The sequence below is a fragment of the Spermophilus citellus genome, assembly GCF_964194105.1.
Source record: "Spermophilus citellus genome assembly, chromosome: 9".
Classification (NCBI taxonomy): domain Eukaryota; kingdom Metazoa; phylum Chordata; class Mammalia; order Rodentia; family Sciuridae; genus Spermophilus; species Spermophilus citellus.
The window spans coordinates 106,457,546-106,579,441 of record NC_138191.1 but is presented as its reverse complement, the minus strand read 5'-3'; the positions used below and the strand labels follow the sequence as shown (position 1 = coordinate 106,579,441).

The following is a 121,896-nucleotide window of genomic DNA, read 5'->3' as shown; positions in this document are numbered from 1 at the left end:
CATGTACTCGCAGAATGACTAATACTTAGGTATGAGCACTCCAGAGTAATAAGTAAAATCTTTTGCTTAAGGGCAAAAGATTTAGGTAAAGTTGTACATTTATTTTTGTTGGGACAGGAGGATATTTGTTCTTGGAGGACACAGAATCCACTTTAATAGCTTTATGTGAATGAAGTCAGTATCAGGATGAGACAACAAAGAAACATAGGGTTGGTACCACTGGTGAAGTAAAGGAGAAAGTCACCAAAAGTTGCTCCAGGGGTTTTATAGAAGTATGGCTGGAGCTCTGTCCAATATCCTAGTTAGCTCTGATGTTTCCAGTGGGAAAAGGTGAGAAGATAAACAACACGTGACTGGGTTAATGGGCCAGACTATTCAAATGGGGGAAAGGTCTGGTGTTGCCTCAGAGCTGATGACAGGACTCCCCTACTGCAGTGTATTGTGGTCACTAAGCTTTATGGACATCATTCCACATCTTGTTGGGACAGCAACAGGTGACAACTAGGACCACTTGTCCTGGCCTCTGCTGCCACAGCCTGGCAAGTGCTGTTTGGTACCAATCAAAGGCCAAAGTACTAGTGTGACAGAACAGGAAAGGCAACTGGAAGGATGAGAAGTAAGAAAGTCTCAGGGTTTCTAGTGCAAAGCTAATTAAAGATTAATGTTTTATAGAGAACAAATTTGAATTGCCTTGTAGCACTCACTAATGGAATTGTCTCTGATTCCCTATATCGGCTCTCATAAATTGCTGAGCTAGTTAATATCAATTTAAATACCTTTATTTCATAGAGAAATCCTTTGGTCCACTTCAGCTGATTCAATCTCTGCACTTGCTCACAAAGGAGTACTGAGAAAGGCAGCACAGGCTGGTTGTCCAAACACACTCTGCTCTTCAACTCTATAAAGTAGGCAATGCTATTGGGCTGCCTGCTCCCACTATTGATCTGGCTCTTACCTAAACCATAGAGTTAATTTAATGGAGGAAAACCATCCTGACCAGTGTGCAGGAACAAGGCACAATTATATACAAACTAAACCCTGAAGACAGTGTGAAGGGCAATCACCTCTTCCTCCAAAATAAGAGGAAGAAGGGGATTTACATGTGCTACAGAAAAACCCTTTCTCACACAGTCTCGCCTGGCTCCTTGATATCCTAGTTCATGTGTACAAGATGGGATAAAAGATGAGGATTTTTACGTATTTCCCATATAAGAATTTAACTTGCCTTCAGAGATGGACAGGCCTAAGTTTCATTACAGCTGTAGGTAGAAGGTTTGTCCCCACCCAGAAGTCTCTTCATCTGAACCTTAGAGGGACAACAGGGTGGAACCTGAGTGGAGACACCTGAGAGCCAATATGCCTCAAAGGACATCCAGGCTGTTACTGTTTCTAGTAGCACAAAATAAGCACAGGCTTATTTGATTCTGGGTTCATCAGCTCACCATTGACAATGGAATAGCAGCACATCAGGTGGGTTCTGGATCAAGAACTGTGGAGGGGGGGCTGGGGATGTGGCTCAAGCGGTAGCGCGCTCGCCTGGCATGCGTGCGGCCCGGGTTCGATCCTCAGACCACATACCAACAAAGATGTTGTGTCCGCCGAGAACTAAAAAATAAATATTAAAAATTCTCTCTTTCTCCTCTCTCACTCTCTCTTTAAAAAAAAAAAAAAAAGAACTGTGGAGGGCAGGGTGAAGAAGTAGCTATGAAAACAACCATTTATTGAGCACCCATTACTTCATATACTGTGCTAAATGTTTTACAGTCATTTTCTCATTTTAATCCTCATAACAACCCTATGAGGTAGGTATCATCACCATTTACAAATGAGAAAACAGGTTCAGAAAACTTAGGTCTGTTGCCCAAAGTCATATAGCTAGTCACCAGTGGAGCTGGGCTCTGTCTGTTGCTGAAAGCCCATGTTCTGTTTATTGCACCCATCTAGGTGAGCCTTGAGCAAAGGTAATATGACTGCACAACTGTGCAAGATCACCTGGTACTGGAGGCTGCTGTTCACACTCACCGCTGGTAGGGATGCATTGAAGCTGATTTGATGTTGGTTTTTATTCCACTTGGCATTTTCCCTAAAAGGAATACGAAGAAAGACATCTGAAGCAAGGCAAGACTTTCACAATAAATCAGAAATGTCGTTTCTCAGGTTCCCTCCTGCCATCTCCTTTATCATTGCAGAACCCCTGTGGCATCTGACCCTGGTTGGCAGAGATCAGAGGTGTGGTTCTTCACCAGCTGCCTCCCTGAAGGTATCTAGGAGGAAAGGGGTGATTTGGGAGAATAGTGGGAGAGGTGTCCTGCTTATCTACTCCTAGAAAAGACACAAAAACCTGTGTGATCCTTGTTCAGTGTTACAGGTAAAAGAGTACTGTATTCTTGCCAGGTACAGTGGTACGTATCTGTAATCCCAGCTACTCAGGAGGCAGGAGGATTGCAAATTTCAGGCCAGCCTGAACAATTTAACAAAACCCTAGCTCAAAGAAAAAAAAAAAAAGACAGCTGGGCATATAGCTCAGTGGTAGAGTGCCCCGGGTTCAATCCCCAGTACCACACACACACACACACACACAAAAAAAAAAAAAAAAAAAAAAGAAAAAAGAAAGAGAAAAAAGGCTATGTTTTCTCTTGATTCTGTTGTCTTTTTTTCCTAGACAGCATGTAAGAAATAACTCTTCTTGCTGCTTGCATCTGAACTCTTCCAGACTATTCTCTTAATTACTAAAAGTGAGTACAAGAGAAGGCAGGAAGGCAAGAGAGACAGGATACAAAGAAAATAATACCAGTAGGAACAAGAAACTGCCTCCTTGTCAATTCCTGATGCATCTTCCAAATAACCTTGATTAAGTAAGGTCTGACCACTGATTTTCTTTTTTCTTTGGTACTGGGGATTAAACCCAGGGGCACTTACATACTGACCTACATCCCTAGCTCTTTTTATTTTTTATTTTGAGGGAGGGTCTCTCTAAGTTTCTTAGGGCCTCACTAAGTTGCTGTGAGGCCCTAAGCAATCCTCCTGCCTTAGCCTCCTAAATCACTGGGGTTACAGGAGAGCACTCCACAGCTAGCTGACCATTGATTTTTCTACCCACAAAGAGACACTGACCACAAACCTAATCTCCAGAGTAAATGGGACAGGACAGTTGAGAAAGAGGTATGAGATGGGGTAGAAATTGAGAGCAGTTTCTCCTACTCAAAGTTGTTCCTTACTCTCTGATGCCTGCTTCAGAGTTTCAGATGAGAATTTTTACTGCTGAAAATTGTTTTCTGAGTCACTATGCAAAGGAGAAAACTCCCAGGTCTGGGGATGCTGGGAGCCTAGATAATCCTGATCATCTCTACTCCCCTGTTCAAAGTCAATTACATTTCCACCCTTGCCACCTTACCAGGTTGACCTGCTTGAGCCATTTGCACTCCACTGAGCATTGGCTGCTGCTGGCTTGGAGCTCCTGCCATTTGTACTTGCTGTAATCCTGAGGTTCCTGCAAGGATTGTCCCAGCTCCTGGCTGGCCTGGTTGGCCAGGACCACTGCTGCCTGAAGGTCTCCAATTAGACAGACCCTTCCCAAAGGCAACAGCTGCCACCAAGGCATTGGTGTCTGCAGGGTTAAAGGTCTGCTTGTTTGGTCGGAGACCTGAAGAAAAAGGAGGACCATGAAGTATACATCTGGTCCTAGGTCTGAACCTAGCAGCTGGAGGGCCTGCAGATTGCCAGGGTTTGGAGTTCTGACTTCAGCATCATCTAGACTCTCACAGTCCAGAGGAAAAGTCAGAATACCCTCCAACCTATCCTCAAAATTTCCCTTTTCATTTTGCCATTTCTTCTACCTGCTTCAGGGCTGGCCTTAAACACAAAAGGCTAGCAGTATGATTGCAAACCCTTTCCTAAGCAGTTCATTCTGTGTCTTCACTTTATTACCACCCAAACCACCATGGCTATTCCAGTCATCTTATTATACACATCTCCTTCTGTCACCAATACTTCTTTACCTCCACTCTCTGATTCTCGCTCCTCTTTGCTGATTTTCTCCAGAAGGTTTGAGCACATTTTATTCAAGCTCTGTATCTGCTTCTGTAATACACAAATGGTGCAGTGATTAAAATAAATAGGAAATGACTATGGAGAATTTCTTCCAGAGACAGTTTAGTGCAATAATTGAGTATCTCTACTACATAGGAGTGGTAATGTTTGCTTCTCATCAAGGGATGGAGATGGGATCATCAGGGCAGTGACTTAGTACAACCTGAGCTGCATCAGCACCAATGCGGGCAGCATCTGTTGTCAGTTGTTTCTCCTGCTCTTCAACCTCAGGATCAGGCTTGGTTCTCAGATGGTCAGGGACCACCTCATGGCTGAAAACAGGTACCCGTCCTTCAGTCTGCCGCTGTAACACAGATTTTATTGATCCTACCATGTACTCCAAGAATTCAATCTAGCCTTATTTCCTTTCTATAGGCAAACAGTGCATTTTCAGGGAAAACAACTTGAAACACAATATCTAGCTTCTTAGAACACTGTCTCTTTCCCTCTACCTGTGATTTCTGTCTCCTCACATGGCTATCTATACCATACTTAAGGGCAAATTAAACCCCTCTCTTTGCCACATTTTAATCAAAGACTGGAATAGACAAAGTCACAAAAGGACTTTTTTTTGCAAGACAGATACTGGAAGAAGTCTTGGTGATATAGGCATCTGGATTTTTAATAGCACTATTTGGGAGCTTTCTCACCTCCAGGACAAAAAAGCAAGGCCTCCAAAATGCAGTCCTTCCTTCTCACTGCCACATATTAGCCCATATTTAGAACTTCTAGAATAACCAATCAAAAATTCTTAGACTTTCATCTAAGAACTTAACTTCCCAAGTTATACACACTTTTTCTCTGCTTACCATGAGATCTTCATCTCGATCTGGGGACAACACCAGAGGAATAATGACCTGGTTACGGAACAGTGGTGTCTTCTCATGCTTCAAAACCTTGTTCAGAGTGTTCAACTGTCCAGATAGCAATGCAAAACTGTCCAGGACAGAGGGCCTGGTGGTGGTAAGAAAGTATCAGAATGTTCCAACCCTTCCCTGTAATGTAATAATTAAGAGGCTCAAAAGACTCATAGCCCTATGACTAGCCTAGATGAGAACCAAATTGGCTAACAGGAATGATGGGGTTAGGAAAGAAGGACACACTTTCAATTTCTGACACAGATACAGAAAAAGGCAGTTCATTGTTTGAAAGGGGTGAGAAACACTGGCAAAATAGGAATCATAGCTATAGTATTACAACTGAAAATTCAGAAACTGGGTAAAATTCTCCTTTCCAACCTGCAAATAAGATGCACTATTCCTGAGTAGTTTGGATCTAAAAGACTAAAAGCCACATCTGTGGAAAGAGATCCAGCAAAAAGAGCCTCTTCACCAGAAAAAAAAAAAAAAAAAAAAAAAAATCCAAGTGTAAGGATCAAAAACAACCTGGCTTGGGAAACTGAGCTTTTCTCTACTTCCTTACCATGGAGGCCCTAAGCCAAACTTTAATTCAATGTTGGGCAACCCAACTCTTTCCAAATCAAAAGATGTTTACAAACTGATAAATGGTTACATCATTAGAAATGTCCTATCCATCAGAGGCCTGGCCCCCCCATCCAGTAAGCCCTCCCCAGCTTGCCCTGGAAATCCAGCCCTCCCCAGCTTGCCCTGGAAACCCTTACCAGGTTAGCCGGTCATACTCGTTTTCCAGCTTATAAATGAAACTTCCCAGTGAGTTCTTCAGATCAGCCACTTGACTCAGCAGTGCATCTAATGATGCCTCAAGTTGCTTCTCCTCTCGCTGCAAATAGGAACAGGTTGGTTACCCAGAGAGACACAAAAGTGTGACACATACAGAATAAAGCTGAAAAGCCAAGTTGTTTTCTATCTTTGGCATCTGGTTACAGACAGCATCAACCCTTAGACCTTTCAACCCCTTCACCTGACCTCAACTCCTCCTACTTACCAACTGATTTTCTTATTACCCCAAATCCAGGCAAGGTTCTTCTCATGATTTTTTTTTTTTTTTTTTTTTTTAGGTACACCCTACTGTCCCTCATTGAGAAATTTCACCAGATCCAGTGCCTGTTCATTATCTTATGGGTGCCTCTGCAGCACATGTACACCATATTCCTCTGTCTTAGAATCTGCCTTGTGCTATTCTTGTCAACAACACAATTTCTGGGACATCTGCCTATACATAAAGCTTTCTCTGAAAACCAGCTCTGCACTCTCTCGTCCCTGCCTCCTTAGCATTTGATGTTTTGACCTTCTCTTTGTTGAGTTAATGTGCACTCATTTATCTCTGCCAATATTCCCATGCCTCTTTCACAAGTCTGTTGACCCATGAGCATTTATTGAGAGACTATCAGGTGTAAGTACATGACAAATGAAAAACAAGAAAACTCGCATGTTTCTGAGAGCCAGACAAACAATTTTAAATTCTGGGAATCTGTAAAGCATTTCCTTCCCATTGTCAGACGATCCTATATTATTCCATTTCTTCACCCTTAACAACTATTGGGCACAAGTTGGTTAAGAATGACGCAAAGCAGTCTTGCAAACCCGGGAGCGTGCCCGACAGGAGCTTGACCTTGGGTTCCACCCACAGCCTGAGATTTTTATAAATAGTTTAGCTTTTGGCCTCCGCAGACAATTCCTTCAGCCCTTGGGCTTCTCTCCAATTACAGATCCCTTGTTTGTCTGCATCCAACAGCCTAGTTGGGGCCTGAGTCAGTCCACCACTTTCTTGAGCCGTCTTTCCTTAGATTGATCCTCAGCTTTCCCAAATGACAACCTGATCCCTCCCAACATTCAGGAGGTTAGCGCTGCATCCTTCCTCTCGCCTGAGCCGAGTCTGTCCTTCTCCTGTCAGCCGCCTCAACCCCCACTGGCCTCTGCGCTCCCTTTCCAGCTGGCCTCGCCCCCAATCTCCCGTTCAGTTTTTCCATAACAGCCGCAGGCTCTGCCTCCCCAGCTCCTCACTCTCATCAGCCAGGCCACTCTCGGTCCTATTATCCCGGGCTAGCTATCTGCCAGGAGACCTAACTGGGTTCTCACCTGCATTGCTGCGGGGCGGCTGCAGCAACGACTTCCTCTTCCGGTTTCCCAGACAGCTAGCGCGACTGAGAGGGCTTCATCCACCAATCAGAAAGCTCAGAACTCGGCCTTCCCATCCACTTCCGGTTTTATTTTCGTGACGAGATAGACAGGTCAGGGGTCAAGAGTGGAACATCCTCCTTGGCCCGGGCCGGTGCGGGAGGGATGTGTGATGGCCTCGGAGCGCCCGGAGCCGGAGGTGAGGGGCGGGCGGGCGCAGTCTGGAGCCCCGAGACTTGAGGGGGAGGGTCCAGAGGGCAGATTTGGCTTCGCCCTCCTCCTGCGCAGCTTCGGCCGAGCCGGGTCAGCTCAAACCAACTCTCCGTGGTCCACAATTTCCTTGAGCGACTTAGAGAATTTTTTTTGCTTTGTTTTGTTTCCTGAAATTTCGTTTGCGTCGGTGACCCTTTGACCTAGTGATAGTGGTATTATCAAAACTTGTTTTGATTATTTGTTGCAATTTAGTGGGCAACACGACAGTAGACTGCCTTTGTCGGCTTCTGCATTTCTTAAAACGTTGAAATGCAATAAACAGCATGCGTTAATTTAGTTCTAGGGCTTATGCTTTTGGAAAAAGCAGCTTTGGTTTCATGAAAGAAATATTTGACTAGGGGTAAGACCTTATTCCAGTGTTTATTCTGCTATTTAGCTATTTCTGCAACCTCGGGCAATTCTGGGATGTGTATAATGATACAAATAGTCGTCATGACTTGCTGGATACTTAACTACTTGCCAGGCACCTTTCTAAGATCAATTTTCTCAATCCTATGAAGTAAACACCATTATCATCCCTGATGTTTCAGTTGAAGAAATTGAAGCACAGAGCTGTTAATAGTAATAAAGTTAACAGAGCTAGTGAGTTTTTTGGCTAGAACAACAAAACTGTCTGGCCCCATACTTCCTGTGTTTTGTTTTGTTTTGTTGCAGTACTGGGGATTGAACCAGGGGCACTCTATCTCTGAGCTACATTCCCAGCCCTTTATATTTTATTTTATTTCATCTTATTTTTGATCCTGAGGATTGAAAGCACAGATGCTTACCACCAAGCTACATTCCCAGCCCTTTTTATTTTTTTATTTTTTAAATTTTGAAAGAGGGTTTCACTAAGTGGCCAAGGGTCTAAGATGCTAAAACTGATCTCAAACTTGTGATCCTCCTTCCTCGGCATCCCAAGTTGCTGGGATTACAGACTTGCTCCAACCTGCCCAGCTCCCAGCCCTTATGGTTTTTTATTTTGAGACAGGATCTTACTAATTTTCGGAGGCTGGTTTTGAACTTGTGATCCTTCTGCCTCAGCCTCCCAAGTAACTTGGATAACAGGCATGTTCTACTGTGCCCAATCAGACCTTCTGTTCTTAACCATAATGTTGACAGCATAGATAACAGAGTAGCCACAGGATGGCAAATCTCTACTTCATTGGAATTTGTTGCGATGACACCCAACATTGAAAATGATTGGTTGTAGGAAACTATGCCCTACTGAAAAGAATCAGACATGTGCACAAGGATAATAGAGTAGCCCATGCATCAAAAATATCAATATTGAGAAAAACTATGAAAAGTTGGAATATGTTTTCTTATAGGTAAAAATGAGAGGACATTAAGGGGTTTTGTTTTGTCTTTGTTTTTTTTAAATATTTTAGTTGTAGATGGACACAATATCTTTATTTTATTTATTTATTTATTTTATGTGGTGCTGAGGATCGAACCCAGTGCCTCACACATGCGAGGCAAGTACTCAACCACTGAGCCACAACCCCAGCCCTGTTATGTCTTTGTTTTTGAACCATGGGAAAATACAACATACCTTTTAGGCAGAGAGTTAAAATAATCATGTCCCATAGAAATCTAATGTGAGTCACATATGTAATCTTAATTTTTTAAATAGCCACTTAAGGAAGTGAAAAAAGATAGTTAATAGCCAAAAGTTAAGCATTTGTTAAATTCTTTTTTTTTTCCCCTTTAGTGCTAGGATCAAACCTAGGGTCTCCCATATGCTAGTAAAGCACTAAACCATTGAACTACATTTGCAGCCTATATTTGTTAAATTCTTGATTTGCTTTCTGAAAATTTCATTTCAGAAGATAAAGTGAGCAAAGAGTTCTGCCTCTGAACATAAAAAAAGACTTGCTTTTAGAGGATACTAGTATCCCAGTAGAATAAACGTGCCTAGTCAGACTTAGGAAATCATTCATTCATCATATTCTATGGGTATTGCTGTGGACTCAGAATTTTACTAATTATCAGGTGGATACAGAGCAGTGTAAGACAGATGTGCTCCCTGTCTTTTCCCCCCATATTTTATCAGTACATTATAATTACACAAAATAATGAGATTCCTTGTTATGTACACGTATACAATATAATAATATAATTTGGTCAATATCATTCCCAAATATTTCCCTTTTCCCTCCCCTCTTTCTTCCCTGGGTCCCTTTCCTCTACTGGTCTCCCTTCAATTTTCATGAGATTCTCACCACCATCTTTCTTTTCCTTTTTCCTCTCTGTCTTTTCCATGTGAGAGAAAAAGAAACTGCTCTTGATTTTCGAGTTTGGCTTATTTTACTTGACATAATTCTCTCAAGTTCCATTCATATTCCTGTAAGTGACATAGTTTCATTCTTCTTTATAGCTGAATAAAGCTCCATTGGGTGTATATACCACATTTTCCTTATTCATTGACAGACACCTAGACTAACCATTTGGCTATTGTGAATTGTGCTGTTATAAACATGGGTATGCATGTATCAATATAGTATGATGACTTTAATTCTTTAGGGTAAGTACTAAGGAGTTGTGTAACTGGTGGAACCACTCATATGGTAGTTCCATTCCTAGTCTTTTTTAAAAATATATTTTTAGATGTTGGTGGACCTTTATTTATTCATTTATTGATAATGCAGTGATGAGAATTAAACCCAGTGCCTCACACATGCTAGGCAAGTGCTCTACCACTGAGCCACAACTTCAGTTCCCCATTCCTAGTCTTTTGAGGAACCTCCATGCTCATTTCCATAGTGATTGTATTGATTAACAATCCCATCAACAGGGTAAAAGTGTTCCTTTTTCTTCACATACTCTCCAGCATTTATTTTTGTTTGTATTATTGATGGCTGCCATTCTAACTGGAGTGAAATGAAATCTCAGTGTCGTTTTGATTTGTATTTCCCTAATTGCTAACAATGTTGAACATTTTTTCCATTTAGTTGTTGGCTATTTATATTTCTTTTTTTTTTCTTTTTGGTACTGGGGATTGAACCCAGGAATGCTAAACAACTGAGCCACAGCCCTTTTTATTGTTTATTTTGAGACAGAGTCTCTCTACATTGTTGAGGCTGGCCTCAAACTGGCAATCCTCTTGCCTCAGCTTCCTGAGTCACTGGGATTACAGTATGTGCCACCATGCCTGGGTTGTATTTCTTCTTTTGAGAGGTGTGTGTTAATAAATGGGAAAATAATAATAAAAGGTGTTAATAAGTGGGAAAATAATTTTTCCCATTTATTAATTTTTTTGGCATAAGTTTTTTGAGATTTTTATGTATTCTATATATCAAGTCTCTGTCAAGAATAGCTAGCAAAGTAGAGCTGGGCGTGGTGGTGTATGCCTGTGATCCAAGCGACTCGGGAGGCTGACGCAGGAAGATCGAAAGTTCAAAGCCAGCCTCAGCAAAAGTGATGCACTAAGCAACTCAGTGAGACCCTGTCTCTAAAGAAAATACAAAATAGAGCTGGAGATGTGGCTCAGTGGTCAAGTGCCCCTGAGCTCAATCCTTATTACCAAAAAAAAAAAGAATAGATAGCAAAGATTTTTAATTTGATGCCACTTTATTTATTAATTCTTTTTTTTTTAGCTGTCAGTAGACCTTTATTTTATTTATTTGTGATGCTGAGAATCAAACCCAGTGCCTCACAAATGCTAGGCAAGCAGTCTACCACTGAGCTACATCCCTAATCCATCATTTATTAATTCTTGGTGGTATTTCTGAACTTTAAGAGTCCTACTGAGGAAGTTGTTGCCTCCTCTTACATGTTGAAGTGTTGACTGTACATTTTCTTCCACATGTTGCCTAGTTTCTGGTCTAATTCCTAGTTCTTTTATCCATTTTTGAGTTGACTTTTGTGCAGGGTGCATGCTCCTTATTTTTCTGGGGTAAGCAAACACTGAATTAGGATAATAAGTGCTGCAGTGAAATGAATGACGATGTTTGACTAGGATATTTAACCTATTTCATTGAAAAATTGAGGGGGGATGGATCTCAAAGCCTGGAAAAATGACATTTAAGTTTACTAAGTATCTAATACTCCCCCTCAAAAAGTATCTAATTCTCCTAAAATAGGCATTATTATATATTAACAGATGAAGAGAATGAAGCACACAGAGTTTAAGTCCTTGTGCCAAAGCCATATAGCTAATATGCAGTAGAACCAGCATTTAATCCGAGGTTCTCTGAAACTAGATGCATACTCTTATCTGAGCAGTGTGGAGAATTGGCAAGAGATAAGGCTGGAGAAGATTCAGCGTGATTCCATGCTAGAGGTTTAGTATAGTGCTGAGGAGGCTTCAGACAGTTCAGGACTGGGAGTATCTACATTATTTTGTGGGATCTGTGAACAGAGACAGCACATGGGTTAGAAAAGACTCAAAAAATATTTAGACCTTAACCTCAAAGGCACAGATGCAAGAACCTGGAAACAACAGTTTAATGAACGGAACCATGTTTCATTCATTCTTGTACACAGTGCCTAGTAGTGTTTTATTCATCTTGGTATAAATGGTATGTAGACTTCAATAAATATTCCAAAGAATGATAGCCTTCCTCTGGCTCTCCTGCTTAATTGCAACCACATCTCCATGAATATATTCTTATTCACATGTTATCAATGAAGAAATTGAGACCTGGAAAAAATTAATTAACCTGTCCAGGATCACCTAGATGGCAAATAATAGAACCAGATTTGAAATCATTGACTACAAAAGCCTGCTTTGTCGTCTTTGCCAGATTACTTAAAGAGAAGTGCACTTCAGACTTAAGGGAGTTTAATATTGGGGGCATGAAGCTCCATTTGAATGTGGATGCTTTGAAAACACAACTAACTCAAGGACTCTCTACAATAATATGGAAGGATCCCTTGGGGATCTTGTTAAAATTCAGGTTTCTGAGCTCTGTCAACTCTTAATTTGGTTGGTCTATGGTGGTGCCCAGGAATTGAAGATGCATTTTAATAAAACACCTTAGGCAATTCTGATGCAGTTGGGTTCTTGGATCTCACTTTGAAAAACATTCTGCCTACTTAAATTAAATCTTCTGGTTCTGATAAAGTACATCTTGAATGTGAAGAGAACTTAGGAGATTTAGGGCCTGGAGTTAACTTTGAAGGATCACATATTAAGGGGGAATATTGTAAAAAAATGAGGAAGATGTTCCTAGTTTCAAGAAGATGGATTCTGTAAGAACTGATTGATGAACTAGACTTCATTTTAGCCTTGGGCGTGTCACTCTGTCATTCAAAATAACCTTAAAGGCAAGGTGGAGAAATGGAAGCTGTACAGTAGTGAAATTTCAGCACCAACTAACCTGAAGAAAGCTTTCTAGTAGCATAGTGCTTGCCTCTGCCCTCTATCCGGGTTACCCTCATTTCCCCACTTAGTAAACACTGTTCAATCAATCTTCAGCATCCCTTTCTCCTAAGACCCCAAACTGGGTCAGGTTACTTTGTTACTTGCACATTTTTATCCTTTGAAGAACTTATTCAGATTCTAATATTACAATAAATAGAGTAGTTATTTGATTCATGTTTTTGTCCTCCATTACAGGGTAAATTTGATAAGCAGGGAATTAATATTTTTGCTTTCCATTTTATTCTTATGACCTAGCTTCCTCTTGTCTGTCTTATCCTAAAGACCCTTTAAAATGCAAGTAAGCTCATTGTTTAATTCCACTGATTCTTGTTTGTTTTCCTTTTCATAAGAAGATTTCTTCAATGAAAGGCAGTGGTAACTTTGCATTCTAGCATTACTTGTCTCTTGGGAACAGTTCACAGAATGGCCACTTTGAGTAGCTCTAGTCTAGGTCACTACTGTCTTCCTTTGCTTTTAGGGAGTCTTTGTGAATTACATGGTAGCCAGAGTGAATGCCAAAACCCTGTTGGGAGTTGACCTTACCCTTAGGATAAAATCTAAAATGCTAGCAAGAGCTGGGAGGAGTGGCACAGGCTTGTAATCCCAGCAGCTCTGGAAGTTGAAGCCGGAGGATCATAAACTTGAGGCCAGCCTTAGCAACTTAGCAAGGCCCTAAGTAACTTAGTGAGACCCTGCCTTAAAATAAATAAAATAAAGGGGCTAGGGATGTAGCTTAGTGGTAAAGCACCTCTGTGTTCACTCCCTATTACCAAAAATATATATATATTTTTTTTTAATAAAATAAAATGCTAGCAAAAGCCTACCTCAGCATAGTGTAGGGAAGCAGTGTAAAGTAGTATTTCTTAACGTGTGATTTCACAGACCTAACAAAATAATACAGAGTCATTTCACATCAATGTTTAAATTGTCTTTTTGTCTAATTTTGTCAAAGCATCCATTCTATTTATTACCCCATCATGTTCTTTTTTTTATCACTGCTTGAAATCTTTTCTGCTCTTAAGATAGAGATGGTTGAGCTGGGATTTTGGCTCAGTAGCAGAGTGCTTGCCTCCCACGCATGTGTGAAGCACTGGGTTCAATCCTCAGCACCACATTAAAATAAAGGTATTGTGTCCATCTACAGCTAAAAAAAACAAACAACAACAACAACAAAAAAGCTGGTTAACCTCTGCCCCTTCCCCCATGCCGGGGTAATGGGGATTGAACCCAGGGGTGTTTTACCACTGAGATATGTGCCCGGCTCTTTTTTTTCCCTTCATTTTTAAATTTTGAAACAGGATTTCAGTAAGTTGCCTAGGTTGATCAAATATGTGATCCTCCTGCTGAAGCCTCCTGAGTGACTAGGATTACAGGTGTGGGCTACTGGCCCATTATTAAAACATCCCATTTTTATCCATTTGTCACTCAGTAGAAGAGCTTTGCTCATCATTTAATGGATTCGTTGTGCATTGGTTAACTTCTGACCCCGATGCCTACTACTTAGTAAATCACTTAACTCTTTAGAACTTTGGTTTTCTCCTACTAAATATTTTGCTGTGAAGACTGAACAATCTTACTTAGGTTTAAAAAAAAAAAACTTAGTACAGGGCCTGGTGATAATTTGTAATAATTAACTTTTATTATGTTCCTACTCAGCACCAGACACTGTACTGAGCACAACATGTGTGTAATTTCTTTGATCCACATAACAGCAGTTTAGATTGGTGTTAGGATTATTTCCATTTTTATTAATGAGGGCACTGAGGCTTAAAGAAATTAAATACCTTTTCTATAATCACACAGCTAATAAGTGGCTAACTTGGGATTCAAGCCTGAGCTATCCAAATCTCAAATTCTTGCACTTAGCATCTATAGAATGCTGTTGAATACAATTTGTGTGTCCAGTAGATGTGAATTCCTTCTTCCCTTCTGCTGTCATCTTTGTTTCCAGTATCTGCTTCTGTTTCTTTTTATCCTTGCCTTCTCTCTTAGAAAAGAAGACTTTCTACATCCTTAACTATTGCATCTCTGCTGTCCATGTCTCAATGTCTTCTCTGACATTGGGCACCCTTTCTTACTGCATTTCCAGGGCCTTTTCAGTCTCCTGTGTGCATATTTCCCCATTATGGGGAGAATAAATTTTTGCTTCCTTTTGCTATCATGTTTCTCAACAGCTAGTTATTGGCTGCTGTTCATTTCTCCTCCATCACCCTCTCTTCAGTCCTTGTAGCTAGTATCTGTCCCCTCACTGGGCAGAACACAAGAAGAAAAATGTGTGATTTGTCTAGGACAAGCAAAAGTAAGGGAGTGAGAAAGTGGGAAAGCTCAGGCCATTTGGTCCTTATTTCCTCTGTGAACAGATAGGCAAATTATCTGCTGGAAGTGCAGGAGTTACAAGATTAGAAACCCTTCTATAGGGAATTGGGAAGGTTGTTGATCAGGGAGAGGTTAAGGGACTGGTGAAGATCTGCTAGAGTTGGCACTGCTGACAAAGTGACAGTTTCTTCCTGTCATAGTACAGCTGCCATGATATACATGTGAACAGAAGAGAATGTCACATTCATCTTGACTCAAGCCTTTGGCAGGGCTTGTGCAGTAGAAGGGCTTGGGCAGAGGAACTGATGCTTGTTAGAACATTGTGGAGGTGACCACATCTGAAGCCACAAAGGAAAGAAACTAGAGTGTTGGCAATCAAGAGGTATGTGAATGGAGATGGTGACCTGCAGAGGTGTGGTTTCAAGATATTCACTTGGGATGCTGGCCATTTACTTACTGATTATTTCTTTAGGGCCTGCTGTTGTTAAGACTTAGGAGAAACTGTCTGACATTCATGTAATGTATCAGGGACCTACTGAGTATTGAGTTTGAATCAATTTGCTAAGTACAAAGGCACAAAAAATAGAGCAAGAAATAGAGCAAGACCCAATCCTTTCCGTGAAGAGCTTATAGGTATAGGAGAAACTCTCATTAAACATTTGTGGAAACATAATGTGGGAAGGTCACTTCATCTTTGTGGAGGTCTGTGCAGAGTGAATGGGAACAGAGGGTTGAGAATAGACTTGCTGGTAACACCTTGCATAGTGGCGGGGGTGAACTTGCTGTCTTGGCTCTCACAAAGTGTCAGTTCCTGGGACACATTACTTACACAGGATCCATATATATACCCAAACTCAGTGCCTTTTCTTTTAGATTTATTAATGTCTCTGTCCGGGCTGGGGATGTGGCTCAAGCGGTAGCGTGCTCGCCTGACATGCGTGCGGCCCGGGTTTGATCCTCAGCACCACATACAAAGATGTTGTGCCCGCCAAAAACTAAAAAATAAATATTAAAAAAGATTCTCTCTCTCTCTCTCTCACTCTCTCTTTAAAAAAAAAAATGTCTCTGTCCCTAGGTGGAAGAAGCTGGGCAGGTGTTCCTGTTAATGAAAAAGGATTATCGAATCTCCAGAAATGTTCGCCTGGCTTGGTTCCTCAATCATCTGCATCAAACTGTGCAGGCCACACCCCAGGAGTTGCTGGTGAGGTCTAGAGATAGGCATGAGGGAATGACCCAGAAGGATCTGCTTTGTTGGAGTGTGCTAGAAACAGACAGGAGGGGAGACTAATTCTGAAAGCTCTAAGTTGGGGGTCGAGGGGAGGGGGGGTCAAGTGACTGCCCACAAGATGATTCCCCAAGGGAAATCTGAATAATTTTTCCAGATAATTGGGGGGAAAGAGTAGGTGATTATTTATGGGAAGCAGAATCAGTATTAAAGGCAGGATATTAAAGGCAGGTCTAGGGAGCACTTTATAACATTTGATTCACTACCACACTTTAGATTAAAATTAGGATTATTTCTATTTTATAAATGAGGACACCAAGACTTAAAGAGATTAGGTGCCTTTTGTACAGTCTCACAGCTAATAAGTGGCCAAATTGGGATTCTGGGAAGAAAGCAGTGACTCTTTCCTGGTCCTTTTCTTCTTATATCCATCTTAATTACCAGCTTCAGTCTGAGCAGGAGTTAGAAGTCCTCAGTGTCCTGCCTCCTGGGTGGCAGCCAGATGAACCAGTGATCCCAAGACCATTCCTCCTCGTACCTTCTACTCGGGTTACCTTCCTGGCTTGGCAGTATCGATTTGTCATTGAGCTGGATCTTAGCCCATCCACTGGCATTGTGGTAAGTAGTTGGAGGGAGACTCTGGGAAGCAGGGATGGAGTGAAGGGTGAGGAAGAGAGAAAGGCCTATGGGGGAGGTAAAAAAGGATCCCAATCTACCATTGTGGGAAGAAGATGAACTTATAAAGGAATTAGGACTGTTAAAAGATAGTCCCATTCCATCTGTGGCACTATATTTAGGGATGTGATTAGTCATAAGATGAGAGTCCTACTGACTTGTGGAAGCTGCTTGTTTCTGCCCTCTGCTTAGGGTTGCTTTTGGGCACCCTGAGAGAGCTTTCTCTGCATTGCCCTCAGGATGATTCCACCGGGGAGATCTTGTTTGATGAAGTTTTCCATGCCCTGTCCCGCTGCCTGGGCGGGCTGCTTCGGCCCTTCCGAGTGCCTGGATCTTGCATCGACTTCCAGCCTGAGATCTACGTAACTATCCAGGCCTACTCCTCGATCATTGGCCTGCAGTCCCACCAGGTAGTTCATCCCCCTCCAACTTTCTACCCACAGACCAAATTTCCAGTAATCTGCTAAGTACTCACCCTGTCTCTACTATTTCTACCAAGTCCCCAGCTCTGCTGGTTTCTTTAGCCTGTTCTCAGTTATTCCCATGAGTCTCTGTTTCCTTGAAAACAACCAGTTCCTCTTGCCTTAAAGATGCTTTCTAAGGATGGGTCAGTTGACACTGATTAGACAATTGCCTATCTCACTCACCTCTTGAGTTTTGTCAGATGGTTTCTCTTGCACGAACTCCTGGCACTACCCCCCAGGAGATGATTTTTTTGAATATTTTGTGATTTTGAACTTCTACAAATATTCAGAAATGTAATTTATTTTAGGGACAGAGAAGGGTCATATTTTCTGAGAGCCTGTGAACTATCAGATATAATGCTGACCACACTGATAATTACAGGGCTCATCTGCCACCCAAGCAGGCTATCACAAGACACTCCTTTTGGAGAATGGCCAACTCTGTTACAGAAATATCTGTTTGGGGCTTAGATAAACATTGGCCCATTTCCCCTCATCTGCTTTTAACCTCAACTCATTGGTAGGGGCTTTTTCTGAAACTGTCCCTGCTGGTTATATTGTCACCTTAGCCATCAAACTTTTGGGGGGAGACAAACAGAAGCCAGGAACAGGCTCTGAAGGTCTGAAGTATACACCAACATACCTGGTGCATCCCAGGGAAGGGACTGTCAGCCCTTTGTCCCAGTTTAAAGTGCTCTTCTGGGACAACTTTTAGCCTGGTGTTTACAGGCCACATCCCCAGATAGAGGCCAGGCTTTGCAGGTGCTGATAGCCAAAGCAGAGAGAGTATGGGTGTTAGGTAATCACTCAAAACTTCGTTCTGCTTGGCAAACACTGAAGCCTGACCTATGCCAGGCCCAGGCTATGTTCTGAAGACCCAGATGAATCATGTACTGTCTTTATCCTGTTGGAAGGAGTTTAGCATTCAGAGGGGGAAATAGATATTGCAGGAGGTAATTTCAGTTGAACATGATAAGGGCACTGATAAGTTATGACTGGGGTGCTTCAGGAACACCAAGGGGGAGCATCCAATCAAGCCTGGAACAGTGACAGGGAAGTCTTTTAGACAAAGCAGCATTTGAACTGAGTCTTGAAGAAAGAACTTGGGTTAACTGTTCAAAAAAGGGAAGACCAGCAAAAGCAAAGGCACAGAGCTATGAAACTGCACTCTCAATCACAGCTTTTTGAAGGAGCTACATATTATTCAGTTTTGATAGGGTAAAGTTTGAATATAGGAAAGTGGTGGTACAGAGAAGACCAGAGACAGAGGGGGGATCAATTAGGAAAGGCTTAGAATATCAATCTAAGGACTCTGTCCTTTATTCTGTAGGGGAGTTAAGAGCACTGGATCATTGCCTGTGTTTGCCTGACCATCTCCATCCCTATTTTGTATTTTATTTAGAGACAGGGTCTCACTGAATTGCGTAGCACCTCGCTTTTGCTGAGGCTGGCTTTGAACTCTAGATCCTCCTGTCTCAGCCTCCCAAGCTGCTGGGATTATAGGCGTGAGTCACCAGACCCAGCCAAAATGGGGATATCAATAGCACCAATATACAGTGATTGGATTAATACATGTCAAGTAGTTGAACAGTACTTGCCCCAGAGAAAACATGCAAATGTTAGCTTTTCAAATAATTAGCCATAGGTATGAGGGGAACCTCTGAAAGTTTTGAATGGACAGCAACAGAATCAGATTTGTACGCAGGTAAGATCATACTTATTTGTGGGAAGTGTGGAAGATGGAATGGAGACAAAGTCTGGATGTAAGGAGAACAGGCAGAAAATGATTGCCATTTGGGAGAGAGGGTGATATCTGAACAAGGACAGCAGCTGAGGGGAAAGAGAGAATTTTCTTAGGTAAGCTCCCAGGGCCACTAATCAGCCCCAACCCAGCCTCCACATCTTCTCTGTAGTTCCTCAAGGTATATCATGCAATTCTAAAAGAAAAGTTAGTGGGTGTGATGACACAAGCCTATAATTTCAGCTACTTGGGAGGCTGAAGCAGGAGGATCATAAGTTTGAGGCCAGCTTGGGCAATTTAACATGATACCTGTCTCAAAATAAAAATGGCTCGTGATTATTATAGCTCAATGATAAAGTATCCATGGGCTCAATCCCCAGTACCTCAAAAAAAAAGAAAGAAAGAAAGAAAGAAAAACAAAGTTAAATTGCATTTATTTATAATACATGTCCTTTGAAGATTTGAAAGCCACATTAAAATATAAAGAGCTGGGCATGGTGGTATGCATCTCCCATCTACTTCAGAGGCTAAGGCAGGAGGATGGCAAGTTTGAAGCCAACCTGGGCAACTTAGTGAGACCTTGTCTCAAAAAATAAAAAGAGCTGGGGGTGTAGTTCATTGCTAGAACACTTGCCTAACATATGCAAGGCCCTGGATTTAATCCCAATGCCAATAAAAAATAAAGGAAATAAAAAATAAAGGAAAAAAACAAAACTCACCTATAATATAATACTCAGAAATAAATATTGTTAACATTTTATGAAATTTCCTTCTAGTCTAGTGAGTATATATTGATTCTCCCCCACCACCATCCCTTTATTCAAAGACAGAAAGAGAACTATCAGGTACATTCCAGACATATGACTTCTGTGTCCTACTCTCTTATAATACAGGTATTGTCCCACGTCATGAAAATTTTCTTTGAGAGCTTGTTTGGAAATACTGAAAGGGAAGTGCAGCTACTTGTATACTCTTTTTTTATTTTTATTTTTTTAGTTGTCAATGTACCTTTATTTTTTATTTATATGTGGTGCTGAGAATTGAACCCAGTGTCTCACACATACTAGGCAAGCGCTCTACCACTGAGCTACAACCCCAGCCCTAGTTGTATACTCTTGACTAAAGAATGATCCTCCTCTATCAGAGAAGGTCATCTTCTTAAACTAAGCTCACAGCTTTGGGAGGGATTCCCATGGAGCAGTGAGGGAGGATGGGGACACCTGCCTAGCCAGCCAGATCAGTTGAATCAACCCTGCCAATCAATGGGGTGACTGATGTCATAGCCAGATCACCCTCACATCCATGAAATATTCTTTGAAAATGATTTTAATTACTCCTTAACTTACTATTTTATCCTGTTTTATCTTGAAATATTTAGCCAGCCCCTTATTGTTGGCCAGTTGTGTTGTCCCAGTTTTATTACTTCTAAACAATATAGATAGGAACATTTTATCTCATCTTTCTGTTGCTCCAGTTCCTGCTATTTCTCTGTTTCTGTTTTCCTTTTCACAGGCCTATAGAATGGGACATTGTTCCACTTTCCCTCTCCGGCTGTCCCTATCCCCTTACAAAGTATGGAATAGAGAGTGAAGAAGTAGAAGAAGTTGTTCCACAGGAGGGTAGGAGTCAGGGAGAAGGAGTGGGCATGAAGGACAGGTTATAGGAGTGTGATGAGGAAAGAGGGGTGAGATCCTAGGGTCCACCATAAGGTCTTACAGATTTGTATATAGGGGGCACTTATTTATATTTGAAGTAGAAGAAAACGACTCCATGGAGAAAGAGTGAAGATCCTAGAGAGACAAGAAATTTGTGAAGAGATGGAGAGAGATTAGCTCTAGGGGGAAAGAGTAGGATAAAGAACCCTTTCTTGAGAGTCTCAAAGAGAGAACAAGAACATGGATAAATGTAAACATGCCATAGACTTTGAGGGGAATTTCCAGAGGGGTGGATTTCCAGGTTAGGGCCAGTTCTTATTAGCTGACCTCCTTTCTCTATGAAAAGTGGTAATTGTTATCTGCTGAGAGTAAAGGAAAGGAAGGAACATTTATGGGGGGAATAAGAAGAACATTTTGAGTTCAAAAGAAGCAATAACCTCTAGGATACCTGTGTGTATCTTAAGAAATGAGTAAAAGGAGTTTGCTGGGCTGAGGTGGGCAGTTTACAGACAATATACCAAAGCCCATTATGGAAGGAGCTGGGAGATCTTATGGTGCCCCCATGTGGGAGACTGGGGAAGCCCAGGGTGGAGGGCCCTAAGCAGAGGTAAATATCATGACCCCAGATTAAGGTGACAATGTCTTGAGGCTATGTGCAGGATTGCCATGTACCTAGGCTAAGAATTGGTGAAGTAGATTTAAGAAGGAGGAACTGGCTGTGGAGTCATTTGATCCTGGTTGGGTGGGAAATTAGGATTGCCTGGAGGGAGCTATGGAGAATAAGCAGAGAGAGCAGAGATCTGTAGGGGCCAGTACCCCACAGTGGTCCTATCTCAATCTTTCCCTTGTGCTTCTCAGGTGCTTGTACAAGGTTGCCTTTTGGACCCTTCTCAGCGGGAAGCATTCCTTCAGCAGGTGTATGATCAGCTCTGCCTCTTTGAGGATAAGGTGGCTGCCATGCTGCAGCAGCAGTATGATCCCCAGAGCCAGGTATGTGGGAGAGAAATTGGCAGAGACTATTTTGAAAGAGAGTACATAGGATGGAGGGCAGAGAGGAGGATTGTACCACCTAGAGAGGGTAAGGATGGCAGAAAAGGACTAATAGCCAGGGGCAGAGTGAGACAAGGACAGATGTGCTAGTGAATACTTAAAACTAGCTTTAAAGGACAGTGACTCACATTCTTGGAGGGAGAAAAGGTGAAGGCCATTTGCTTGTGTTTTTTCAATCCCAGATCCTCGTCCTGTGAGGATCTGAGAAGCTGACCATAAGTGGCTTTGATTTCGAGTTAGTATTTTGTACAATCTTAGGCTTACTAGAATTACTGCTTGGCTCACTAGAATTGCTTTGGATATCACAGAAGTTGCCAGGCAAGTAGCAGTTCTGTGTGCCTGATGACTGGTATGGAATTGGATTGTTTATAAAATATTTCATGATAGTGATGGGAGAATATGGAAAAAGGCCCTTCTCCGCAAAAGATGGAGAAGCCCTGCCTCAGTACAATCTGATAGTTCATCTGGTGTTGACTCCCTTCCCATCTGAGGTTCAGCAGCTGAGCACATGTGTGGAAGGGAGAACAGTGGGACTCAGCAGCATCGTGGAGAGCTTGGGGTCTTCACATGATTAAGCCTGGGCAGTACAGGGCTACAAATTCTGGTTTGGGAGCTGGAGGCGTAGCTCAGTGGTAGAGCACATGCTTCGCTTGGATTCAATTCCCAGCACTATAAAGAAAAAAGAAAAAGAAGAAGCTAGATATGGTGGTATGTGCGTGTAATACCAGCTACTTGGGAGGCTAAGGCCAGAGAATCATTAGTTTAAGGCCAGCCTCAGCAGGTTTTAGTGAAACCCTGTCTTAAAATAAAAAGTGAAAGGACTGAAACATAGCTCAGTGGTAGTGCACTCTGAGTTCAATTCCCAGATAAATAAATATTAAATAAATAAAAATTGATTAAATTTAAAACAGAAGAAAAATTATAAATTCTGATTTTGCTGTGGATGAGGCAGCAATGCAATCTGTCGTAGTCTAACTTTTCTGTAACTTGGGGCCAGGCAGAAGACCAGTCCCCAGACTCAGGGGAGCCATTGGGCCGGAAGGTGGGAGTTTCCATGGTGACAGCTGATCTTGGACTAGTCAGTATGATTCGTCAGGGCATCTTGGCACTGCAATTACTGCCCTCAAACTCCAGTGCAGGTCAGTAAAAAGAATGTTGATGGGAATGGGGAAATGGGGATCCACAAGGGTTGGGGGATATTGACGAAGATAGAGATTCCTGGGGATCAGTGGGTCTTAGGGAAGAGGACCTGTTTCATTGTTTGCAAAATATAAATCTGCACTAGTGTATATCTTGAGTATCCTCAGCTCTGGCAACCATCAGGGACCCTAGTGGAAAGGAGTAGAATTACAAGGACATCATGTAGGGGAGATTGTGATCTACCATCACGAGAAAGAAGCAGGAGGGGAGGAGAGAAGGAAAGGTATTAGAGGTTTATAAAACATGTTGATGAGTGGACACTGAGGTCTTCAGAGCCCTGTCCATTGGGTGCCTCCTTGTTAGTTTGGTCTGGCCAGTGCTGCAGGTCTGAATCTTGTTTTCTGCCTCAGGTATCATTGTGATCACAGATGGGGTGACCAGCGTACCTGATGTTGCTGTTTGTGAGACACTACTGAACCAGCTTCGCAGTGGTACTGTGGCTTGTTCCTTTGTTCAGGTGAGCACTCTAAAGGAAGGAGAAGGAGTTGGGTATCTCGCAAAGTCAGGTGTGGCTGGTTACTTTCTTACAGGTGAGATTTTTCAAATGAAGCTAATGACATAGTTGCCTTGAGGAGAAGCTAATGACATAGTTGCCTTGGGGAGAACGTGTCATGTCTAGAGCAATGGAGGTAGCAATGGTGGAAGAGGATTCTCATTTTTGTCCCCTTTCTTTAGGATTTAGGAGACAGCATGTTAAATAAAAAGAATAGAAATTTCAAAATCTGAGTCAGTTTCAGCTCCACCTATCCCATTAGCTTAGTTATTTATTATTTTGGTTTCAAGGGTTAAAAAACCAGCTCAAACTAGCTTAAGCAAAGGGGAGGGAAGGCATAAACAGGGAACTACAGCTGATGGTAAACTAGAGAGGTAGACATATAGCCAAGCATGGAAAGCTGGTTTGGCCATATTAAGAAGTAAAATGCATAGTTCTATGGGTGATGCAGATATACAGCAGGAAAATCACTAGTTGATTTACATTTTATAAAGGCCATTCTTGCTGCTGAGTCAAAGGCAGGAGTGGAGACAGAGAGACAATTAATTGCAATGGTTAGTAAGAGGAGCAGGGCTTAAATTAGGGAATTTAGGGGCAAGCAGTTTGAGAAAATAAAGAGATGGAGTTAATATGACTTAGGATTAGCAAGATACAAAGGGACAGGTGAGGGAGAAAGAGAAGTTAAGGGTGTCTCCAAGTATCTGACTGGGTAGCATGCAGAGCAAATGGAAAGAGAAGCAGTTGGGGTGGAGTTGGGACAAGATGATAAATTTGTGTATGTATATGTTTTGTTCAGGTTCATCTGTGTTGTGTTTGAGGTTCCTGTGATTGGTCACAATATAGTAGTTAAGAACATTGCCTTTGGAGTAAGGCATGCCAGTCTGAATTCTGGCTATATTTATTAGCTCTGTGACCTTGGACCCACCAGTTCACCTCTAGGTTGGATTCATTTATAAATGGAGATTATCAGAGTACCTACCTCCAATGGTGAGATCATACCTTTAAAGTACAGAGGAGAGTGCCTAATTACATATGAAATGGCTGCAATTTATAGCAGTTAACAGTTGGATATGCAGACCCTGATACTCAAGAGACAGGGTAGATTAGAGAAGTCAGAGATTTTGGAAGAAATGAGTAGTTAACATTGCAAGATGCAGAGAAAGATTAAGAGGGATGAGGAATGAAAAGTACCCTTTGGATGTAATAATTAGGTCACTGGGATCCTTTTCAGGATCATTTTAGTGAAGAGGCTGTGAGGGAAATTTTTGCTGTGGATAGAAGAGAAAGAAGTAGAGATAAGTGTTGACACAAGAAATTTGGCTGTTCAGATCAAGTGGGGAACAAGAAAGAATGGTAGCCAGAGGAAAGCACAGGGAAGAAGGAGGGGTGTTTGTTCTATTTTTTTTTTTTTTAAGTTAGAGACTTAGGCTTTGTTCTAAGGGGTCATAGTGAAGAAGAGTTTGAAAAAAGGGAAAGAAAGAAGAAGCTGATGGAGTAAAGTCCTGAATTGACAGGTGGACATTGGCTCTAGTAACAGATTGAGGAATTCTTTCAGAGCAGACAACTGTTATTTCTTTCTTTGAGCTAGAAGATAGAAGTGAAGATGTAGATAAATTCTACCAAAGGCCCCATTTCTCTCTGAAGTAAAAGATAATGATGATCGGGGCCGGGGATGTGGCTCAAGCAGTAGCGCGCTTGCCTGGCGTGGTTGCGGCCCGGGATCGATCCTCAGCACCACATACAAACAAAGATGTTGTGTCTGCGGAAAACTAAAATGTAAATAAAATATTAAAAAATATATATATAATTATGAATACCATAAGGAAGGGAGGCCAATGTTGAGAAGATGATACAGGCTTAAGGACAACCCTGAATAAGTAGTTGGGTGGGGTGTCATGTTTTGACATAGGACCAGCCTACACACCATGCGATTTTCTCCATTTGCGCACCATTGATTTGACTGAGTATAGAGGTTGTGATCCTAGTTGGGGTTTTGAGGTAGGAGCAGAAAACTGTGAAGAAGGTCAGGGATTTGAGAACAATGTTTATGAAATTGCTTGAATTAAGGATCCAAGTGGGGCAGGGGTTGCATAGGAGGGTCAGGATAATGCTATTAGACTTGGAGAGAGCACACTGAAGGCCTGGAAGACCCAATGTGGTCAAAGAGCAGCAGGAAGAGGGCAGAAGGAAACTAAAGGGATAATCACGTGTCATGGATTATAGCAATTTAGAATTGCAAAGATGAATTGTTCCAAGTGAAGCCAAGCTCCAAGATGTAGCCAGTGTGCAATAAAATAGAGATGAGGGTTAAGGAACAAAGCAGCCAGGGAACTAGATGAATCATCTAGGCCAGATAGTGAATATTTAAGCCTAAAGGGGTTTGTCACAACTGTTGGGCTGTGTTGTGGTGATGTGAAGGCTCTTGGATGGTAGTGTGAAAGCAACCAAAGACAATACAAAATGAATGGCATGGCTGAGTTCCAGTAAAACCTTATTGACAACAATAGGTGATGGGCTAGATATGGCCTCAGTGTATATGAGTTTGCCAATTTCTGATCTGTAGCCTTTGCATTGGCCTCAGAAAGCTTATTTGCAAAGCAGACGTCAGGCTATACCCCAGACCTCCTGCATTTTAACAATATCTCTGGGGAAGGGACTGGTGGGGGTTCTATATGCTCTGAAGCTTGAGAAACACTTTATTAGAGATACACACTGAAGTCTTTCAGGATGATGACAGGAAACCAATGAACCAGTTGCTAAAATCTTTAGTGAAGGAAGAAAAGAGTATTTGATGTTGAGGAAGAAGGACAGAGGATGATGTAACCAAATGGTATGGGCTTCAGACAGAAGGACTCAAGGAAGGGCAGGCATAGAGGGAGAATGGTGGCTCGCTTCTCCCCCAGTCCCAGCTCCCTCTCTTGCTATTCATCGTCTCCAGTTCCTCTGGTGGATCAGGGACTCTACTTGTTCACTTTCTCCAGGTGGGAGGCGTTTACTCTTATGACTGCAGTTTTGGACATGTGCCCAATGTGGAACTGATGAAGTTCATTGCAATGGCAACATTTGGTTCCTACCTGTCCACTTGTCCTGAACCTGAGCCAGGCAACCTGGGTCTGACTGTCTACCACCGGGCATTCTTGCTCTACTCCTTCCTACGCAGTGGTGAAGCACTTAACCCTGAATATTACTGCGGTAAGAGGCAGGCTGGGTGGGATGGAAGGGGGAATATAGAATGGGCCCAGAGATTATGCCATCTAGGCTTTGGAAGAACTGGAAGTCTGACAACTCTGGAGCTGTTCCCACAGTGATTTTGGCATAGTCCCTTCCCCTTGTGTACCTGTCCACTAATAGATCACCATTTTCTCTTTCCCCATCTTCACTGGACCCCCAGGTTCTCAGCACCGCCTATTTAACGAGCACCTAGTCTCTGCAAGCAGCAACCCTGCCTTGGCCTTGCGCCGGAAGAAGCATACTGAGAAGGAGGTGCCAGCTGACTTGGTCAGCACTGTGTCTGTACGACTTCGAGAGGGCTACAGTGTCCGAGAGGTCACATTGGCCAAAGGTGAGGTCATTAGGTCCTACTATAATTTCACAGATCTTTGAGAACTTTTGTGCAGGTAGACCTGTTGAACAGAGTGGAAGACACCCATGTAACACCCCTGAAAGAGCATCACTAAGAGAGACTCTGCTTGTCATTTGAGAGTTGCCTTCAGGGCTCACTTCTCCCAGCAAGTAATTTCCCAACTCCATCTCCTTTTGTCCAAGGTGAACCAGCTGAGACAAGTGTAATGCCCTGAACTTGGTTTTATTTTCAAATTACTCCTGCAAACTTCTTTTTGAGTCAGTTGACAGACTCTGGGCCTGAAACCTATGGAACTGTGCTTGGAACCTTTGGCCAGGCTAGAGTTCCATGAGGTAGGTGAGGTTTCAGATAGGAATCTCTCTAGGCCTGGAGTCCTAAGTCTTCTTCACCCAACTGGCCCTTCTGCTCCCCTGAAGGAGGCTCCCAATTGGAAGTGAAGCTGGTGTTGCTTTGGAAACACAACATGCGCATTGAGTATGTGGCTATGGCACCCTGGCCCCTAGAGCCTGAGGGTCCTCGAGCAACACGGGTGGAAGTGACAATGGAAGGTGGCTATGACATTTTGCATGATGTGTCCTGTGCACTAAGGCAACCCATTCGTTCCTTATATCGTACCCATGTTATCCGCCGCTTCTGGAACACACTGCAGAGGTAAGCGAGGTCACCACTTGGTGAATAATGCCCTATTTGTTGTATGGAGGGACGGGTTTGTGAAACTGGGAGTGGGGGAGGGTCATCCTGAGCACCAGGCTGGGTCTTTGGTCCTGTCTTCTTGGGGTTCCCCTCAACTGCACCTAGCAGAGTCAGCTGTGGCTCAGGCTTGGCCCTTATTTGACAGCATTAACCAGACTGACCAGATGTTAGCCCATCTTCAGTCCTTTTCCTCAGTGCCAGAGCACTTCACACTTCCAGACAGCACCAAGAGTGGAGTGCCACTCTTCTACATCCCTCCAGGCTCCACCACCCCGGTGAGTAGCTCTGATGCTTGGTAGCCCCTTTTCTGTTCACCTGGGTAGGGATCAGCACAGTATCTGGATCCCAGACCAACTTCTGTACCTTCTCTTTCAAGGAACAGAAACTAGAAGCTTCACCTTTGACCTTGAAAGTATCTCTTTTCTATCTTCTAAGGCCCTGAGGAGGGGGAGAAGGATCCAAAAGGTCCTTAACAGATCATGGGTGTCTGACATCTTGCAGAATGTTCAGGTGGTGGTCCCTCAGCAGACTGTGCACTCCCTCATCCCAACCTCCCCAGCCACCTTCACCTGTTCCCAACCATCACCAACCACTGTGAACTGTGTGCTTTCTGAATGCCACAGCTTCCTTTGTCCTGTGCTGTCTTCGCACTCGGTGAAGACATGGCTGGCAGCCTCGCGCTGATGGACACATGGCTTACATGGGGGTGCAGCAGAGTCATCACCAGGTGTTGCCATCACTCAGTTTTTCTTTGAAAGTCAGTGACATAAGCTGGGCAGGTTCCATCTTCCTGCTGAATTCATCTTTAAGGAAAGGCTACACAGTTTGTCTCTGGCTCAGTCACACTAATATAGCCTTCAGATTGGAAGCTGTTTTTCCTCAATCCCAAATTAGGCTACAGCCCTTAGCCTTAATCTACTTCTGTCTTTGACCCCTTGAACTGAGTCTACCTTGGCTCTGTTTGCTGGTTGTCCACAGATGTTCCCATAGGGCTATCTCTTCTGTCCCCAGGTGCTCTCCCTTCAGCACAGTGGTTCTGACTCATCTCATGCCCAGTTTGCTGCCTATTGGAAGCCAGTGCTGTCTATGGATGCTAATTCATGGCAGCGTTGGCTGCACATGCATCGCCTGGTGCTCATCCTAGAGCATGACACGTGTGTATCTTCAGGGCTAGGGCCATAGTTTGGGTGGAGGAGCAGGGGTAAGAGGATAGGGAGTGATGGGAAGGGTACCACCTGTGTCCATGTCTTCCTGTTTATCAGCCCTGATAATCTCAGGCCTAGGGGAGGAAGTAGTATACTCTTCCCCCCCAAGATTGGAGCTAGGAGGTCTGATTGCATTCAACACCTTCTTCCTAGACCAATCCCCAAGCACTTGCATACCCCAGGCAGCAATGGACGCTACAGCACTATCCAGTGCAGGATCTCACACTCCTCCCTGACCTCTTTGCTTCGGGACTGGAGCAGCTTTGTGCTGGTCGAGGGTTATTCTTATGTCAAGTTGCTCTCCAGGTGGGCAAAGTGATATCTCCTCACTTTTCCCCCATCACCTTATTCCATGTCTCCTCTAATGCCAGGCCTCAACCCTACCTCCTCCTAAACCCATCTACTTCCAGCCTAGGGCTGCTCACTTTCTCCCATTTCTCCCCAGTGCCCCAGACCAGCCCCCTTCCTCCTTCTACATGGTCCGCATCATTTCCAAGGCCCCATGCATGGTTCTTCGCCTGGGTTTTCCCATTGGCACTCCAGCACAGGCCCGGCACAAGGTAAACTGGGCCCTTACTCCCAGACAAGGAGTTTTCGGGTGTAGTTGAGCTCCATTTCCTGTGCCCCCACAGGGCCAATTTTAGTAGGGAGAAGTGATTCCCAGACCAAGTAAGGCTTGAAGGAGACAGTTTTCTTACCTTGTCTTTGGGCCCCTTTTCTCAGACTTCTGGAGAAACTTGACTACATTTTCCTTACAGATTGTGTCAGATTTGAGGGAAGAGATCCTACGCCTTCGTTTCCCCCACCGGGTGCAAAGCAAGGAGCCAACACCCAAGGTGAAACGAAAAGGGCTGGGTGGCACTGGTGGGGGTAGCTCTCCCTCTAAGTCACCCCCCATGCTGGGGCCACAGCAGGCCCTGTCTGACCGGCCCTGCCTTGTGGTCCTCCATAAACCACTGGACAAGCTCCTCATCAGGTTAGTATAGAGGATGGGGAAGGGCCCTGGAACATGAGGGAAGGGTAGTAGAGATCAACTGAGGAATTGCCCATTTCCCAGGTATGAGAAGCTACCCCTGGACTACCGGGCACCCTTCCTGCTGACACTGGAGCCACCAGGGCCACTGCCCTTAGTCTCAGGCCGTTCAGCCTCGTCTAGCCTAGCATCACTGTCTCGCTACCTCTACCATCAGCGCTGGCTCTGGAGTGTCCCATCAGGCCTGGCTCCTGCACTACCACTCAGTGCCATCGCCCAGCTCCTATCCATCCTCACTGAGTATGTCACTGGAGCCTGCCAGGCTACTGGGGCAGGAGTAGAGCAAGGGTGGACTTTGAGTTTGAACACTGGCAGAAAGCCTAAGCCACTTTCTATCACTACATTCCAATATCAAGCATAGAGCATGCTGCTACCTAACCTTGCGCTTTCCCCCTACTATGCTTATTTTGGCCTCTGATCCTAATTGGACCTGTTGTACCCTAAGAGACCGTTAGTCTGAACAGAACATCTAGTGGACTAGGCTGTCACGATGGCTACTGGGAGATGGATGTGTTGGGGCACTGCACTGAGTATCTCCTTTCTCATCTTCTTCCATCTTTATGGGGCTTTAGAGTTCGACTCTCTGAAGGGTTCCATTTTGCCTGCAGTGCGGAAGGAATCATCAATATGGTTCTGGAACTTCCAATTCAGGTGTGTGCTATCCCTCATGACACTTCACCTCAGGGTCCATCATAATAATCTCAAGGACATTTGCCTCTGAGCTGGGTGGGGACTGCTATAAACCTTGCCTCATAGGGACCATATGATATGGTCAGAGGACCAAGGTCTGAGGCCAGAGTCATAGAAATAATGAGGAGTGGTGAAGGTACTGAAATTTTGAGGGCCAGAGCTAGGCTAGACCAGGTCTTCACACCAGCTAGGATTTTTCTAGGGTCTTCTATTTTTGTTGTTGTTGTTGTGGTGGTGGTGGTGGTGGTGGTGGTGGTGATGCTAGGGATTGAATTCAGGGCCTTGTGTATGTAAAGGCAAGCACTCTACCAACTGAGCTATGTTCCCAGCCCTCTAGGATCTCCTATTTACCCACAGAATGAACCACCTGGGCAAGCTGCAGCTGAAGAGAAGCACACATGTGTCATCCAGTACATCCTCTTCCCCCCACACTCCACCTCCACCAAAGACAGGTGAGATTTAGCCCTGCCTGGAAGTCATCTCTGCAGAGTGCCCTCTCCCCTCACTGTCCCCTAAACATCTGGCTCACATATCCTGGGATGTTCATCTCAAGTTGAGGCAGAGGGATGTTATATTTTGATGTTTCATCAGGCAGACATGGTATATAGAGGCCACGTGCAACTTGTGGCTATCCTATGCCTGCCTCCTTCCTCTCCTCCATGGGCTCGCTCCCTGCCACAAGGCTATGTTTTAGATCCCTTCTCCCTCTTTCTTAGAGCACTCTCTCCTTTAGCTTCTCAACAGATGACGACAATGATGTGGAGGTGGAGGCCTTAGAGGGGGACTCAGAGCTTAATCTGGTCACTGAGGTGTGGGTGGAGCCACAATATGGGCGAGTGGGACCTGGCCCTGAAAGCTGGAAGCACCTGCAGAACTTGACATACTCTGAGATCCCTCAAGCTGTGAGTGTCCCGAGACCCATACCCTGATCTTTCACCAGGTTGGATCTCCTTTGGATGCAGTAGCCCCTGGGCTTCTTGGGGCCTCAGAATGTCTGTGACTGTTTAGGCTTCATTGAGAACCAGAGGCTAGTTTTATGAGGGGTTACTCCTATCCTCTGATGTTTTCTTCCCTAGCTGCACCCACGGGATGCTGCCTGCATAGGCTCCATGCTGAGCTTTGAATATCTGATACAGCTCTGCCAGAGCAAGGAATGGGGTCCTTTGCCCCCAGAGCCACGGGTCTCTGATGGTTAGTGGGGAAGGCAGCCCCTGGGTGGAACAGGGGAATGAGTAGGGAGAAAGCAGGTAATCTGGATCTCACTGTTGTATCCTATCATCCTTCCCTCCCTCCTAGGACTGGACCAGGGAGGAGACACCTGTGTCCACGAGATCCCTTTCCGTTTTGACCTAATGGGATTGCTGCCACAGTGCCAGCAGTTGCAGATGTTTTTCCTTTTGCTTTCCAGAGGTGGGTGAATTTGGTACCTACCTCTCCTAAGGGGCCAGCATGCTGGGCATATTAGAGACCAGATGAGTAGAGGAGCAAATGAATGATGGGGCAGGAGGAAGCTGCAGCCAAAGGGTTTTGCTGGCCAGGGTGGAGCTGGGGACACTGGATAGCAGGAAGCTCTGGGTGCTGAGCAGAGTGTGTGTCGGGCAGAGCCAGAGGGTGTTCCTCTCGCCGAGGGGCCCTGTCCTGCCAACGACACGGTGCTGTGCCTGCTGCACAGCTGCCTGGGGCAGGAGCTGAGTGACCGGGAGATCCCACTGACCCCTGCTGACCAGGCTGCCTTCTTGAGTGAGGTACTGCGGCGGAGCTGTCATGATCCAGGTGAGCTCCCCACCTTTTTTTCTAATACTAGAATCCAGCCCAGCCCTTTCTCCCCCTCCCACAGGGCGGTTTCTGTCTAAGCTCTGGACTCCCTCCTCCCCATCCTCCCCATTTCTTCAACTTAGAGCCACCTTTCTGGGGCTCTACCCTCTTCCACCATCTCTACGCCTATTGTAGGTGCAGAGGGGCCACCAATGGGAAGCCATGGGATCCTAAAGGATCAAGTCAGCAGCACCCTTGCCACTGGAGACTCAGCTCTTCCTGCCCTGGTCAGCATTGAGTCTTCTCCCTAAGCCCTTGTCATACTGACCTCCTTCCATTGCTATATATCCATGTATAGTGATGCCAGATTTCTATCACCCTGATTCCATATACCTTCTGCCACAGACTGAACACTGTCATTTCCATTTGTTCTGAATCTTATACACTATACCTAAGATGAGTCAGCTCAAGGTGAAGGAAGGGAACAGGGCTTAGATGTTCCCTTGTAGATTGCTCTAATTTTTTGTTTCTCTCTTACAGGATGTAGGTCTTCCTGAAACTCTCAGGCCTCTCATCTCTGCCCAGCCTCCTCAGTGGCGCTGCTATGCCAGGCTGGTGACCCCCCAGCATGTGTTCCTAACTTTTCTCCCCGCTACCTTCACAGGTACTGACTACTGGCTTCACTAACACTCCCCACCATAGATACACACACTATATATAAACCCCTGCACTCCCTCACCTCCCTCTGATTTGTATCCATCTTTTCCTCTTCAGATGTTCAGCGTCTGACTGCCTATGGCCTGGAGGGACCTTCTCAAGAAGAAACAAAGCTTGGGGATTGGAGTGGAACCCCCAGTCCACGAGATCTAGGAGGAACTGGGGTTAAGGCTACCAAGTCCCAAGTCCCTATCCTCAGCATAACCCTAGCTGATGGTAAGGTCATTGACTCTGATGTCAGTTAAATAGGAGTGGGGTGAGACACAAATAAAGGGCTTAAACACCATGGGACACCTTTCCCCACAGACAGTGCCCAGGATCAAGGAGAACTGAGCCCTCCCTTCCGCCAGGACTTACAGACTTATGCTGGGCGTCAGACTTCCCAGACAGAGGGTACAGAGGGGCCCCGGACCCGGTGTCCTGTCTATATCTATAGCTGTTCCCTGGAAGCATTGAGGGAGCAAATGGTTGGCATGCAGCCCCCTCAGGCGCCCCGAGACCTCATCTTCCGGTGAGTGCTCTTGATATTCATCTGTGTCCTCCTCCTACAAAGGTTTCGGTGTACACTCATGGGTATGGATAAACAGATTGATGGTCAGTGAAAGGAACTCAGCTTCTGGCTTCCCTCAGCAGGTTCATCAACTGAGTGAATACATTTTGTAAGAGTCTAGATATAAGAGACTGGATATCCACTGATTAATGAATCCAAGGTATCATATAGGGAAGTTAACCAAACTCTGTTGTCCCTCCATTCCTAGGACTCAGTTTCTCGACCACCCCTCTGCATCCTCAGTCTGGATGGAGCCCAGGTACAAAGAGGCAGCTACCCATTGTGCCTTGTTGCAGGAGCATGCACAGCGGTGCTATGTCCGTGGTAAGCAGGAAGGCCACGTGAGGGAAGAGTGGAGCTCCCGGAGTGGAGATACAGACATTACAGGGATGGGACCTGGAGAGACCATTCTAGAGCTGACCCTCGTGGCCTTTTCCACTTCCATTAGGGCTATTCCGGAGCTTGCAGCAATCACAGAGCGTGACTTGCCAGGATTTGCTGACAGCAGTGGATGCCTGTGAGGAACTACTGCAAGAAGTAGACATCACCCCATTTTTGCTTGCTCTGTGTGGCCACACTTGTGGTTTACCTCATGCACCCCCAAGCCCTGGTCCTCTCAGCCCAGGGCTTTTCAGCAGCAGCATTGAGGAGGGTCCAGAGCCTCGGGAACGAGCTATCCTAGCTTCTGAATCCAGGTTAGGATTATTCTTGAATGATGTTAGAGAAAGTGGGGAAACAAACCAAGACTCTAAAAACAAGAACTTTCTAATCCAGCAGTAGGCACAGAGAAGCATCAATATTTTGTTGCTGGCTTCCTTTTTCCTATACAGACAGCCTTTTCCCCTATGGCCCTGGAAACATGCTCCCTCTCAGGCACTCCCCATTTCTCCTGCTGTGGTATGGTCTGATGAGCCAGGTCAGGGCCAGGGAGTTCCCAGTTGCCAAATTGGAGACTTGTTCTGAGGACCTCCATATAATAGTAACAGTCTCCCCAACTAATCTCTTTGTCATGGGGACCAAAACTATGTATTTTGCTCACTGCTGAGTCCCCACCTAACTTTAGACCTTTGCAGGCCCCTACTGAAGAGAGGCTGGAGGAAAGAAGAAAGATCACAGGCAGATAGCTCTATATTAGTCTCTGCAGTGTATTGCCCATGGGGAAAAATGAACTAGAGTGGTGGGTACACAGAGGACTCCTAGTTGAAACTCTAGCCTGGGGCCCTCTGGAGCTCTAGATCTCCTGCTTTTCATGCCCCCTAAGTGAACTTATTTTTTTCCCATCAAACCTCACTTCTCCACCTGTTTTCTCCATTCACGGGGAACAATACCACTCTCCACCAAGTGATATGAGTCAGAAAACTGGGATCACCCTCACTCTACTTCACAGAAATAGTCTGGCCCTTAAGAAATGTGGAGGTTAGAGCCCAAATAGGTGGGTTGGTTCCTTGGCCTCTGTCACTGCCCAGGCCATTGGGTTAATACTATGTAGACAAGAGACAGGTGTGTGCTGCTCCTCACTTGGGAAGCAGGTACCTCTAGCACTTGGTGGTTTTTGATACTGGTGTTCTCCCCACCCCCACCTCTCAGCATAGAGACTGAGGACCTAAGTGAGCCTGAGTTTCAGAGCACCCGTGTCCCTGGCAATCCAGACCCTGGCCCAGAGATCTCTCTGACAGATGTCTGCCAGCTCAGAGGAGAGGCACATGATGCCCTTCATGGCCTCATCCAGGTAGGGAGCTTGGGTGAGGTCAGAAGAGGGGTAGAGTCCTGGTGCACTGTCCCATTCTGGTGGAGGGGTAGTACCTTCAAGGGTCAGTTGACATCATAACCCACTTCTAAACCCTACAACAGGAGAAATTCCTGGAAATTAGTCGTCTTCACTTCCGCACTGTGCCCTCCAATCCCCACTACTTCTTCTATTGCCCTCCATCCAGCAGACGAGAAGTAAGTGTCTTTATCCTTCCCTCCTTTGTGCCCCAAACCCAGAGCCCTAGTCATCCCACTTGGCCTGCCTAGATCCTCTTGAATCTTACTTCCTTGTGACCCAATGTAGTTCTTGGCCTACTTAGATCAAATTTTGTTTTGTTTGATTTTTTATTTGTTTGGTTGATTTTGGTTTTGGTATTTTGGGTTTTGTTTTGTTTCTATTTTGCCCAGGATGACGGTCCTCGGGACACAGTAGACAGAAAAATCAGTGATCTGGAGTTTTCAGAAGCTGAACTTGTGGGAGAAGAAGGTATGTGATGTGAGCTAGTGGGTTGAGGTGGAGGAGGTTGCTTCAAGCCAGGATTGAGAGGCCTCCACTGCCAGTCTAGCTTCTTGACCATATGACATACACCATTAGGTGACACATCTGCCTGCTGTGTGGTCACTGAGAGTGATCCAGAGCTGGAGGTCGAATACCGTGAGAGCCGTGAACCAGACCTGGGGCCTGCTGGTTTAGACTCTGCCTCACTATCAGATGCAGACACTGTGAACCCTGATGAAGACTCCTTCAGTATCTTGGGGGGTGACTCACCCACTGGGCCTGAGAGTCTTGTGCATGACCTGCCACCCCTCTTCTTGCACCTCACGTGCTCTGTGCGGCTTCATGGACAGCACAGCTCAGTACCTGTGTGCAGCCTGCCTACTTGTCTGGGTGAGTTCAGAGGAGCCTGGGGAAGACCAGGGTTGCCTGCCTGTGTGAGGGTGGAGGAAAGCCTAGGAATATGACTCATTCGCATGTAGAACTTGAATCTATGCTTTTCTCAGGGCCCCCAGCAATCCCGGCTTTCCTCCTCTCCCAGGCCAGGTACTTGCCAGTTTGGAGGGCCCCCCGATTAGAGGCCGAATTCCCCTGAGGGACCTCAGTGTCACCTTGGATGTCTTCGTGCTGACCTTGCCCCTGGAAGTGGAGCTTCCCCCAGCCTCGGACCCTCAGCACCACAGGTGTGGTGGCAGCAAGCTTGGTGGAGGGTCTGGGACTTTTGTGGGAATAGGGGCACCATTAAAGGAATATAAGGGAATGTGGGAACTAAGGAGACTTTGAGGAGGTCCCAGGGCGGGTAGTGTCTCCTGACCTTTGTTTCTACCCTGTTTAGATCAACATCTGAGAGCAGTGCTTCATTCCCACGGTCTCCAGGGCAGCCATCATCTTTAAGGTCAGATGATGGCCTGGGACCCCCACTACCACCCCCAGAAGAAGAGAGGTATTACTTATCTCCCTTTCACAGTTCATCACTCCCCCTCAGTTTCATTCCTGGAAACCAGTATCTGAATCTTCCTTCCACTTAGGCACCAAGGACTGTCCAGTTTGGCCACACCCCACAGACTGGCTATCGAGACCACCATGAGTGAGGTGAGGGCCTTCTCTCCCCCAGTGCAAGCAATAGCTCCCAGTGCTCTGATAACCTTTCTATCGTATACATGAGAAAAGTACTCCCCTTTATTCTGGGATTAAAGTGAGGCTTTTCTTAGTCTGAGTCAGAGTATCATCTAGTATTTTCTAGTCTGGGAGTGAGGTAATGCTCCAGTAATCAAGAAAGATGCCCTTTACCACTTCCTGCGTTGTTCTTCCTAGATACGCTGGTTGTTAGAAGATGAGATGGTGGGGGCACTCCGAAGAGGGGGCATCCCCCAGAGCCCTGCCCTGCACCGAGTAGCTGCCCACATCCATAGCTCTCCTGGACGCTCCACCTGCCTTCGCCAAACTCTGCCACTGAGTTTTGTGTTTGGGCCAGAGCGTTCCCTCACGCAATTCAAGGAGGTAATCTGCTCTCAGAACACTCCAAGGTCCCTTGGGCACCCATCCTTGGACCTTCTAGCACAGGACTAGAAGGCCCGAAGTTTAGTCCATGGAATTATCCTTCTTGAATACCTCCTTACAATTTTGTCTGCTCTTCACCCCTATGCCTAAAAGCCCAACTCAGTAGAACAAAACCCAGCCTCCAATCTTGTCACTGGGTCTGTTGAACCTTGGAAAGTCACCAAACCTTTTCTTACCTCAGCAATAGGGATGCTGGCATCTTCTTCACCAGGTAGCTGGGAGTATCTAGTGAGGAAGTGTAGTCACCTTATATAGAGAGGGCTACTCCTGCCTAAATTACAACCTTGGTCTCTGCTCCCCAGGAGTTCCGCCGCCTCCACCTCCCTGGCCATGCTCTCCTTGAGGACCCTAACAGTGGCTTCTTCTTTGTGGCAGCTGGCCAACAGCCAGGTGGGTCCCATGGGGAGACCCCTGCAGTGTCCTGGGCTTGGCACAGCAATGAGGACAGGACTGAAGGCATCGAAAGGGAGGTAAGTCTGACCTGGGGTAGAGGGAGGTGGTAGTGGGTATGTGGCACTGTACTTCAGTCTTGATATTCTGCCTTGCAGCCCCTGATCACCAGTCCCCAAGCCCCTGGCTCCCCAGAGGATTCTGAAGGCACCACTCTTATCATTCTACCCAACCTGCCACAAGCAGGTAAGAGAGAATTTGGGAAGCAAAGTTTGGGGACCAGAACCAGCGACTTGAAGCTAACTTGTCCTGCTTTCATTTTTGGAGGGAAGCCTTAGGCAGGACCAAAAGGAACTCCAGATATTTTCCTTCTCTATTCAGGGAGTCAGCCTGGGCCCAGTCGGGGACTAAGCCTTATATCCAGTCAAGGTAGTGTGGACTCAGACCACCTAGGTAAGCAGGGGGCAGGGACAGAGGACTCTAAGCTGATGGCAGGGGGCATCAGAAGGGGCTCATCTGAAGAGGACCTTCAAGCCTGATGTACTTGGAGGCCCAGACAAGTCAGGCTCAGTTGAGGATGGGAATAAACTTCAGCACATTTGATACAGGTTATGATGGTGGCAGTAGTGGCTCAGACAGTGAAGGTCCAAATGAGACCCTGAGTGAGAAGACCCCCTTCACATTGCGGACTCCACCTGGGCAAGCACCTCTGCAGCCTTCACTCTCAGTCCTTCCTGGGCCCTGCCTGCCTGACTTCTGGCTCATTGTCCGAGTACTACAGGATCGTGTGGAAGTGTATGCACATGCACAGTGAGTAGAAGCCAGGGCCTACACCCTGGCACTGCTACTAACCTCTTTTCCCTGTTCCCACACCTTTCTTCAGTGTTGTTAAAAATAAGACTTGGGGCCTGGGGATATAGCTCAATTGGTAGAGTGCTTGCCTCGCATGCAAGACACCATGGGTTCAATCCCCAGCATCACACACACACACAAAAAAAGACTTGGGACTGAGAGCTTCAGAGGAATCTGGCTTCAATTCTAAGGTTAGAGCTTCAGATCTCTTCCCACATCTAGCAAAACACATAACTCTAGACTTTGTTAATGGGATTGGAAAACTGATGGAGAATTTGGATTCTAGCTGAACATTAAAAACATCTACCATTCAGAGCAACTTCAGAGGTTGATATATAAAAATAAGGAATAATAGCTGATATTTAACAAGTACATAAAATACATACTATTCTAGCATTTTACATGGATCAACGCATTTAATCTGTATAAATAACCTTACCTAATCTTACCCTAATGGTATAAAGAAACTCAAACAAAAGAAATAAAATACTTGCCCGAGGTCACAGTAAATGCCAGAGCTAGAGTTCATGGGCATCTGCTTAAATACCACTCTGTTCTCTTGGGTGGGGTTGACAGCAAGGAAGACCACCATTCTGACCAGGATTTGAGATTAAAGAAGTGATGGAAAACTTAATGTGGTGCCCACTGGCAAGGCAAGCAAGGAGCCTAAGCTCTTAGAATTGCTCTAAGAATTCCATTTTTACCATTTCCCATTAGGTTTACTTCCCTTGTCCAATCCTTTCTCCTTTTTATGGTTTCCCTTGGTCATGACCTCCATGACCTGCCCTCCCATTTTTGACAGTTAAAATCTCCTGCCAGTTCTGTGTTGGATTCATCCTTCCTTCCTAGGAGCCTGATCCGGGAGGATGGGGGGCCCGGCACTGAGTGTCGCCACCTGCAGCAGCTCCTGGTGAGGCGAGTTGGGGAGATCTGCAGAGAGGTCAACCAGGTGAACATAGCCAAGGGAAGGGCTCTTTGGACACTGAGGCATAGACCACAGGAGAAGGGAGTTTTGGGAACTTGATTTTCAGAGGCTATTGCTCCACTGCAGACCCAAAAATAACTATTGGGTGTTTTCTTTGACCTCCCCTACAATTACTGGAATGCTATTACTTCCCCACCTCACTGCAGACTGGGGAGCTCTCCATCTCACCTCTTATAATAGTGGGTCACTATCTTATTCCCTCCCAGTAACTCTGAAATGTTCCCTCTCCTTGCAGTGTGCTAGCATTAGGGATTTAATATGAACCAGACAAGGGAAACCCTGATTCCGTGGAGCTTACGTACAGCAGGGAGGTAGACATTGAATAACTAAATCACATTATTTATTGACAACTGTGAAGAATTCTACAAAGGAAAAGCAGAGATCAGGGATCTGATAAGCCAGAGTATCAGGGAAGGCTTTTTAGAGAAAATAAGTGGTTTTTAAATTGAGACCTGAAGGATATGATCAGATTCTGGCCAAGAGGAGGGACAAATGCTTCTCACTGGGTTTGCTCTCAGAGCCCTGAACTCTGTTACCATGGGACCCATTTCTGATTACAGGTGTTTTGACATCTGACCCCCAGTGATAGTGGTCATTCTCTCTGGCCTTTGATCAGCCCACCCAACATCCCACTTATGAGGAATACTTCAGTTCTCTGACACCTTGTTCCTTCTCCCAGAGATTGCTTCTTCAAGATCTTCATGACAGCCATGTGTGTAACTCTCTTCTGGTGGCCGAGAGTGAAGAAGATCTATGGCGCAGTGAGACCCCCTTCCACTCCCGTCAGCGGGCACCACTTCCCAGTGATGGTAGGATCCCACCTAGTAGCCCCCTCTCAAGGCAATACCGCTGTCCACTTTTCTATCCAGTACTTTGGTGAGAAGCTGAGAGCAGGTCCTCACTATTTTGACACTGGTGCCAAGTAATAGAGAGCAAGGATAGTAGGGGAAAAAATTCCTGGATTTGGCTGCTTCTAGTTTGTCAGTGACATTCATGGAAGCAGTTTCAGTAGAGAGGGGGAATAGAAACCAGATGAAATGGAAAAGCGCAGATAGATGGGTGGAGCAAAGAATAACTACCAATTAGCTTGGCAGTAAGAGAAAGAGAAAATAGATGTGGCAGTAACAGAAGGAAGATGGGGGCAAGGAAGGAGCCTCAAAATAAGGTAGATGCCAGATGTCGAGGCACATGCTTGTAATCCCCATGGCCTGGGAGGCTGAGGCAGGAGGAGTGTGAGCTTAAAGCCAGCCTCAGCAAAAGTGAGCCCTCTAAATAAAATACAAAAAAGGGCTGAGAATGTGGCTCAGTAGTTGAATGCCCCTGAGTTCAATCCCCAGTACCACCCCCACCAAAAAAAACAAAATAAGATAGAGACTTGAGTATGTTCATGTTCTATAGAGAAAGAACCGGTAAGAGGAAGAGAGGTTGAAGAATACAGGAAAAAAAAAAAGATTGAAGGGACACAATGCTATGACCTGTCTTCCGAAGGGCACACCTGCACCTGGCCGTGTCTTGTTACCCAAAATGTTCATCTTTCCCCAGCAGGGGAATAGACAGTGATGAGGAGTCTGGGGGAATGAGAACAAGTTCCCAGGTGAGAAAAGACCAGAGGGGAGGAGCCTGAGGTCCCATTGAAGGATTGGCCACCAGACTGGCAGGCAGGACTCCTTTGGGATTCCTGGGATGTCTGGCATCTACTTGAGATGGTAATTCAAGTCTCAAAACTTCAGCTCCCTTTTCTTTTTCCAGATGACCTGTCATCTCAGTCCATAAAGGAAAAGCTAAATCATGTCATTCTTTTGCAGTCTTTCCTTAAAATCACACCACTTCTTACTTTTAACATTCTCAGCTGTTCTGTAGATGACTTGTGTGTGCTTGTTTACTGGGGATTGAACCAGGGCCTCATGCATGCCAAGCAAGTGCTCTACCACTGAGCTACATCCCCAGTCCCATAGACAACTTTTCTAACATCAACAGGAGAGTGCACCTCTCAGCACATCCTGATATGTTCCCTATATTAAAGCAGACTCCCCATAATTAGCAGACTCCCATGATTTTGAAGGCAATTTCTGTAAATTGAGAATGAGCCAGGACAACCATCACTCTAAGATGACTCCCAGTAGCCTGGGATGTAAGACCAGTCAGAACCCAGACACAACTCTTCCTCATTTTAATCTCCATATTTTTTCCCTGAAACCCTTAGCAACTATCATTCTGTGCCAGAGTTTCTACACAGAAACTTTGAAGTCTCCTGGGTATCCTCTATGCTTCTGATACCTGACAGCAGCATCTCTGGGAAACCAGATTGCCTCTTTGACCTCCTGAAAGATTTCTCATCAACACAGAAACCTGAAAAGGATCAAACAAAGTATTGGACTGTGGCCAGGGGCTCTTGGGTACCACTATACCACCCATTGGGATATCTGGCCTCCAAAGCACAGGACATTCACTCTGCAGCTGGTGTACATAGTCTTTTTATTTTAATGACGTTACTGTTGCAAACCCCCGGTGAGAACAGTGGCTTATAGTGCCACTGACATGTTATGACAGGCCAGAATCCCTTGGCATTGTCTTCAGGATTGTCTCATACTGTACCTTTCTCCACACTGCTCCTTAGCTCCTTCTCTGAGTCTCCTTGAAAGTCTGTGTGCAATGATCTGTCTTCCTAAGGGCATGACTCTGCCTGGCCCTTCTTATTACCCAAAGAATTCATCTTTCCCTGGGAATAGATGGTGATGAAGAATCTGGGAGAGTGGCAAGTCAGATAGTCCTCAGGTGAGCAGTCTGGAGGGCAGGGGGCTGAGTGCCCTGTTTCTTACCCATGTTCTCCCTCCCTTCAGATTATGCTGCTGATGAGAGCTGTGCACCCCGAGGGTACCTAGCAGCCACAATGCAGTTTGTCCCTGGACATTTCTCCTGTGACGTTGTATGGGGAACTATAATCCGAGTCCACTCACGCCTCAAGATGGGGCCCAGTATGGGGGTCTCTCGGGGTATGTGATTGATGTGAGGGGCAAGTGGGAAGCAGAGGATCTGGGGAAGATCCTCTTCCTGAGCTAGTGTTACTCCCCCAGCCATCCAGGCCCTGCGCTCTGTGCTTAATGCCTTCTCTGTGGTGAATCGGAAGAATATGTTTGTTTATCAGGAGCGAGCCACAAAAGCTGTGTACTATCTTCGGTATGTGGGCCCTGGAAAGATGGAGTAAAGCTTGAGTCAGGGATGGCATGAGAGGAGACATATCCAGATACTTTGCCACTCTTTCCCAGGCTTCTGGAGACATCCTGCAGTGACCGGCCATGGGAAGGGGATGCTCTGCCACCTTCCCTAGCTCTGTCCCGAAGCCAGGAGCCCATCTACTCTGAGGAATCCTCGGCACGTATTGTTCCCTCTCCCAATGCCCTGTGTTCCCTTTGTACTTTGCTCCCTGGACATGGGTCTTGACCATATTTGTCCCTGTAGGGTCCTCGTTCTCCCCTGGATATGGCTTCCAGCCGTAATTCAGATACTGCTCGTCCTGTGGGCCAAGTGGACAGACATATCCAGCTGCTAGTGCATGGTGTAGGGCAGGCAGGTAAGGACTATGAGGGGTTGGGGTGTGGCCCATGAAGTCCCTGAATCCTCAAATCCTCTGGAACTTCTCTTACAGCTTGTCCCTACTCTCCCCTGGAATCTCTCCTCGAGTTCCTATTATGCTGTGGGTTTTGCTCTAGCAAGAATAGAGTGGGAGAGGACAGACTCTAGTGACATTTAGGGGATTGGACTCATAGCCAATTGAGATGCAGCTTGAGAAGAAGATTCTGGTAACTCTAGGATAGATGGTAGCTCTACCAGCCTAATGGCAGGAGCTAGCTAGGGTGAAGATGATTGGTTCATTTAGGGCTGTGTTGAGCCTGTGAGGTCCAGGTACTCTGTACCAGATCTCAGGATATGGCTATTTTGCACCCTCTCCTTTAATCTTTGTGATACATCTGTGAGTTTGGTACTACTGTAATTCTTATTTATGGATGAGGGCCCTGAGGTTTGACGTACAACTTATGTGTCCACACTCATAGTGAATAGCTTGGCAGAATAGAACATGGTGCCTCACAAGGGATAATTAGAGTCTGAGGTTCAAGGGCTAGCGTTGGAGTAGCTGGATCCTCTCCCAGTGTCTCACCTTTCATCATGGCCATGTCAAGGTCCTGAGATCACAGATGAGCTAGTGCGGGTTCTGCGGCGGCGCCTGGATGAGGCCACACTGGATGTCATCACAGTCATGCTGGTTCGAAACTGCAAACTGACACCTGCTGATGTGGAGGTCAGCTCCCTTCCAGAGTCCAACATCCTTCTCAAGTCCACCTATAGGTGCTGGGGCAATCTAGGCTGGAAACTCTGCAGTCAGCTCTGACTTCCTCTTCCACTCTGCAGTTCATCCAGCCCCCTGGAAGCCTCCCCTCAGAGGTACTGCATCTGGCCCTTCCTGCCTCCTGCAGGCCGTGGCTTCCTGCTCTGGCCTGGTACTTGCGCCAAAACCTTCTCATCTTTCTGCACTCTCCCAAATACACAGACAGCAACAGCCGGAACCACTTCCAAGTAAGATTGCCCTCACCTCTCACACTCATATGAACCCCTGCCCCCTGCACACCCTGACCATAACTGTTTTCTACAGATACCCCACTTGTACCTTTGCCTATGGACTGTGCACACCCAGCCCTGACTCACATTCATTATCTGTCTCTGTCTTCTTGTGCTCCTATGTATACCTGTACCCACTTTCCTACTGTGGATGTCCATCTTAGTGTTCTGTGGCTGTTCTCTCCCCAGCATCCACTCCCACCACAGGGTGGCCTCCCTGACTTGGACATCTACTTATATAACAAGCCTGGTGGACAGGGCACTGGGGGCAAAGGTACAGTGCGGGGCACAGGCCTGTGGTGCTACCAGATGTGGGAAAGCCATTGCTTGTCTTGTGGCTGAGAGGGCCTTTTGCACCTTGCAGCTGAGGGGTCTTGGGAGGGGAGGTCTGCAAGTGCCAGATCTGAGCCTTCCTATGGATTTCTACCCAGGGGTCGCTTGCATCACTCTAGCCTTTGTGGATGAAGGAGGGGCCCCCATCTCATTGGCATCATGGCCCCCCTCTTCCCCGGGGCCCCCAGACCTGCTGCGAGAAGAGGAATTTGAGCAACTAACTCAGGTCATTCGCTGCCCAGTCATGCTGGACAGTTCTTCAGGTGGGGAAGCTTGGCCAGAGCATGGGGTGTTCAGTCAGTGCTGTGGAAGACAAGGGTGGTAAGTAGGGTAGGATCTGGGTGTACCCCAGGTGATTCCAGTTCTTTCCTCCAGCTCAGGATGGGGCCCCAAGGCTTCGATTGGATGTTTGGGAAAAGGGGAACATTAGCATCGTGCAACTGGAAGAAAAGCTCCGGGGAGCAGCTCGCCAGGCCCTTGCTGATGCTGTCATGGAGCTGAGACTGCTGCCAGCTTCACTATGTACAGAGGATACACCCCCAGGTAAGAAGGTCAAGAGCCCCACCCCCATAGTCCAGAAAATGTTGAAAATCCAGGCAGGACAGTTTGGCAGGTAACAGTGCAAAGGTAGGGTTCAGAGAAAGTATCACAGAGGCCCCATCAAAAATATGCATTCACAGTTGTCCATCACTTTGGCTGTGTGCATCGTCAAGGTGGAAGTGTATGCATGCATCTGGTCACCACCAGGGAGGGGTCTGTCCTCAGGAGCTCATATCACAAACACATGCAGCTGAAACATTATCAGTGTTTACTAATAGAGTAGATGGCAAGGCATGCTGGTCTTGGGGCTGTGGGGATTGATGACCAGTGATAGGAGTCTGTAATCTGGTGTCCACAGGAAGTCTCAGGAGCGGGTCATTGGAAACCAAGAGCCCTGCAGGCCGATCTAGCACCTTTCCCCCTGCCCCTGTCCCTGGGGAACCTGTGACTCCACCCAGCAAAGCTGGCCGGCGTAGCTTCTGGGACATGCTGGTAATGGGAACAAGTGGTGAAGTTGGCCTCTACCTTCTTGCCTCCTTTAGACTTTGCCACAGTTCTCTTTTGAAATAAGACTACTATGTTCTTTGGATAGCAATTTATAGAACATGGCAAGTTCTCACTGATATAGACAGCCCAAAATTAATAAATGCTTTCACTTCCATTTTTCTTGTTGGGTCTCCACAATATCCTGATAAGTAGAAATTTCTCACATGAGGAAAATAAAGCTCAGGAAAGTTAAGTAACCTGCCCAGGGCTGCTTAGTTGGCCTCGAGAACCCAGGCTTCCAAATTCCCTGAGCTCATTACTGTTCCACCCCCTTCCTCTTCCCAATAGCCCTTCCTCATTCACTGCATTTTCCCCAGAGTAAAACAGAAGGTGGGGATTTGGGTTCCCCAAAAACAACTGATGATATTGTTCTGGATCGACCGGAAGACACTAGAGGTAGGAGGCGTCATAAAACTGAGAGTGTTCGGACTCCCGGTGGAACTGAGCGAGCACCAGGCCCAGATTCTGGAGCCCAGAGACAAAGGTACATATGTGTATGCTGAGGTGTTGTGTTATAGGAGGTGGTGTGAGGTCACGGATGGGCATTTGGTTTACATAAATGTGTATCGTATATGGAAGTAAGTTCTTAACTCTTGCTCTGTCTTTAGACGCCGGACTGCACAGCTAGAGGAAGGTGAAGTGGGAACCCTTCACCCTGTGTTTGCTCATGCCATTCAGCACTGGATGCAGTTTATGGTTCAGATTGGTGAGACCCCAGCCCCTTTCCTATCCTTTGAACCCCTGGCCTATTCTATTATCCTGCAGTGTCATAGTTACATTCTGCCTTCCAGGTTGTGCCTCAGTGTCCAGAAGCTCCACCCACATGGTGTCCCGATTCCTCCTTCCTTCCATTTTGTCTGAATTCACCACTCTGGTTACCTCAATGGCTGGCGACACCAGTGTCCGTGTCTTTGAGCAGCATTTGTAAGTGGGATCTCATGAAATTGAAGGGAATTTTCCCAGATGTCCCAAAAGCTGCACTTATGGGAAGCCAAACTCATAGAGGCTGAGTTTGGAGAGGTGGGAACTTGGCCCAGGGAGGTGAAAGCTGGGCCAGGGAATGGGGCCAGGGATGCTCTCCTTTCTGAGTATCCCTCCCCTCCAATAGGGGTTCAGAGCCTGACATCTTCAGTCCTTGTTCCCCTGGGCAACTGGGCCCAGCCCCCCGCCCAGCAGCTGAGCGACATCTGCTGCTTCTGGGAAGGAACTTCATGCAGTGGAGGAGACCAACCCAGCAGGGTGAGGGTGTGGCCAAGGGGAGGGTGGGCTTGGGTGACATAAGTGGTCTCTGACCCTGCAAGGGGCAGGGTGGGATCAAGGGTAATCTGCACACAGACCTCCATCGTGCTCCTCCCCACCCTATAGCTGCCAAAGCTGTGCAGCGCTTTGAGCCAGGAGGAGACGGGAGCTCAGGGCGAAATGCTCCCCGACAGAGGCTCTTACTGCTGGAGGTTGTGGACAAAAAGGTAAATGTGGGGTCAAGGACTTGGGGAGGAATGATTCTGTGACCTCACTGACCCCAACCCCTAACCTACAGCTACAGCTACTGACCTACAACTGGGCTCCAGACCTGGGGGCAGCCTTGGGCCGAGCACTGGTTCGCCTTGTGCAGTGGCAAAATGCGCGGGCCCATCTTATCTTCTGCCTACTCAGCCAAAAGCTTGGGCTCTTCCATCATTATGGCCAGTTGGACTTCCCAGTGCGAGATGAAAAGGTATTTGGTCTGGCTTCCCCTCTGGCTCTGGCTAGAAGCTAGTGAAATGATGCAGCAGGGAAGGGACAGATTAAAGGCAGAGGTAGCAGGGAAGGAGTCATAGGAAACCCCGGAGTGAGAGAGGGTCTGGGACAAATACCACAAGCCCATTGTGACCCTCCATCTCTCCCAGGAGCCAAACCCATTCCTGCTTCCAACCATGGAAGTGGAGACCCTCATCCGGAGTGCTAGTCCCCCACTGAGCCGCGAGCAGGGCCGGCTGAGTGGGTCCTCTCGTGGAGGGGGTCCTCTTCCTCTGGACACATTCCCCTTTGACGAAGCTCTGAGGGACATCACGGCTACCCGCCCTAGCTCCACCCTTGGTCCTGTGCCCAGACCTCCTGATCCTGTCACCTACCATGGACAGCAGTTCCTGGAGATCAAGATGTCAGAACGCAGGGGTGAGGACCCTGAGCCAAGCAGTAGGGAGGGGAAATCTGTGGAATCTGGGAGGGAGAGGGGTGACAGCTCCTGGGGCTACTACTAATGTCCCCTATACCCAGAGCTGGAGCGCCAGATGAAGATGGAGAACCTGTTTGTAACCTGGCAGCAGCGTTCTGCCCCAGCCAGCATGCCCATCAGTGTAAGTTACCCCAACCTGCATCCACCATGGGAATCCTGTGCCCTTCCCCAACCACTGCTCTATTGCTCACTGCCCCCTATCCCAGGCCGGGGAGCTGGAGACCCTAAAACAATCATCCCGCCTTGTGCATTACTGTGCGACAGCTCTGCTCTTCGACCCAGCTGCGTGGCTGCATGGACCCCCAGAGACGTCTGGGCCCCCTGAAGGACAGGTGATGCTTCAGACTCCAAGATTTCTCCCCACAGATCTGTTTACCCCCACAGTGGCCTTCATTCCTCCACCCCCACCTGGGTGGTTGACAGTGGGTAGAACCTTCATTTCCACTCCCACAGAGGCGCCATCGCCCTGAGTCAGGGTCTGGGAGTCGAGAGGCTCCCACAAGCTGTGAATCTTTGGATATGCCTCCGCCAGGAGCCCGTGAGGAGCCTTGGCTGAAGGAGCTCAGCTTGGCCTTCCTGCAGCAATATGTACAGTATCTGCAGAGCATAGGCTTTGTGCTGGTTCCACTGCGGCCCCCCTCACCCGCTCGCAGGTGAGCCTGCCCCTCCTTCCCTCTTCATAGCCCTTCCTCTTCACATGGTTCCTACTTTGACAACTTCAACCTTGTATATGTTCATCCAACTGGATGGCATGCATACATGAGGATCTTGGACACTCCCATGCAGCCTTCATGCATGTCCTGCAAACCTCATAAAATTCACAGAACTCATGAGCACATCCATACAGAACTGGGTGCAGTCTCACTGAGTTTGTGTCCACCCACATGTCATGTGTTTATATGTTTGTTCATATGTTCATACACACATGAATCTCGTATAAATGAGTATCCCTCTCCTCCCATTGGGGTTCAGAGCCTGAGATCTTTAGTCCTTGTTCCCCTGGGATAAGCTTTTGGGTCTAGGTCTCACTGATTTGTGTGCTGGTCATCCTTTTGGCCTCCTGAGATTCAGTGTCCTTTTCTTACCAAGGACATCTGCCTTGGGCCTACTTGCATCACTGTCAGTGACCTGTTCTTGGTCATGTTCTCTCCCTGGCCCTACTGTCAGGTTTGACTCTTAGGAAGGAAGCTCCTTCTCTTGCCACCTTCTATCCCCCTGCACTCACTGGCAGCTCTGTGGCCACATTTCCCATCTTGCATAAGATCTCAGAGTCCTGTTTTTGAGGTCTTCAAGGTCTGTGTTCCCAGTCCCTTCCCAGTGGCTATGTGAGAAAAATGGTCTGTTCACATCACACACAGTTACTTTTGTGTCTTCATACTTGTAACTTTATCAAGACATTTTCTTGCCCCTCTCCATTTTCAGTTAGATACTTTTATTTATTTGTTTGTTTGTTTGGGGTACTGGGGATTGAATGTAGGGGCTCTTTACCAGCAAGCTACATCCCCATCCCAAGCATCTGTCCTCCAACTTTTTTTTTTTTTTTTTTTTTGAAACAAGATCTCACTAAGTGCTAAGGCTGGCCTTGAATGTGTAATCCTTCCGCTTCATCCTCCCCAGTTGCTAAGAATACAGGTGTGAACCACTTACCCAGCTTCTGTTTTTTATATATATATAATTTTTTTTTTTTTACGTATAAAATATATTTCTTTCTTATTCAAGACAACTCCTTGGTCCAGAAAGCCAATTCTGACTCATTGGTGTTTTTGTAACCACCTCTCTTCTTCCCAGGCATACCTCTTTTGTCCAGGTACTAGGAAGAGAAGGCCCCTCCTGGGAGCCCCATCCCTGATTCACAGTGGTCAGCTCACTCCTCCACAATCCCAGTGAGGAGTGGCTTAGTATGGTCCCCTGGACCGCCAGTGCCCAGCTTTAGGAGCTTCTCTAAAAGACTTTAGTTTATACCTGTTTGTTATATCTCTTTGGTTATGAAACCTGAATTTCTTTTTTTTTTTTTCTTCGTAATGCTGAGGATCAAACCTGGGGTGTATGTGCTCTACCACTGAGCAATATCCCCAGCCCTCAATTCCTTTTTATAAGACATTAGGTTTAAAAAACAATTTATAGTCAAGCCTTCCTTTCTCACCAATCTTTAATGATCACCAATCACTACTTAAGTCTTATTTCAATTTTCTTGAGGATTAAATGGGACAGTTTGTCTGCCAGTGACCCAAGTTTTGACCCCCAGCAAGAGTTCTGGCAGTTTATGGCTGCTTGGTATAAATAAATGAGACCCTTTCTGTTTTTTTCACTGTCCTTTCCTTCTTCTCATCTCCCCTTGCTTCCCAGTTAAGAATAAAGAACAGTAGGCTTATGAAATGCTGGGACCACCATTCTCTAATCAAAAGAGAACAACTCTTCCCTCTGAGAAGAGAGTTCTTACCAAGGACATCAAGCATCTCCTTGAATTTTCCTAATGTAGTCTTAGGCTTCATCTTCCTCCTCCCTCTTGTGTTCTCCACTCCTCTCCACTAGTAGAGAACCAGGATGTGCTCCCCTCCCCATCAAGCACAACTCACTCACCCATAGAGCAGTAGCAGCTGTGGAGAGCTTTGCCCTGCATCTAGACCTGGACTCCAGGCCCAGTCTTGTCACTTGCTCACTGTGGGACCCTGAGCAGGTCCCCTTTCTGAGCCTGTTTCATTTCCTACAAAACAGTTCCATGTAAAATGGTCTGCTAACAATAATCCTTCACCCCCTAGTCTACTTCAACCTCTTGCCTTTCTCTATTTCCTACAGTACCAGCCGGCTGCGTGCCATGGCTGTCCTTGGAACAGAAAGTCGAGGCTCCTTCTCCTGCCCAAAAACCAAGACTGAGGGGAGTCCCAAGGTAACTCAGTTTCATATAATCTGGCAGTTAGCAAGTGTCAACAACCCTGGATTATTTCCCCAAGGCACCAGATTAGTGGCCCTGAGTAATGGTCTGAGGTTGCTGACCCCAGACTGACACCACTAAAGTCAGGGACCTAAAGGACTTCTATCCTGCTGGTTGGTTCAAGGCTGCTGAGCCCCCAACACTTGCCCCCATTTTCCTTCCTTCAGAGTTCTGGCTCTCCAGTCACTACCTACCACCTGCAGCGTGCGCTACCTGGAGGCATCATCCTCATGGAGTTAACTTTCCAGGTGAGCATGGGGAATCACTGAGTGGAAAGAACCAAACCCACCTGTCTCTCACTCACCTGACTCCATCTTACCCTCTCTGCAGGGCTTTTACTTCTGTGTCAAACAGTTTGCCTTGGAATGTTCCCGAATCCCAATGGGGCAGGCAGTCAACTCTCAGGTATGTGAGAGGGACCAAGGTAGGTGATGGACAATGCTTAGGCATAGTCAGGGCAGCGTCAGTGTACTGTGGGCAGCATGGTTCCATGAACTATCTAGTGGGTAATAAAAATAATGTAGCGGGCAGTCTGGCCCAGTGATTGATCTAGTGCCATAGCCTGGCTACGTCAGTGGTCATTCTGCATTCTGGTGCTGTGACTGAACCACCTACCAGTGTAACCCTGGGTAGTCCAGTACTGCATCCAGCCACAGCACCAAGGCAGAAGGCAGTCTATGGTCTTCTGCCACTAACAGTAGCTACCACAGTGGTCATCCATAACTGTGGATAGCTGAACAATAAAGACGTTTGAGCACAGTGGGTAGGTCAGTGCCATGCACCATCCTGGTCTAATCTAGAGATGGAGACAGCCTGGCATTGTCTGTATGTCACCAACACTGCGAATGAGGACCATAGTTCTGACCCACACAGTGTACCCCTGGCACTTAAGTTGTTATTTATATCCCTGCCAGTCTGCCTCCAGGCCAGACTTCTGTATCCCAGGAGAGCCAAGCCCTCACTCAGGAATGCTCACGGAGTTGGGTTATCAGGTGAGGTCAGGGACCTGGAGCCCTTGCTGTATTTAGTTAGTTCAGCTCCTCAGGTTTCCAGTAAAGCCACACTAGGGCCTTGCCTAGTATTTACGTTTCTGAAAGATTAGGATCTGACAGGGTCCAGTTCAGACAGCATAGACTTCTCTCCATTGTGTGGGGCTCATATTGGCAGCTCATATCGAGTCGTAGATGGTTGCCTTTGATTTATGTGTGGATACTGGGTCACTGAAGATCACAAGATAATGTGACTCAGAAAAAAGCGTGGTACATTTATTTGCAAGAAACTGCTTGGGCCAGAGTGCTCAGAAGGGTAGTATGGATGGGCTTCTTGACCTCCCTGTGGAATTGAAGGGAAAGACCCACCCCCATTACTGTCCTGAGCTTCCTTCTGGCTTCAGTGTCCCCCGATCTCCCTCCAGCTATGCCCTCTCTTATCTAACACTGCCCAGGTTTCTAAGTTGCTTCATGATTATCATTGTCCATGAAGTGCTTAGTATATATACTAGGTAAAGACAATATTTCTCTAGATAAGGAGACAGGTTCATAGAGGATTGTCCCTGGACACACAGCTCATCAGGGGCACTGTTGGGGTTGAAATCTCAGCTCTCCTTGTTTGTTTCATCACACTACCTGTAATTCAGGAGCTTCTCTAAAAGAAGCTCATTATCTCCATGGCAGGTGAGGAAACTGAAGCACAGAGAGATCGTGACTATGCAAGGTCATACAACTAGTCTTGAATCCTACAGTCATTTGTTTCCTGCCCTATTAACTCATAAGCCCAGTTCCCCCAGAGTGGCTAGGTACATTCTGCCATGCCAGCACCACACATCCAGTTTTTAACAGTTTTGGTGATTTCCACCAAGACTCGTACCCGTTTCATGTCTCAGCCTGCCTTCCTTCTTCCATCAGTGGTTCATTCACAGGCAGGCAGGCAGGCCTAGCCTTAGCAATTGCCACCCCCACCCCAACAGATCAGGATACATATCCCACATGGGGGAGTGTTCCAGAGAAAGCTTGAAGAGCAAGTAGGAGTTAGCCAGGTTGGGTTCAGGGAGAACAGCCTTCTCAGTGAAGGGCACACAGGTACAAAGTGTAGAGGAGGCTAGACTCTGGTGGGGTCTAGGATACTGAGTAAAAAGACCCAGCCTCTCAGAATGGTTCTAGAGTGATAATGTGGTATTAAAAACTGAGAATAAGGGCTGGGATTGTGGCTCAGTGGTAAAGTGCTTGTTTAGCATGTGTTCAGCACCACATACAAAAAAAATAAAGGTCCAACAATAACAACAACAAAATGAGAATAAATCAGGTGTAGACCCAGCTACTCAGGGGACTGGGGCAAGAGGATCATTTGAGCTTAGGAGTTCAAGACCAGCCTGGCAACATAGGGAAATCCTGCCTCAAAGAATGTAGTGGGCAGTCTGGCCCAGTGATTGATCTGGTGCCATAGCCTGGCTACGTCAGTGGTCATTCTGCATTCTGGTGCTGTGACTGAACCACCTACCAGTGTAACCCTGGGTAGTCCAGTATTGCATCCAGCCACAGCAGTACTGGGTTTCCCCTAGAAGCTGTTCTGGCAGAGGGATTTCTGCGAGGCCCACAGTAACAGAGGAAATCTGTCAAGCTTCCTCTTCTCCAGAAGGAGGGAAATATGAATTGGGCAGCCTATCCTGCCACATGCTAATAGCTTGTTCCCTGCTGCTGCCTCCCCAGCTGTCCATACTATTCACAGAGGAGTGTGACAAGGTGCGGGACCTGATGCACGTGCACTCCTTCAGCTATGACTTCCACCTGCGCCTTGTGCACCAGCATGTGCTGGGTGCCCACCTGGTGCTTCGGCATGGATACCACCTTACCACCTTCCTGCGACACTTCTTGGCCCACCACCCTGATGGACCCCACTTTGGCCGCAATCATATTTACCAAGGTTGGTGCCTAAGAGCAAGCCAGTGAACCCCAAAATGATCAGGCCACAAGGTGTCTCCAGGGCTGGTAGAACCATCTGCCAGGGCAAGTGGTCCCCTATTGTTAATTGTCCGTTTCATTCATCCTATGTCCCCGTTTCTATTCTGGGTCTGTCATATCAAAGTTAGGCCCAATGTTGTGTGTACCCTGCCCTCTGTTCTGAGTCTCTTTTCATCCTATCTCAATGTTCCATAGAAACTCAGAGCTCCCCAGGAAGGCAGAGCCACTCTGCCAGTTAGCCCTATCAACTGCCACCCCCGCCCCACCAGATCAGAGTGCCTGTCCCAGGCTTAGTGTCTGCTGTCTTTGTGACCCTCCCCTTAGGGACACTGGAGCTTCCCACACCACTCATTGCTGCCCACCAGCTGTACAACTATGTGGCTGATCATGCAAGCTCTTACCACATGAAGCCACTACGTATGGCCCGGCCAGGGGGTCCAGAACATAATGAATATGCTCTAGTGTCAGCATGGCACAGGTAAGACTGGAAACACACTATGTTGTGGCTGAGGTTGGGGTCACACTCACAAATAGGAAGACCCATGTTTTCTTGGGCATAAAGGTGGGGTTGATTTCATTAGCATCTCATTGATGTCTTCCCCACCCCCACTGCACAGCTCTGGCTCCTACCTAGACTCTGAGGGACTTCGCCACCAGGATGACTTTGATGTGTCTCTGCTTGTCTGTCACTGTGCTGCACCCTTTGAGGAGCAAGGAGAAGCTGAGCGGCATGTTCTGCGGTCAGCAGATCCCTCACTTTGAACATGCCCCTTTCCCAGCTGCCTCCTGCTCCTGCCCTGTGTGTGTCTTACTGTGACCCCCCACTCTCCTGCCCTCCCCAAACCAGGCTGCAGTTCTTCGTGGTGCTCACCAGCCAACGAGAACTCTTCCCCAGACTCACTGCTGACATGCGCCGGTTCCGGAAGCCACCCAGACTGCCCCCTGAGCCAGAGGCTCCTGGGAGCTCAGCTGGTAGCCCTGGGGAAACCTCAGGGCTTGTCCTAGTCCCTGGGCCAGCTCCTTTGTTCCCACCACTGGCTGCAGAGGTGGGCATGGCCCGGGCACGGCTGGCTCAGCTGGTCCGGCTGGCTGGTGGGCACTGCCGTCGGGACACCCTCTGGAAGCGCCTCTTCTTGCTGGAGCCACCAGGACCTGACCGGCTAAGGCTTGGGGGGCGCCTGGCCCTGGCAGAGCTGGAGGAGCTCCTAGAGGCAGTCCATGCCAAATCTATTGGAGACATTGACCCCCAGCTGGTAAGAGACTGGACTCCAGAAATTCCAAAGACAGCCAGGGTAAGAGGGTAAAGGAGTCTTAGGAGATTCAGGAACAGTGTATTCAGAGCTGTGGACCCTTTCCCAGGACTGCTTCCTGTCCATGACGGTCTCCTGGTACCAGAGCCTGATCAAGGTTCTCCTGAGCCGTTTCCCCCAGAGCTGTCGTCATTTCCAGAGCCCAGATTTGGGAACTCAGTACCTGGTAAGTTCTCTTGACCCTCCTCCAAAAGGAGAATGATAACAGAAATCCTCATCAGAGATGACATATGTCCCCCTCAAGGAGCTTAGCCAGACTGCACAAGCTCTTCCCTAGAGTAAGACCTAGATGGAATATGACTACAGATACATGTAAAACCCTTGAGCATTTATCCCCAGCATGTGATTTGCAGAGAATTAACTAAGAGCTTTGCCCTCAACAGCTCACCAAGAACACACACCTGGGCTTGAAATTCTGAGGACCAAGCTCTAGAACTGGCAACCCAAGGAGCTCTCAGAAATTCATCAGTGATTGGTCTTGGAGTCTGGAGTCCCAGAGGGAATCTGGGCTTTAACACCTGGTTACTCAAAGTGTGATCCTCAGATCAGCAGTGTCAGCATCACATGGGAGTTTGCTGAAAAGCAGATGGCACCCTCACACACACACACTCAAATCTGCATCTTAGCAGTATCCCCAGGTGATGTGTACATGATAAAGTCTGAAAGCACAGCTGTAAAGGACAGGTAGGGAGAAAAGCACTACTGTGGTGGGCATGTGCCTAGGGAATTACAGAGACTAACCAGATGGGCCCAGTGAGAGCTGTGGTTCAGGAGACAAGACATTCGAAAAAAGACTGCAAGTGAGAAAGTAGGCATCAGAGCCTAGTGAGGGGCCCCGCAACATGGTGCTTGTGGCGAGGAGTCATGTCTTGAGTGTCATCCAGAAACCAAGGTCCATCAGGACAAGGCTGCAGTGGTATAGGTGGGTATGGGCATTTAGGGTGCTCCTGCAGTGTTGGGAATGCTGAAGCAGAAGTGGGTTTGGGAAAAGGGTAATGAGCTCAGCCTGGGCCAAGTTGAGCCAGGGACCTTCACTGTCTAGAGGTGTGTGGATCAGGGATTGCGCTCAGGAGAGAGACCTAGGCAGCAACCATGTGAACAAGTGTTATGAAGCCTTGCAGGGAGGAGAAATCACCCAGGGGTGTATCCCAAAGCCAAGTGTTAGGGAGCACCTGGACATTAAGGGATAGTTCCAAGGGTGGGATCAGAGATAAGAGACCCAGGACAGGAAATAAGGAGGAGGCATCATGCCAAGGATCGTGAATTCTCCCTTGCTGGTTGGCTTCAGTGTGCCAAGCTCTGTGCAGGGCCTCTAGAATCATTTTGAGGAGGGTGAGACAGGCTGATTGGCAGGCCATTGAGCATGTGGACTGAGATTCGGTAAAGACAGGTCCAGCTGGGCTTGGGCATAGTGTAGAAGGCCTTTCCTCTTCCTGCCATCTCCACAGGATGCCCTGCAGGAGGTCAGCACCCCACCCCCAAGTGAGACAAACCTCACTCTCCATCTCACATCATCTGTCACTACAGGTTGTGCTGAATCAGAAGTTCACTGACTGTTTTGTGCTAGTGTTTCTGGACTCCCACTTGGGAAAGACGGTGAGAACGGGGACTTTGTGTCAGCCCAGTGGGAGGCTGTACTCCTGATGATCACCTCAGAGCCTACTGAGGTTGGGGTGCCCACTCTTCCTGAGCCCTTCTCCCTGTCCTTTTCTGTGGCCTTCTCTCACCCTTACCATGTTCCCCACAGTCTCTGACAGTGGTTTTCCGAGAGCCCTTCCCAGTACAGCCTCAGGACAGCGAGAGTCCCCCTGCCCAGCTGGTCTCCACCTACCACCACTTAGAGTCCGTCATCAATACAGCCTGTTTCACCCTCTGGACCCGCCTTCTCTGAGGAAGTGGACCACTGACACCACTGTACATTGAATCATGAATCTGTAAGATTGCCCACCTGAGGCATGACTAATCAGCCCTCTCAGGCTCCAGGGCTAACTTGCATACTGAGCGACACCAAAGGCTTTGTGAATACTTCTGGGGATTTACTGCTGCAGCCTGGCAGCAGGGATTACCTTCCCCAAACACTAGTAGCTGCTGACCAGCCCAGGACTCTAGGGGGTAAGGTCAACTCCCTAAGGCACCCATCCCCTCTCAGACTCCTTAGACCTTCTATAAGGGGACAACTCCTTCCTGTCCACCTGTTAGAGTCTTGGGAATTCTTCACAGCAGGTAATAAGCACTCACCCCTTAAGCTCTGCCAGAATCCTGCCTCCCACTATGGTCACTGTTAGCCACCTGCCCCCCTTAGCCTTCTGGTCTTCATTCCCACTTGGACATCACTGCCGGACATTGCTATTGAGATGAAACCTTGGTTCCTATCTGAACTCTGCCTTTGAAGCACATGTGACCAGCATCAAGCTCCTTTACTCTTGGACCCTGGTTCCTCACTTGTAAGTGAGGAGGAAGGCTCAAAATCTCTCCTTTTCCCACAGCAACTCTGGCACCAACTGGAAAATTTGAGCATGAGCTGTGTGTCCCTTCTCAATGGGAGGGTAGCAACTCAAAGAGACTGAAGCATTAGACACTGTGTGTCCTCTACCCCATAACATACACATATGAAAATGTTCAGTAAGTTGTCTTTAATTCAAAGAAGACGACTCGGGGTGCTCACTCATTGCCCCAGAGAGGCATGTGGATAGTGTGCAGGACCTCACTGGACAACCCGTGGGTGGCCCCGCTTATCCCAGTATGAACGTAGCCAACTCAGACCCTCTACTGTGTCTCCTGTAGGGAAAGGGAGGCAGTGGCATCTCAACTTACCAAGAGAAAAATAGCCCCTGTCCAATACCTGTCCCTCTAGAGACTTCTTCCCCAGGGCCACACCTGGAACCTCACCTTGAGGCCGATACTCACAGCCCACAAAGCCTTGGTAGCCTTCATCTTCCAGCAGCTGGAACAGATAGGGGAAATGCAGCTCTCCAGGGCTCCCTGGCTCCCCTCGGCCAGGGACCTGTGCCACCTGTACGTGCCCTAGGGACAGATGTGGAAAGACATGGGGCCAGGCTCCTGTTGAGGCCTAAGAGACAGAGACAGAGAGGTGGACAGGCAAAGGAAGCAGCCCTGCAGATGAAGAAGGTACAAAGGAAGGGAGCCCTCTCACCAGTGATAGGCAGGAACTCCCGAATGTTTCCTGTCAGGTTCCCATCCATGATCTGCCAGTGGAATATATCCTGGGGAAGAGAATACTATAGTTGGACCTCTCAGGTGTCTCCCACCATTTTTCTTATATTTGGAGAATAGGCTCTCAGAAGCACCCCCTTCCTCCCACTCACCATTTGTAATTGGAGGTTGGGTCTTCCAACCTTCTGTAAGATGGCAGCCGCTGGGAAAGAAGCCAGGGAGGGGAGCCATTAGACTCATGGAGACCATAGGAATCAAAAGGAATGGGAGGAGGAACAAGGCTGGAGTCCTACCCTGCTGGGGTGTATCCAGGAAGTACTGGGGGTCAGTGATACGCGTATTAATGGGCTCCAGCAGTCCCACGAGGTTCTCCTAGCACCATATTGGATTCTGTGAATAGGACTCCTTCCCAAGTTTGTTCTCCATCAACCACTGGCCAGCACACCTGTCAGTTGGACCTGGGCAGGTGCTCACCCTTGTGCCTCATCTCTCCTCACTGTGCACCCCTCTCCCTACACACATGTAAATGCATATTTCCACTTACCTGAGCCAAAACTCCAGCTGCATACCTTAGGTTCTCCAGAAAAACTGTCTCCATCTCACCTGTGACTGCTGCTCGGTCAGCCCCCTGGGGTACTCTGCCAGCCATCAGGTGGATCCTATAAGGAAAATGGGACTAGAAGCTTCATGCTATTTGTTCCCTGCACACCTCCTCCCAGATGCCTTCTGACCATGCTGTCCCTCACCCATCCCTCCAGGTCTGTGGTCCATACCACCCTGGTAGGGGGGTTCAAGCATCCCCTCATCCTCAGGCACTCCTGTGTCAGCCCAAGGTCAAGTCTTTTCAGAGATGCCATCTTAAGGTCAACCCATCATTCTGCCACAGGAACCTCAAATCTTCACCTAACTCCTGTACTTTCAACTTCTCCTTTCTCTTGGCCTTCCCCTCAGCCTGTAAACATGTTTGATTCTCAGTATTTTAAAATGATTTTGACCTTTGCCCTTCTTGGGCATTCCATGCTGCCTGTTGACTTCCTTTCTATAGCTATCTGTAAGCAACTTTCTCTAAACCCAGGCAGGGTTAGGTGCCCACCCTGTTCCCACAGCTTTCTTGTCCTTCATTGGATCCCAGGCTATATTTAAGTTGCTATCTCCCTGTCAGACTGAGCTCCCAGCATGGGATCGGGGCTCGGATGTTCATGAAAGCACGGCAAAAAGAGAAAAATACACAAACACAATTTACAAAAGACCAACTAGAGGGCTGGAGAAGGGCCAGTGGGCCCAGGCCCCTAAGTCCCGGCATCTCAGAACTGGCGACCTCTTCTCTGACCCTGACTCTACGGTCTTGGGAGGGGGATAGAGCGGGATACCTAGGACAGCCCAGAGCCTTGGCGTACAGCACAGCCTGCTCCAGCCCTTCTCGGAAAGCCGCCTGTCTCCCGGGGACGGCCCCCAGCCCCATTTCCCTCTTCTCCTGGTCTCCTGCGGAGAAAACGGGCCTCAGTTCTAGCTCAGGGACCCCGTGCTTCCCACGCCGCGCGCCACTCCGGCCGCCTTCGGCCCGGGGACTCACCCGGGGGCGTGTTGATCAATACCAGCTGCAGCCCCGCTGCCCGCGCGGCGCGCGCCAGAGCCTCGGGCGGCTCCGCGTACGGCCAGGCCACTTCGGCGGCCTCGAAGCCCGAGCTGCCCGCAGCCCGCAGTCGCGCAGGGAGGTCGGGGAGTTCCGGGAACAGCCAGGACAGATTGGCGGAGAAGCGTAGCGGAGCCATGCTGCAGCGACAGACCAGACCGTGTCCGCTAGCCACCGGAAGGCGGAAGGCCGGCGGGCGGCGCCAGCGTTCCCGGGGCTGGCCTTCCGAATCCGCGGGTGTGGGTCTGTAGTTAGAAAAGCAACGTGTTGGAACCTGCGACAATGCAGAAAAGGACCTTTTTCCACTGGAGAAGAGGAAGGGCGAGAAGAGGAGACCGAGAGGCCGCGCGCGCCCCCTGGACTGGGAGCCGGGAAGGGGCCGTCCCAGGCCAGGTTAAAATGAAGGAACGTGGGCTTTAATACTTAGTACTCCCTCTCATTATTTAAAAAAAAAATAATAATAATAATCTGCTAATTAAGAAAGATTTGAAAGTCATGACCAAATAAAGAACTATTATACCACCAGGTATCACAGCACTAACCCCTTAACTATCCCTTACAAATTAAAAAGTAAATGTGCATTTTTCTTAGAAAATTCTGATCATGTTGTGTATGGAGTTATATAGCCTTTTTGCCCTTTGTAATATCTTGTGGGTATTTTCTGTGTTCAATAGTCTTCAGTAATTTCATTAAGCTGCTCATTGTTGCATGCCTAAACAGCCCATAAATATCATGCTACTCCATTGATAGACATTGTGTGTGCTATAACAGCACTTTAATGAACCTCTTGGTCCCCATTTTTGCATCTTTTTTTAAAGATTCCTTTTCTAGGCACGTCCATCACAGTGTTTGTCCTCAGTTTTTGTCCTTTATAAGGGAAACTGACACACCACTGGTCAGCAGCTATGGGCTAGCTATCTCCTAATATTAGCCCTGCTGATTTGGGCCAAGGGAGGGACACTTGATACAAGAGCAACCAATCCACAGACAGATGGAATAACTCTTACTTAAATAGTTTGGAAAGGTAATCTGGCCAATCAGATTCCCCTATGGAGAGTTCAAACAAGGAAAAACTGAGAGTTAAGAAGTAATGTTGCCAGCAGATGACTGGGGTTGTAAAAACTGGACAAGCAGGAGTTAGATGGTAGAGAAAAGATAGAGCAGAGAGGAGGCTAACAGTTCTAAGGGGAAAAGCAGCACACTGAGAATCCCCTGCTGTTCCAGGGCAGCCCAAACCCACACCTGCTCCTAGGTCTGTGCAATTCCCAAGGTTAGGATGTTCCCACTTTTCTGGGTTCCCTCATCTAATTAGCCTCTTGGTGTTTTCTGAAATAATTTGAATGAATACACTTTCACCTATGATAATCTACTGGGCACACTCTTACAGGTAGACTTAGATGGCCAAAAAACAAGAATATGTTCTTGATGGATGTGCTAAATTGCTTTTCAAACATGTAAATTTATACTCCCAACAATCCACGAGTAAAGTCATTTTGATCTGTTTTCTGTGCTAATGTTGATAAAAGTTCAAGGTGCACCCAGTACCTGGCTTCCACTATTTGTTTTCTCACTGCTCTCTACGGGATCCCAAGCCAGCCCACTCAAACACCTGGGGTCCAGTCTCATCCTTTCGTTCATCCAAGTACTTGTCAGGTTCCATTTCTTTTGTATTTTTCCTCACTTTTTAAAATTGGTGCATTATAGTTATACATACTGATGAGATCTGTTGTTATATATTCATACATGCACACAATATACAATATAACAATATAATTTGACCAATATCACTGGCAGGTTCCATTTTTTCAGCTTTGCCACCAAGGACAGACTGTCACCAGCTAAACCTGATCACCTGATTTCTTGCCCATTAGCAGCTGACTTTATACTTGGACCTTTGGCTTATGCTGGAATGTGTTTCTTGGGTAAAGTCCAATCAGGATGTGACTTCATTAAGTTTATCATTTTAATGAATCCCCACATCAGCAGGTTCACAATCCAAAGTTGACAATCCAGAATGACATTGAAGGGGAGTAATTAAATACCTGAGTATGCAAATTCTACAGAAGACCTTCATAGCACCATCATCTCTTGGACTCTGAATCAGGAATAAAATGTGTCCAACCCAAAATGGCCCACCCCCTTTTCCTTGAATACCCTTTAGGACAGCAGAGATGTTGCATAAACTAGACATACATGACTCACTTTTCCTCTTAATTACTTTACAACATCTTCACATAATATTCTTTTTTTTTAAAGAGAGAGAGAGAGAGAATATTTTTAATATTTATTTTTTAGTTTTTTGGCGGGCACAACATCTTTGTTTGTATGTGGTGCTGAGGATCGAACCCGGGCCACAGGCATGCCAGGCGCCGCACTACCGCTTGAGCCACATCCCCAGTCCTTCACATAATATTCTAAAACAAATATATAAGGAATACAATGTCCATGAAAATTGTTTTAATTTCTTTCTTTTTTGTGCATGTATATTTGTGTGTACATACACATACGTGTGCTAGAACTTGAACCAAGAGCCTCATGCTCTAGCACTGAGCTACATCACCATCCCCAGCCTAAAAATTATTTGCTTTATTCACCATTTGATTGTCTCTACCTTATACCATTTTGTAACATAGACATTATACTAAATACAAGTCTTGATTCTTTTGCATTTCACCAAAGAATTTGCACAGGGTTAATGTTCAGTTAAGGTAACAACAACCTGTAAATTGGCCAAAACTCGAGTATAGAGTTCAGAGTCTCATTTGATCACTGGATAGCACTTACCAATGCAGTAAAACATATTACAATTCATGTGTGAAATATAAATTGAAATGTCAGTGAAATTCCATATGATGACTTCCAGACTGGCAAAAATAAAAGTATCAAATATTGGATAGGATTTGGGACAACTGGAATGTTTACTCACAGTTGATAAGAATGAAATCACGACAAACACTTTGGAAAACAATTTGGCATTATTTCATAAAGCTTATATATATTTGATCCAACAATTCTTTTTCCAGGTGTATTCCCTGAGAAAATTTTTACACAAGTGTGCCAGGAACAAGCACTGTGATGTTGATACTAGCACTATTTATGTAGCAAAAAGATGAAACTAACACGAATGTCCATCAAGACATATACAGATGAGTTGTAGTATAGTCAAACAGTTTTGTATAAAGAAGTGAACAGAGCTGGGTGCTCATGTGCACTGCAATCCCAGCAACTCAAGAGGCTGAGAGAGGCAGGAGGATTGCAAGCTCAAAGCCAGCCTCAGCAACTTAGAGGGGTCCTAAGCAACTTAGCAAGACTCTATCTCAAAATTTAAAAAAAAAAAAAAACTGGGGATGGCAGAACACTGCTGGGTTTAGCCCCCAGTACCACCCCTTAAAAAAGGAAAAAAAAGAAAAGTGAAGAGAAAGTTGGGGGCTCAAGTGATAAATGTGAGTTTGCTCTTGTACTAGAGCAATATATGAAGAACTTAGTGAAGTTTGGGTCAAGTTGAAAACACCAATGCAAAGGCATCAAATGGATAAATCTCAGAAACAAAATCTTTTGAAAGAAATACATACAGTACGATTCCATTTCTATAAAGACAAAGGCAGGGAAAACCAAAGAATATCTTGAGTAGGAATACAAACATCTGTGGTAAAATGATGAAGCTAAATGAATAATGATCACAAAATTCAGCGTAAAGATGACTTTTTCAGGGGGAAGGAATGGGAAGGCCTTGGAGGCCTTGAAAGTCCTTGTCATCCCTTCTCTTATACTAGGTAGTACAGTCATGTTCATTTTATCACTCTTCTTTATAGATTACAAATGTTTCATAGACACTGTCTTTACATGTTGGGTTCATATTCAATAAAAACAAATTTAAAACCTTCTGTGCACATCATTGTCACCTGTTAGCACATTTCATATTAACATTCTCATTGCGGTATCATCATAATCTTGAAGTTTATCTACAGATCCCGCTTGTTTGTATGGTTTATATGTATAGTTTGGATCATGATCACTGCTTTTTAGATGGCCTCTGCTTAGCAGAGTGGTCTTTTATTGTGTTATCTGCTCAGAACCTGGAATAGTAGACAGCCTGTAAAATGGACTCCAATCATCTCCATCTCCCAGTACTCATACCCCTGGGTACTCCTCTCCCCTTGAATGTGTGCCTCACTAGTAACAAAGAGAAGAGGACAAAAGTAGTATGATGTCACTTCAGAGATTAGGTTACAAAAAGGCTGTGGCTTATGTCTAGGGTACACTCTCTCCTTCACTTACCTGCTCTGAGAAAAACAGATACCATATTGTGATGCCCAATTAAAAAAACTATGTATTGGGGAGCTGATGTAGTTAATTATTCTTGACCAAATTTGTCCCATACACACACAAAAATGCATAATTGAAATCCTAATCTCCAATGTGATGGAGCTTTTGGGAGATAATTAGGTTTAGATGAGATCATGAGTGCAGGGTCTCTTGATTGTATTTTTGTCCTTGTAAGAAGAGAAAAAGAGACCAGAGCTCTCTCCCTCTTTCTATATATAAGGACACAGTGAAGAGGCAACTGTCTGCACACCAGGAGAGCTTGATCTCTGACTTCCCAGCCTCCATGAACTATAAGAAGTAAACGCTTGTTGATTAAGCCACTCAGTCTATGGTATTTTGGTCCAGCAGCCTATGTGAGTTTCCCACGACTATAACAAATACCTGAGATAACCAACTTGTAAAGAGAAAAGGTTTATTTGGGCTCATGACTTGAGAGCCTTCAGTCCATGATTGATTAGCCCTGTTGCTTTGGGCCTTCAGCAGGAGCACATGGTAAACCAAAACCATTCACCTCATGACTGGGAAGTGAAAGAGAGAAAGGGGCTGGAATCGCACAATTCCCTTCCAGAGCACATTCCCACCCTCTGATGATCGGAATACCTCCCTCTAGGCCCCATTAAGGTTCTACTACCTCCCAATCCCAACAAGCTGGAGAAAGAGTCTTTTCTACATAGGTTTTGGGAGGAAACTTAAGATCCAAACGACAGTACTGACCAAGCTGTCAAGGACCCAAGGCCATAGCCACATGAACGAGTTTAGAAGCAGATCCTCCCCCCAGCTGAACCTTAAAAAAATGACTGTACTCTGGCCAACACCTTGATTGCAGGCTTGTGAGAGACCTTGAGTCAGACACCAAACTAAACCACACCTGGTTTCCTGATCCACAGAAATTTCTTTGATAGTAAACATTTGTTATTTAAAGCCACTGAATTTTGGATAATTTGTTAGTAGCAATAGATAACAATAGTTAATGGATCCTTAATAGAGGACCGATATCTTTTTCTGGGAACAGTCCTGTTGTTTAGGGGAACAACTGTATAGCACTTTCAAAGCTTCTTTGCTTTAAGATGTAAACAGGTGTTGCCAATTTCTTATGTGATTCTGATTTCCAAACCACAGTGGTTGGTCAGTTAGTGGGCACCTGAGTCAAACTGGACCAACCGTTGTACTTGCTACAGACATTGTAGGTTGCCTATTCAACATCTATTTCCTTTGTTCTCCTTCCTAGTAGATTATACTCCTGGGCACATTCAGCACATTCAGGAAGATAAAGCCAAGGTAGAGAGAGAAGTAGCAAAGAAAAACTGAAAGAGGTATTCTGGGCAGCACTTGAACCTACATAAGGGAATCAACCAGGTTGGATTTCTTGCTTCATCTTAACTCTTTGCAAAATCAAGATGTCTCAGGACTAACTTACTTTTCCCATCCCAGTAGACAGCATTGTACTATTTCAGGAAATACCTGGTTCTCTCGGTAAAAAGCAATTTAAAGCCTGAAAACTTAGGGTGCTGGAGCTATATATTTATATCATTTGGTGAATTTATATAATTTCATATAATTTGTAGTGATAGGCTGAGTGATCCCATAGTAACTTAAGAGATTTCAATATCTAAGAGGGAATCTTTGTCTTTCAATGTCATGAAATTATGCTAATGTTTTTTAGTTCGCCCACTCTTCATTAAACTCTTTCCTATCTTGTTCTCTACAAGATCATCTTCATTTCTCTTTAACTTTCTTATTTGAGCTGCTAGTCTTCTGATCATTATGCTCAAATCAGAATCCATATATCATGCTATATATTTTCACACCCAACCATGTGTTCAGTTATAGCTGCCTAGAGTTAAGAATATCAACATTCAAGTGTCACTCTATTATTTTGAGCCATTAAGCCTGTATTTCTAAGACTTTAGAATTTAACTTTCCTACTTTACTTCATTTTACCAGTAATAGTTCATATCACATGGATTCATCACAGCTTGTAAGCATGTCAAAAAGAAACTAAATTTTGCTTTCATAGATATTCGTTGTTTCCAGGCATTTATACTAGAATACGCATGGTACATGTACATTAGAACTCTAGAACTAAAATGTCAGCACATTTAAAAACATTGATCTTTCACACACAGTACATTGAATAATAACGTCATTATACAAAACAGCACTGAATCACTTTACAAAACTTGTGCTTGTATGAGCAATCATCCATATTCTTGGAAGAATATAATAATATTTGCTGTTCATGTTACACACCTTTATCTTTAAAAGGAAGTTACCATAACTGGCCCTTTACCCTTATTGTCTAAGCTATTACTGGGGGTTGGATCACATCCAAACACCCTTCTCATCCCCTCTCTTACATATGTATGCTTAGTAATAAATAAAGTCTCTCGGCCGTCTGGTGGAATGTTAACTAATTGAATACCCACCCACATGTATGCATGGATTAAAGGGCACAGTTGTAATTTTTTTAAGTTTTTAAGTTTACAATTTTGAAAAATCTCAGTAACCTTGACTACAGAATTCTATTCTTCCCATGATTATTTTTTATACACAGGGATACTATTCATGGTATTACATATATATATATATATATTTGCAACTTGTTTTTTCCACTTAGCAATATATAGAAATTATTTTCTTATTTTTAAAATATCTATAAAATCAATCTAGCTTATTATTCTCTCTCCCTTTGGCCAGTATTTAACTGCATTTTATTCCAAAATTGGAAGATTTTATTATTCTCCTATTGATGAATAACAAGATTGCTTCCAAATATTCACTATTACAAAAATAAACATCCTTGTCTATGCTTTTTCTGCATACAAATACAAATATTTCTTCAATAAAGATCCCTAGAAGCAGACTTGCTGGGTCAAAGGATGAGCAAATCTTCAGTTTACATTCCTACTAAAAGCATTTAAGAGTGCCTAATTCTCTACATCTTCAATATTAGATAATATGTCTTTAAAATTTTTGCCAATCTAGCTGGGTGTGCTGGTTCTGGCCTGTAATACCAGCGATTTGGGAGGCTGAGGCTGGAGGATTACAAGTTTGAGGTCAGCCTCAACAACTTAGGGAAACCTTGTCTCTAAATAAACAACAAGAGGGTCTGAGGATATATTTCAATCCCCAGAACCAAAAATAATAAAATAAAATTTTTGACAATCTGAAGGAGAAACCGTTTTTAAAAATCAAGCCCTTTATTATGACTAAAGTTAAACACCCCCATTTTCCAAATGTTTATTGGCCATTAATATTTTCTTCTCAGGGTTGGGGTATAGCTCAATGGTAGAGTGTTTGCCTGGCATGTACCAGGCATTGGGTTCAATATCCAGCACTACAAAAAAATCCTTTTATATGAAATACTTATTAGTAGTCATTGTCCACTTTACAAGGAGATTCTTAATGTTTTCATCAAGCAATCTGTAGGTGTTCTTTTTTTATACTTTTATTTATTTACTTATTTTTAGGTGCTGAGGATTGAACCCAGTGCCTCACACATGCAAGGCAAGCACTCTACCACTGAGCCAGCATCCCAGCCCATGTGTTAAATTTTTTTAGTTGTAAATGAACACAATACCTTTATTTCATTTATTTATTATTTTTATGTGGTGCCAAAGATTGAACCCAGCGCCTCACACGTGCCAGGCAAGTGCTCTACCACTAAGCCACAACCCCTGCCCTATAGGTGTTCTTTATGAGACTTATGAATATTTAATATTTGGCTGCTTTTGCTTATAGGCTGATCTTTTTTAATTTTTGAGATAGGGCACTGCTATGTTGTCCAGGTTGGTCTTGAACTCCTGGGCTCAAGTTATCCTCCCGCTTTGGCCTCCAAGTGCTAGACTACAGGCATGTGCTTCTGTGCCCAGGGTTTGTTTTTGTTGTTGTTGTTTTTATTTTTATTTGTTGGTTTGTTTAACTTTTTAAAAGTGTTATTCGCTATTCAAAATGTTGTCCAGCTTCACAATCCCATGTAAAAGGAGCCCTTTCAAGATAAGTCTCCTGCCTCTTGCTTCCAACTTCTCGGTTTTCCCCTGGGGATGGGGAGTGACTCAACTGACTGGTGACTTCGGCAGAAAGCGGTTGAAATGCTCGGCTCAGTTATGTCCTCCCTCTTCATTCCAAAAAAAAAAAATCACACATCCTGCTCTGTCCCTTCCTGCCTGTGGGCTTCACAAGGGCAACCCTCGCAGGGCTGACCTGCGAGGTCACATATTAGCAAACATGCTTGCCTAGCAGACCGGGGCCATATTGTCCAGTATCAGTTTGGATGGTAATAAAAGTAATATTTGTATCTCCATCTGCCGCACTCCTGTGCCTGTCTTGTATCAGTCAGAATCCAAACAGAAAACAGATGGCACATTCAAATTAGGATAATTCAGGAGATTTAATAATGGGGCTCGCTCTTGGTAAAGGTGTGGGCAGGATGTAGTGGAGATATGTGAGATCCTACAGCAACCCAAGGCCTCTGAGGCCCAAAAGGGTGAAGGGTGAGATGGGGGGCTGAAACCAGGGGGAGAGGGCCAGGTAGGAATGGCTGCCCTAAGAGGAGGAAGGGCCCTGAACTGAAGAACACAGGGAGCCTGAGGTCAGATTACAGGGAGGAAGCCTTAGTAACAAATGCCTTGACCTTACTCTCCTCACTCTCATCTCCTGCTAGGCCTCCCTACTAGATAAACCAAGCAGAGGCAAAGGTCAAGAGAACCCAGTGACCTAGCCAACGTAGATCCATCTACTGGGGCGGCAAGAGAGGAAGAAAAGAGATCCGGAGGCACAAACAGAGTAGATCTGGCACAGTTCTGCCTTTTCCTCCCTCTGTAAATGCTTACCCTTCCTCTGGGTAAGGTGGTGTCCTCATCAAAGGGGACAGACAAAGGCCCATTGGCTATCATTTTATCAAGCAATCTCAACCTGGCACAATCTCTCCTGAAACTTAAAGCAGAACCACTGGTTCCTTGAATAATAAATTGGGTAATAGTGAGGAAAGGTAGGATGGATGGAACCTGAAGATAGCCTCTCCAAATCCCTGCCTCCTGGAGTATGCACACCTTCTCCCTGTTATTTAGTAAAAACCCTAATCAAGGGATTTCTGTGAAGGAACTTTGTCAATGTAATAAAGTTCCCAAATCAGTTACTGAGAGGTTGCCCTGGGTCAGACTACCCTAATCAGGTGATTTCTTCAGAGGATCTAGGCTCTGCCTGGTGAAAGAGATTCAAAGTTTGATACATGAGGAATTCTTCATTGGTGGCTTTGAAGATGGAGAGGCCCATGCATCAAGGAATGTGGGTGGCTTCTAGGAACTGAGCAGCCCCTGGCTCACAACCAGCAAAGCAATGGGAGCCTCACTCTTCTAGCTACAGGGAACTGAATCCAGGCTCAACCACATGAGTTTGGAAGAGAACCGTGAAGTCCAGATGGGAATGCAGCAGCCCATCCCACACCTTGATTTTAGCCTTGTGAAACTGAGCAGAGAACCAGCTGCTTACGCCATGCCTGGACTTCTGACCTACAAAGCGTGTGTTAATAAGTGGGTATTGCTTTAAGCCTCTCAACTTATGGTAATTCATTAGAAAGCATTATAAACTAACACAGGGAGTAAACATAAAGTAACGTGAAATACGGATTTTGACAGTCCCCATTTCTACAGCTGGTAAAGGAGCCTAAACAGGTGATCACCACTGCCTTTCATAATTCTATCCAGGTTCCCATTGTCATCCAGCACCTCGGCTGGATGCATTCTGTACTTGATGGGATGAAGCAAACTACTAATTTTCTTTTTTTCTTTCTTTCCTCCCTCCCTTCCTCCCTCCCTCCCTCCCTCCTTCCTTCCTTCCTTCCTTTTCTTCTGTGTGGTACTGGGGATTAAACCCAAGGGCATGCTACCACTGGGCAACATTCCCAGCCTTTTGTATTTTTTGAGACAGGATCTAGCTAAATTGCAGAGGCTAGCCTCAAACTTGAGATCTTCCTGCCTCAGCCTCCTGAGTTGCTGGGATTACTGGCATACACCATGCCCCAGTTCCAAACTTTTATTCTTGAAGGATCTGAGTCTTTGGGAGTCTTAACATTTTTGAACTGTCAGTTTTCCACTGACCAGGACTTAGAGCAGGAGAGAACTAAGAATCCTAAAAACAGGGCTTGTGCCTCTATTGTGCAATGTAACACAATTTTCTCTGGCAATCGGTATTCATCACCAACCTAAGAAAGATAACTTCTTTTCATTGGAACCAGGATCATTTTTCCTGATGGAAGTGAGTGCAGAGCCTATTATCTGTTAACCTTGGGAAAGTCTAGTACTTCCCTTCCACTGGCACAGGTATCCTGATTCGTGGCTACAGGTCATTCCAGAGCAGGCTCTGTACACACAGTGTACATCTGTGGACTTGTTGGTGGGTTCTTCTTTGTTTAAGGGTCTCTGAGTCTATGAACTGACTTAGATCTGGAAATTGGATAAAAGAGACCATGAGTCTACCTCCATTCTCTACCAAGAAACAGCATTTTTCATCTATATTTATCAAATAGCAGGCCGCCCAAATGTTTCATTTTTAGAATTCCTTGCCACTATTCCATGTAGATTGAAACACTCTGATTGCCACTCTGTAGCTGTGGCTTACTGTCACAGGGCTTACCTCATCAAGTCAGTCAGTCACCTAGCTGCTTTTTCCCATTATTCCCTTTGAAATCAAAGAACCCAACTCCTTTGCATTATCCTCAACTGTCATCTCCAGTCTATGATGACAATCTCCCTAGAGCTCTTCAAGGATTTCTTAATGCCTTAGTGAGGGATTCCTCCAGGCCTTCCTGTGGGCTATCATTAGGCAGAGATGAGCAGGTTTGCACAGTACAGTGGTTCTCAAAGTGTGGCAATTCTAATACAAGGTGAAATTTGAGAACCACTGCAGCAGAACACAGCTTTTCTAGCTTCAACATGCATGTCAATCACATAAGGATCTTTTTAAATGCAGAATCTGCCTTGGTAAGTCTGGGGCAGGGTCCAAGATTCTGCATTTTGTAACAAGATCTTAGGTAATGCCAGTGCTTCTCATCTGGGATCACAGCTGTCAGAAGCAATGCTATATAGGAAGTTTCTGAAGACTCAGGAAAAGGGGGAAACCATGGATCTATTACATCTGTGGTTCTCAAACTTTAGTATGAATCAAAATCACTTGAAGGGCTTAGGAAACCCCAAATTCCTGGGCCCAACTCCACAAGTTTGAATTGTATAAATCTAAGTTTTCAGGTGATACTGATACTGTTGGTCCAGGGACCATATTGGGAGAATACCTGTCTAATACCCTGCAATCTATTCGTCGACTCATTTTCCCTAGATTCTTGACTATGCACCTTGTCAGGGATTTAGAACTCCTTAAGTCTATCACCCATCTCCTTCTGGAGCCTGAGAGTGATCAGAGCAAAGCAGATAGGATCTGAGGAGCATTAACCTCAGCTTGTGAGCCAACTTCCCTGGGTACAAATATTCTAAGACTCCATATGAAGAGGAGAGAGAGAATTCCATCAGAATAAGAAGTTCAGAGAAGCATGAGGTTCAAAGTTCTCAGCCCCATCTCATCATTTCTGGAGGTATCATGTATCCCCTTCCTATAGCTTAGAGTCCCACTTCTCCCAATAGCCTTGTCTCAGCCTAAGAGATTTGTTGGTGTTAAGCATTTAATTGGTGCTGCGAATTCATAGCCCTAAAATCAGGCCCTGGTCTTGCTTCTTAGCATGGTTATTTTGCAATTACTGGAAAATAAGGGCCTCCTTCAATGCCACCATACTGTTCTGGTTTTCCATTGTCTTTTTAATTGTATTTTCATAGCTTTTATTTTTTCTTTTCCCCTATATAAACATTTTAGGATGGTAAAAAGAATCCATTTGGTTTTGTTGTTTTATAATCACTGTTGTCGCCATAGCAAGTAAGTTCCAGAGCCACCTGATCTTGTAATGTCTTGCTCTTCACCTGCATTTCATCACATGCTCCCACCGTGGATAATCTGAGCAACAGTGATGTTACTCGTGCCATGGATTGCCCATTTCCTAACTCATTCCCAGCAAGATTATCACTGTGTTCCTCACATTATGAACTTCTGAATTCCAGAATCCCATTTCAAGGGATTATTTCCTGATTCCATAATTACGATATCATTCCAAGTTCAAATAGGAAACAGATGGTACATTGAAATTATTATAATTCAAGAAAGATTTGGGGCTGGGGTTGTGGCTCAGTGGTAGAGTGCTCACCTAGCAAGCACAAGGCACCGGGTTCGATCCTCAGCACCACATAAATGTAAATAAAGATATTGTATCCACCTAAAAGCTTGAGAATAAATATTTAAAAAAAAAAAGAGAAAGATTTGATGCAGGCACTATTTATGAAGACCTGGACAGATAGAGGGGACCCACATGGGATAAAGTCATGATCCAGAACTAATAACCTCAGAGTTACTGAAAGAATGAAGAATTTAGTTGGTTTCTTGAATCCAAAATGAAATTTCTGTACAGTGGGACAATTGGAGAGAAAGAACAACTGTTGGTCAGAGGACACAGCCAGCCCACGTAGAGCTCTAAGGAAGATCTCTCTCTGGGGATCTGCATTGTTGAGCTCAACAAGAAGCCAGAGGCAAGGAACCTATTGGCACAGTCTTTGCAGGCTAGCACCCTTAGCTGCAAGGAGCAAGGGCAGACAGTGAATGTGGAGGGGCAACTGTCGCCCTAAATTTTTTCTGACTCCCTACATTTAAGTCTACCATCTTGCTCTTTGTTTTTCTATTTGTTTTACCTAGTTTTTATTCCTTTATCTCTCTGTCCTTGCCTTCTTTGGGACCAATTATTTTTATGATTTTTTTTTTTACCCAGGGGTGCTTAACCACTAAGCCACATCCTCAGCCCTTTTTATTTCTTATTTTGAGACAGGGTCTCACTAAGTTGTTTAGGGCCTTGCTAAATTACTGTTGCTGGCTTCAAACTTGTGAGTCTCCTGTCTCAGCCTCCTGAACCTCTGGGATTACAGGTGTGCACTACCATGCCTGGCTACGATTCTATTTTTTTCTTCCATCATCTTGTCAATTTTACAACCTCTTCTTACTCATTTAGTGATAACGATACACACAGTTACAAATAAAAATACATATGTTTACATATATCACACACACACACATAAGCACACACATTTATATATATACACACACGTGTATGTATTCACACAGGTATACACGTTTTCTTACTCTCTCAGCTAAGGGGACCTAGAAGAAATGACAGAGAGAGCACATTTAGCACCCAGATCAATGCCTTTCTCCAGTAAAAGAAATCAAATCTCTATAGAGAAATAGATGACTAAAGATGAGCCTGATTATCTTGTAGGGCTATAAAGTAAAGAAGTGCTTAGGGCTGGGGTTGTGGCTCAGGAGTAGAGCGCTCGCCTAGCATTTGTGAGGCCCTGGGTTGGATCCTCAGCACCACATGAAAATAAATAAATAAAATTAAGGTATTGTGTTCAACTACAATTAAATTTTTTTTAAATGTGCTTAAAAAGTGATGAGGATATATCAAAAGGACACAGGAATCAAATGAAAGAGCTCTTAAAGGCTAAGGTTAGAAAAGCTTGAGCAAAAATATAAGAAAAATGGTATTGGATTATAACCCAAATAGAAATAAATATTCATGAGCCCATCCTGATAGAAATGAATGACTAAACATATTTACAAATGGATTCAGTTGCTATGGTGCACGGCGCGGTCTCACCAATGCAGGTGACTGAGACAGGAGGATCACAAGTTTGAGGCCAGCCTCTGCAGCTTAGAGAGACCCTTACTTATTAATATTTTTCCCATCATCTCCTTGTGCCTAAATAATGAACAAAATAGTAAGTCAGACCCTGATTTGTAGTGTTTGCAAAATTACTCCCATTATGGTGCCTTACAAACTACCAATGTAACATTACTGAACAGGCAGTTTGGAAAGACTGAGCAGTAGCACGCCATTATAAAGTATTCCCACCTGACAATATAAATAACCTCAAGAGCCCAGATAATACTTAAGAAATTATGAAGTGGTAAGTTTTGAGTATTTATTACCATTGCTTTTAATATATTTGATTTATTTAATTTTAAGGTATCTCTTTTAATTTCCAATGGTGGCTATGTAACAACTGGTTCACAAAATTCCTGAAAATTTAACAAGGGTTTAATTTTTTTTTTCTTTCAGGAGCAAGTAAAAGATGACTCCATCACAGCACTTTTTGCCTCATTTTGGATTTAGTTAAAAGTTTTCTCTCATTGCATTTTCCTCTACTAGTTTTGAAACTATACACTTGAATTGTATGCTTTTAGTTATTTTGGTAGACATTTTAGCATTCAGATTTAATTTTAAAGAACCTAAAGTCAGCTGAGCACAGTGGTGCGTGCCTGTAATCAGAGACTCAGATACTGGGCATAAGCTAGGCATAAGCAACTTAGTGAGACCCTGTCTCAAAATAAAAAATAAAGGGGTCGGGGTTGTGGCTCAGTGGTAGAGCACTTGCCTAGCATGCATGAGGCACTGGGTTCGATCTCTGGCACCACATAAAAATAAATAAATAAAATAAAGGTATTGTGTCCATCTCCAACTAAAAAAATATTTTTTAAAAATTTTTTTAGAGAACTTTAATATTTATTTTCTTTTAGTTTTCGACAGATACAACATCTTTGTTTATATGTGGTGCTGAGGATCGAACCTGGGCTGCACGCATGCCAGGCAAGCGCGCTACCGCTTGAGCCACATCCCCAGCCCCTAAAAAAATATTTTAAAAAATAAACTAAAAATGGGGCGGACATTGTGGCTCAGTGGTAGAGCGCTTGCCTCGCATGCATGGGTTCCATCCTCAGCACCACATTAAAAAAAATAAAAATGAAGATATTGTGTCCATCTACAACTAAAAATATATATAGGCTGGGGATGTAGTTCAGTGGTAAAGCACCCCCATCTAAAGTCATATCTAAATCTTCCTCCCAATCAATTCATGAACCTCAAGATGTTTTAACTTCAATTGCCCTACTTCATCATATATGCTACATTTTTTTAAACTTTTTTTTTTTAGTTGTTGATAGACCTTTATTTATTTATTTTATTTATTCATATGTGATGCTGAGAACCAAACCAGGGCCTCACACATACCAGGCGAGTGAGCTACTGCTGAGCCACAGCCCCAGCCTGCTACATTTTTTAATATTTATTTTTATTTGTAGTTGGATGCAATACCTTTATTTTATTTTTATTTTTATTTAATTTTAAGGTATCTCTCGCACATGCTAGGCGAGCGCTCTACCGCCGAGCCGCAACCCCAGCCCCAAATATGTCACTTTGTCCTGTGTGTTATATCCATCTCAAAGTTGTTAATATCACAAATTTGACATTAACCAATATTATAGTTTTATTTCTAGATTTATTCATATGTTTTTCCTGTTCTGGGTTCAGAATTTTTTCTTTCATTTAAGATGCTGCTTCTGGGATTGATCTCCTTCTGTCTGATGCACATGCAGTCACGTGCAATAAATGGCTCTCTGGGTTAGCTCTGAATTGTAGCCAATTCCTGTGGTGTAAATATATTCCACTGATGGCTTATTTCAAGCTGTCAATGTAATACCACTGAATGTAAAGGGGAGAAGAGATGCTCACATTGATGGGCTCCAGGACCCCACTGAATTCACTCTGCTTTCTTTTCTTTTTTTCTTTTATTTTCCCTTCCCTCCCCCTCCCCATTATCTTTCTGTTTTTATAATTTTGTTAAAGTATAATTGATAAACAATAAACTATATACAATGGGTATAATTTTATAAGTTCTGATATTATTATTACCACAATCAAGATTAATGAATATATACATCACCCAAAAAAGTTTCCTTGTTTCCCTTAGTAATCACTTCTTTCCCATCCCTGCTCCCATCTTCTCTTCAGGATACCACAAGTCTACTTTCCTAAAACCGAAGATTATTTGCATCTTCTAGTATAATTATTATATAATCATTCAGAATATATGATACAGAATGTACTTTTTAAAAATTTGGCTTCCTCCGGCGTACTTATTTTGAGGTGCATTCATTTTGTGTGAATCAATAATTCATTGCCTTTTTATTTTTTAGTTGTAGTTGGACACAACACCTTTATTTTATTTATTTATTTTATGTAGTGCTGAAGATCGAACCCAGGGCCTCACACGTGCACTCTACCGCTGAACCACAACCCCAGCCCCTGTATTCCTTTTTATTGCTAGATAATATTTACATCACATGACTATACACAATTTATTTATCCAGCCACCTGTTGATGGACTTTTGAGTTGTTTTCAGTTTTTGTTTGTTTATTTTGTTTCTTTACTATTACAAACAAAACTGCTAGAATCTGCTTCTCTTTTTGGAAGATATCAAGAGGTGGAATGGCTGGATTGTATAGTATATTTTCTTAAGAAAATGCCAAATGGTTCTCCCAAGTGATTGTATCACTTTACGCTTTCCATCAGTGTGAAAGTTCCAGTTGCTCCACTTTCTCATAAACACTGGATATTGTCAGTTTTCTTTAATTTTAGCCATCCCAGTGGGTGTATAGATGTACCATTGTGGCTTCAATTTGTGTCTCCCTAATGACTACTGAAGATTAATATTTCATACATTTAACCTTTAGCAATTTCTTTACAAAATTAAAACTAAAATACTGTTTTCATTTGCCCAGAAGTGCCTTTACTTTGCCCTCATTCGGGAGCTTGCAACTGAACCACAGCTATTCTTCCCAGCACTGTGTGGATAATATTCTCCCATCTTTTAACTTCCATCTGACTAATGAAATCCAGCTTCAGTCAAATTAGTGTCTCCTTGCAATAATCTGTCTTTTCTGTCTTCTCTTGATCTTTGATGATCTGTGAATTCCCTAACATATGTGCAGGATTTTTATTTATCCTGTTTGAGAATTATTTGATTTTTCTTAATCTGATACTGACCAATGGCATCTTTCTTCTATTTTGGAAAATCTCAACTATAATTTCTGAGTATTACACAGCTCCTATTCAGAACTTCTATTAGTTTTATGTTAGATCGCATTTGCTTCTCCGTGTTTCTTAACCTTTCATATTTTCACTATCTTTGCCTATTCTGGACATACTGAGAATTAAACCCATGGCCTTGTGCATATTAGCACTGAGCAATATCCCCAGTCCTTTTTATTTTTTATTTTGAGACAAGGTCTCACTAAGTTGATGAGACTTGAACTTGTCATCCTCCTGCCTCAGCCTCCTGAGTGTCTGGGATTACAGGCATGCACCATCATGTCCTGTCTGTAATTTCCCAGATATATCTTTTCTTTTCACCCTTGTATAAACTATGCTTTAAGCTCTGTATTTTTTCCCATTTAGTTTTAATTTCCAGAAGTTCTACATGGTTTCTTTTCAAGTCCACCTAATCCCTCTTGATGTTCTGTTGCTCCTTTGTCCGCTTTTGATGTCTTTTGTAGTACATTAAGGATAGTTAAGTACTTATTTTGTATCCTATGTCTGGTAGTTCTAGTAGCTATCCTACCTACAGGTCTGATTCTGCTGTGTATTGTTTCTGTTGATTTTCACACGCGTAGTGCTTACTACCTCCTGTGTTTGAAGACTTTCTTATGGTGTATGTCAATTCATATTCTTTGGAAATTGATCTGTGGGAATTAAGGCCTGGGTGAAAATGTGTTCCTCCATGGAAAATCTGTGTTTGATTCCACCAAGCAGTTTGGGGCACTGCAAACTCAGAATCACTTTAATTGCATTTTAGGCTTGAAGATTTTTTTTTTCAAAGCATACAGTTATCAGGCATCAGCTGTCTTCACTCTCTTTTTGTTGGATCTAATTTTTCTAGTTCCCTCAGTTTCTGGTTTATCTTTAGGAAATCTCAGCTTTGTGGAGGAGGATGGGGTTCCAGTCCACTCTCCCTACCCTTTAGGGCTCAAATTTCAACTCCTGTCCTCTGTACTTGTTTGGTCACCAAGGATTGGCAGATGTCACCAGGCAAGCACTAACTTCAGCTGGAATTTTCCTGCAATGGAACTTTCTCCTTGTTTTTGATCATTTCCCTTCCTTTCCTGACAACATTGCCATGCCTTTAAAAAGAAAGATGCTTTTTGTATTTCATCCAGCATTTTAAGTACTCTATACTGGGAGAGTTTCTCCAGACAGCAATTGCTGGAAATAGACAACAGTTATCCCTTGGTATCTGTGAGGGATTGGCTCTAGGACCACCCCAGGATGCCAAAATCCATGGATGCTCAAATCTCTTATGTAAAATGGCATAGTATTTGCATATAACCTACACATATCCTCCTGTGTACTTTAATGCATCTCTAGATTACTTATAATACCTAATGCAATGTAAATACTATGCAAATAGTTGCTATACTGTATTATTTAGGGAATAATTATGAGGAAAAAAAGTCTTCATATCTTCAGGACAGACATATTTTTTCCCAAATATTTTTGATCCAAAGTTAGTTGGATCTACAAATGTGAAACCCACAGTTGTAGAGGGCTAACTGTATTTGTGGATTTTTTACCCGTATGAACTTTGCTTTCAAATGTGGTATGGGAGGCAGGAGTCTAACAGTCCTGCTACCATGTTTATTTTCCCTTCTTTTGCCTCCGAAGTGATATCTTTAAATCAGCTTTTAAAACAACATCTCGCCCGCCATATTCTTTCTCTCATTGCCAGCTGGATATCTAAAAAGAATTATAAACCTGCTTGGAAATGAAATATCTCAAAGATAAAATTGTAATACTATTGGCCATTTTGGTGGCTCTTGGTTTTTTATTCCTGTGCATTGCTTTATAAATAAATCAACAATCTCTCAAAATCCGTTATAACAAAGTTTTTTAACAATCTAATGTTAGCATTTGATCAGAAAGAGAAAGGAACTAGGTCTTCTGACCTACAAATGATGCAAACAGAGGTCAACAGCATTTTGCATTAAAAAATTCACGCTGTTGGAAGAAGAAAGAATTTATAACTTTGGATTCTCAAAACCAAACGTCATCTTGGAAAGGAGCTTAATATCAGTTTAAAGACCAAGTCGACTTTCTATCAGCCAAATTCATATCAAAGGAGAGAAAATAGAACATGTTGCAAAACAATTTACCATGAGTTTTTCATAAATTTTAGTATAAATAGAGTGAATTATACACTGCTCATCCCCATTCACATATAGACAGACAGATATTTAAAAGAAAATATCTGTTACAGTTTTCATAACATAAATTTATATTTTCAATCACGTTAAATTGTTACTTGGGAAGCACAATCCCAAGGAAACAATTTCTGAAGCCCTATAAACACTGATTTTTATTTGATTAGCTCTCAATCAAGCTAAAATATCAAACAAGGCTTCTAGAATCAAGCTCTTTATTCAAAAGATCATTTCCACTTAGGAGGAAAGATATGGGGGAAAGTTAAACATATTCTTTAAAGGTGTTTTTTGCTTTAATCAGTGAATGCAACCCAGCTGGGAGGAAAGACCTCCTGGTTCTTCTATTAAGAGAAAATTTATATACAATAAAATACTCAGATTTTAATGAGTGGTGATAAGAACATACATCCTAATCATCATAAACAAAATATTAAACATTTCCATCACACCAAAAATTCCCTTATGCCCTGTTCCAGACATCTCCCACCCTCACCTCCAGAGGTAACTAATCACTGTCCTCTTTTCTGTCACCACAACTTAGCTTTGTCTACATCAAGCACTGGAAAACTTTTCTGTAAAGGAACAGCTAGTAAATATTTTAGGTTTTTCAGGGTACATATAGTTTCTATCACTCCTCACCCTCATCCTTCTCTTTTACAGACTTAAAAACAGTAAAATATATTCTTACCTAACTCAAAGCTCTACCAAAAAACAGGCACCAGGACAGATTTGGCCAAAGGACCACGGACTAGAACCTTCTAAAAATGGAGTTATACAGTAAGTAACCTTTTGCTCTGGGTTGACTTTAACATACTTTTAAGATTTAACCCATGTTATTGTAAGTATCAGTAATTTGTTCTTTTTATTGATTTTGATTTCATTATTTTTTTCTCTATTTGTTTCTTCAATTCAATGGTTTTTAGTATATTCATAGTGTTGTGCAATCATTATCACAATCAATTTTAGAATCTTTTCATCACTTCCCTAATCCTCCATTACCTTTTAGCAGTCATTCCCTTCTGCCTGCTGCCAACCCTTTCCCAGCCACAGGCAACCATGAGTCTACTTTCTATCAGTATAGCATTATTTATTGAGGACATTTTATATAAATGGAATCCTACAGTGTGTGGCTTTTGTTTCTGACTTCTTTGACTTACAATGCTTTCAAAATTCATCCACATTGTAGCATTTATCAATATTTCATTCCTTTCTATTGCCTAATAAGATTCCATTGTATTAATAGACCAATTTTTATTTATCCATTGATCAGTTGATGGACACTGGGTTGTTTCTATTTCTTGGCAATTAATGGATAACCCCACCATGAATATCTGTGTATAAGTTTTTGTGTGAACATGCTTTTATTTTTCTTGGGCACACACATAAGGGTCTAATTACTGGGTCATATGGTAACTCCTGTGTTTAAACTTTTGAAGGACTGCTAGACTGTTTCTGAAGCCACTGTACCATTTGACAACCTACCAGCAATGTGCAAGAGAGTTCCAATTTTCCACATCCTCACCAATCATTGTTATCATCTTCCCTTTTCATTATAACCATCTGGTGATGTAAAATGATACCTTATCCTGCTTTTGATTTGCATTTCCCTGGTGGTGAATGATGTTGAGCATCTTTTCATGTATTTAGTGACATTCATATATCTTCTTTGGACTCTACTAACTTTTTATGTAAACCATTTTTATTATTATTTATGAGCTTTATAGGGATTATGGCATTCATCTTTATCAGCATAGTCTATTCTGAATTACTATACTACATATATTTATCTATATTGTATATCTATATCAATCTAGATAGATAGATAGATATAGATATATAGGTATCTAGATAGATACAGATACATAGATTTATCTTGCTCTTCATTTCCCCCTGTGCAATTACCAAATGTGTTTCCACCTAATCATTATTCTCTACCACCTGAAAAACTTCCTTTGGTACTTCTTGTAAGACAGTTTATAGGCAATGGATTTTCTCAGCTTCTGCTTATCTGAAAATGTCTATATTATACTTTCATTTTTAAAATATATTCTTGCTCTGTGGATTTCTAGGTTTACAATCTTTTTCTTTCAGCACTTTAAAGATGCCATTCCATTGTCTTCTGGACTCTGTTGTTTCTAATGAGAAGTGGGCTGACATTCTTATCATTATCCTCTACTTACAATGTATTCTTCTTCTCTGGCTACTTTTATGATTCATTTCTTTATTTTTAGTTTTCAGCAGTTTAACTCTGATGTGTGTAAATGTGATTATCTTTGTATTTATTCAGGCTGGGACTTTATGAGTTTCTTGGATCTGGAGTTGCTATATATTTTTAATCAAATTTAGAACATTTTCAGGCAAAACTTCTCTAAATAGAATTCAAATATGCTTTCTGCTTCATTCTAATTATTTTTTCCTGTTAGATTCCAGTTAAGTGGGTGTTACCTCTTGATGTTAACTCACATGTCACTGATGAGCTGTTATCTCTATTCCTTCTCCTCCTCCTTCTTTTTCCCTCACTCTGCTTCAATTTAGATTATTTATATTTGCCTATCTTCAAGTTCCCTAATCTTTTATTTTAATGTATTCAACCTTCTTATTTTAAAATAGTTTTTTTTTGTCTTTTATTTATTGTGGTACTGGGACTTGAACCTAGGGCCTTGCACATGATGGGAAAGAACTCTACCACTGAGCTACATCCCCAACCCACATTTTTATCATTTTATTTTATTTTTTTTTAGAGTGAGAGAGGGGGGAGAGAGAGAGAGAGAGAGAGAGAGAGAGAGAGAGAGAGAGAGAGAGAGAATTTTTAATATTTATTTTTTAGTTCCTGGCAGACACAACATCTTTGTTTGTATGTGGTGCTGAGGATCGAACCCGGACCGCACGCATGCCAGGCGAGCGCGCTACCGCTTGAGCCACATCCCCAGCCCCTATTATTTTATTTTTAAGACAGAGTCTTGCTAAATTGCTGGAATACCTTTGAACTTGTAATCTTCCTACCTCAGTCTCTCCTGAGTCACTGTAACTATAGGTGTGCACCACCACCTACCTAATATATATATTTTTTTTCATTTTAAATGACACATAGTAATTGTGCATATTTGTGGGGTACAGTGTGACATTTGAATACATGTATGTAATGTGCAATGATAAGATCAGGGTAGTTGGCATAGCTATCCCCTCAAATATATATCATTTATTTGTTAGAAACATTCAAAATCTTCTCTACATCATTTTTGGAGGTGGCGGGGAATACCAGGGATTGAACTCAAAGGCACTCAACCACTGAGCCACATCCCCAGCTTTATTTTGTATTTTATTTAGAGACAAGGTCTCACTGAGCTGCTTAGTGCTTCACCATTGCTGAGGCTGGCTTTGAACTCATGATCGTCTAGCCTCAGCCTCCCAAGCCACTGGGATTACAGGCGTGCACCACTGCACCCAGCCAACATCATTTTGATATATACACTAGTTGTCAATCACAGTTACTCTACTGTGCTTTAGAACATTAGAAGTTATTCCCTTTATCCAAATGTACCCCGGTACTCATTAACCATTGTTCTCTATTCACCTTCCACCACACCCTTATACTATTCTATTCTCTAATTTCAACCTGCCTATTTTTAATTCAGCTATAATTTATATATCATAAAATTTGCCATTTTAAATTATACAATCCAGTAGTTCAAAGTGTATTTGGAAAGTTCTGAAACCACCATCACTATATAATTCCAGAACAATTTTTTTAACCTTAAAAAGAAGCCCTATAGCCATTAGCAGTCACTTTTTATTTCCCCTTTTTCCATTTGTGAGCAACTGATCTACTCTCTATCTCTATGGATTTGGACATTTTATATAAATGGAATCATAAAATACTTAACATTGTGTCTGGCTTCTTTTACTTACCATATATTTAACAGTTTATCTGTGTTGTAATATGAATCAATACTTCATTCCTTTTTATGCCTAAATAATATTTCATTATATGGATATATTAATATGTTTATTCATTCATTAGTTGGAAATCATTTGGCTTGTTTCCACCTTTTCTCTATTATGATTATGCTGCTATTAATGTTCATATTGAGTAAATCTTATCAGTGGTCATATAGTGCTATAGTTTGGGTGTGTCCTCTGGAATTCATGTGCTCAAAACTTAATCTCCAAAGTCATAACTTATTGATATTTGGAGGTGGGGCCTTTGGGAGATAATTAAGATTACCTGTTATCAGAGTGTAGCACCCATGATGCATTGGCATTTTTTTTCCCACAGGGCTAGGGGTTGAATCCAGGATCTCTCTTGCATGGGAGGCAAGCGCCTTACCACTGAGCTACATTCCCAGACCATATTAATGGCTTAAGAAGAGAAAGAAGGCACTGAGCTACTCTGCTTGCTCTAACTCACCATGTGATGTTCTCTGCCACATTAAGATGCAGCAAGAAGGCCATCGCTAGATGCAGTGCCATGCTCTTGGACTTCCCAGCTTCCAGAATCATGATTCAAATAAACCTCTATCTTTCATGAAGTACTCAGTCTTAGGCACTTTGTTAAAGCAACAGAAAAGGGACTAAGGCATATGGTAACCTTGTGTTTGATTATTATATAAACTGCCAAACTGTCACAGAAGCTACACCACTGCACATTTGCACCAGTATTGTATAACTGCTAAAATCTCTTCATAGTTGCACCAATGTTTGTTATTGTCCTCTTAAAATTATTGTTGTAGTCATTCTAGTGGGTATGAAATCATATCTCATTATGGTCTTGACTTACATTTGTCCTAATAACTATTCATGTCAAGTATCTTTTAAAAAAAAATATTCATTTTTTAGTTTTAAGTGGACAAAATTTCTTTTTTTAATTTTTTTTTAGTTGCATTTGGACACAATACCTTTATTTATTTTTACGTGGTGCTGAGGATTGAACCCACCATCTTGCATGTGCTAGATGAGCGCTCTACCCCTGAGCCACAACTCCAGCCCAACAATTTCTTTATTTTACATTTATGTGGTTCTGAGGATCGAACCCAATAACCCACTCATTCTAGCAAGCACTTTACCACTGAGCCACAACCCCAGCCCCCACAAAAAAAGCATCTTTTAATGTTGGCCATTTATAGAACTTATTTGGAGAAAATTCTGTTCAGGTCTTTTATCTATTTCCAAATTGGTTTATCTATTTTTTTATTACTGATTTGTAAGAGTTCTTTATATATTGTTTATATATTCTATATGTAAGTCCCTTGTCAAGTGTGTGATGGGCAGGTATTTTCTCCTATTCTGTGAGCTATCTTTTCACATTCTTTTTTTTAAGAGAGAGAGAAGAGAAAGAGAGAGAAAATTTTTTAACACTTATTTTTCAGTTTTCAGTGGACACAACATCTTTATTTATTTTTATGTAGTGCTGAGGATGGAACCCAGCGCCCTGCGCATGCCAGGGGAGCACGTTACTGCTTGAGCCACATCCCCAGCCCTCTTTTCGTATTCTTGATGTGTCCTTTTGTGCACAAAACTTTTTCATTTTGATGAAGTACAGTTTATTTATTTTTTCCTTTGGTTGTTTTTGCTTTAGATTTTATATCTAGTAAACTCTTGTCTAATTAAGGTCATGAAAAGTTAGTCCTATTTTTTCTAAGAATGTATAGTTTTAGCTCTTACATTAAAATCTTTGATCTATTTTGAGTTAGTTTTTGTACAAGGTATCTATGAGAAGTCACTATTCATTCTTTTGCATGTAGATAGCCAGTTGTCTATCATTTGTTGAAAAATGATTTACTCATCTGATGGTCTTAATATCCTTGTCGAGAATTAATTGACCATAAACTCTCAATTGTATTGCACTAATACATATGACTATATCCTTATGCCAGTATCACACTGTCTTAATTTTTGTAGCTTTGCAGTATATTTTGAAAATAAGAGTCCTCCAACTTGGTTCTTTCCCAAGATTGTTTTGGCTATTCATATCCTTTGAATTTCATATGAATTTTCAAATCATCTTGTAATTTCTTCAAAAGAAGTAGTTGGAATTTTGATAAGCATTATATTGAATCTATAGATCAATTGATTGATCTTAACAATATTAAGTCTCTCAAACAATGAAAACAGGAATTTTTTTTTCATACTCAGGATTGAACCCAGGGTCTTACACATGCTAGGGAAGCTCTTTACCACTGAACTACATGCCCAGCCCCAAAACAGGATATTTTTCTATCTATTTAAATCTTTTAAATTTCTTTTGACAATGTATTGTAATCTTCAGTATAGAAGTCTTGCACATCTTCATTAAGTTTACATGTATTTTATTCATTTTGATATTATGATAAATAGAATTTTTTCTTAATTTTGTTTTCAGAGTTCATTGCTAATGTATAGAAATAAGTTGATCTTGAATCCTGTCACCTTACTTAATTTTTTATTAATTTTAAGTTTTTTGATTCCTTAGAATTTTCTATTTACCATATTATGCCATTTACAAATATAGTTTACTTTCTTTTTGAACATTTCTTTTACAATTTTGATGCTTATTATTTTTCTCTTTCCTTTTTTTTTTTTTTTCAACTGTCCAAGGGAGAACCTCTAGTACAATGGTGAATAGAAATGACAAGAATGGGTATACTTATCTTGTTTCTTATCCAAAGCATCCAGTCTTTCCCCATTAAGGATGAAGTCACATGTGGGGTTTCCATAGATGTCCCTTATTATATTGAAGACATTCCCTTCCATTTCTAGTTTGTTGAGTGTTTTAACATGAAAAGGAGTTGGATTTTGTCAAATATTTTTTTCTGCACCTATAGAGATAAGTATATTCTTTCGGGTTCTCACTCTCTTGATATGGTGTATTACATTAATTGATTATCAGATGGAAAACTAAAATTATATTCTTGGTATAAATCCCACATGGCCAAGGTGTATAATTCTTTATGTTCCTAGATTCAGTTTGCTACTATTTTTCTGAGGATTTTTGTATCATATTCATAAGAGACATTGAACTGTAGTTTTGTGATGGCTTTGTCTGGTTTTGATATCAGGGTAGTACTGGCCTTGTAGAATGAATTAGAAAGTGTCCACTTTTATTCTATTTTTTTAAATACGTTTTTTTAGTTGTAGATGGATACAATACCTTTATTTTATTTATTTATTTTTAATGTGGTGCTGAGTGAGGATCGAATTCAGCACCTCACACATGCCAGACGAGTGTTCTACCACTGAGCCACAACCCCAGCCCCACTTTTCTTCTTCTTTTTTTTTTTTTTTGGAAGATTTTGTGAAGAACTGGGCTGGGCACAGTGGCGCACACCTGTAATCCCAGCAGTTTAGGAGGCTGAAGGAGGAGGATCATGAGTTCAAAAGCCAGGTACTAAGCAACTCAGTGAGACCCTGTCTCTAAATAAAATACAAAATAGGGCTGGGGATGTGACTCAGTGGTCAAGTACCCCTGAGTTCAATCCCTGGTACCCCCCACCCCCCCAAAAAAAGAAGAATTGGTATTCATTCTTTTTTAAATGACAGAATTCACCAGTGAAGTCATCTGTATCTGGATTTTTCTTTGTAGATGGTTTTTTGATTTATTTTTGTTGTTGTTGTTGTCTTAGTTGTAGATGGACACAGTACTTTTATTTTATTTATTTATTTTTATGTGGTGTTGAGGATTGAACCCAGGGCCTCACACATGCTAGGCACTGAGCTTCAACTCCCGCCCTGTAGATAGTTTTTTAAAAATTATTCCTGGAGATGGGGTTGTGGCTCAGCGGTAGAGCACTTGCCTAGCAAGTGCCGAGGCCTTGGGTTCAATCCTCAGCACCACATAAAAATAAATGAAATAAATAAAGGTATTGTGTCCAACTACAACCAAAAAATAAATATTTTTTTAAAAAATTATTTTTGTTACTAATTCAATCTCTTTGTTATGCTTTTTGTCTCTATGACCAAAATATCTGATAAGAACAACTTAGAGGAGGAAAGCTTTATTTGGGGCTTATGGTTCCAGAGGTTCAATCGATGTTCAGACAGCTCCATTGCTTTGGGCCCAGGATGTGGCTGAGGAAAACTACTCCACTCATAGTGGCTAGAAGCAGTAAAAGGAAGGGGAAGGGCTTCTGGGAAGAGGAATCCTTCCAGGACACACTGTCAGTGACTCATGTCCTCCAGCCAAACCCCACCTGCCTTCAATTGCCACCCAGTTAGTTTATTCAAACTAGATGGACTGGTAAGGTTGCCGCTCTCACAATCCAATCATTTCATCTCTGAACATTCCTGCATTAAACAGGAGCTTTTGGGGACACCTGATACCCAAACCATAACATGGTTATTGAGATTATTTCTTGAGTCAGTTTCAGTAGTTTAAATCCTTCTATGAATTTGTCTATTTTATCTAGATTGTCTAATTTTTTTAGACACATTATTTGTTGTATTCCTTTATATTCCTTTTTATTGCTGTTAAGTGAGTAGTAATATCCTCACTTTTGTACCTGATTTTAGTAATTTGAATCTTATCCCTTTTTTCTCGGGTTGCCTAGCAAGTTTTGTCAACTTCATTGACCTTTTTAAAGAGCCAACTTTTAATTTTGTTGATTTTTTTCTATTGCTTTTATATCTCGTCTCTTGTTTATTTCTACTTTAACCTATATTATTTTCTTTCTTGTATTGAGTTTGGATTTAATTTCATCTTCTTTTTTATAGGTTTTTAGGTGGAAGTTAGTGTTGTTGATCTTTCTTCTTATTAAATGTATTCCTGTGAATTATCCTCTGAGCATTGTTTGCTTTGTATCCGTAAGTTGTGTTTCCTTTTCTTTCCTCTCAAAGTAATTTCTAATTACCCTTGTAATTTCTTCTTTAACTCATCGGTTTATTGTATTTAAGACTCTGTTGTTTAATATCCACACATTTGTGAATACCCATATTCTTTTTCTTATTGATTTCTAATTCCATTCCATTGTAATCAAAGGACATACATTGTATGGGTTCAGTCCTTGTGGATTTACTGCGACTTGTTGTATGGCCTCACATATGGTCTATCCTGAGGAGTTGTTCATGTGCACTTGAGAAAACCATGCTCTTGAGTGGAGTGTTCTATAGATATCTATTAGGTAATTTGTTTATTGCATTGTTTACTTCTTCTGTTGCTTTCCTGATCTGTATAATTGTCAGTTTTTGTGTTTGAGTTTGGAGCTATCTTCAAGATCAGTATTTCCTCTGCCATCTTTGCTGCTTTTCCACTCTAGTTATTGTATTTTTCAACTCCAGAATTTCCATTTGGTTATTTTTATCATTTCTATCTCTTTATTGATATTCTGAATATAATTTATCATTTCTATACCTTCCTTTAGTTCTTTAGAAACATGGCCCTTCAGTGTTTGAACATATTTAAAATAGATAAGGGGCTGGGAGTGTTTCTCAGTGGTAGAGCACTTGCCTATCATGTGTGAGGCCCTGAGTTCAATCCCCACTGCTGCAATAATAATAAAAACAGCAGCAACAAAATAAATAAAATACATAGATGCTTTTAGGTCTTTTCCTAGTAAATCCAACACCTGGTTTTCTTCAGAGAGAGTTTCTATTTATTCTTTTCTTTTCCTATGAAAACATTCTTTTTTAATTTTTTTTTTAGTTGTGGATGGACACAATGCCTTTATTTATTTATTTATTTATTTTTTGTGGTGCTGAGGACCAAACCCAGCGCCTTGCACCTGCTAGACAAGCGCTATACCGCTGAGCCACAACCCCAGCCCAAAACATTCTTGTTTCTCATAATTTTTAGCTGAAGAGAGGATTTTTGATACTGGAGGCTTAGCTCAATGGTATAGTGCTTGCCTAATGTATGCAAGGTCCTGGGTTTGAGCTCCAGCACCACAAAAAGAAAGAAAAAGGAAAGAAAATGGAAAAAAGGTGGATTTTTAAAATACTATAATGTGGTAACCTAGAAATCAAATTCTCCTCCTTCTCCAGTGTTTATTGTAATTACTGATTTTTTTTCTTTTTTTTCCTGTGTGTGTTGTGCTGGGGATTAAACCCAGGGCCTTATGCATACAAGGCAAGCACTTTACCAACTGAGCTATATCCCCAGCCCTGTAGTTACTGATTGTTGTAGTTGTTTATTTATTTAGTGACATTACCAAACTAATTCTATACAATCTATATTCATTGTATGTATGTGTCCAGTGAAATCTTTATTCAGTTATCTTAGTGGTCAGCAACCGTTTGAACAGAAATTTCCTTAAATAACTAGAAAAAATAAGTCTTTACTGAAGGTTCTCTGTGTATATTGCAACATACCTTCAGCACTCAGGCAGTTTGTAACTCTTAGTCTTCATTTCCTACTTGCATAGAACCTCAAGGAAAAATACAGGTGAAAGCTTAGCACTTTCTCCACTCTTCCTGAGAATGCACACAGTCCTACACATGTGTGTGGGCTTGTAGAGTTCTAGGAACATAATGGAAATTTTCAAGGTGATTTTTCTTCCCCAGTTTTTAAAAATCCCTTTTAAAAGCTTTTTTTGTTGTTGTTGTTCTTATTAGTTATACATAAAAATAGAATTTATTTTGACATATTACACATGTATGGAGTATAACTTGTCATTCTTCTGGTTGTACAAGATATAGAATTACATTGGTCATGTAATAATATATGCACAGAGGAAAGTAATGTCTGTTTTTTTCTGCTATCTTTCCTATTCCTGTCTTTTCTCCCTTCCCTTATTTCCCGTCTAATCCAAAGTACTTCTATTCTTCCCTACTCCCTCCTTATTGTGAGTTAGCATCCCCATATCAGAGAGAATATTCCGCCTTTGGTTTTTTGGGATTGGCTTATTTCACTTAGTATGATGGTCTCCAGTTCCATCCATTTACCAGAAAATTCCATAATTTTATTTATCTTTATAACTGAATAGTATTTCATTGTGTATATATACCACATTTTCTTTATTCATTCATCTATTGAAGAGCACCTAGGCTGGTTTCCATAGTTTATTTTTTTTTAATTTTTTTAATATTTATGTTTTGGTTCTCGGCGGACACAACATCTTTGTTTGTATGTGGTGCTGAGGATCGAACCCGGGCCGCACGCATGCCAGGCGAGCGCGCTACCACTTGAGCCACATCCCCAGCCCCTGGTTTCCATAGTTTAGCTATTGTGAATTGACCTACTATAAACATTGATGTGGCTGTATCACTGTAGTATGCTGATTTTAAGTCCTTTGGGTATAAACCGAGAGGTGGGATAACTGGGTCAAATGGCGGTTCCATTCCAAGTTTTCTGAGGAAATTCCATACTGCTTTTCAGAGTGGTTGTACCAATTTGCAGTCCCACCATCAATGTATGAGCATATCTTTTCCCCCACATCCTTGCTAACATTTATTGTTACTTGAATTCTTGATACTTGCCATTCTGACTGGAGTGAGATGAAATCTCAGTGTCTTCCCCAACCATTGCTTCAAGCAGCCATGAAGTTAAGACGTTTGCCTGTGATTGTTTCCAGCAAACATTCCTCCCTCAACTAGGAAGAAAGTTACCTACACAGGGTTAGCTTCAAGCCAACCTTATGATTGTGGACTTCCAGGGAAACACCAGATAGGTCTAATAGACTTGGGAACAAGTCTTTGGAAGAGCTGAGCTTGGTTTTTCTCCCTCAAGTAATCACAAAGTGCTTTGCAAGAGGGAATACAGGCTAGCATTTTTGAAGGGTGCTTGTGAACAGAGAGTAGAGGATGAGACTAGAGCAAGTTAAAATGTTACCAGGATTACTGTTCTTACCAAGGAAGCCTTTGGTTAATTTTCAGAGCTCTTAAAAAGTTGATCCCCCCTCCCACCTTTATTTTTAACCAATTTGGTGGTGGTAGTGGTGTGGTTTTATGAAATGGTGAAGTCTTGGAGGGTCTTTTGAAGGCTATTTTCCAAACTTACTTTTAACCCTATTTAATAAATGTTTTAATTTCAGTTAGTACCTATTTCAGTTCAAGTATTTCCATTAGCTTTTTTAATATAGCAGCTTTATTCGGATATGCCATACAACCAACTCAGTTAAAATGTACAATTCAATTCACATTCACAGAGTTATGGTATAATCGTAGAGTTGTAGTTCTTTTTATAGTTTTTAATATCTCTACTTAAATTAACCATCCCAACACATTATTTTTATCTTTTCCTATGGATTTGATAACATGTATATATAATTTATCTTGTCTGCTAACTCCAATATTGGGTTATATGAACATTTGTTTCCATTATCTTATTTTTCTTAATTAAGGGTAACATTTTACTGTTTCTTCACATGTCTAACAATTGTGTAATGCATTCAGGACACTTAGAACACTGGAGATTCTGGATTCTGTTATCTCCCTTTGATCAGAGTTGAGTTTTGTTCTAGCAGGTAGTTAAATTACTGGTGTATCACCTCCAACTTTATGAAGATTTGGTTTATGTTTTATTAGAACACATTTACTTTAGTTTTGTCATTACTACTAAGGAGAATCTCTTGGTCCTAGCCATGGTTGCTCTAAGAAAGCCTAAGATGTTTACTGATCTTCCCTAACAAAATGAGACTCAAACCCCAAGCGCTGTTCCCCCTGAAGTGGGCAGGTACTAAAGTCTCCTCTCAGCGCTTTTCTGCTCCCAGCTGTTATTTTCCCTTAATCTCTTTGGAGTCTCTTCACTCATAGTTTAGGAGTCAGCCAAGAATTTGAGGGAAATTTGCATATAGATTTAGTGCTCAGCCTTCAGCAACTTCCTCCTTTCTGGTTTTCCTTCCCCACTTTCCTGCAGCTCTGACAGCCCCAAACCCTGTCCTCTGACTCTTCAGGCTGCAGCTTTCTATTTGTTCTCTATCCCCATGTTCCCCCAAAACTAGGAGGTACTCTAAGGAGAAGCCCTAGAAATGTGCATCTCACCCAGCATGGTTCCCTTCTTGTAGGAATTTAATCCCCTTCAAGTTTCTGCCTGTTTTTTTTTTTTTTTTTTTTTTTTTTGTCATTCTCCAGTAGCTTCAAGCCATGTTAAAAAATATTTAAGCCAGAATTTATAATTTTTATATTAAAGATCTCAAGTCTGATAGATGCTACTTTGCTAATACCAAAAGTTAGTATCTTGTTCCAAAATTGTTGTTTTTAATACTAGTTACTAGGATTTATTCATACATTAGTTTATAGTACAAGTAATAAACACACATGTGTTTTAAAAATTGACAAATGCTATAGAACTATACAAAGGAAAAATTAATCACTTTATTTACTTCATCCACCCCCCTATGATAGTTTGGTATTTATCCTTACACTCATAAACAAATATATATACATATCGCTTTAATATGAGTGGTATGATACATATAATTTGGTAACCTACTCCTTTTTTTCCACCAATATATTTTTAGAATTTTTGTAAGTGTATATGTTTATTCTTTCATCAGTTTATTCTTTCGTTCATACAGTATTTGCTTATGTCAGGCACAGTTCTAGGTCTTAGGAGTAAATTAACAAACCAAACACATATACACAAACCCACACAAATTGTCTTCATGGAGATTATAGTCTACTGAGGAGAGGAAGAGGTGAATTGGAAATAAACATTGATTAAATAGGAGTGATGTTATGTTTTGTGGAGAAAAATTAAGTGGGAAAGCCAATAGGAAGTGGTAGTCATCTAGGAGGGGAAGGGGTTTTCAATTTTTGAAAGAGTGAACAAGGAAGGCCTCACTCAAAGGGTAATATCTGAGCAGACTTGGAAGAAGTGAGGGAATAGGAGAAAAAAGTTTTCCGGTAGTAGGAAGAGCAAAAGCAAAGATTTGGCAGAGCACACAGCATGTCTGGGGAATAATAAAGAGGTCAAGATGCCTGAAGCAGAGTGAGTTGAGCCGGGTATGGTGGTGTATGCCTGTAATGCCAGTGGCTCAGGAGGCTGAGACAGAAGGATGGCAAGTTCAAAGCCAGCCTCAGCAAAAACAAGGCACTAAGCAACTCAGTGAGACCCTGTCTCTAAATAAAATAAAAAACAGAGCTGGGACCCACTTGAATCAAAGTGTGAAATATGATATGTCAAGAACTATGTAATGTTTTGAACAACCAACAATAAAAAAATTTAAAAAATTAAAAAAAAAAAAAACAGAGCTGGGATGGTTGAGTGCTCCTGAGTTCAATCCCCAGTACTTCCCCCGCCCAAAAAAAAAGAGTGAGTGAGAAGACAGTCAGGGGAGACAAGGCCAGATTGCTTAGAGGACCAGATAGCACCCAACTTTGGTGGCCATTGGAGCCATCTACCTTTACGTGTCTTCCCATGGAAGTGGGTTTGTTGGACCTGCTTGAGCCACAAAGCTTTTCTCCTTTGATTGAAACCCCATGGTGCTCCTGTAGAACCCTGTCCTCCACAAGTCAAAGAATACTTTTTTCAACTCTGGTTTTGACCTTGTTGGCCCAAGTCTTAGTGGAACTGCAAGTCATACATGGGTCCCAAAGCACAATACCCTGCTGGGTCATCTGCCTCAAAGACACTGCTTTGCCTGTGGTTTCTTGAAGAAGAATTGTTCTGAGTCCAGACTTCACCTTCCTTCATGGTGACCTCTCCGCTGGGAATCATGGTGTTCTTCCTGACTGCACACCTGCATCAGGTTCAGGCCCCACCTGACTTCAAAAATTAAAGAGGGAGGCTGAGATCACCATCTTGCCCTCTTAGGAGGCCTTGAATCAGTTCACCTTTTTCTCAATGACGAAGCCTCCCCACCAAAGACATGCAAGAATCCTGCTTTTATGACGCCACAGAAAGCTCCATTTCACCCTTCTTTGAGAGCAAGAATGCCTCACCTAATGTCCACTACTATAAATAACGGATCCCACTGCCATTATCCTTCCCCGAATGGGGAAGACTTGTTTCAAGGTGAAATATTAAGTCCACCTAAGCAAAGAAGAGAGGCAGCTCCTTGGCATTCCCTTACATATGGATGTACTATAATTTAATTGATCATTCCTCGACTTTGGGGTATTCATTTCCCTCCTTTTTATTATTATAAATAATTCTACAGTGAATGTCTTGGCATGGGTACAAGGCATTTCTGTGGAATAGATTCTTGAAAGCAGAATTGTTGGGTCAAAAGACATACACATTTAAATTTAAAACATTCCCAAATTGCCTTACAAAAATGCTTTACCAATTTTTATTCCTGGGAGACTATCTGTTTTCCCACTCCATCACCATCACTAACCATTAAGAATCATTTTTCACCTTTGATATTAATATTGTTTCAATTTCTATGTCTCTGATTACTAGTGAGGTTGAACATATTTTTATGTTTATTGGCCACTTTTATTTTTCTGTGAACTGACTATTCATAACTTTTTTTATTTTTTCTATTGGATAGTTTGTCATTTCCTTATCTTGCGCATGTTGTTTTAAGTTTATTCCTAAGTATTTTGAAGTTGTGGTTGTAAATTGATTACTACAGGCGAATAGAAAAACTATTGATTTTAGTAAGTTGTTCTTATTGCTGGCATCCTTCCTGAACATTTGTCTTGATTTTAATAGTTTTACAGTTGATTATCTTTCTTTCCTAGGGAAACCATCATATCATTTGCAAATAATCGTTTATTGTGATTGCTGATGTATTTGGACATATGTTACTTTTTTTCTATATTTTCTATTGACCAGACTCTCTGGTTTCTTTTTTTCACTCCCTGATTTTTGAGACTTGATGGCATTTCTTTGTTCCTTTTCTTTCTCCCTCTCTTCCCCCTACCCCAGCCTTGGGGATGGTACCCAAGGCTTTCCTTGCACCAGCCAGGGAGCCTGGATCCCTGAGCTGTGCCCCAGCCCCTCTTTGTTCTTCTAAGGCCTGGGAGGACCTCATTCTGTTTCTATTCTGGTGGTTGTCCTTGAATACTGTGTTAAATATTGAAACAATTTTTTTTTCTGTCAATGTCAAGAATCAGGGTTGGGGCTGTAGCTCAGGGACGCTTTGCCTAGCATGTGTGAGGCACTGGGTCTGATCCTTAGCACCACATAAAAATAAACAAATAAAATAAAGGCATGCTGCCCATCTACAACTACAAGGTTGTTTTGTTTTGTTTGATTTATAATCTGTATTTTAAGAACAAGTTATTAAAACCTGTATCTTAGTTATCTTATATGTAAATACAAAGGTTTTTTTTTAAATGTCAAGAATGAAGTCAGTTAATAACTCCCCCCAAAATAAGAAAAGACCCTTAATACACTTGAACCCTACTCCACATGTCTCATTTTCCTTGTTCAATTCAAATCACTTGAGATCTTAGCATCAGATTTTTTGAAAATCTCTTTTTCTTACAGTACATCTTTCTTACCTAAGACTCCTTTATTTTCTTTTTTGCTTTATAGAACATTCTGGGGTTTTTTTTGTCACCTCCTGTGATTTAAAAGGTAGTAATACTGTTTTTAATTTTACTAGTGATCGACTTTTGTATTTACCAAACATTCTTAAACCTCTATTTCTCTTGTAATGAGAGTTAAGAACAATCAATATCTCCTAACTCTCTTACTTCACATCTAATGAAAATTTTAGTGTACCTTTACCTGCCTTGCCCTCTTCTCACTCATTTCTAGCCTTTTAAAATTTACTGTGGGTTTATAAATCCAGCTTGCATTTCAATCATATGCCCCTTTTTTAAAGAATAGATTTTTTTTGTTCAATTCTTATGGTATATTTAGTTGGTTTTTAATGCTTGAAACCAGTCTTTTATATAATGTTCCCATTTCCAAATTCTTAATTTGAATTAATCTCTTGAGCAGTTGAAGTACGTCTTCAAGTTGTTTACTTAGGGAGAACACATGGGTGGTACATTTTTTATACCCTTCTCTGTAAATATGGAATATATTTCTGTTGTTTTCTCATGTGAATGACAACTGCTTGGGTACAGAATTCTCATATTACCATCTTTTTCTCTCAAAACTATAACCATTGCTCCCTATCTCTTGGTGTTTAGACACGTCAAGACTAATCCTAAGAAGCCTAAATTTCCTTCTTTGGAACCCAATTTCATGTGTAAATCCATGTATTATTTTTCCTTCATCTTAGGAAAATATTTTTTCATTGCCAGGATATATCCTGACACACAATTCTTTATTAATTTTCTCTGGAACTCATTGATCTATCTCAACCATTTTTTCAGCTCAGGAAATAATTTTCTATTTGGTATATGAGCTTGACTTTTATTCATTTGATATATTGATTATAAATATCTGTTGGCCACTACTCTCCTCTTCATCATCCCTCACCAGGGTAACCACAACAACCTTTGAACTAGTCTCTCTCTGTCACTCAGACCCCTTCTCTTTTTCCATTCTCTGTTTCCATTCATGACTCCTGAGGGCAAGAACCTTGACTGCTTTGGTCACACTTGTGAGCACTGCCTTCCCACTGCTCTTGGTTTATAATCCAAACTCTTTAGCATGACCATTGTAGCCTCAGGCAAGTGTCCCCCACTCTATAGGTCTCATCTCCCTCTGCCACACTTCACTTCCTATGATCCAGTCACACTGACCTCCTCTTGGGCCTTCACTTTTTATTCCCTTCTGCTTTGATGACCTGGCCAACTCCTCAGTTCTTTCAATCTCAGCTTAAATGTTGCTTCCTCAAGAAAACTCTCCTAATCCCACACTGTTATGTCCTATGTCCTTTTTTTTTTTTTTTTTTTTTAGTACTGGAGATTGAACTCAGGGGCACCCAACTACTGAGCCACATCCTCAGTCCTACTTTGTAGGGTCTCACTGAGTTGCTTAGCACCTTGCTTTGGCTGAGGCTGGCTTTGAACTCATGATCCTCCTGCCTCAGCCTCCCCAGCCGCTGGCATTACAGGCATGCAACACTGATACATCAGTGAATAAAAGAGATAAAGTGTCCTGCCCTCGTTGGAGCTTAATTGTACAGATATTCCCTCATAGTGTTCCTTAGAATTTTTATTAAACTAATTGATTGTGGAATTGTTTTTATTCTATCTCTCCCACAAAACAGCTCTGTAAGGAAAGGGATCGAATCCACTTGTTTACTCTTGTAGCTCTAAGAGGTAAGGCAATGCCTAGTAGACAATAGATACTCAATAAATATTTGATAGATGAACTAATGCTTTTTGTGGAAGTCAGGACTCCTTCTCAACCAGCTACAGGAATAAAAAAAAAGAAAAAGAAAAAGAAGAAGATGGAGAAAAAAAAGAAGTGGGGTGGATTTATCAGCTCACTAACTGGGAAGCCTGTGGGCAGTTCTAACATCATGCACAGCTGGATCCAGAGTCTTATGCGATGCCAACAGGGCTCCCTCTGCTCCCCTCTGAGTGTTGATCTTATTCTTTCCAGCTCTAGATGGATTTCCTCCATGTTGCCAGGGGAGATAGGTACTGACAGTTCCAAATGCACATATTCTCAGCTTAGCAACACCAGGGGAAAAAAAAAAATCACTTGCTTCTCTCAGCATCTGTATGCAAGCAGGGCCCAGACAACGGGGGAACAGTCCAGCTTAGGTCCCCTGGCCTGATCACTGTGTCCAAGAGATGGGGCATTCTGATTGGTCAAGACATAGATGTTCCAGTTGTCCCTGAGAATCTGAAGGAGTCAGGTGGGGAGAGCACCATAGTTGACCTCTGCATCAGGATGCCTCAGAGTTCAGGAAGAATTCACCAAAGGAACAGCAGGTGCTACCAACAGGAAGAAAGAAACGCACACACGTCTAGACAAATGTTCCACAATGGATTTTCTTGCATTCTGCACTTTCTGAAATCAGTAGTTTTGCATCTTTCTCCTTTCCAGCCTGGGCCTCTTGCCTCGTTCTGAGCAGACTTTTCCTGGAAGTACTATTGCTAAAGGTGGGCAATAGAGGAGTACAGGGTACCTGGCATCTGCTCTACAGGACAATAGCCCCAGATGACTTTTTCACACTTTGGGAAGCTCTGCTTCATGGTAAGATTCATTGGAGAAGTGCTCTGCAGACACAATTAAATCATTTTGTCCCTGTCATCCCAAAGAGTAGGTTAGTAGGCCTTCCTATCTGATTTTGGGGGTTGAGGAGTGAGCACATAGTCTCAAGTGGGGCTGCCCATGGGCCTGGTTCCCCTGCTGTGTTCCAGGGCCAGGCACAGACTAGAGCTCCTCTGTGTGAGCACAATGCCTTCAGCATTTGTTGCATCAATGAAGAGGCTACAACTCCCAAGGCCACGCTATTTTGAGGGTGCTGCACGCTGTTTTGCATAATGCAGAGTTAGCATCTAGCTTTAGATCATTATGAACAGCTTTATTCACTAGCAAGAAAGTCCAGTGGGATATTCCTGAGCCAGGCACGATGCAGGACAGTTCTCCATTGTGTAGGACTGTCTTGAGTACACAGAGCATGTAGCATTTCTGGCACCTGACTAAATGCTAAAGGCACCCCTTCATCAATGGGACAACCAAAAAATTCCTCTATACATTTTCTAAGCACCTTATGAGGGATTGTCTACACATAGCTTCTCATCTTTTGAAGACTTTGAACCTAGGTTTATCGCTCCTCATACCCCAAGTTCTTCTGATATCATGAAATTTCCTCCCTGACTTCAAGGATAATCCCTCCAGGAATGTAACAATTACAGGGTACATCAAGGGAAGATTGACCCTGTGTTTTCTTAGGACATTTTCCATAGTTGCTTACCATTTTGGGAAAACCACTGAAAGCAAAGCCCATTGAGCTCATGCTGACATATCACAGCACCTCCACTTGATTGGTCACTGGGGTGTTCAGTGACTACATCCAAGTTGCAATTGACTTCTACAAAAAGCATTAGTTCATCTATCAAGCATTTATTGTCTATGTGACCCTTTCACTGTCTTCACAACCTAAGCCTTTACATATGGATACACAGATCTATTATCATATACCATTTCCCCTTTATTACTCCCCTATATTATTCTCAGTCCCTTATTTGGACATTTTGACATTTGAACATTTGGGGCATTTAAAACTATGTATGCATAGTAGGTAATATTATTTATGCATTTATTTCAGAATAGTAAAGGGTAAGTTATAAAAAACATTTGTCATGGACACGTTGGGTGTGGTAGAGTTGAGGACAATACGTTTAAGAGTTTGGCAGATGATCAGAAATGTTTTTCTGCTCAGAACTAACTTATTCTCCCTAATAACGGACCCACAGTAAAGACATATGAGCTACTTTTCACCAGCCTCATCAGCCGTTGATATTGGGGTCCCAAAAGCAGCTTTAATTTTGACTTCTCTCCTCTTGCCCTCACAAGCAGCACACCTAAACATTTCTGCTCCCCAGTCAGCCAACCCTGGAAATGGAGAGCCCTGACAGTGACAGATTCACATGGGCTTTGAGAGGTCCCCTCCTCCCTCAGTAATGGCTTTATACTTGCTGAAGGCCACTGCTTCTCCCAAGATCTCACCAAGTCCTTCCATTTTTTTCTTTCCTTAAAACCCTTACAACTCTGAAGGACTCACACACGCTTCATGAACCTAGGATCAAATTCAAGTCAGGCACGATGTGGTTCCCTAATCACCTTTTCCCCAGACCCATGTCTCCTGAAATATCCCTCTGGCCAGGGGAGGTCTGATTTCAGCGGGGTTTTCACCAGAAGGTGGTCTCCAAAGTAACAAAACCCTCCATCTCAACCCTGCTGGACAAGAGCAGGGTGCCTTCTCTGAGTCCCAGCACCATTTTTCCATGCTAACCACCTCTATCCTCTCTCAGGCTGCCTGGAGTCACGTTTGTTCTGGAAAACCGAGGTGGTCTTCATTTGGATTCCGAGCACAGGGCCTCCCTCACATCCCCACTTGAACCTTCTCTGGATTTCACCGGCTTATCATTTTTGTCTCCAAATGGGGCGCACTGGTCTGTGTCTGCTCCCCCTCCAACAGCCTTGAGGCCAACTCTCACATGTTGCTGCCTCCCAAAGGAACCAAACTCTAGCTCCAGAGACAGTAACAGATAAGGAGGATTTTACTGACGGTTTTGTCAGAGGAGTCATAACACTCCTCCCAACCTCCTCCTTCCAAGTTCTTCTCCCATTGCAGATGCACATCCCTCCCCTGGACCTTTAGCCTTTCTTCCTCACCCCCTCTTTCTGCGGAGGCTCCAGCTACCTCCCTCATCCTTCCTCTCAAATTGAATGTGTAAAACTTCATCAACACTAGCCAGACGGAGGCCACCAGCAGTTAACCCTGCATTTCCTGGGAGGCCTTGGTTCCTCTCCCCAACCTCTCCTGTTTGAGAAATACTCAAGGTCCTTAGCAAAGAGGAGTGGGAGTGCTATTTGATTGTGTCCTGGAGTCTCCTCTGGCTCAAGCCCAGCCTGGTTGCAGCTTCATTCCATCCCAGTCCATTTCTGCCTTTGTCTCTGCAGCTCTGTTTAGGGATGTCCTTGTCAGCTCCAGCCTGACTCTCCAGCTACTCTCTCCTGCAGTATCTCTCCTCTGACCCCAGCCTGGCCCTCAGTGACTACCAAAACTTTTGGTAAAGCATGTGTGAGTGCTGTGGAGACAAACTCACAAGTCCTGAGATTTGCCAACAAGCTCAACCTTCTGTGTGGGAAATTCTGGCTTCTCTGCAAGTTCTATCCCCATCCCCAGGAGAAAGATGGTGTTTGCCAAGATCTTTTCTCACCTCACAGTCTGCCATAAGATGCCTTCATTGCCATAATCTGTTTGGGGGACAGGAGAAGGTAGAGAGTGTTATGTCACAGGCCCTGGCCTGTTCTGGGTTGTTCCCAAGTCTGTATGACCTTTGCTGGGATCCAGTGGGGTGCCAGGAGTCCCAGCAATCCTAATGGAGAAAACTTGCCACCTCAGAGATAAACCAAGGAATAGTATTTAGCCAGGTCCAGGCTGACCAAGGGCCTTCGGATGAGGACCTTGTCCATTGAGAATTTGACTTGCTTCACCTCCCACTCTCCACATTGGTCCCCCCTCTGATCCTAACCCTGCTTCAGTTTACCTCGCTAAGCTGGAATGCAGGAAGCCCTCCAGGTTCTGGAAGGTCTAACATTGTTCAAGGAAAGCTGACTAAGTTGTTCCTGCACCAACTGGCTGCAGTCATTCCAGATTCTCAAAGTTGTGCCACATACACATGACAGAGTGCCTCCCCACTCCACTGATCTCCGGTTGCCAAGTCAATGTCAAGACTAGGCTACGCCTCGCCTCCTTCCTCTTCTTGTTTCAGAGTTTGGAGTTCCTAGCTCCCAGAGCCACAGAAATAATGGCTTTGGCAACTAGGAGTCTGACTTGGTTTGGTGTTCCAGAAGCAAACACTGCAAAGAAGATTCATATGCAGGAGATTTAAGAAGAGTTCCCAGGAGGAACCAGGAGGGAGAAGGGGACAGGAACCAGGAAGAGAAGGAGGTTAAGAAAGAATGGGCTACCAAGCAATGCTACTCAGAGAGTGACTTTGGCTCAATGTCACGAGGGGACTTTTCACGTGGCCCAGGCTACATATCAGAATTGTTCTAATCAAGGATCAGGGGAGCTGCAGTATTAATGTCCTAAGTCCCTTAGTTTCTGCTCCGGCTTCATGAAAATTCCCAGGCACTTATACTCACTGACCATTACCTATAGTGGGTTTCAGGAGTCTGAGTTCAGTGTCTGGCAAAGATGGAGTACAGGCAGCTGGAGGTAAAAGCACTGGAGTTGACGGTGTGCAAAATGATTCTGGTGTGTATGGGCAGGGCAACAACAGTGGCAGCTCCAGACTCCCTCTGTCGCGATTTCTTTATGACAGCTCACTCTCTGAGACCTGCCTGAGACATTTCTGGCACATTCTAGCCAGCACTCTAAGTTTTCTCCCCTCCCAGGAGCAGAGTCCCTTGCTAGTCCCATTGTCTGTCCCCTGCATCTGCTCTACCTGCAGGTGAAGCTGGACCCCAAACCAGTCCAAGTGTATCTGCTTCCAACTCCTCTCTCCTCCAGAAAGGAATTTGACATCTTCTGAAATTATCATTCTTTTGAGACTGGGATTTTTTTCATAAAAGGGGAAGCAAAAGCCTTGGACATGCCACATGCCCCATCAAGTGGATACCTCTGGCAGAGAGGGGTTTTGCTATCCTCAGCAAAACTATCCTCTAAGCCATCAATAGAATGATTGGTGGGGTTCCCTGTGCTGATGTTTACCTCTCTGCGTCCCCTTCGGGGTAGGGGTGATTTACCTCTCCCTTGACGATAGTCTTTGCTGTCTCCAAACTAAGTGTTGTGGAGAGGGCTTCCCACAGACCCGAGGACGTGTGAGTATCTCACCCCAGACTTTGGTCTTGTTGGGGGCATTTTCTGTTCAGCTTGTCATCAGGGTTGTATTGGTGTCCTCAGGCAAGAGGATCCCTTTCCCAGAGTGCTCCCTTGGGTGCAAGGGTGTTTGGGATGGGCAGTTACTCAGCTGGTGCTTCTGGCTAGGTGTTAAAAGCTGTCAGGCATCCTGGTTGGCCTCTTCACATGTAGGGTTTCCTTATTGCTAAGCTATCTCCTGCCTATCTGGGGTCACCAAATCCATTTTGAAACCCAAGTCTCTGGTCTACAATCTTGGTTCTGCATCTGGGTAAGCTATAAGGGATCTCTTGGTTGTGTTGACAAGAACTCCAACTCAAATAAGTAAAAAGGGGAATTTACGAGTTCATTAAATGAAAAGTCACAAGATCAGTGAGCTTCAGGCTTAGCTGGATCCAGGTGTTTAAATCAAAGAGTTGGTAAAAACTACAGTTTGTGAGGCAAATCTGGTCTGCCACCTGTTTTGTAAAGAACTTTTAATTGGAATACAGCCATGCTTATCTGCTTACGTTTTATCTATGACTGTTTTTACCTATGATCACAGAGCTGAGGAGTTTCAACAGAAACCTCAAGTCCCATAAATCTAAAAAACACTTACTGTGGGTTCTTCATGGAAAATACTTGCCCCACCTGGGCTCAAACAATACCATCAGGAATCTACCTTTATCTCTTCTTGACTGAAGGTTGTTGTCAGCATCCCTCACTCCTGCCCTCTAAACTAGAACGACACCAGCAAGGGGCTGCAGTGGGGTTCCCAGGTGAGAACTGGACTGTGGTCACTGGGAGAAGGAGAAATGGATTCTGAGCAGGCCAAAACAACAGATGCCTGCTCTACAGGCTCGGGTCTTGTTTTCTGTGCAGTGTACACTGAGCCGTCACGGTGACAAACCATAAGCCACTTGGAGTTTAGCCTTTGGCTTGGTGGCATACTGTGTTGAGACTGTCCCTGTGCGTCTCCAAGTTGTCAAGGCCAGAACAAGATCAATAAGTGACTGTGACTCTAGCCCAACTATCCAGATAGAGAGGGCACCTTCAGCAGCAGCATCCCCAGGGACCTACAAGAATGAGAGCATCTCCCTGTCACCCCTCTACCCTTTCCGATCTGGATAGTGCATTCCAAGCACATTGAATAAAGTTCTGTTAAATCCCTCAGGTTGGGGTCCCCCCTTTGGGGAGTGATCCTAGCCTTGACCGTTGAAATTCTGCTAGGAAAATAAAAGGATCCTTAAAATCCCACGATTTCTCAGTGAAAAGATCTAAAACCAGGAAATCCATAACCTGAAAAGGATCCCTCCTGATACACCTCCAACTCAGAGGATGCTTCTTGGTTACTGGTGAGGTACCTGGGCATGGAAAGAAGAGTGCCACCTGGTTCTGCCTATCTGGTTTCAGAAGACAAAGACCAAGGCACTCTATTTCTAAAAGAGTCTCACTCTGAATCATCCCGGGTAGGCTGGTTGGTGAGCTATGCTTTCCATGTAACGCACTGGGCTCAGGTGTCAAGTTTTATTTGGATGTCCTCTGCCATCTTGGGCCAGAAGAACCATGCCCTAATTAGCCCCAGCATCTGTTCCCTCCCCAAGGTCTGAAATCATCATGTGTGAACCTCTATGCTGTGGGGCAGCCTTTTGAAACAATACCAACTGCTTCCACAGTCCATTCATCAGGCACACAGAATCGTGGACAATATCTAATAATTAGGGCAATCTCTAGCATCCCTAGAGTGGGGAGTTCTATGGCTGTAAAAGGAGCTTTGTGCTCTCCCCACCAGAAGGACCTTCTTCCTTCAGCATCAACCACAGCTCCATATCTTCCTGAGCAATCTTTTTTTTTTTCTGATTCCCTGACCCCATCTGGGGCAGGAAGGTAGATCTGGGTGACATAATTCAAGGTGGTAAGTACAGTTTCTGAGGGGTTCCCCAGGCTGTCAGCCAGTCTCTTTTCCAGACCCTTTTTTCTATTACTAATGGTCTATGTTCCCTCTATAAAGATAGTGTCAGTGACCTGAGGAATTGATCTTTATAACATCGCAGCTGCACCATTGGAGCATGTGATAACAATGCTGAAATTACAGGCCACTGGAGTTTCTACCCTGAACATCTCCTAATGCCCAGTTCAGGTATGAGAGGTATAAGAGGCACATCATGTTCATATTCCTTATCTTCACTCTTGATAATCCACATCAGCCTTAACAACTCTAGTTTGTTAAGAGGGCATTGGGCCTCATTGTGAGATGACTTTGATGAGCAAATGTCACAATTTTATTATCCCCATTGACCATTTGTCCCACATCAAGACTTTTTGCCTGTATCCCCTATTTAGGAAACTATTCTTTCCTTTGTTTCATGTGGTTTAGGTGGCACTAATTCCCCACTCAGTCCCCACCCCCAGGGCCCAAAGGTAAGTCTATGATACAGGCCTGCAAATCAGCCTGTTCTCAAAGAGGCCAGTGATGAGCACATGACCGAGCTGGGCCATGACCCAAACTTTCCTGGAAGTTTCTGTCAAAACCATCAAGGAAATGCTCTCTCATTCCCTGAGAGTACAAGCTGGAGATGCCTGTGGCCATTTTACCATCTACCTGGAAGAATAATTCTACAATAGAAAAGAATGAGGCCACACTGGGGAAGTAACTCAGTGGCAGAGCACATGCCTAGCATGTGTGAGGCACTGGGTTGGATCCTCAGCGCCACATAAAAATAAACAAATAAAATAAAGGCATTCTGTCCATCTACAACTACAAAAAAATTGAAAGAAGAAAAAGAAAAGAATGAAGCCAACAAGCACCATGATCCAGAGACTAAGCATAGATGGAGACAAAGACAGGGAGAAACTTAATGACTATTATTTAAGTCCATGGACCCAGCCATTTCTGTATACCTACATTTTTAGGAAATTAAATATTATAAGTCCTGAGTCTATCATTTTACCAATGTTTATAACTATAGTTGAAGCCAGGTGCAGTGGCACATGCTTGCAATCCCAGTTACTCAGGAGGCTGGGGCAGGTGAAGCAAGATGATCACAAGTCTGAGGCCAGTCTGGGCAACTTAGCAAGAATTTGCCTCAAAAATAAAAAGAGTTGGGAATGTAGCTCAGTGTTAGAGAACCCTTGGATTCAGCCCCCAGTACTAAAAAAAAAAAAAAAAAAAAAAGGAAGAAAACTGAAAACTATAGTTGAAATCAGAGATTTCAATAGCAATAATTATGGAAACTTGAGAGTGAGAAGCTGTTGACTGAGTGCTTTCGAGAGAATGCAAAGGGCTGGGGATGTGGCTCAAGCGGTAGCACGCTTGCCTGGCATGCGTGCAGCCCGGGTTCGATCCTCAGCACCACATACCAACAAAGATGTTGTGTCCTCCGAGAACTAAAATAAATAAATAAATAAATTCTCTCTCTCTCTCTCTCTCTCTCTCTCTCTCTCTCTCTCTCTCTCTCTCTCTCTCCCCCTCCCCCCCTTTCCTCTCTCTTAAAAAAAAAAGAGAGAGAATGCAAAGCCTCAGGCTGGACATAATTATTTCTGTGTAGAAGAGATTAGGAATAAGCTGAAAGATACAAGGATCTAGAGATAGAGATTGTGTGTGTGTGTGAGAGAGAGAGAGAGAGAGAGAGAGAGAGAGAAATTAGCCATATGGAGTTAAGATCTTTTTTCAAGTCACATTTATTCTTATATCATGTCATCGTGATATTGAGTAGTTTGTATGCAAGAAGCTCTCCTATAATATTCTACTCTAACTACAATGTTTTATTGTTTTATAACCCTTAACCTTAAGACTATGATGCCTGTTTATTGTAGAAAATTGTATTTACTCACTGTAAGTTTGTTATAGGAAATTGAACTTTCCATCAACCTTGTAATATTTAACCCACTGAAAATGACTGCAGGGCTCTTGCTTTATTTAAAGCAGTATAAGAGTGGTTGAGTTTCTTGGCATTAGGAAAAAGTATTGGTAAGTTTTTTCCCCTTACATAAGTTATGCAAGAAAAACAAATGCCGATTATAACAGACCCCCTATTAAAAACACAATGTGGAATTTTAACTTTCTCTTTTACACTCTGAACTTTTCAGTTGCATAAACCAATACATGGTTCCCTTTCTTCCAAGTATCATGGAAAGAACCCTGGTTAATATACCTTCCAAGGGGGTGTGGTGAGGGAGGCAAAGTCCAGGTGAGTCTGCAAGGCCAGAAAAAGAGCACGGATCCCTGGTGTTGTAAATACCTACACTGTTTCAGGGACTGTGGCCAACCCCAACACTTTAGAGATCTTTGAACACTGGCTCTGAGCTAACACCAACTTCTAGAGCTCCAGGTTGCCCCGTGGCCCATTGGTTAGAGTGAGACTATATGGATCAGAGTCAACGAAAACCTTAGCCTGGGTTCACCTCCTAGAAGCTGGGTGAGATCCCACTTCTACCTGGAGTCATTCTCCTAGTTCCTGAAGGTATAGCTGGAATCCACAGCACCAGCAGCTCTGGATCTCCACACCAGATCCCTGACCGACGGGGATTCAGAACTTTTCTAGGACCTAGTATGAGTTCCTGGATTTACCCTTGGTATCCCAACAAAATAAAACCTATCTTACATCCTTGGGATAATTACAGATGTTAGTAAAACCACTAATTTGGAATATACAGAATTAGTGATTCCTATCACCTACCAACTAATTCTTCAGTGTGGCCATAGCCAAAGGACAGGGTAATCATACGCCTCTATAGCGAGGACCATTTATAGCTCTTGCCCCAGGTTTGGTCAGACCCACTATGCCACACAGGTGCTCCACTAGATACCTCCCCTTTGAGGTTGTCTGTGGCTCTCTGGTTGGACCATCCATTCTCGACAATTCCACTCCCAGTAACTCGAGGGCCAGGTATAGCTACAGCCACCACCACATCTGGCTTCTCATTTCCTCTCGTGCCAGATGTTCTTTTGCTCCTCAGTGAATTCCTTACCATACTTCAGATGCCACAATGGAGCATGTCGGCAGTTGTCTCAGTTCACTGATGTGATGGCATTGGGTCAGAGCCAACACCAGTCTTGGGCAACATTTCTGGGCAATTTCACTCCAAGACTATACTCCAAACATGGAAGGAAGGAAAAGGTTTACTATAAACAACTCTACTACTAAGCAGAAAAAAATGTACCCCTAAAGCAAAGAAAAATGTAGAGTGGTTGTTGACTTCCGACTTGAGTGTTAATTCTAATCTCTATAGAGAGTACCCTGAGAACTGTTTTCAACAGGGGCTCAGCCTGAGCAGTACCTCAGTAAGAAAGTACCTGTTCATGAAGCTTCCCACTACACCCCAAATGACCACTCTCTCAAGATCAGCAGGAACAACCCTCTTCTTTCAACCCACTAGCTCTCTTTCCTGGCTTTACCTGCCTGTCCCCTTCCCCTCAGCTGCTGGAACCTGCCTCAATTTCTAGTCTCCGGCATAAGCTATATAGGTTGTTCAACTCCATCTGGTTTCACTTCAGACAGGCGAGGTGGGGGTGGGGCTAAGGGCCACTTGTTAGTAGAGTATCAACAGGATTTTTCCTACTACCAATGTCCATCTCCTCTTGACACATGCCCATGTGTTATTATGCAGAAAGTGCTGTCATCTCTGGTCAGGAGCCCTATGGCCACCTGACCCTTATTCCATGCTTTAGAAGGTCAGATATGGGAAGGAGGGGCACTGCACTATCCCAGTAGTCATGTCCACCTCAGAGACCTTTCCACAAATTCCCTTAACTCTGAGATGCTCTTTCAAATTCCATCACATCTCGGGCCTGATCCATCTTCATTTCTTTATGCCATAAATCTGCAAGCTTGGCAGTCCTAGTGAGGTTATACTCTGGAGTTTGAGGAGAATGATTGATTCCGAGATGCAGCTAGGTACCACTCCTCAGGTAAAAATAACTCCAGACAAGGCCCAGCCTTTAACCCACACATGACTGGGTCCCCTTGAGCCATTGCTTCTGCTATCTTGAGCTGGACTTGAAGTCCTTCCCTACGCACCTTGAAATCTTCCCACTACAAACCCAACTCCCAAAGCCACCGAAAATCTCTTGGAAGTTTCTAAGAGAAAGTTACATGGTCCTCACATAGCAGAATTTCCTGAGAATCCCTTCCAAAATGCATGTTCCCTCAGCACTCCCTTTCCCACCCCTCAGGTAGTGGTCACACTCTTCCTGTTCCCACCACCCACTCCCCAGTCTCCCTCTCTGCACTGGCTCCACAGCTGCTCTCTGCCAAGCTGGCTCAGGCCCTCCTCTGTTTTGTATATCAAAATCCTGCCAGACAGAATACACCACTCAGCAGCAGAGAAGCCAGCCAAAGGGCGATTTGCACAACAAAAGCCCAGTCATTAGCTAAACAGCTAAACTAACCAAATATTGTTCCTGGAGTGTGCCCGGGTGGGCCTTGTGTCTCCCACAACTCCACATGCAAAAGTTGGAAAAAGCCAAAATGTATCTATGCATATAGTCTTGCCCCTTCCTTTTTGCTTTGTTCTGTTGGTACCAGGGATGGAACCCAAGGCCTCATATATGTTAAGCAAGTGCTTTACCACTGAGCTACATCCCCAGCTCTTTTTACTTTTTTAAAATTTTGAGACTGAGTTTTGCTAAGTTCCTGAGGCTGGCCTTCAATTTGTGATCCTCTTGCCTCAGTCTCCTGAGTTGCTAGGATTGCAGGCATGAACCATTGTGCTCACTCTCCATTATTTTTAATAAAATGTCTCCTCCTTCCCCTAACCCAAGTTTCTACTCTTGTTCTCAGTGTGCAAAGTTATGAAAGTAGTTTAAAAAGCTCTGCCTTGCCCAAGGTTGAGACCACATCACTCTTTCACCAACATTTGGAACACCAAACTTTTTGTACTTGTTTTTAGAAACTAGTCTCTAACCAATGCTGTCCATAGAACTTTCTGCAGTGATGGAAATGTTCTCTAAATGCTTTGTCCAGTATGATAGCCACCAGTCCATGTGGCTCTTGAGCACTTGGAATGTAACTAGGATAACCAAGGAATTAAATTTCTATTTTTTTTTCTTTTCCTGTGGTGCTGGGGATCAAACACAGGGCATAACACGTGCTAGGCAAGTGCTCTACCACAGAGCTACAGAACCTAGCCCCTTAAAACAAACATACATTGTCCTCTCACTAGGAAAATTTTCTCTCAAGTCTCAGAACCTGAAAAAGTTATGCTGCTTCTAAACAACTAATTAGTTTAGTTCTGTTCTATTTGTTGAGGACACCCAAGAATCTTAAAATCCGTCATGTTTCCTTTTTCCCCTTTGACTGCAGGAAGCTTCGCATATTCAGAACCCCCCTCTATCATGTGTATCTTTGTAGAATTTTGTTCTGTTTTGTTTTTTATGTGGTGCTGGGGAAACCACATGCTAAAACCACAAGCTAAGCACATGCTTTACTACTGAACTATGTCCCCAGCTCCCACAACTACTTTTGGATATTGATACCATCTTCAGTTCCATTTATCTTTTACCCTTTTTCTATTGCCTTTTTTTTTTTTTTGGTAAGTGTATATTTCTGTGGTTTTTGATAAGTTTGTTATGCAATAATCATCACGATTTAATTTAAAACATTTCCATCACCCCCCAAAAATGTGCTCATTTCCAATCACTTGCCATTCTCCCAGTCAACTGCTCATCTACTCTTTCTCTTCAGATATCCTTTTTCAGGACATTTTATAAATGAAATCATATATGTTATTTGAGTCACCTCCTTCCATGAGCATAATGTTTTTCAGGTTCATCTGTAGCATCAATCAGAACTTCATTCCTTTGTCTTGCCTAAGAGTGTTCTACCCTATTGTACATTACATTTTGCTTATCTCTTCACCAAATACCAAGCACTTGCGTTGTTTCTACTTTTGTGCTATTATGAATAATCCTGCTATGAACATTCTCATATTAATCCTTTTATGGACATATTTTCATTTCTCTTGAGCAAATACCTAGAAAAGAAATTGCAAGGTCACATAGTAAGTTTATGTTAAGAATCTGACAAACCATTTTCCAAAGTACTTCGCCATTTCACATCTCCAATAAGCAATGTATATACGAAGATTCTAGCTTTAGGTCTGTGGGTGTAGCTCAGAGGTAGAGAGCACTTGCCTAGCATGCATGAGGCCCTGGGTTTCATGGAAAAATAAAATTCTATCTCTGAAGGTTCTAATTTCTCCACGTTCTCAACAACCCTTGTTATTGCCTGTCATATTGATTTTAGCCATTCCAATGCATTCGAAGTGGTGTCTAGTTTTGTTTTTGGTACTGGGGATTGAACCCAGGGGCGCTTAAGCACTGAGCTACATCCCCAGCCTTTTAAAACATATTTTACTTAAAAACAGGGTCTTGCTGAGTTGCTGAGGCTGGCTTTGAACTCGAATCATCCTGCTTCAGCCTCCTGAGCTGCTGGGATTACAGGCATGCACCACTACCACCACCCCCCTCCAGCTAGTTTTGGTTTTGAATTGGATTTTTCAATTACTAACAGTGTTGACCATCTTTTCATGTGCTTGTCGACCATTTGTATATCTTATTTGGTGAAATGCCTATTCAATTATTTTGCCCATTTTTAAATTTGGTTATTTGCATTGTTATTGAATTTATAAGAGTTTTTTTTATATGTTCTGGACACAGCTTCTTTTATAAGGTACATGACTTGACTTACAAATATTTTCTTCCAGCCTGTGGCTTTTCATTTTAACATTTTTTTAGTTTTTTTTTTTTAAGTTGGACCTTATTTTATTTATTTTTATGTGGTGTCGAGGATCAAACCCAGTGCCCCACACATGCCAGGCAAGCGCACTACCACTGTGCTACAACCCTATCCAAGTTTTTATTCTCTGTGAAGTCAAATTTATCATTTTTTCTTTTATTACTTGTGCTTTTGTATCATATCTAAGAAGTTTTTGCCAAATCCAAAGTCATATAAATTTTCTTCTAAGAGTTTTACAGTTTTAGCTCTTACACTTATATCTAACTCCAAGTTAATTTTTGCATATGGCAAAAAATAAGAGACCCACATTCATATTTTTCAATGTGAATATCAATTGTCCACAGCAATTTGTTGTAAACAGTACCCTTTTCTCACTGAATTGCTTTGGTACCTTTGTCAAAAATCAATTGACCATAAAGGTAAGGGTTTATTCCTGGACTTTCAGTTCTGTTCCATTGATTTGTATGACTCTCCTTATGACCACAGTCTTGATTATTGTCCTTGTTTTCATTTTTTTCTATATCTCTGTACACTTATCTTTAATTTATTTAACTGGGAGAATATTTCATCCACAAATTGATATTAGCCCTCGGCAAGAATATAATTGAGGCTTCCTAAAATCAAACCATCAAGACCTCTCTTGTGAAAATCATTGCAAAGCCATTAAAGGGACTACAACTATATTTGTATTCAGACAAACCCCAAAGGGGATCAAGAAAGGAACAGACATCTACCCTTGCCACAATAATCGGATTTACTGATTCTTAGAGAACAGGGAAGACACATTGCTAATTAGGAGGCAGTTAAGGACTTATTTCCTTTCTCATTATGGCTTTAAAAATGTACTAGACCTAAGAAGTAATGTCTGTCTTTAAGCTATGGATATGAAAGTATTTTATTTTAGCAGGTGTGACTTTTTTTTTTTTCCTGGTACTGGGGATTAAACCCAGAGGCACCTTACCACTGAACTACATTTCCAGCCTTTTTATTTTTTATTTTAAAACAAGGTCTCTCAGTAAGTCGCCCGGGCTGTCTTTGAACTGCAATCATCCTGCCTCATCCTTCTGAGTTGCTGGGATGACAGATGTGCGTCATCACACCTGGCTAGCAGGTTTGATGTTTAAAGAACTGAGTAGGGATATTGAATATTGGAAAGAAGGCCCTACTTAACCTTCACCCTTCTTGAAGGAAGGGATGTGGAATGCCAGGACTCTTCCCCATAATACTGATGATCTTTGAGAGGAGATATATGGACATATTTTCATTTCTCTTCAGCAAATACCTAGAAAAGAAATTGCAAGGTCACATAGTAAGTTTATAATTGCTCCAATGAAAGCAATTACTGACCAGCTTGATGAAGCCTGTAGGTGTGACTCCAGAAGAGTCATCTAGACTTGGAGAACAGAATGGGGGAAAGGAAGTGCTCCAGGGATATAGGTCACATCCTGATGGAGAAGGAAAGGGTTTTATTTCTTTCTTTCTTTCTTTCTTTCTTTCTTTCTTTCTTTCTTTCTTTCTTTCTTTTTTTTCTTAGTTTTGGATGGACACAATACCTTTATTTTGTTTATTCATTTTTATGTGGTGCTGACGATTAAACCCAGTGCCTCACATGTGCTAGGCAAGCACTCTACCTCTGAGCCACAACACCAGCCCAAGAAAAGGGTTTTCTGAAAGTGAAAAAACCTGCAAGAGTGTGGGAGTGGAGAGGGTTGGTGAAGGATGCAGTCCAGGGAGAGGCTGTAGAACAGACAGCAGAGTGCCGTTAACATTTGGTTTTTGGGGTACTTTTCTTTTTGATCTCTGGGAAAGTCCTAGTTTTAAACCAGTTCTAATATTCTCCTTCTGCATTATAATTCTGTTAAACTGCACTGCCCTTCATTAAAGCAAGTCACATTTGGCAGCCCCGGCTCAGGTCCAGGTCTTGGGGAGGCTGAAAAGAGGAAGGGGTGAAGGAGTAGAGAATTGCTGGGGCTCATGGAAGGGAGCAGCATTTTCTTGAGATGGTACATCCAAAGCTCCAGGTGTTGACCAACATTATGAGATGCAATCCCCTGCAGAGCTTAGAAGAACATTTAAAATGGTGGACCAGTTCCCAACTGAACAACTCAATCGAATCTTCTACTTCCCTATTTAGGTTGGATGAAACTCAGCTCTGAAGGGGGCATTGGGGAGAGGCAAACATCTATATGGAATTTTAAAGCATATGCACTTACTTACAAATATATAGAGGTTCCTACTGTGTGCTACACATCTTACATTACATTGTTTTAGTAATTGTCCTGAATTCTTTCTGAAAAAAGTAAGAGGGAGAGTGGGGTGGGGGAATACATGCAGTAAGTCTTGTTTGCATGAGTGAATTGCAAGAGCCAGATGGCATGAGTCTTAAGTGAACAGGGAGTTTTTCATGGGGCTTCAAGAATAATGGTCTGGGAATAGCCTTAGACAGTTAGGGGTCACTGCTCTTGCTCACTGCCCTGTAGTTGTGAAGTTTCAGGCTCCCCCCAAGACAGTTGCTATGTACTCAGGCAGGAACTGGAGGGAGGATGTGTGAAAGTGTGGAGGGTCTAAGAAGTTGGGGCAGAAACAGTAGGAAGTTGGATCAGGGAAGGGGAAGTGCAGAAGTTTGATGGCTGATGAAAAATGGGCTTTCATTGAGACAATAGATGATGATTTAGCTTTTAAATGCTTTTTCAAACCAGTGCTATTAGAAGCTTGGTTATATTAATTCTAATAATCATCACATAGCTTCTATTTTCAAGAACTTACACTGTGCCAGGCTCTGAGTCCATGTCATTCTTATAATCCTGCAAAATAACGATTATCCCCTTTTACAGAAGAGGAAACTAAGGCAAAAGGAAGTAATTTGCCCAAGACTGCAGAGATAATAAGTGCCATGGGTATTATTCAGAACCAGGTCCATTTTTCTCCCAATACTGGGCCATCCCCTATAGCCTGTTCTGACTCCAGGTGTTGGGTGGTATGGGCAGCATGTTGGAACCCTGGACAACCTGGAGGTGTCCATGATATGTACCCAGGAATACTGAATATTAGAAAGAAAGCCCTACTTAATCTTCACCCATCTTGAAAGAAGGGATGTTTTCTCCACTTCTCCATCTCACTGCTTGCATTGCCTGGAACTCCCTGAGCTTCACCCCCACTTCCCAGAATCCCCAGAGACACAAACAATCTCAGGGTATTTGTTTGCTGCCTCCAAAGGAAGCTGACCCTCTATGGCCTGACTTTACCAAGTGGGTGTTGCCTCTTACACGTGTATCTGGAGATCCTGCCTCCCACCAAGCCAGGTGCTTGCTCTGTGCATGTGCTTAATTCACAGATTCATTGCTTCCAAAAGGATCAGTAGAGTCACTTGGTTGTTTGAGCAGAGGTATGGGAAGGCAGACAGGAGGGCTCATTCTGAGTTGGGTTTTTTGCCAAACAGATATGATAAAAAAAATAAAAAAGTGGGAAGGCAAAGGGACTTAGGATAGTGACAAGAATGTTATTAAAGTGTTGAGCCTTGGGGGCTGGGGCTATAGCTCAGTGGTAGAGCATTTGCCCAGCATGTATGAGGCACTGGGTTTAATCCTCAGCACCAAATACAAATAAATAAATGTCCATCTACAAATATATATATATATATATATATATATATTTTTTTTTTTTTAAGTGTTGAGCCTTGGGGCTGGGAGTATAACTGGTGGAGCGTTTGCCTGGCATGTGTGAGTCCCAGTTCAAGCCCCAGCACTGGAAAAAAAAATGTGTTGAGGCTTTCTACCTAAGTTGGCCATGGAGGAAAGTGAAGGAAGGAGAGAGAGCTGATGCATTAGGAGAGGTCCCCAGCAGAGAGGGCTGATAAGAGAACAGTTCTCAGGGGGTAGAGTGCACAAAGTGCAGCAGGAGAGATGCAGCTGGGGATGAGGATGAGGCTCCATGTGCAACAGTAAGAAAGAGGGGCTCAGGTGCCTGTAGGAGATGGTCATTGCGATGAGGAGGTCAAGGAGCTGGTCTGTCTTCATGGGCATTGCAGGCCGATGGCAGGAAGTAGCCAAGGCCACTGGGAAGTGCATTAGGCTGAACACAGAGGCACAGCAATTGGATTTGGCAAAATGGAGGTAAACAATCATTATGTCAAGAGCAATTTAGTGGAGTGTTGGTCCAAAAGCTGGATTGTAGGGGGCTGAGGAGTGAGCAAGAGACGGACAAATGAAGGCATCATGCAGGAACAGCTTTGGGGATTGTTGGGAAGGAGAACAGAGAAGTGCTCAACTCTCTCCCACTCTGGAGGGCGTGTGGGCTCCAGGGAGGGAATTTTTGTTTAGGGTAGGAGAGGCTTGAGCATGACTGTGAACAGATGGGAATGATGTAGCAAAGAGGATGCAGTGGATGGGGGATAGGTGCAAAGTCCTGGATGACCCAGAGCATCCTCAGCACAGGGGCATCAGCCTCTGCTAGATGGTGTGGTCCATCCTCCTTGCAACCAGGATGGAGCCAGGGAGGAAGGAGCAGGTGTGGGTGGCTTTGCAGATTTGGTAGTGAGGATATAAGGGAATCCTGCTGTGGAGGCTTCTGTTTTCTCAGAGAAACCCAAGGTGGGTGAGGTCATCATCGGCAAGTTAGCAAATTCTTTTGAGAAATTAGCTTCAACCCTCCGGTCTCCCCCACCCCGCCCCATAGTGATTCATCAGGAGGGAATAAAAGGCTTTAGCCAGACTTTTGTGTTCCAAGGCCTTGGCCTTTTTGCTTCCGCCCCATACCCAGGAAGGTAAATTGTCTGTGTGGTCTGGTGTGTTTGAGCTCTTTCTGACAGCTGAAGGAGGACATCTCTGGGTTCTGAGGAGTTGACTGTCTAGATGGAGAAGGGGGACAAGTGAACAGCCAGGAAAATGGCTGTGTGTGGATCAAAAGTGCCAAGGGATAAGGGCTATGACTTTGGGGGTCTATGGAAGAGGCTCCCTTTAAAAAGCCTGAGATGAGCCCAGTACAGTGGCACACACCTGTAATCCCAGTGACTGGGGAGGCTGAGGCAGGAGGATCACAAATTCTATTGGAGAGCAAGTGAGTGAGAGAGAGAGCAAGCACCTGGGATGGAGAGGGTAGAGGGTCCCTTTTCCAATGAACAGGCTGGACAAGGGAGGCCCATCTGGGGGACAAGTGATAGAAACCCCATGGCAGGGATGACTGATGTCTACAAAAGCAGCAGTGGCCTGAACAATACTTGTCCCTCCTTCCAGCAAGGAACCCACAGTCTATAGGAAGAGGAGACAATCACGGATACATACAGTGGTGCTCCCAGGGTTTAGAGCCAGGGTGGGTAAGTCCCTAGCTCAACGCAGGGGTTAAAGATGGCTTGTCTGCAAGGTCATGGAACACAGAGTGACCCTCCTTGAGGCTATGAAAACCCCTCAAGCTCTTAGACTTTTTGAGGGAGGGGAAGGGGGAGCTGTGAGTGATGTGGAAATCTTGCTGATCTGGTGGGTGGGGAATCAAGCTGAAATTAATTTGATTTAGGCCAACTAAAGACGGTCAGGAAATGTACTGACGTCATGAGTTTGAGAAGAGTGTCTAGTGGGCCCAGACCCTGGACAAAGGGTGAACAGTGAGTGGGAACTGACATCTGGCTCCCCCCTCACCCTGCACCCTGCGGCTGGAACATAGCAGACACAGAGCTACCACATGGCACTGCTTGGCCTTCACAGATGAGCACAAGGACATCCCTCCCCGCCAGGCCCATGAGCAGGGCAGCAGGGCAGCCCCACATGGACCCTGTGAGCAGAGTCTGGCAATCTGGACGGAGCACTGGCTCCACTGCTTCATGAGCTATCAAGCTTTCCTAGGCTTAGCCACCTGAGGTTCTCATGTGGCCTCAGGGCCTGAGTCTCTGGTCTCCGTCCCTTGAGTTTGTCTAGTTCCACATTGAGTACAGGCTGAGATCTGAGCAGGAAACTCAGAAGCGTTCTTCTGCCCTGCCTTTACATACACCTTGCCACACGGGAATGAAAGATAGGTCAGCAGGGGGCTAGGGAACAATGGGTTGAGATTCTGAGAACCCCTGTGGGGCTCAAAGTAAGAGTTGGTTAGAACAGCAGTGAGTGGGGCTGCCCACTCAAGCCACAGGATTGCAGGGGTCCCACCCACCTACCTGCCAAGTGCTGTGCTCACTTGGGCCAGTAGCGTTGGGCAGAGTGACAGCGTTGTCAGAGCTTCAGACCTAGGGAGGCCCAGGCTAACAAGCACATGGATCAGAAGATCAAACCCCTCTTCCAGGCCTAAAAAAGACGGAGTGTGGATGCTCTCTAAGGCTTAGTCACAGTGCTCTTTCCTCATCTTGATGGTTCCTTGAGCACAGAAGCGGGGAATCTATCTTTTCATTCCCTTAGCAAATATGTATCATGCACCTATTTTGTGTCAAGCCCCTGTTCTGGCTGCTGGGATATGGCAGCGATGAGGCCGACTTGTCCCTCCTGCCAGCAAGGAACCCACAGTCTATAGGAAGAGGAGACAGTCACAGATACATACGGTGATGCTTCCCAGGGTTTAGAGCTGTGTTAGGTAAGTCCCTAACCCAACCCAGGGGTTAAAGATGGCTTCCTGAAGGAGGAAGTAATGGTTCTAAACAGTTAGAGTTGGTCCCAAGGTACCAAAACCCATTCGAAGTAGAATAAGTTTCAAGAAGCATCATTGTATAATTATGTTCAAGAGAGTTTCTGACCGGTTTAGTTTTGCATGAACTCAAATACAAAAGTCAGAAACTCTATCTCGGGGCTGAGGTTGTGGCTTAGTGGCAGAGCACTTGCCTAGCATGTGTGAGGCACTGGGTTCGATTCTCAGCACTGCATATAAATAAGTGAATAAAACAAAGGTTCATCAACATCTAAAAAAAATTTTTTAAAAAAAGAAACTATCTCTGTTTGCATGTGTACCTCTTGGAGCCACATGGTCTATCGTCTTTCTATTTCTCAAAGTTTGCAAGACTGTTGACTGACTGGATAGGGTTACTTGAGAGAAGGTTTCTTTCTAGCCTGATGACTGAGTGACTGCCCTTGCCTGAGATGAAGGGGAGTAGAACCTGGGGAGGGAGATATGTAAATTCTGTTACCTGACAGACATCCAGGCAGTGGTATTGAGAAAGCTTTTGTTATATGGATCTGGAACCCAAAAGAGAGGCCCACCTGGAGGTAGAGATTTGGGAGTCATCAGTGGGTAGTTATAGTGGTTGAGGTCCAGGAAAAGGAGGCTGAGTGGGAGAAGGGGAGGCATAGGATACAGCAGCAGTGCAGAAAAGGAGATGGTAATGGAATTGGAGAAAGGAGTCAGTGAGGAGAGTATGGGCCAGTGAAGCCAGGGAGAAGGACTGTTTTCATAAGTCAGCAATGAACAAGCATAATTATCTGAAATGTACACTTTTTTTAAACTGGGTGGTGGGGTGACAGGACCCTCAAAGTTCTGAAAACACGCAAAAAAAGCATAAATATGAATAAAAGTTGCAACAGTTCCCCCACAGCACACCAAAATTACCAGTGGGTGAAAAACCACAGTCTGAGAGTATTCATTTTTGACCTGTTTGTCATCTGGGCCAAATTATTTGCCCAGAATTACTGGAGCCGGTCCCATCCCCTTCTCACACACCAGAGGGCGCACAAACACTGTTTCTGAATCCAAGACCAGGACAAAAGCAGCCAGTGAATTTAGGTAAAAATTAAAACTTATCCCTCAGCCCAGACCCCTAAATCCTTATTTTGCATATTAACACTGGAATCCCAGAATCCAGATGCCTCAAAAATCTATAAACTTTGTCTTATTTTTAATCTGATTCCAAACTCACAGGGGTATCAGAGAGATCCTACAGAAGATCAGAAACCTCACAGAGGGTTTCACCTGACTCCGGAGTGGAGGTATCTCCCCCAGCCTTCCTGGTGAAGCTTAACTGGTGCAGGGTTGGGGTTGGGGGGGACAGGAAAGAGATGCTGTGGCTTTGTCTAACTCAAGTATGGACTCACAGACTGGGAAAGTCCCTATGTGCATTAGGACTTGGACTAATCTTCAGTTAGGTTACTTGTGTAGCCCAGAAATTTACGGGTTAGCATTAGAGTTTGGAATGAGGAATCAGAAACTTCCACCAATGTCTATATCATCTTTTAGGGTATTATTGTCTTAAATACAGAGATCAATTTCCAGTTAGATTTTTTTTTTTTTTTGAAATATCTGGGATGTTGGCCAGCCTCCAGTTAGTGCTCACATCACATCAGAGAAGAGAGGGTGAATGTGGGGATAAAAGGTCATGTGTAGTTTCCTTTCTTGGTTTCCAAGACTATTATGGGAAGAGGATAAGGTTAGGGTTCTAAACGTTTGCAAAAATGGATAAGGTGTGAGGTCAAATCTCAATTTGGGAATTGAAATTAAGAATCCCAATTTAGAAAGTATGTTGGGGAGTTGGGGTTGTGGCTCAGTGGTAGAGTGCTTACCTAGCATGTGTGAGGCACTGGGTTCAATCCTCAGCACCACATAAAAAACAAATAAATAAAATAAACATTAAAAAAAGAATGCTTAGAAAAAAGAAAAAAAGTATATTGGTGTTAACCTAGGAGTGGAATAGAGTTTCCTTTAAGTCTTGGGGTTCAGAAAAGAGTATTGGGGTCTAGAGCAAGGTAGCTATGGGACATTAGTGTTCTTTTGGGGACAGCAGGCTCAGTGTTGGTACTGGCGTCCATTTAGGTCCAGGGTTGTTACCAGCATCACTTTTAAGTTTAAGGCAAGTAATAAATTTAAAGTAATAATAAAGGAATTCAGAGTCAGACTCAGTATTTGAGAGTCCCCTACAGTGGTGCATACCTATAATCCCAGCTACTTCAGGAGGCTGAGACAGGAGGATAGGAAGTTTCTTGGCCAGCTTGGGCAATTTATTGAGAACCCTTCTCAATAAATAAATAGGGGAGGGGAAGTACCTCAGTTGTGGTATGCTCCTGTGTTCAATCCCAGTAAACCCCCCCCCCAATTGATATTTGGGGTCAATACAGTATGGGGGCTCAGACCATATCTGTGCCAATTTTAGGGCAGATTTAGGAGTCTGGACTCAATAATGGGTTTTAAGGGTGGGTCTGAGTTCAGTATTATGTTCAGATCTGGGAAGAAATGGGTGCGAGAGTAGTATTAGGTTCATATTAGGATTTGATAGCCAGTAGAAGCATCTGGATTTAGTATCTGAGCTTTGGCTTGTTCATGCTCCTTTGGGGGGTTTTGGGGGGTTCAGGTTCAATATTGGTGTTGGGTCGATTTAGACTTGGGGTTGGGTTGTGGCCTCGCCGGGGCCTACCACGCTCCTCCGCGGCTCTTCGAGCTGGAGTGCACGAGGGGAGGGGCGGTGCCGGGAGCGCGCACGGCAGGGGCGCGGGCGCGGGCGCGAGCAGGGGCGCGCGACTGGAGCTGGCGCGGGAGCGGCGGGAGCGGTGGTGTTGGCGGCGGCGGCAGAGGCGGCGGCTCCGGCTCCAGCTCCGGCTCCGGCTCGGGCTCCGGCTCCAGCTCAGGCGGCGGTGGCGGGAGTAGAACCAGGTGGTGGCGGCGGCGGCGGCAGCAGCAGAGGAGCGGGAGCGGCGGCCTCAGCGGCTTGGGGGGGACATGCGGACCGACGGCCCCTGGATAGGCGGTGAGTGACCCCCGGGGCTCCCCTCCAGTCCCCTCCGCGCCCATTCCTTGCCCACTAACCCACCCTCCCTCCACGTCCACCCAGCGGAGCTGGAGGCAGTCCCGGGGGGCTGGGGGGCGCCGCTGAGGCCGGGCCGCGCCCCCACCTGCCGCGCCCGCAGTCTCGGCTAAGCCCCCCCAAGCCTGGCGGCTCCTCCCCGCGTTTACCCCGCGGCAGACGCGCCCCCCACCGCGGCTGCTGGCGAGCTCTCCGCCCTCTCCCTCCCTCCCGCCGCACCTGAGCCGCAGCCCGCGCCCCCCCCCCCCCGGTGCAAAGTTTCCCTTTTGCGTTTGTCTCCCCCTCCTTGGTCCCGCCTGGTCCCCCACCCTCCAGCGCGGACGCGCTCCGGGGGCGGCCCTCAGCCTCCCACCAGCCCCAGCTCCGGGCGGGTCCAGGCCGCGCCCCCGCCCCCGCCGCACCGGCGCCCCCTCCCAGTCGGCGGGGGATCCGCAGCCAACGCGTCCGAGTCTGCTTGCAGCCCCGGCGCACGTGCGGTCCCGGGATGCGCCGGGCGCGAGTTTGAAGCTCCCACCCGCCTTGGTCGCGAGCGCGGGCTGGGGAGGGGCCGCAGCTGGTGGTACCCACCCCCACCCCATGCACCGCCACGGAGGCCCTGAGCGACCTGTCCCGTGAGGACGTGTCCACTCGGACCTGCTCCGAAAGTTC

At 43.8% G+C, this 121,896-nt stretch overlaps 4 protein-coding genes across 13 annotated transcripts in view; 2 read left to right on the top strand and 2 right to left on the bottom strand.

The window, feature by feature from the left end:
* Positions 1-1,690: 1,690 nt before the first annotated feature.
* MED8 (mediator complex subunit 8) lies at positions 1,691-7,160 on the bottom strand. Of its 3 annotated transcripts, none has more exons than XM_081308158.1 (7): positions 7,089-7,160; positions 5,711-5,829; positions 4,899-5,043; positions 4,253-4,393; positions 3,999-4,080; positions 3,395-3,643; positions 1,691-2,083 (listed from the first exon to the last, which is right to left on the bottom strand). In XM_081308158.1, the coding sequence occupies exons 1-7, from the start codon at positions 7,092-7,094 to the stop codon at positions 2,019-2,021; spliced, it is 807 nt and encodes a 268-aa protein (XP_081164284.1). In that variant the 5' UTR covers positions 7,095-7,160; the 3' UTR covers positions 1,691-2,018. The 3 variants fall into 3 exon arrangements, with proteins under 3 accessions (XP_081164284.1, XP_081164285.1, XP_081164286.1); XM_081308159.1 differs by having other exon boundaries at positions 4,899-5,025; XM_081308160.1 differs by lacking the exon at positions 3,395-3,643.
* A 66-nt stretch (positions 7,161-7,226) lies between these two features.
* Positions 7,227-57,866, top strand: SZT2 (SZT2 subunit of KICSTOR complex). 5 transcript variants are annotated; one of them, XM_081308943.1, is made up of 72 exons: positions 7,227-7,326; positions 16,139-16,264; positions 16,733-16,906; positions 17,203-17,373; positions 21,682-21,813; positions 22,871-23,012; positions 23,424-23,530; positions 26,548-26,758; positions 26,958-27,128; positions 27,566-27,800; positions 27,988-28,117; positions 28,854-28,996; positions 29,201-29,353; positions 29,493-29,607; positions 29,806-30,023; positions 30,105-30,320; positions 30,653-30,731; positions 31,128-31,222; positions 31,504-31,672; positions 31,847-31,961; positions 32,067-32,180; positions 32,373-32,543; positions 32,721-32,812; positions 33,066-33,189; positions 33,300-33,458; positions 33,549-33,753; positions 34,001-34,116; positions 34,241-34,487; positions 35,380-35,521; positions 35,644-35,736; positions 35,950-36,028; positions 36,137-36,430; positions 36,579-36,720; positions 36,873-36,980; positions 37,066-37,129; positions 37,352-37,537; positions 37,900-38,067; positions 38,146-38,233; positions 38,369-38,440; positions 38,596-38,797; positions 39,689-39,788; positions 40,504-40,633; positions 42,665-42,817; positions 42,899-43,001; positions 43,091-43,196; positions 43,284-43,395; positions 44,003-44,121; positions 44,232-44,396; positions 44,628-44,712; positions 44,870-45,034; positions 45,147-45,314; positions 45,670-45,803; positions 46,175-46,341; positions 46,466-46,563; positions 46,649-46,781; positions 46,966-47,096; positions 47,223-47,323; positions 47,395-47,571; positions 47,744-48,011; positions 48,114-48,193; positions 48,279-48,404; positions 48,526-48,725; positions 50,869-50,959; positions 51,172-51,252; positions 51,335-51,409; positions 53,710-53,923; positions 54,286-54,439; positions 54,579-54,701; positions 54,809-55,214; positions 55,321-55,437; positions 56,799-56,867; positions 57,019-57,866. In XM_081308943.1, exons 1-72 carry the CDS (start codon positions 7,300-7,302, stop codon positions 57,160-57,162), a joined length of 10,290 nt encoding a protein of 3,429 aa, XP_081165069.1. In that variant the 5' UTR covers positions 7,227-7,299; the 3' UTR covers positions 57,163-57,866. The 5 variants fall into 5 exon arrangements, 3 of the variants coding, with proteins under 3 accessions (XP_081165069.1, XP_081165070.1, XP_081165071.1); XM_081308944.1 differs by lacking the exon at positions 44,870-45,034; XR_014023905.1 differs by lacking the exons at positions 48,526-48,725; positions 53,710-53,923; positions 54,286-54,439; ... (3 more) ...; positions 56,799-56,867; positions 57,019-57,866 and having other exon boundaries at positions 51,335-51,391.
* A 23-nt stretch (positions 57,867-57,889) lies between these two features.
* HYI (hydroxypyruvate isomerase (putative)) lies at positions 57,890-60,488 on the bottom strand. 2 transcript variants are annotated; one of them, XM_081308948.1, is made up of 8 exons: positions 60,019-60,488; positions 59,816-59,927; positions 58,990-59,104; positions 58,739-58,817; positions 58,598-58,647; positions 58,426-58,495; positions 58,161-58,295; positions 57,890-58,049 (listed from the first exon to the last, which is right to left on the bottom strand). In XM_081308948.1, the coding sequence occupies exons 1-8, from the start codon at positions 60,215-60,217 to the stop codon at positions 57,976-57,978; spliced, it is 834 nt and encodes a 277-aa protein (XP_081165074.1). In that variant the 5' UTR covers positions 60,218-60,488; the 3' UTR covers positions 57,890-57,975. The 2 variants fall into 2 exon arrangements, with proteins under 2 accessions (XP_081165074.1, XP_081165075.1); XM_081308949.1 differs by having other exon boundaries at positions 58,179-58,295; positions 60,019-60,485.
* A 60,491-nt stretch (positions 60,489-120,979) lies between these two features.
* PTPRF (protein tyrosine phosphatase receptor type F) overlaps positions 120,980-121,896 on the top strand; it is an 82,321-nt gene continuing 81,404 nt past the window's right edge. For all 3 annotated transcript variants that reach the window (XM_081306600.1, XM_081306601.1, XM_081306599.1), the window contains exon 1: positions 120,980-121,191. The gene's annotated coding sequence lies outside the window, so the exon portion shown is untranslated. The remainder of the gene's footprint in view (positions 121,192-121,896) is intronic.

What these genes read in the sequence shown, in the direction of transcription:
- MED8 (XM_081308158.1), bottom strand. An exon ending in ATCGAGATGAAGATCTCATG is followed by an intron (nt 4,394 to 4,898) that starts GTAAGCAGAGAA and finishes TCTGTGTTACAG; the next exon opens with CGGCAGACTGAAGGACGGGT. An exon ending in TTGGTGCTGATGCAGCTCAG is followed by an intron (nt 4,081 to 4,252) that starts GTTGTACTAAGT and finishes TGTGTATTACAG; the next exon opens with AAGCAGATACAGAGCTTGAA.
- HYI (XM_081308948.1), bottom strand. Translation starts at nt 60,217, where the DNA reads ATGGCTCCGCTACGCTTCTCCGCCAATCTGTCCTGGCTGTTCCCGGAA. An exon ending in CCTGGATACACCCCAGCAGG is followed by an intron (nt 58,648 to 58,738) that starts GTAGGACTCCAG and finishes CTTCTTTCCCAG; the next exon opens with CGGCTGCCATCTTACAGAAG. An exon ending in CCAACCTCCAATTACAAATG is followed by an intron (nt 58,496 to 58,597) that starts GTGAGTGGGAGG and finishes TCTCTTCCCCAG; the next exon opens with GATATATTCCACTGGCAGAT.
- SZT2 (XM_081308943.1), top strand. Translation starts at nt 7,300, where the DNA reads ATGGCCTCGGAGCGCCCGGAGCCGGAG. An exon ending in GCCCTCAAACTCCAGTGCAG is followed by an intron (nt 23,013 to 23,423) that starts GTCAGTAAAAAG and finishes TTTCTGCCTCAG; the next exon opens with GTATCATTGTGATCACAGAT. An exon ending in GCAGTTTATGGTTCAGATTG is followed by an intron (nt 46,564 to 46,648) that starts GTGAGACCCCAG and finishes TCTGCCTTCCAG; the next exon opens with GTTGTGCCTCAGTGTCCAGA.